Genomic DNA, 126,045 nt, shown 5'->3' with positions numbered 1-126,045 from the left:
AAGTCTCACTATGTTGCTCAGACTGGAGTGCAGTGGTGTAATCTTGGCTCACTGCAACCTCCGCCTCACAGGTTCAAACAATTCTCCTGCCTCAGTCTCCTGAGTAGCTGGAATTACAAGCAAGCACCACCATGCCTGGCTAATTTTTTGTATTTTTAGTAGAGATGAGGGTTCACCATGTTGGTCAGGCTAGTCTTGAACTCCTAACCTCAGGTGATCTGCCCGCCTTGGCCTCCCAAAGTGCTGGGATGACAGGCATGATCCACCGCACCTGACCAAGTAGTTTCTTACTCTCTGTAGTCCCCGTCATTCCCACCACTTTGGTGTCCCCATCTCTGGACTCCAGGGAGGACTCCATGCCAGGCCCTGGTGACCTCCTGGGCTGGAGAGCCACAGGATGGGGAGATCTCAGCAGGTCAGGGGTACGGACAGCTCTGGGGTTTAGGAGGCTCCTGGGGAGGCCCAGAGGCCCAGGACGTGGGGGCCCATGTGACCGGGTGAGGCCTCTGCTGTCTGCCCCGGTTGGCTTATCCGCCTTCCTCATTTCATTCCTCCCAGGGCTGCCACCCTGTGCAGAAAGCTCAGCTGGATTTGGGGGTTGGTGGGTGAGTGGTGTCAAAGGCCTTGCACCTGGGCCGGGCATGGTGGCTCATGCCTGTAATCCTAACACTTTGGGAGGCTGAAGCAGGAGGATCCCTTCAGCCCAGGAGTTCAAGACCAGCTAGGGCAACATAGCAAGACTCCATCTATACAAAAAACATAAAACATTAGCCAGGTGTGGCTGGGCGCGGTGGCTCACGCCTATAATCCCAGCACTTTGGGAGGCCGAAGTGGGTGGATCACGAAGTTAGGAGATCAAGACTATCCTGGCTAACACTGTGAAACTCCATCTCTACTAAAAATACAAAAAATTAGCTGGGCGTGTTGGCAGATGCCTGTAGTCCCAGCTACTTGGGAGGCTGAGTCAGGAGAATGGCGTGAACCCAGGAGGCAGAGCTTACAGTGAGCAGAGATCGCGCTACTGCACTCCAGCCTGGGCGACAGAGCCAGACTCTGTCTCAAAAAAAAAAAAAAAGAAAATATTAGCCAGGTGTGATGGTACGTGCCTGTGGTCTCAGCTGCTTGGGAGGCTGGGGTGGGAGGATTGTTTGAGCCCAGGAAGCAGAGGCTGCCGTGAGCTATAATCACACTGCTGCACTCCAGCCTGGATGACAGAGCAAGACCCAATCTCAATCAATCAATCAATCAAGAGCCACAGTAAAAAAAAAAAAAAAAAAAAGGCTGAGCGAGGTAGCTCATGCCTGTAATATGAGCACTTTGGGAGGTTGAGGCAGGCGGATCACCTGAGGTCGGGAGTTTAAGACCAGTCTGGACAATATAGAGAAACCCTGTCTCTACTAAAAATACAAAAATTAGCTCAGCATGGTGGCACATGCCTATAATCCTGGCTACTCGGGAGGCTGCGGCAGGAGAATTGCTTGAACCCGGGAGGCAGAGGTTGCAGTGAGCTGAGATGGCGCCACTGCACTCCAGTCTAGGTGACAGAGCGAAACTCCATCTAAAAAAAACCCCAAAAAACAGAACCTCCAAGAAACTCTGACTTAATCAGTCTGAGGTGTGGCCTGAGCAAGTTTTTAAAAATTTTTTAATTGTTTTTGAGACAAAGTCCTGCTCTGTCACCCAGTCTGCCTCCCGGGTTCAAGTGGCTGGGATTACAGGTGTCCACCAACATGCCTGGCTAATTTTCTGGATTTTTAGTAGAGATGGGGTTTCACCATTGACCAGGCTGGTCTCAAACTCCGGACCTCAAGTGATCTACCCGCCTGGACCTCCCAAAGTGCTGGGATTACAGGCGTGAGTCACCGCGCCTGGCCTGCCCGTTTGTTTTCACACCTCCTTTAAGAGCACAGACATCATGATTCTGCCATCTTGCCATCTCTGTTGTGCCTTTGCATCTGGTCCGGGGTCACAGTTGCCAGATGTGGGTTGCCCTCCCAAACGGGAGTCTCGGGAGGACAATATGGGCCCTCTGTGGGTCTCCAGAACCTGGGTAAGTGAAGGAAAGAATGAAAGAACAAGTGGCCGGGCCCGGTGGCTCATGCCTGTAATCCCAGAACTTCGGGAGGCCAGGCGGGCGGATCACCTGAGGTCAGGAGTTCGAGAGCAGACTGGCCAACATGGTGAAACCCTGTCTCTACTAAAAATACAAAAATTAGCTGGGGGTGTTTGTGCACACCTGTAATCCCAGCTACCTGGGAGGGTGAGGCGGGAGAACTGCTTGCACCCGGGAGGCGGAGGTTGCAGTGAGCTGAGATTGTGCCACTGCACTCCAGCCTGGGTGACAGGGCGGGACTCCGTCTCAAATAAATAAATAATAATAAATAAATATAAATAAATAAATCAACCAATTCTTGGCCACAGTAGGTGCTCAATCAAGGTAATTAAGGGATTGGATGACAGCTGATGGATTCCCAGGTGCCTGGGTCGGTCACACTGCCCGTGCACTCTCGCAGCTAGGAGGGTCCAGACAGGGCGCGCGCACCAAGGCACCACGGGGGCGCCGTGGGGGTGACGCGCAGGTCCCGGCGCGGTCGTCATGGTGCGCCTGCCACCAACTCCCCTTTGTGTATTTGGCGCCTCCGCAGGGGCTCCCGGCAGGGTTCCGCGCTGCACGGCCGCAGATAGGGGCCGATAGGGCTCTGAAATCCGAGAGAAGCAAGCCCGGACCAGGGGGAGTGAGAGTTCGTTAGGGCGCGGCTCCGGGACCCTGCGGGGTCGGAAACCGGAACAAGTGTGCGCAGGGGGAGGAGCCCACGGCCGCGGAGCGCTTTCCTCCTCCCTGCTCCCGGCCCGCAGTGAGGGTAACCGGACCGGCACCTGCTGATGACAGCTGGGGCTGGACAAATGCCAGGCGGTGCACGGGCCTCTGGCCGGCCTCAGAGCTGTTCAGCACGAGCCCGCGGCTTCCAGCCAACCTGCCTGCTATCCGCACTGCGCTCCCGGCTTTCATTCCCCCGAGTCTGAGACTCCTGGGCGCCCCCTGCTGGGCGGAGCCGGGGCCCAAGAGGACTGGGTTCCTGTGCATGGGGGTTGGGAGCCGGTTTGAGGGTAGGAGGTCGTTTTTGTAGTGGACAGGGTGAACGGCGGAAGCCAGGTGGTGACCCAGCTCCCCAGGCCTCGGGGCAGTCAGTTCACTCCAGAGGGCAGTGTGATGGCCGTGGGCCCGCTGTACACACAGGAAGGGCTGTACCATCTCCGTGGGTGACGGGGTAAGGGAGAGGTCCCTGGACGGAGGTGTCGGCTCTGGGTCTCTTTGGAAAGATAGTGACAGATTGGGAAGTAGCGTGGGCTAGATCTGGGGGTGGCCGAATGAGGAAACTGATGGGGACGAAGACTCCTGCTGGCCTCCGGGACCCTGGAGAGGGGTTAGGGGCCTGGGGGACAGAGAACACAGCGCTATCCCTGGAGATGGGGGATAGGCTTGGACTACAGCCAGATCTAGAGACCTCCAGAGTGCGGGAACAGGGGCGTGTCCTCTGGACCTGCTGCCAGGGTTTCCTCATCCCGTGGTAACTGTGCGCAGCTCCCAAGATGGTGCAGAATCAGTGGCCCTGACTTGGAACTGGCGCTGGCTAGAGGCCTCCTAGTCTCACCTTCTCTATGTATCTGTAAAATGGGCCCCTTCACCTGTCCCACCCTCCTCCCCAGGCAGCCATGGGCTCGGGATGTGAAGTTCTCAGCAGACATTTCCCAAGTCCCTCCTCTCCCCGCAGCCTCTCTTTTCATCCTCCCATCCACCCCAAAGGGCTCACCCATCATCATGACACCCTTTTAAGGACGAGGGAATTGGGAGGCGGGGAGGTCGAGTCTTTTCCAGGGTCCCACAGTGGTGGTTTGAAGGCTTCTGGCTGAGAAGGGGGAGCTTAGGGGGCCTTGGAGCCCCGGGGCCTCCTGATGGCCTGTCCAACCCCATCCTGAGTGACAGCGACCTCAGCTGGGGCCTAGGGGTGCTGGGAGAGTGGACACCCAGCCCAAGCCACGTGAGCTGAGGCTGCAGCCCCATCACATCACAGCCCCATCAAGGACAGGGCGGTCTTCAGGCCCCTGGTGAGGCTGTGGGCAGTGGGGCAGACAGACGGGTCCTAAGGACCTGAGGATCCCCTCCTGCCCCTTGCAGTGGCTGAAGGGCTTCCTGAGCCCAGAGCTGTCCATCTTTGAGGTGACATGGCATTGAGCAGGTGTGGGGCAGGTGGCCCTTGGCTTGTCTACCTGGATGGCTTTGACTCAGAGCCTGAGGTGGACACGGTGGTGGATGAAAAGTCCAAGGAAGATAGGTGTGGTGACTCACGCCTGTAATCCCAGCACGTTGGGAGGCCGAGGCAGGTGGATCAGCTGAGGTCATGAGTTCGAGACCAGCCTGGCCAACATGCTGAAACCCCATCTCTACTGAAAATACAAAAAATTAGCCAGGCATGGTGGATGGCACCTGTAATCTCAGCTACTCGGGAGGGTTAGGCAGGAGAATGGCGTGAACCTGGGAGGTGGAGGTTGCAGTGAGTCGAGATGGCGCCACTGCACTCCAGCCTGGGCTACAACGCGAGACTCAGTCTCAAAAAAAAAAAAAACTGAGAAAGACAACAAGGAAGGTGTTGGGGGGCAAGGAGAAGGTGGGAGGGCAGTGACGGAGGAGTGGGGTCCGGGGGCCCCGTCCAGGGGTCACTGGTGTCTTGGCTGCAGATGCCAGGATGAGGAGGTGAGGGGGACCCCGAAGTGGATTTAGAGAATGGAGAAAGAGAAGGAGGTAAAGATTGAGACAGGTGGACTGGGGTGAAGGAGGTCCCTGGGCTATTGGGAGAACAGGACCTTCATCGACAGGGCTGTGGGAAGCCACTGAAGGGTGCTGGGCAGGAGAGGGGAACAATCAGAAGAGACCCTGGCAGGATGTGGTGGCTCACACTTGTAATCCCAGTACTTTGGGAGACCAAGGTGGGTGGATCACCTGAGGTCAGGAGTTCGAGACCAGCCTGGCCAACATGTTGAAACCTCGTCGCTACTAAAAACACAAGAAGTTAGGCAGGGGTGATGGCAGGCGCCCGTAATCCCAGTTACTTGGAGTCTGAGTCAGGAGAATCGTTTGAATCCAGAAGGCGGAGGTTGCAGTGAGAGCCGAGAGCGTGCCACTGCACTCCAGTGACAGAGCAAGACTCTGTCTCCCAAAAAAAAAAAAAAGGAAAAAGAGGAGACCATTGTCAGTCTTGGGGGAAGGGCAGGTTGGGGAGTAGGGGGTGGGCTAGGGGACCCTGGGGCTGGCGAGATGAGGATAGAAGGGAGAGGAATCATGGAGGTAAAACCAGCCTCCAAGGGGTGGTTGTGGACATCACCTGGGACTTCCATACCCAGGAGGGACACTGGCTTCGGGGGTGAAGAGAAAGTCCAGGCCCCGGAGGGCTGGCCTTGACCCTCCCTGCTCCTCAGAGCTGGGACACGGTGGAAACCGGTCTGGCAGACAGTGAGGAGGATGAAGACCTGAGCCCCGAGCCGGCCTCCCCAATTCGAAAGAATTCTTCCCCTTGAGTCAGTGCGGGGTTCGGGGTCTGGGGTCTTCAGGCCATCCTGGCCAGTCCCTGCACTTTCTCAGGACTAGCCCGTCCCCGGAGCTCCTGGGATTGTTTTTTTTTGTCTCCCAGGCCAGGGTTGCAATGGTGTGATGATGGCTCACCACGGCCTTGAACTGCTGTGCTCAAGTGATCCTCCTGCCTCAGCCTCCCAGGTAGCCACCACGGCTGGCTATTTTTTTTTTTTTTTTTTTTTTTTTAGACACAGTTTCGCTCTGTCACCCAGGCTGGAGTGCAGGGGCTTGATCTTGACTCACTGCAACCTCTGTCTCACTGGGTTCAAGCCATTCTCCTGCCTCAGGCTCTCGGGTAGCTGGGATTACAGGTGCCCACCACCATGCCCGGCTAATTTTCATATTTTTAGTAAAGATGGGATTTTGCCATGTTGGCCAGGTTAGGCTCAAACTCCTGACCTCAAGTGATCCACCCGCCTTGGCCTCCCACAGTGCTAGGATTACAAGCATGAGGCATGAGCCACCGTGCCCAGCAATGCCTGGCTATTTTTTGGTGTTTTTTTGTTTTTTTTTTTTTTGAGATGGGAGTCCCGCTCTGTCGCCCAGGCTGGAGTGCAGTGGCGCGATCTCGACTCACTGCAAGCTCTGCCTCCTGTGTTCACTCCATTCCCCTGCCTCAGCCTCCCGAGTAGCTGGGACTACAGGTGCCTGCCACCACGCCCGGCTAATTTTTTGTATTTTTTTTTTTAGTAGAGACGGGGTTTTACTGTGCTAGCCAGGATGGTCTCCATCTCCTGACCTCGTGATCCACCTGCCTCGGCCTCCCAAAGTGCTGGGATTACAGGCGAGACCCACTGTGCCCGGCCGGGACTTTTTTTTGGCGAGGGAGGGAGTCTTGCTGTGTCGCGCAGGCTGGAGTGCAGTGGCACGATCTCGGCTCACTGGAAGCTCCGCCTCCCGTGTTCACGCCATTTTGCTTGGCTCAGCCTCCCCAGCAGTTGGGACTACAGGCGCATGCCGCCATGCCCGGCTAATATTTTTTGTATTTTTAGTAGAGAGGGGGTTTCACGTCTGTAAACCCAACGTGTTAGCCAGGATGGTCTCGATCTCCTGACCTCGTGATCCGCCCGCCTAGGCCTCCCAAAGTGCTGGGATTACAGGCGTGAGCCACCGCAACCGGCCCCAGCCAGGACTTCTTAAAAGAAAACTGGAAAGTCCTATCCCATTTGGTTTCCGGACAAGGGAGAACAGTGCCACAGTGGGTATTGGGGACCTGGGTCCCAGGATTGGGGTGATGGGGAGATAGGACACAGGTGGGCTGAGGCTTGCACCTGTGGACCCAGGTGGTCCTCCCAAGATGTGATCACTCCATGACTGCTGGGGTCCAGCCCACTGCACTTTGGAGGGGGGGGGCAAGGGATGGGAACACAGCACAGGCTGGCTCATGGCGCCTTCTTTATTGTCCACCCCAATCCCCCTTCCCTGCAGCCCCCTCCAAATGACAAAACTACCCACATCCCATGGGCCACCCCGAAAGCGGCAGGGTTCAGAGCTGCGAGAACACTGGAAGCTCCCCCTCTGAAAGCAGCGGCGACACCTTGGGTGCAAGCGGGGCCGGATCTGGGTGGGGCAGAGGAGGGGGGCGCCTGAGCCTCAGCGCCTTGGGCCCCCGCCCCCCTCTCCACCCGCGCATTCCTCGGCCTTACCCGCGGGGGCGTCGGGGCGCGGTGGCCCGGGCGCGGGGGCCGCGGGGGCGCTGGGGCGGTGGTCCTCCAGGTGCAGGGTCATGGCGGACCGCGAGGCCGTGGAGAAGGCGCACTGCATGCACGAGTAGCGGCCGCGCGTGTGCTCCCACACGATGCGGCTCGGGGCCGCGTGCCCTGCGGGCAGGCGGGACCCGGTCAGTCCCGGGCTCCCCCACCCAGAAGACCCGTGCGCCAAGGATGGAAGACGCCGGCGAGGGTGGGTGGGACCTTTTCCCACCCCCCATCAGCTTCCGGGCGCCTGGTTCAGTTTCACCCGGGTCTGTCTGCCCCCAGAGTTGGGGGCACCCAACTTGGCTTTTCCGCGTCCCCTACTACCATCCCCAGATCCACCGCCGGGGAGAAGCCCGCTCCGAGGTGAACGGTGAAAGGGGCGCAAGGTTTACACGGGAACGCCGGCGCAGATGAAGGCGCAGGTGCCAGTCATTTTTAAGGCAAAAATCCTGTATTTCGGGACGGTGGCATTTGTGGCCCCCTGGGAAAGGGATAGGCACTGTTCCCTCCTGGTATCCACCGGACCCCGCAGGGCGCAGGAAAGCCCCTCCACCCCTCCCTGGTGGTCACCTGCACGCACCTGAGGGCGCGCCGGAGCCGCCCTGGGGTCTTCGGGGGCTGCTGCCAGCACCTGCGGTAAAGGGGCGGGTCAGGTTCAGAGTCGGGGCGAGGCCAGCTCACCCTCCTGGTGACCCCCACCCCCATACTCACCTTGGCTCTTTTTCCAGACGGCGGCGCTGGAAGCCGGCGGCCCGGGTGCAGCGGCCAGGAAGGGGCACAGGCGCGGAGGGCTTAGGCCAAAGGGCGCAGGGATCAAGTAGGGCACGAACGGTCCGGTGGCGGCAGGGGCGGGGGTCGTGAAAGGTTCCAGCAGCGGGAACGGCAGGCCCGGCGCTGACGCGAGGTCAACCTCCGGGGGACGCTCGGGCGCGGGCGGCTCTCGGTCCAGGGCCGGGGGTGGTGGCGGGGCTGGGCTCTGCGCGTTCTCCACGCAAACATGTAGATGTTTGAAGAGCGAGCGGTGCGTGCGGAAGCGCAGGAGGCAGTTCTCACACCTGGGGGTGGGCAGAGGGCTGGGCTGGGCCTCCAGGGAGACCAGACAGAGGGTTCTGTGCAATGCCACCCGCCCTTCGAGCGTGGGAACGGAGCCTGGGCACCAATCGCCTCCCCGCTCCCGTACAAGCGTGGCAGCGACCCTTCCTGCCCACTACAGGTGCTGGTTTCCTGGGGAAACCCGGAAAGAAGTCTCAATTTTAAGTTAGGAGACCGGTTTTCCACTTGGGAGGTAACGCCTCGCGGGGTGGAGCCACGCCCACTTATGCCCCGCCCCATCCAGCGATGTAGGGGCGGGGCTTCCCCCAAAAGGCCACCCACATCAAATCCCGCCCTCCAACACCCTGACCAGGAAGGGAGGAAGGCCTGGAGCCCACACACAGGGTGAGGCTAGGGCAGGGCGGAGCTCAAGAGGTCAGGGTCTCACTTGAAGTAGCGATTGGGCTTGTAGTGCAGTTTGCTGTGAGCCACCAGCTCCTGCATGCTGGGGAAGGTCTCGGTGCAGCTCAGGGCTGAGCAGCGGAAGAGCTTGCCTGGTTAAGGATGAAGACAGAGGAGTGGAAAGGGGTGGTCAAGGCTGGCTCCGAGGGGCTCCACCTGTTTCCCACCCTAACCTGCCTCCCCATTACCGGTCCTGGCCCTACCTTCCAGGGACTGTGTGGGCGGACAGTGGGTTCGAAGATGCTGTGCCAGGTCACGGACGCTGGGAAAACTGAGGGAGCAGCCAGGGCTGGAGCAAGGGATTTGCTTCCCTGCAGGACGCACAGAACAGGGGTCACTGGTCCCTTCCTCACTAGTGCTGTCCCTGACCCCAGGGCTCTGCCCCAGAGAAGCAAATATGATGCTGGGGCCTGTACTCTCTGCCTACCACAACAAACTGATCTGCCACAGTGCAGGGGCTGGATTGGCCAGGCTCACCATTGGAGCCACAGCCTGGCATCCACTGGCAGCACAGTAAAATGATGAGTGGCATCCCTCTAGAAAGGGCCTTAGGTTAGAGATTCTCTACTTCTTGCTTCTATTGTTCCAGGGCCCGTGACTCCCCAGAAGGTCCCATCACAGATCACCTGGAGGTGGGCGTCGTCTGGGAGGCCGCAGGTCCTCGCTGGTCCCGGAGACTATGCTGGTCGGGCCAGGGCTGGGTCCGGGGCCAGGCTGGCAGCTGTCTGGGGCTGGGGAGGAGCCCTGCTGCATCCCTCCAAGCCCTCCACGTTCCCACACTGGTGGTGTGGCTGCCTGCTCAGGGCCCGGCTCCTCCGCCATGGAGGAGGAGGTGGCGGCAGATGGCACAGCCGGGGACAACAACTCCTTGTCAGTCTCACTGGAGCTGGGCTCTGCAGTGGCCGGCATGTCTGGGCTGGGTCCTGAGGGTTTCTCCTCCTGGTGGAAGAGGCAGAGATAACCCTTCTGGGCTCTGGGTCAACCCAGTCAGCCCCCATCCTAAGGAATCACCAGCAGGAGAGGATAGGGGAATACGTAAGGTTGGACTAAGCTTCTTTTTCCTTTTTATAAAGATGGGGGTTTCGCCATGTCCCCCTCGCTGGTCTTGAACCCTTGGTCTTAAGTGATCCTCCTGCCTCAGCGTCCCAAAGTGCTGGGATTAAAGGCGTCAGCCACTGCACTGGCCCAGATTGAGCTTCTTATGTACATGGGAGAAGCATCTCCTCAACTAGGATAAGTGGGAGCCCCAGTATGCGACACAAGCGTGGCCTACAGGGAGTGGGCGGGGCCAAGAATACGGAGGCGGGGCTATGGGCAGGGAGCGACTGGGAAGATGCTAGAGGAGCTACACACGGATTGTCTGAGGACCGAGAAACACTGGCCAGCTGCGAGCCGTGTGGACAATCTTGGAGGTGCTAGGAACCCGGATGTAATAAGTTTTGGGTCGGAGTCCTAGCCTGGTGGGCGTGGTCCATTCCGGGCCCGGCCCGGAAGTAGGGCGCTCTCCGAGTGACAGCCAGCGGCAGAAGGGTGCCCGGATGTGGGGGCTGGGTCGGCCGGAGGATGTATGCGCGACAGGGCCGCTTTCCGCCACTCCCCGCCGCTCCGCCGCGCCCGCGACCCCGGTGCCGCGCTCACCATCTTCGACACGGCTCGGCCTCTTGTTCCTGCGGCTTCGGCGGCTCCAGTTTAGGCGGCGGCCACCCTCTGGGCAATGCGAGCTCGCGCTCACGTCAGCGCCATTTTCCGTCTCTCGGCTCTCGCGAGGTTGGAGGCGGGGCCTGCGCAAGGCGTTCGGATAGGGGGCGGGGCCTGAGGGCAGAGTGAACGTGGAGTGCAACTTGGACGCTGGTGGAGTCTTGCTATCCCAGGGTAATCAGAGCGCACTTCAGGCGACTCCGTGAACAGAGGTCCGGGTTCAAAATGGGCACCTTCATCCCCTCTAGTCTTGTCCCAACATCAGCCCTGGACAGGCGATAAACAGCAGTTCTTATTTTATTTATTTATTTATTTTTTGAGACGGAGTTTCGCTCTTGCTGCCCAGGCTGGAGTGTAATGGCACGATCTCGGCTCACTGCAACCTCCGCTTCCCGGGCTCAAGCGATTCTCCTGCCTCAGCCTCCCAAGTGGCTGGGATTACAGGCGCCCACCACCACGTCTGGCTAATATTTTGTATTTTTAGTAGAGACGGGGTTTCACCATGTTGTCCAGGCTGGTCGTGAACTCCTGACCTCAGGTGATCTACCCGCCTCGGCCTCCCAAAGTACTGGGATTACAGGCGTGAGCCACCGCGCCCGGCCAGTTCTTCTTTATTTTTTATAGTGTTGAGACAGGGTCTTGCACTGTCGCCCAGACTGGAGCGCAGTGATGCGATCATAGCTCGCTACAGCCTTGACCTCCTGGGCTCAGCCGATCCTCCCATCTCAGCCTCCCGAGTAGCTGGGATTACTGGCGTGCGCCACCGTGCCCAGCTACTTATTACATTCTTTTTAGAGGCAGGATCTCTCTGTGTTGCCCAGGCCGGTCCTGGGCTCAAACGATCCTCCCGCCTCGGCCTCCCAAGTGTTAGGATTGCAGGCGTGAGCCACCTTGCCTCCCCTTTCACTCACATTTTAAAATGGGTAAACAGCATCGCTTGAGCCAGGGAGGTCGAGGCTGCAGTGAGCGTGATGGCACCACTGCACTCCTGCCTGGTCGAAAAAGCAAGACCCCATCTCTAAAAGTGAAATAAAAATAAATTAAAATGGGGAAATAGTAAATCAACAAGTGCAAAAACAATCTTTTGTCCTATTCAGTGCAATGAAGGAAACAATGAAATGTGGAAGTGATGGGTCAGGGAAGCCACTCTGAGGAGGTGACTTCGGAGCTGTCTCCAGATGATCAAGGAGTGAGCTGGTGGAAAGCCCGAGGAGCGGGGGCTTTACCGGATAGCTGGTGCAGATGTCCTGGAGTGGGGTGGGACGGGCTTATTTTGGTCAAAGAGCAGCGAGGAGATGAGAGCACCACTGGAGTAGAGTGGAGCGGGGGTGTGGAGGTCAGAAAGTGAATATGGTGCAGGGCAGGTCATGCAGGGCCATGGGAGTGGTGCAGAGAGAGGAGTGTGGTTTCTGTTGTAACCACTGATGAATTTTTAGCAGGGGGAGGCGCATCATCTGATTCCTGGCAGTCACTTGGAGGAGGATGGGCTGTTGAGAGGGTAGTAAGGTAGACCTAACATCTTAGATCTCTATGATACATCATGCTGCCATTCAAGAGGTGTTTGCTGAGTTCTAGGCAACTGTAGGTTTTTTGTTTGTTTGTTTGTTTTGACGAAGTCTGGCACTGTCACCCAGGCTGGAGTGCAGTGGCGCGATCTCGGCTCACTGCAACCTCTGCCCCCCGGGTTCAAGCGATTCTCCTGCCTCAGCCTCCTGAGTAGCTGGGATTACAGGCATGTGCCACCACGCCCGGCTAATTTTGTATTTTTAGTAGAGACAGGTTTCTCCATGTTGGTCAGGCTGGTCTCAAACTCCAAACCTCAGGTGATCCACCCACCTCAGCCTCCCAAAGTGTTGGGATTACAGGCATGAGCCATTGCACCTGGCCATAACTGTAGGTTTTATGTGCAATGTATTTCCATCTGTAAAGCAAATTGTACTTAAATGCACTTTGTTTTTTTTTTTTTGAGACAGAGTCTTACTTTGTCCCCCAGGATGCTTTGCAGTGGCATGATATTGGATCATTGCAACCTCCGCCTCCTGGGTTCAAGCAATTCTCTTGCTTCAGCCTCCCAAGTAGCTGGGACTACAGGCTTGCGCCACCACGCTTGGCTAATTTTTGTTTGTATTTGTAGTAGAGACAGGGTTTTGCCATGTTGGCTAGGCTAGTCTTGAACTCCTGGCCTCAGCAATCCATCTGCCTTGGGCTTACAAAGTACTGGGATTACAGGCATGAGCCACTGCATCCGGCTTTTTTGTTTGTTTGTTTGTTTGAGACACAGTCACACTCTGTTGCTCAGGCTGGAGTGCAGTGATGTGATCACAGCTCAGTGCAGCCTCAACCTCCCTGGGCTCAAGTGATCCTCCTACCTCAGCCTCCCTAGTAGCTGGTACTAAAGGTATGTGCTACCACACCCAGCTAATTTTTATATTTTTTGTAGAGATGGGGTTTTGTCATGTTGCCCAGGATGGTCTAGAACTTCTGGGCTCAAGTGATCTACCCGCGTCAGCCTCCCAAAATGTTGGGATTTCAGGTATGAGCTACTGTATCCAGCCCCCTATGGGCTTTTATATGCAGAGAATACCTTTAGGAGATATTTAAAAACTAGGGAGAGGAACAGGGATGTTTGAGTGGGAGAGAGATTGAGTTTTCACTTTTGTGATTTTTAATTAAAAAAGTTTTTTTTGGGCTGGGCGCGGTGGCTCAAGCCTGTAATCCCAGCACTTTGGGAGGCCGAAACGGGTGGATCACAAGGTCAGGAGATCAAGACCATCCTGGCTAACATGGTGAAAAAAAAAAAAAAAAAAAAAAAAAAAATTTCTGTTCAGGCGTGGTGTCTCAAGCCTGCAATCCCAGCACTTTGGGAGGCTGAGGTGGGAGGATCGCTTGAGACCAGAATTTAGAGGCTGCAGTGAGCTGTGTTCATGCCACTGCACTCCTTCCTGGGCAACAGAGCAAGACCGTGTTTCTAAGAAAATAAAACAAAAGGCCAGGCATGGTGGCTTACGCCTGTAATCCCAGCACTTTGGGAGTCTTAGGCGGGTGGATTACGAGGTCAGGAGTTCGAGAACAGCCTGACCAACATGGTGAAACCCTATCTCTACTAAAAATACAAAAATTAGCCGGGCATGGTGGCGCCTTCGTGTAATCCTAGCTACTCGGGAGGCTGAGGCAGGAGAATCGCTTGAACCTGGGAGGCAGAGGTTGTGGTGAGCCAAGATTGCGCCACTGCACTCCAGCCTGGGTGACAGAGCGAGACTCCATCTCAAAAATAAATACATACATACATATAAGAGTAAAACAAAAATAAACAAATTAAAATTTTTTCTTTTAATTATTCAGTTAAAAACTCATTTGCTTTAAAAAACAAAGATCATTTTAATGTAGGGTGAGGAAGTGTGTGTGTGTGTGTGTGTGTGTGCAGGGGAGGCTAGTGCAATCTGGCGAAGGATGGGGTGAGGCAGCAGAAGACACAGGGACCCAAGGAAGGAAGGGAGAGGAGGGACCGGACTTAAGAAATTTTGTAAAAGAGTCAACAGGATGTGGGGTGAGCAGCAGGCAGGGCAGACATGACTGAGGTCTGCAGTCTGAAGATGCCTGTAACCTAGATAGGAGATGATATCTGTTAGCATATGCTAAACCTTTAAGATAATGGCCCATGAGGCCGTGCACAGTGGCTCACACCTGTAATCACAGCACTTTGGGAGGGTGATGCGGGATCATGATTTGAGTCCAGGAATCCAAGGCTGCAGGGAGCTATGATCATACCACTGCATTCCAGTCTGGGGCAACAGAGTGAAACCCTGTCTCAAAACAACAGCAACAAGAATCAGATGCTGGAGTGCAGTGGTGCGTGCCTGTAATCTCAGATACTGGGGGAGGGCTGAAGTGGGAGGATTGCAGGAGCCCAGGTGGTCGAGACCAGCCTGAGCAACACAGTGAGACCCCATCTTCAAAATCTTCAAATAAAAAAAAAAAAAAAAGGAAATTCAGAGATGGAGAGCACCAGGGTCATTTGAGGGATTGCTAAATACTTTTGTGTCATCATTGAGCAATAAAATGGCCCTTGAGACCCAGTTGCAGCCTTGAGGATTTTTTCCAGCCATGCTCAGCTTCCCAAGACAGGCACAGAAGGGAGAATAGATTCTGCAGAAGGCTCTCCTGGCCAGTCTTGCTCTGTGTGTGTGTGTGTGTGTGTGTGTGTGTGTCTTGTTCTGTCACCCAGACGAGTGCAGTGGCACAACTTCGGCTCACTGCAACTTCCACCTCCTGGGCTCAAGCGATTCTCCTGCCTCAGCCTCCAGAGTAGCTGGGACTATAGTCGTGCGCATCACGCCCAGCTAATTTTTGTATTTTTAGTAGAGATGGGGTCTCACCATGTGGGTCAGGCTGGTCTCGAACTCCTTATTTCAAGTGATCTGCCCGCCTCAGCCTCCCAAAGCCCTGGGATTACAGGCATGAGCCACTGTGCCCGGCCGCTAGTCTTGCTTTGATTCCTGGCTGTACTGGGGATTCCCGATGCCCCATTCTCCAGTTGGGTATTCTGTGCCTGAAGTTTGCTCATCACAGCTTAAATCACTCTGTGCAGTGCTTGTCAACCAAATCCACTGAGACCGACCCTCTCCCACCTTCCTGACTCCTGCTGCAACGCCCATTCCACCTCTGAATTCCCCTCTTCTGTGGGCCAGTCCTGACCTCACCAGTCGGCCCCATCTCTACGGGACTGGCTTCTCTTTGAGGGGCTGAGTGCGGAGTGGGTGTCCATATATTTAATAATAATTTAGAAAGCTAGAATAATCTAGAAAGCTAGAATTATTATTATTATTATTATTTATTAGAGAGACAGGGTTTAGCTGTGTTGCCCAGGCTGGAGTACAATGTTGCAATTACAGCTCACTGCAGCCTGGACCTGCTGGGCTCAAGTGATCCTCCCACCTCAGCCTCCTGAGTATCTGGGAATACAGGCATGCACCACGACACTAGCTTTTTTTTTTTTTTTTGAGATGGAGTCTCGCTCTGTCACCCAGGCTGGAGTGCAGTGGCGTGATCTCAGCTCACTGCTGCAACCTCCGCCTCCCAGGTTCAAGCAATTATCCTGCCTCAGCCTCCTAAGTAGCTGGGACCACAGGTGTGCACCACCATGCCCAGCTAATTTTTTTGTAGTTTTAGCAGAGATGGGGTTTCACCTTGTTAGCCAGGATGGTCTCGAACTCCCGACCTCGTGATCTGCCTACCTTGGCCTCCCAAAGTGCTGGGATTACAGGCATGAGTCACTGCGCCCAGCCAATTTTAAAATTTTTTTGTAGTGACAGGGTATTAGTAGGTTGCCTACGGTGGTCAAACCTTAAGTGATCCTCCTGCCTTAGCCTCCCAAAGTGCTGGGATTACAGCTGTGAGGTACCATGCTTGGCCAGGATTTGATTTATTTTAGTATTAGAGATGGTCTTGCTGGGTTGCCCAGGCTGCAGCGCAGTGACATGATTATAGCTAACTTCAGCCTTGAACTCCTGAGATCAGGTGATCCTCCAGCTTTGGCCTCACAAAGTGCTGGGACTACAGGCATGCACAACCACTCCCAAAATTCAGGATTTTTTTTTTTTTTTTTTTTTTTAAGACAGAGTCTTACTCTATTGCTCAGGCTGGAGTTCCATGGTGCAATCTTGGCTCACTGCAACCTCCACCTCCTGCCTCAGCCTCTCAAGTATCTGGAACTACAGGCGCGTTCCACCACGCCCAGCTAATTTTAGTATGTTCAGTAGAGACAGGGTTTCACCATGTTGGCCAGGCTGGTCTTGAACTCCTGAGCTCGGATGATCCGCCCGCCTTGGCCTCCCAAAGTGCTGGGATTACAGGCATGAGCCACTGCACCCAGCCCAAATTTCAGGATGTTTAGGCTCAGACCATAGCAGGACTCCCAGCAGGTTCCAACTGCCCTTGCAGGGAGCCCTAGAATGCTGAGACTCCAGCAGGAAATGAGGGCTCTTAAACGTCAGAACTAGTCTTGACCCCAGTTGGGTGAAGACTAAGAGGGCACAGACATAGGATTGGTGGGCAGGGGGCAGGAGTGACCCAGAGTGCATTGAGGGTGGGAGCATGTGGGACCTGCCTCTCTCCACAGGTCCCGGATGGGTTTGGTGGCTGTAGCTTCAAGACTAACAGGACCTGCTGGACCATTTGGGATACAGTTTCTGGAAGGGAAACTGGGACAAATTCTTTCTTTTCTTTTCTTTCTTTCTTTTCTGAGATGGAGTCTTGCTCTGTCGCCCAGGCCGGAATGCAGTGGCGCAATCTCGGCTCACTGCAACCTCCGCCTCCCGGGTTCAAGCGATTCTCCTGCCTCAGCCTTCTGAGTAGCTGGGATCACAGGCGCCCACCGCCACGCCTGGCTAATTTTTTTTTTTTTTTTTTTTGTGAGATGGAGTCTCACTCTGTCATCTAGGCTGGAGTGCAATGGCATAATCTTGGCTTACTGCAACCTTCACTCCCGAGTTCAAGCAATTCTCCTGCCCCAGCCTCCTGAGTAGCTGGGATTACAGGTGCCCACCACCACACTCGGATAATTTTTGTATTGTTAGTAGAGACGGGGTTTCATCATGTTGGCCAGGCTGGTCTCGAACTCCTGACCTCATGATCCACCTGCCTTGGCTTCCCAAAGTGCCGGGATTATAGGCGTGAGCCACTGTGCCTGGCCATGACAATTTCTTTTTTTTTTTCCGAGATGGAGTCTGGCTCTGTTGCCCAGGCTGGAGTGCAATGGCGTGATCTTGGCTCATGGCAACCTCTGCCTCCCGGGTTCAAGCGATTCTCCTGCTTCAGCCTCCCCAGTAGCTGGGATTACAGGCAGGCACCACCACACCCAGCTAATTTTTTTTTTTTTTTTTTTTTAAATTTTTAGTAGAAACAGGGTTTTGTCATGTTATCCAAGCTGGTCTTGAACTCCTGATCTCAAGTGATCCGTCTGCCTTCACCTCCCAAAGCACTGGGATTACAGGTGTGAGCCACTGCACCCGGCCCAAACTGGGACAAATTCAAGCTTTGTGGCCACATATGAATACAAGGCATGGCTCTGTGCAGTGTTGGGTCAGTGAACCTCTTTGAACCTCCATCGTTCCACCTGTAAGATGGGGTCCTTCTACCTCACAGGGTTGTGAAAACACTGTTCTTTTTGGGCACGTAGTAAGTTAACTCATGCTTTCACCTGGCAAACATTTATTGCCTTAGTGATGACAGAATGAGCAAAGTCACGCTTGTCAATGACCCCTCCCCCCAACTGTGCCTGGCACTTTGCCAACAGCACAGGACTCAAGACTCATTTCTTAATCACATGGCAGTTGGGAGGTAGATTCTGCTGTTAGTCCCGTTTGACACACGCAGAAGTGGAGAATGGGCAGCGGGTGTGATGTTGGGGGAAGACCAGGGCCCAGGGGTGGGGGCTGCAGCAGTGACTCACAGACCCAGGGCCTGGGCAGGACTGGAGGCCACAGGACTGGACTTTTAGTTCATTGCAGCCCAGGTAAACGAGGCTTTCATTGGCAGGGCCTGGCTCCCCACCAGGCAGGCAGGCAGACAGGCGGGCAAAAGAGAAGGCAGAATCCCAGGACCCAGCTCAGATCTTCTCCACGTAGTTTCCTGGGAAAAGGCCCTCCTGGCCGTGAAGCCGGCCCTTCCACCAGCCCGAGGAATCTGTGGGAGAGAGGAAAGCTTGAGGTGCCCCTAGCTGGCCCTGGAGAAAGCTCTCATGCCTGCTCCGTCTGTCTTGTTCATGAGGTCTCCCTAATGTTATCCAGGCTGGTCTTGAACTCCTGGGCTTAAGCCATCCTCCTGCCTCAGCCTCCCAAAATGCTGGGAGCCACTGCATCCGGCCATTTCCACTCTTAGAATTTTTTTTTTTGGTAAATCTTTTGTAGAGATGGGGTCTTGCTAGGTTGCCCAGGCTTGTCTCAAACTCCTGACCTCAAGTGATCCTTCTGCCTCGGCCACCCAAAGTGCTGGGATTACAGGCATGAGCCACCTCACCCGTCTGTTACCTCTGTTCTCCCGTGGGGAGGGTGTACAGTGGTGGGGTCTGCCTGGTGATGTCAGGGTTCTTACCGCTCCCCTCACCCCAGCTTCTGCCCTGGTACACACACCTTCCATGAGGATCTCGATGACCTCGTTCACATTGAAGCTCAGCTCGTCCACATCTTGGCCCACATACTGGTATAGCGCCCGGCACCTGGGGCCATGTGTCCGAGGCTGGGGCTTGGGTCGGCCCACACCAGGCACTGGCCGTTGCCCCACACTGCGCTTCCTCTGCATGCTGTGAGCACAGGGGGTTTGAGTCACAGCCCCAGATACTCCCCTACCCCCTGCCCACTTCCTGGGGCTGCCCTCCCACCCCACCTACCCGGCCATGCCCTGGTCAGGCACGTTGAGGAATTCTGTGTTGTGCTCTGAGGGCAGCCGTGCCCGGGGTCGTCTGCTGGCTCCCAGGGATGTGGACGGAGGGCCCCGGGGAGGCCGGTGGGAGCTCCCTCCAGACATGATCTCCAGGGGCAGGGGGCCCCCTCTGGCAGAGGGGGGCACCCCATTGCGATCCATGCCTGTGGCAGGAGCAAGGATGAAGGCATGTACTAGGGTGATGCTAGGAGGATTTGAGGAGGACTTGGCTCCAAGTTCCCAGTCTGAGGGAGGAGATTGCCATGCTCTCAACCCAGTGTGGTAAGGATTGGGCCAGACAGAGGGGCTCTGGGGCTAGGAGGGCCTAGACAGAGGCTTTTTTTTTTGAGATGGAGTCTTGCTCTGTCACCCAGGCTGGAGTGCAGTGGCGCAATCTCGGCTCACTGCAAGCTCCGCCTCCCGGGTTTGTGCCATTCTCCTGCCTCAGCCTCCCGAATAGCTGGGACTACAGGTGCCTGCCACCACGCCCAGCTAATTTTTTTGTATTTTTAGTAGAGATGGGGTTTCACCGTGTTTGCCAGGATGGTCTTGATCTCCTGAACTCATGATCGGCCCACTTTGGCCTCCCAAAGTGCTGGGATTACAGGTGTGAGCCACCGCACCTGGCCGACAGACGCTTTTTTAAGAATTTTAAAATCATTTTTTACTTTTATTTGTTTATTTTGAGACATGGTCTCACTCTTGCCCAGGCTGGAGTGCAGTGGTACAATCATAGCTCACTGCAACTCTGATGTCCTGGGCTCAATCAATCCTCCCTCCTTAGCCTCCTCTTAGGGGCAGCTGGGACTACAGGTATGCTCCACTATGCCCAGTTGATTTTTATAATTTTTAAAGTAGAGATGGGGTCTCACTATGTTGACCAGGCTGGTCTCAAACTCCTGGCCTCAGGCAATCCTCCCACTTCAGCCTCCCAACATGCTGGTTTTATAGGCATGCGCCACTGCACTTCGCCTTATTTATTTTTTATTTGTTTAGAGACAGGTTTTGTTCTGTGGCCCAGGATGGAGTGCAGTGGTGAGATCATAGCTCACTGCAGCCTCCAACTCCAAGGCTCACATGCTATCCTCCCCTCTCAGCCTCCTAAATAGCTGGGACTACAGGCACACACCACCTTGCCCAGCTAATTTAAAAAGAATTTTTAGGTCAGGCACGGTGGCTCAAGTCTGTGATCCTAGCACTTTGGGAGGTCAAGGTGGGCAGATCATGAGGTCAGGAGTTCATGACAAGTCTGGCCAACATAGTGAAACTCCATCTCTACTAAAAATACAAAAATTAGCCAGGCATGGTGGTGCTGCCTGTAGTCCCAGCTACCGGGGAGGCTGGGAGGGCTTCGCCAACCAGGGAGGTGGAGGTTACAGTGAGCGGAATCCATGCACTGCACACTCCAGCCTGAGCAGCAGAGGCTGAGACTCAGTCTCAAAGAAAGAAAAGGCCAGGTCTTGGTGGCTCCGCCTGTAATCCCAGCACTTTGGGAGGCCTAGGTGGGTTGAGATCCGCGAGGAGTCCCAGGAGTTCAAGACCAGCCTGGCCAGCATGTGAAACCCCTGTCCCTACTAAAGATAAAAAATTGGTTAGGCATGGTGATCGGCACCTGTCCCAGCTACTACAGAGCAGAGAATCTGGAAGAACCAGAAGGCAGAAGGTTGGTGTGCTGGGGTTTACCATTGCCTCCAGCCTGGTGACTCTGTCTCAAAAAAAAAAAAAAGGAAACTGAGCAATTGGCACATGCCTGTGTCTCCCCAACTCTCCAGGAGGCTGAGGCAGAGTGCTTGGTGGAGGTGGATGTTGCAGTGAGCCAAGATCGAGCCACTGCACTCCAGACTGGGTGATAGAGCGAGGCTCTGTCTTGAAAATAAAAAAAAAAAGAATTTTTAGTAGAGACGGGATCTGGCTGTGTTGCCCAGGCTGATCTTGAACTCAAGTGATCCTCCTGCCTTGGCCTCCAAGAGTGCTGGGATTACAGGTGTGAGCCACCTGGCCGGGCCAGGAGCAGCTTTGCAGGAGCAAGTTTCCCTCCTCCTCTCCTCTGTAGAAAGGCTTCTGTGGGTAAGTCTTGGTGGATACATAAGAGCTCAACAAATGGAATGGGAATTTGAGAGAGTAGCAGAGAAATGGTCCAAAGGCCTGGAGGTAAGAATAAATTTGGTGGGTTGGGAAAAGAAGATGTAGTTTGAGGCCAGGCACTGTGGCTCACACCTGTTAATCCCAGCACTATGGGAGGCCGAGACGGGTGGATCACCTGAGGTCAGGAGTTCGAGACAAGCCTGGCCAGTGTGATGAAACCCTGCCTCTACTAAAACGATACAAAAATTAGCCGGGCGTGGTGGTGGTTGCCTGTAACTCAGCTACTCGGGAGGCTGAGGCAGGAGAATCGCTTGAATCCAGGAGGCGGAGGTTGCAGTGAGCTGAGATTTTGCCACTGCACTCCAGCCTGGGAGACAAGAGTTGGACTGCGTCTCAAACAAACAAAAAACAAAAAAAGAGGCTGGGCACTGTGGCTCATGCCTGTAATCCCAGCACTTTGGGAGGCCAAGGCGGGAGGCTCACGAGGTCAGGAGATCGAGACCATCCTGGCTAACACGGTGAAACCCTGTCTCTACTAAAAATACAAAAAACTAGCTGGGCATGGTGGTGGGCACCTGTAGTCCCAGCTATTCGGGAGGCTGAGGCAGGAGAATGGCACGAACCCGGGAGGCGGAGCTTGCAGTGAGTCGAGATAGTGCCACTGCACTCCAGCCTGGGCGTCAGAGGGAGACTCCATCTCAAAAAACAAACAAACAAACAAATAGATGTAGTTTGCAGGGCAGGAGTGTAGGGTAGGAGGAGAGAAGATGTCAGTGGTTAGCTGGGTTTGGGTTTTGAAGGGCTCTGAATGCCAAACTAAGTTTAGCCTTTATTCTATGGGAGACATGGAGCTATGGAGAGTTCTGGACAGAGAAGTAAGTGGTAAATTGTATTTGTTAGATTTCGTTTGCTGAAGGTCTGGTTTAGGCCATGGGACCCACAAAACACAAGGGAAGACAGCAAGAGACGCAGCTCCTCACCTCTCGGGGGCCCAGGGGCCGCCCGGGTAGGGGCCGCCCGGGTAGGGGCCTGGGACGACCTCCGAGGTCTTCCCTTGGCCATTCCCTTCCGCGTAGGCTCTGAAAGAAGAGTGTCAGGGATTTGAGTGATAGACGACGCTCTTTGCCCCGCCCACAAGTCTAGTCCATTCTGAGGTTACGCCGCACCCCGCCCCCTCAGACTCTCCCATTAGCACCGCCCCTTAGGTACAGGTACATTGGCTCCGCCCAGTAATTGGCCTCGCCCCCAAGTGCCCCACACCTCACTGGTCTTGCTCTTTGGGCCCGCCCACTTTAGGACATTCCTTCATCGCTACCGGGTTCCAGGGTTGCCGATCTGGCCACACCCCTCTACATTTCTCGCCCCCCCATTGGTCATGTCTTCCCCTTAACAGCCTTTCTCTCTCTCTAGACCCGCCCCTTCCTTGCTGTTGCCCACTCTGGTCCATCCTGCCGGCTCCGCCCCACTGTTTTGATTGGGTTCCTCCATGGTCACGTCCCGCCTCCACATTTCATGCCCACTCATTGGTTGCAGCCTTTCTTTAAAAGTCTCTCTCTCTGTCCGGGAGCGGTGGCTCACGCCTGTAATCCCAGCACTTTGGGAAGCCGAGGCGGGTGGATCATGAGGTCAGGAGTTCAAGACCATCCTGGCCAAGATGGTGAAACCCCGTCTCTACTAAAACCACAAAAATTAGCTGGGCGCGGTGGCAGGCGCTTGTAATCCCGGCTACTCGGGAGGCTGAGGCAAGAGAATCGCTTGAATCCGGGTGGCGGAGGTTGTGGTGAGCCAAGATCGTGCCACTGCACTCCAGCCTGGGCGACAGAACAGAATGAGACTCCGCCTCAAAAACAAAAACAAAAACAAAAACAAAAAAAACAGGCCGGGCCGCGCGCGGTGGCTCAGGCCTGTAATCCCAGCACTTTGGGAGGCCGAGACTGGCGGATCACGAGGTCAGGAGGTCGAGACCATCCTGGCGCACACGGTGAAACCCCGTCTCTACTAAAAAATACAAAAACCTAGCCGGGCGTGGTGGCGGGCACTTGTAGTCCCAACTACTCGGGAGGCTGAGGCAGGAGAATGGCGTGAACCCGGGAAGCGGAGCTTGCAGTGAGCCGAGATCGCGCCACTGCACTCCAGCCTGGGCGACAGAGCGAGACTCCATCTCAAAAAAAGAAAACCTCAAAAACCTCAAAAAAGTCTCTCTTTCTCTCTCTCTCTAGACCCTCCCCTTCCTGGCCTTTGTCCACTCTTAACCAGCCTCGCTGGCCCCGCCCTCTCCCCGTCTCTGAAGCCTTCATTGGTCCGCTCTCTTGCCCCGCCTCCTCTGCCGCGCAGACTCACTGGAGCTCTTGGGCAGCCCATCGCCAACGCTAACGGTGAGGGTCCGACCGCCAACCTTGAGCACCGCCAAGTCGCCGGAGCCGCGGGAGAAGGTGACGCTGCGGGTGCCGCCACCGCCCCAGCCCTCCTTCTTCACCCGGAACTGTAGTCTGTGGGGAGAGAAGAAAGCTTGGGGGCGCGGGCCGGGGTCCCCCGCCCCATCCCACCCTCGCGGTTCCGGGGCAGGGGCGGGGCCGGGGCCGAGGCGCAGTTCGGCCGGGTAGGTGGAGCGGGAGAGGGTGCTCCGCGCCGAGACCACCCTGAAATGGTGCTGGGGTTGGCGGGGCCGTACGTGTCGCTGAAGGTGAGGGGCAGGGGCCTCCGAGTCGCCTCCTCGAAGCGCTTGCACAGAAGGCTGACGAACTCGGTCTTGAAGACGCTCTCCAGGAAGCTGTCGACGGCGTCCTCTTGGAGGATGAAGAAGTCGTCCTGTCGCGTGCTGGGGAGGGGCGGGTGAGAGGGTCAGGTGGGACACAGGTGAGAGTGACAGGTGAAGGTGGCTGAAGGTGAATTTAGGGAAGGGTCAGTTAAGGGCCGAGTCAGGGGTGACCAGGTAGGAGAAAAAGAGGGATGTGGCGAGGAGTGGGAGAGGTGGTTACAAAAGAGGGCCAGGTGAGGTCTAATAAGAGGGTAAGGTGCAGGACAGAAGCTTTTGGCACCTAAGAATCATGAGCGTAGGGGGCAGGTGAACATGACAGGTGGGGTCATGAGAGGGCTACAGGCATGGCACCAGGTAAGATTGTCAGGGTAAGAGACAGGGTCACTAGAATGAGGGCAGCCAGGGGACAGGTTCGAGCGACTATGTGGCAGGTAGGAACCTGGCTTCACCTGAGGGAGACTCCCCGCAGAGCCTGGATGTCCAGCTTCTTCTTCAAGACTTCACGCACTTGGCCTTTCTCGGGTCCCTTCTTCACCTTCTCTCGCCCAATCACATACACACACTTGGGCGTCAGGATCAAGTCCCGCTTGATGGGCTGCGGGGATGCAGGATTAGAGGCCGGTGTCTGCAGCCTGGCCAGCCTGGCCACAGAGGGCCCACCCCAGGCAGAGGAGTGGTGCTGGCAGGTCAGGTGAGGAGGGTGGGATCCCTCCAGGTGAAGGTGTATGAGTCGTCTGTTTGTTTTGTAGACAGGGTCTCACTCTGTACCCTGGGCTGGAGTGCAGTAGTGCCATCATAACTCACTGCAACCTCCCCCTTCCGGGCTTGAGTGATCCACTAGCCTCAGCCTCCTGAGTAGCTGGGACCACAGGTGTACACCACCATGCCCAGCTAATTTTGGTATTTTTTGTAGAATCAGGGTTTTGCCCTGTTGCCCAGGCTGCTCTTGAACTCCTGAGCCCAAGCAAACTGTCTTCCTTAGCCTCCCAAAGGTTTGAGATTACAGGTGTGCGCCACCACACCTGGCCATGAGTTGTTATATAAGAAACAGAAGAAGGACCAGGCGCCGTGGCTCACACCTATAATCCCAGCACTTTGGGAGGCCAAGGTGGGCGGATTACGAGGTCAGGAGTTCGAAACCAGGCTGACCAACATGGTGAAACCCTGTTGCTACTAAAAATACAAAAATTAACTGGGCGTGGTGGCGGGCACCTGTAGTCCCAGCTACCCAGGAGGCTGAGGCAAGAGAATCGCTTGAACCCAGGAGGCGGAGATTGCAATGAGCTGCGATCCCGCCACTGCACTCCAGCCTGGGTGACAGAGCAAGACTCCATCTCAAAAACAAATAAAACAGATTGGGCGCGGTGACACACACCTGTAATCCCAGCACTTTGGGAGGCTGAGGCGGGCGGATCACGAGTTCAGGAGATCGTGACCGTCCTGGCTAACACCATGAAACCCCATCTCTACTAAAAACACAAAAAATTAGCTGGGTGTGGTGGCACGTGCCTGTAGTCCCAGCTACGTGGGAGGCTGAGGCAGGAGAATCGCTTGAGCCCGGGAGGCAGAAGTTGCAGTGACCCGAGGTTGTGCCACTGCACTCCAACCTGGGTGACAGAACAAGATTTTGACTCATACACACAAAAGAGCAAAACTGCATCTCAAACAAACAAAAAACCAACCAAACAACAACAAAAACAGAAGGAGGTCAGGCGGGAATGTGTTGGTTGGTTGGTTGGCTAGAAAAGGGTGTTTGGGTCAGTGAACAGGTGCTGGGTAGGTAAGGCAACTGCTGGACATGGGTGCCTGGGCCAGATGAGAGCACTTAGACCAGGCGAAAGTGCTTGGGCCATGTGACTGTAGCCAGCTCAGGTGAAGGTATTATGGTTCAGGTGAGGGTGTACAGGTCAGGTAAATAGGAGTATCTGGATCATGAGAGGAAGTGAGCAGGTACATATCTGAACTCTTATGAGTTTGTACAGGAAGGCAGGTGAATGTGCAAGCCGGTTGAGCTGGCCTGCGCTCAGAGTTCTCTGGGTCTAGTGGGGATACCTGTCTCGGTGAAAACATTTCAGGTGATGGTATACAGGTCATCTGAGGAGAGCCTGCCACATAGACCTATCCAGCAGGTGGATCCAGGTGAGATACCTTGCTGTATGTCACCATGAACCTGTCCAGCGGGTGTGTGGATCCAGGTGAGGCTGCAACTGTATGTCATACTTGCCATAGACCTGTGGCTTGGAGTGTGGATCAGGTGAAGACACCCAACAATGCATGTCATACCTGCCACATAGACCTGTCCAAAGCAGGTGTGTGGATCGGGTGAAGACACCCAACACTGTATGTATGGTATGTGAGGTTGTACAGATCATGCGAGGAGGTGTCTGCCACATAAAACTTGTCCAAGGTAGGTGAGGGTGTCCAGGCCATATGAGAATATCCATCCAGGTAAAGATGGTATATAGGTTATCTCAGTGTGTACCTGCCACACAGAGGCCTCTCTAAGGTGGGTAGGGTGAGTTACTGGGCTAGGTGACTCTCTGGGACATGAGATGTGGGTGAAGTGAGGGTGTACCTGGCCCACCCAGGTACAGGTGAGAGTAAACAGGCCAAGTCTGGGTGTACTTCTGGACAAGAGAGTCCAGGCTAGGTGATTAGAGTACACCTAGGTTTAGGGCTGTCTGGGGCAGAAGAGGATGTGTCTGTTGGTGGAGGTGCCCAGCTGTCTATGCCAAGCGCGAGTGCACCGGTCAGGTGGTGTATCTCTGTAGACAGCACGTACCTATGGACTAGGCTCCCTGGGCCAGGCGAGAGTGTACCTGTGGACAGGTGTATCTGGGCCAGGTGAAGGTATATCTAATTTCCAGGTTGAAGGGAGAGTGTACCTAATGGATGGGCGTGTCTAGGATAGGCAAGGGTGGCCCCGTGGTTGGGGTTTCTGGACAAGGTGAATGATTGTGTGATTGTGGAGAGATGCATCTGGCCAGGGGTGTATCTGATAGGTGTGTCGGGGCTACAAGTGCATGTTTGGTGGACAGCTGTGTCTGCCGTACTTGAGTGTATACCTGTGGGCAGGTGTGCCTATGCCAGATGAGGGTATACTTGTGATGGAACAGATGGATCTAGTCTGGGGGATCTAAGCCTGTGGGCAGGTGCATCTGGGCCAGGTGAGGGTGCTAGGCTGTAGCCAGGGTCTTGCCGTGCCCACCCACTAGTGCCTCACCTTGAAGCGGCGGTCGTACTTGGTGACCGAGTCGGCGAAGTCCACCCGCTCCCTCTTGCCCAGGAACTGACGCAGCTCAGGCCGCTCCTCCAGCCCCAGGTAGTCCCCGACGAAGTTCCGGTTGATGCTGTTGCGCCTCCGCTCCTTCTTGTTCAGCAGGATGTTGGAAGCTGTGGGGACAGAGGGTGGAGGGCAGAGCTCCTGACGCGGCTCCTCCAGGTCCTTGCGCCCCCAACCCTGCGCTGTGTACCCAAAGCCTCTCACCTTCCTCCCGCATCTCCTCATACTTCCGGACAGCCACGTGGCGCCGCCAGGCCTTCTGGATGGTTCGGGCAAAGCCGTCGAACTTTCGCTCTCGCACCTCCTCCAGGAGGAAAAGCTGGGCGGGGGTCGGGGGGGCAAGGGTGAATCCTGGTGTTTCCCCAGGGCCTGCAGTTCCGGGTTTTCCCTGGGTTTGCCCTACTCACACGCTTTTGCTCACCCACCCCCACACACGTGCTAATTTTTTTTTAAGAGGGGGGATCTTTGTTGTGACCCTTACTGAAAAAGAAAAGAAGAAAAAGGGGCCGGGTGCAGTGGCTCATCATGCCTGTAGTCCTAGCACTTCGGGAGGCCAAGGCGGGTGGATCACCTGAGGTCAGGAGTTGGAGAGGAGTCTGACCAACAAGGTGAAACCCCATCTCTACTAAAAATGCAAAAAGAAGTTAACTAGGCGTGGTGGTAGACGCCTGTAATCCCAGCTACTCGGAAGCCTGAGGCAGGAGAATCACTTGAACCCGGGAGGCAGAGGTTGCAGTGACCTGAAATCACGCCATTACACCCCAGCCTGGGCACCAAGAGCGAAACTCCATCTCAGAAAAACAAAACAAAAAACAAAAGCAAAAACAAACTGGTGACTCACGCCTATAATCCCAGCACTTTGGGAGGCTGAGGTGAGAGGATCACCTGAGGTCAGGAGTTTGAGATCAGCCTGATAGACATGGAGAAACCCCATCTCTACTAAAAATACTAAATTAGACAGGCATGGTGGCGCATGCCTGTAAAGCCAGCTACTCAGGAGGCTGAGGCAGGAGAATCACTTGAACCCGGGAGGTGGAGGTTGCAGTGAGCTGAGATCGTGCCATTGCACTCCAGCCTGGGCAACAAGAGCAAAACTTCATCCCAAAAAAAGAAAATAAAAGACAGGGTCTCGCTCTGTCGTCCAGACTGGAGTGTAGTGGGGCAGTCACAGCTCACTGCAGCTTCAACCTCTTGGGTTCAAGTGATCCTTCCACCTCTGCCTCCTGAGTAGCTGGGACTACAGCTGTGAGCCACCATGCCCAGCTAATTTTGTAGTGATGTGGTCTTGCCACGTTGCCCAGGCTGGCAAAATTTTTTATCTTCCTCCAAATGACTGGACCTCCCCGCGGGTCTCTCCCCATGTGGGGTACACACTTCTGCATTACATGATAACAGTGAGTCACTAGCTTCAGATCACAGCTGTGCCATTTACTACCTGTGTGCTCTTGCCAGAAACAGTATAACATCATGGTTTCTCACACTGTTACTATAGATAGTGTACACCATCTTTGAGGTACACCCCCGTGTCAGAGATGGTAAAAATAGGAACCAGTGTGCATCTTGGAAAACCAATAAAATACAGTAAATATGAAAATCTGGCCAGGCGCAGTGGCTCACGCCTGTAATCCCAGCACTTTGGGAGGCCGAGGTGGGCGGATCACCTGAGGTCAAGAGTTTGAGACCAGCCTGGCCAACATGGTGAAACCCCATCTCTACTAGCAATGTAAAAATGAGCCAGCTGTGCTGGCACATGCCTGTCATCCCAGCTACTTGGGAGGCTGAGGCAGGAGAATCACTTGAACCTGGGAGGTGGCGGTTGCAGTGAGCGGAGATTGTGCCACTGCATTCCAGCCTGGGCAACAGAGCGAGACTCAGTCCCCCGCTCCTCCACCCCCCAGTAAAAGGAAAGAATGAAACTCTATCTGAAAAAAAAAAAAAACAAAAAAACGATAATCTGATTTGTAGGACTGTGATGTGACTGGCAACTGTGTGGTTGGGCAGTGTACAACCTGCACAACCATCTGTGGCAGGCCCAGAAAGGAAGCTTTTGCAGAAAGCAGAGAAAAGGTTTTGTGTTGTAAGAGTCTAGGCCCAGAGGGGACTTAGAGAATGAGTTACATTACAGCAAGTGAAAGTGCAAACTCTGAGAGGAATGTCTACTCATTTGGAATAATAGCAGGTGAACAAGGTGAGGAACCCACTGGATATTAAAATGCTGTAAATCTACAGTAATAAAAACAGTAGCATGCCTGTCAGAGAATAGAACGATTAACTGGAATAGGGCAGATGCTTGAGAAACATCCTAATTCAAAGAGAAACTGTGATCAAAGGGACAATATTGCCAATTAGTGAAGATGGGAAATAATGCAAATATAGGCCAGGTGTGAAGGCTCATGCCTGTAATCCCAACACTTTTGGAGGCTAAGATGGGAGCGTTGTTGAGCCCAGGAGTTCAAGACCAGCCTGGGCAACATAGAAAGAACCCGTGTGTACAAAAAATAAACAAAAATTAGCCAAGGGTGGTGGCATGCATATGTAGTCCCAGCTACTCCGGAGGCTGAGGTGGGAGGATTGTTTGAGCCCAGGAGGTTGAGGCTGCTGGGAGCTGTGATGGTGCCACTGCACTTCAGCCTGAGAGACAGAGTGAGACCCTGTCTCAGGAAAGAAACAAAAAATCTATATATCTATATCTATACACACATATATACACACACATACACACACAATTGGGCTTTAGGAAAATTAGCACTTCACCCAGAGTGCTTCCACAAGTCCATAGATAGCACATTGCTGCTAAGAGCCTTGCTGCCTGCTCTGCTAACCAAAGTCGTTTTCATTTTTTAGAGACAGGGTCTCTGTTGCCCAGGCTGGAGTGCAGTGGTGTGATCTCGGCTCTCGGCCTCTAGGGATCCTCCCACCTCAGCGGCTCAAGTAGCTGGGACTAAAAGGCACACGCCACCATGCCTGGCTAATTCTTGTATTTTTATTTATTTATTTTTTTTGGTAGAGATGGGGTTTTGCCATGTTGCCCAGGCTGGTCTGGAACTCCTGGGCTCAAGCAGTGCACCAGCCTTGACCTCCCAAAGTGCTGGGATTACAGGCGTGAGCCAGCGTGCCCAGCTTCAGATTCTTCTTCGTCTCCTTCTCCTCCCCCTCCCCTTCCCCCTCCCCTTCCCCCTCCTCCTCCTCCTCCTCCTCCTTCTCCTTCTTTTTTTTTTTTTTGAGATGGAGTCTTGCTCTGTTGCCCAGACTGGAGTGCAGTGGCGTGATCTTGACTCACTGCAAGTTCCGTCTCCTGGGTTCACGCCATTCTCCTGCCTCAGCCTCCCGAGTAGCTGGGACTACAGGTGCCCGCCACCACGCCTGGCTAATTTTTTTGTATTTTTTTAGTAGAGACGGGTTTCATCGTGTTAGCCAGGATGGTCTCAATCTCCTGACCTCATGATCCGCCCACCTTGGCCTCCCAAAGTGCTGGGATTACAGGCATGCGCCAGCATGCCCAGCCTCAGATTCTTCTTTAAAGCCTTTAGAGAGTATGGCCATGCCAGCACCTTGATTTTGGACTTCTGACCTGCAGAACTGTGAGAGAATAAATTGCTGTTGTGTTAAGCCATGGAGTTTGTGGTACTTTGTTTCAGCCGTCCCAGCAAACTATTGTAATATACTTAGGATGCTGGGCCACAAAGGCCAACAGCCAGATAAAATGTTTGAGGATGGCCCAAATCATGTTCATAAGAAAATAAAAATAGGGGCCGGACGCAGTGGCTCATGCGTATAATCTCAGCACTTTGGTAGGCTGAGGTGGGTGGATCACTTGAGGTCAGGAGACCAGCCTGGCCAACACGGTGAAAACCCATCTCTACTAAAAACACAAAAATTAGCCGGGTATGATGGCAGGTGCCTGTAATCCCAGCTACTTGGGAGGCTGAGGCAGGAGAATTGCTTGAACCAGGAAGGTGGAGGTTGCAGTGAGCCAAGATCGCACCATTCCACTTTAGCCTGGGTGGCAGAGTGAGACTGTCTAAAAAAAAAAAAAAAAAAAAAAGATCCCAACATAAAATACGTTTTTGGTTGAGAAAGGCTCCAACTCCATGAAGCTAATTTAATTTCTTGATTACTTTTTAAATGTAGCACAGTTAAACTGTTGGCTATTTTTCTTCTATTTTCCCTTTCTTTTCTTTCTTTTTTTTCTCGGAGTCTCACTTTGTCCCCCAGGCTGGAGTGCAGTGGCGCGATCTTAGCTCACTGCAACCTCTGCTTCCCAGGTTTGAGCAATTCTCCTGCCTTAGCCTCCCAGGTAGCTGGGATTACAGGCACGTTACCATGCCCGGCTTATGTTGTATTTTTAGTAGAGACGGTGTTTCCCCATGTTGAGCAGGCTGGTCTCGAACTCCTAACCTCAGGTGATCCACCACCTTGGCCTCCCAAAGTGCTGGGATTACAGTTGTGAGCCACTGCACCTGGCCTTTTCTTCTATTTTCATTTTACTAAATTTTTTACTTTTTTTGATATAGGAGTCTCACTCTGTTGCCCAGACTAGAGTGTAGTGGTGCGATCTCAGCTCACTGCAACCTCTGCTTCCTGGGTTCAAGTGATTCTCCTGCCTCAGGCTCCTGAGTTGCTGGGATTACAGGTGCGTACCACCACACTCGGCTAATTGTTTGTATTTGTAGTAGAGACAGGGTTTCGCCATGTTGATCAGGCTGGTCTTGAACTCCTGACCTTGTGTTCCACCTGCCTCGGCTTCCCAAAGTGTTGAGATTACAGGTGTGAGCCACCGCGCCTGGCTTATTTTACTAAAATTAAACTACTGTTGACCAGGCTAGAGTTCAGTGGCACGATCTTGGCTCGCTGCAACTTCTGCTTCCTGGGTTAAAGTGATTCTTCTGCTCAGATTCTTCTGCACAGCTACTCAGCTGGCTAATTTTTGTAATTTTAATAGAGAAGGGGTTTCACCATGTTGGCCAGGCTGGTCTCGAACTCCTGACCTCAAATGATCCACCCGCCTCAGCCTCCCAAATAGCTGGGATTACAGGTGTGAGCCACTGCGCCTGGCCAGTAAAATTATTTTCATCAGGATCATTTTCTTTCTTTTATAAATATTCAGTCTGTCTTTGTTGCTGATGTTCTTATAAGATTTTACCACTAAACATCTGCCGTTGTGAATTTCCTTATTTCTACCCTGTCCGTCTTCCCCAAATCTAAATCTATAGACTGAAATTTTTGTCTAAATTAAATTTTACTTTATATAGTCTTTGCTGGTCATAGTTATTTTTCTTTTTTCCTTTTTCTTTTTGTCTTTTGTAGAGCCAGGGTCTCACTGTGTTTCCCAGGCTGATCTCGAACTCCTGACTTCAAACCATCCTCCTGCCTCAGCCTCCCAAAGCACTGATATTATAGGCATGAACTACCACACCTGACCTGGTGCTAGTTTTTTTTTTGTTGCCTTTTTTCTGTTCTATGTCAAATTTTTTGGTCTGTTTCTTCCAGAGTGTCTCTCTTGGTCTCTTTCTCTCAATCTCTCAATCGCAGTCTTTCTTTTTTTTTTTTTTTGAGACGGAGTCTCGCTCTTTCGCCCAGGCTGGAGTGCAGTGGCGCAATCTCGGCTCACTGCAAGCTCCACCTCCTGGGTTCACACCATTCTCCTGCCTCAGCCTCCCGAGTAGCTGGGACCACAGGTGCCTACCACCACGCCCAGCTAAATATTTTTTTGTCTTTTTAGTAGAGATGGAGTTTCACCGTGTTAGCCAGGATGGTCTCGATTTCCTGACCTCATGATCTGCCTGCCTTGGCCTCCCAAAGTGCTGGGATTGCAGGCGTGAGCCACCGCGCCCGGCCGATCGCAGTCTTTCTTAATCTCTCGCTCGGTCTCTTACTTTCAGTCTATTAATCTCCCATTGCTTTCTCAATTTCTCTCTCAATCTTTCTCTCAATTTCTCTGTCAATCTCTCTCTCTCAATCTGTTTCTCAATCTCTCAATCTTTCTCTCAATCTCTGTCTCCCTCCATCTCTCTCTCCCTGTCTCTCTCAGTCCCTCTCTATACCTTTCTCTCTGTTCCGCTCTCCCTCCTTCTCTGCCTGTCCCTCAAACACTCACCGACTCTGGGTTCTTGACAAAGACCTTAGTGCTCCCCATCTGGTACTGGTCGGGCTCCATGTTGACCGCCCGAAGCAGATGCTGGACGCCCTGGCGTTCGTCCCCACGCCACCGCGGCCACGTCTCAGGGGTCAGAATGGCATACCTGGGGGCGGAGGGCTGGGGTGTGGAAGTGCTCGTAACAGACAGGCCCGGCCAGGCGTTCTGATAGGGGTGATGGTGAGGGCGGGAGTGGGGGGGCTCCTCACCTCTGCAGGAACTTGGCGAACTGGCGGCGGTAGGCGAAGCCGGCTCTGCGCACCCTGATGTTCTCTTTCAGGCCCAGGTATTCCACCTGGTGCTTGACCCTGGTGGGGAGGGTAGGCTGAGTCCCCTCGGGGTGGGGAGTCACCAGTCCTGGGAGTGGGTGGGAGGTGCTGGAGTTGGGGGGTCTGGGGGAATCTGGATTCATGCTGAGGGAAGTTTGGGGGGTGAGTTCTCTGGTCTGGGGGTGCTTCAGGGCTCAGCCTGGGGACTGGGGGGAGGGATCTTGTCCTGACGGTCCCTTCTGGGGTCAGTTCCACAGGTGGGGGATGGCGGGAGGGGTTGTGCTAGTCCCTGGGTCATCCTACAGGAGGTCAGGGAGGTGTGTAGGTCAGTTCTAGGGGTAACCACAGGGCCTGGAGGGGATGAATCTTGGATTGGTTGGGGGGTGTCACCTGTTCTCCTCCCAGTCTCGGGGCCTCTTGGTCTCGTTGGGTTTGATGCAGCGGATGTAGTGGGGTGTGCACCTCATCAGCGTGGCCACCAGGTCATTGGCTTGTTTCTGAGGCAGAAGCGAAGGCAGGGGTGGGTGGAGAGCACAGAGATGGGACCCTCTGACCCCTCTCTTTTCTCCACCCTGGATATAGTCCCAAGAGATAGAGACTGGAGGTGGGTGAGGGCTGGTAATAGAGAAGCCACAGGGGCCAGATGTCCCTGGTCTGTGTGCACCTCCACTAGTGCGCACCGCATTAGTGGGACTGATGTGGGGTGTCTGCCTGACCCTCGAATCCAAGACGAGGAGCTCTCATATATACCGCACTCACCACTTAGCTTGGCATATAGTAAGTGCTCAGTAAATGTTTGTTGACTGAGTAACAGAGCCCTTAAGAGCATTTCTTTTTGTCCTTTGGGGAGATAGGTACATTGGATTTTTTTTTTTTTTGAGTTGGAGTTTTCCTCTGTCACCCATGCTGCAGTGCAATTGAGCCATCTTAGCTCACTGCAACCACCACCACCCGGATCCAAGAGATTCTTCTGCCTCAGCCTCCCAAGGAGCTGGAATTACAGACATGTGCCACCACACCTGGGTAATTTTTAGTAGAGATGGGGTTTTGCCATGTTGGCCAGGCTGGTCATGAACTCCTGACCTCAGGTAATCCATCCGCCTCGGGCTTCCAAAGTGTTGGGATTACAGGCATGAGCCACCATGCCGGACTGGGTGATTTTTTTTTGAGACAGAGTGTTGCTCTGTCACTCATGCTGGAGTATAGAGGTGCTGTCATAGTTCACTAAAGCCTCAGCCTCCTGTGCTTAAGTGATCCACTGCCTCAGCCTCCAGAGTAGCTGGGATTACAGGTCTGAGCCACTGTGCCTGGCTGAGACAGGTACTTTGGAGTTAGGGAACTGTGTGTATACCTGAGAGGTTTGCCTTGAGTTTTGCATTTTGTTTTATTTTTATTTTTATTTGGAGACAAAGTCTCGCTCTGTTGCCCAGGCTGGAGTGCAGTAGCGTGATCTCGGCTTACTGCAACCTCCGTCTCCCAGGTTCAGGTGATTCTCCCACCTCAGCCTTCCGAGTAGATGGGACTACAGATATGTGCCACCACACCCAGCTCCTTTTTTTTTTTTTTTGTATTTTTTTTTTTTTTTTTTTTGAGACGGAGTCTCGCTCTGTCGTCTGGGCTGGAGTGCAGTGGCCGGATCTCAGCTCACTGCAAGCTCCGCCTCCCGGGTTCACGCCATTCTCCGGCCTCAGCCTCCCGAGTAGCTGGGACTACAGACGCCCGCCACCTCGCCCGGCTAGTTTTTTGTATTTCTTAATAGAGACGGGGTTTCACCATGTTAGCCAGGATGGTCTCGATCTCCTGACCTCGTGATCCGCCCGTCTCGGCCTCCCAATTTTTTTTGTATTTTTAGTAGAGACGGGGTTTCACCATGTTGGCCAGGCTGGTCTTCAACTCCTGACATCAGGTGATCCACCTGCCTCAACCTCCCAAAGTCCTGGGATTACAGGCTTGAGCCACTGTGCCTGGCGTTTATTTTACTTTATTTTATTTTATTTTATTTATTTATTTTGTTTATTTGAGACAGAGTCTCGCTCTGTCACCCAGGCTGGAGTGCAGTGGCATGATCTCGCTCACTGCAACCTCCTAGGTTCAAGCAATTCTCCTGCTTCAGTCTCCTGAGTAGCTGGGATTACAGGCACATACCAGCTAATTTTTGTATTTTTAGTAGAGATGGGGTTTCACCATGTTGCCCAGGCTGGTCTTGAACTCCTGACTTCAAGTGATCTGTCTGACTCGGCCTCTGAAAGTGCTGGGATTACAGGCGTGAGCCACCACTCACAGTCTGATTTTTTTTTTTTTTTTTAAGAGACAGAGTGTCAGCTGGGCACTGTAGCTCACGCTTGTAATCCCAGCACTTTGGGAGGCCAAGGTGGGCGAATCACAAGGTCAGGAGATCGAGACCATCCTGGCGAATATGGTGAAACCCCGTCTCTACTAAAAATACAAAAAAATTAGCCGGGCGTGGTGGTGGGTGCTTGTAGTCCAAGCTACTTGGGAGGCTGAGGCAGGAGAATGGCGTGAACCCGGGAGGCGGAGCTTGCAGTGAGCCAAGATCGCACCCCTGTGCTGCAGCCTGGGCAACAGAGCGAGACTCCGTCTCAAAACAAAACAAAACAAAAAAAAGAGACAGGGTCTCACTCTGTTCCCAGGCTGGAGTGCAGGGGTGCAATCATGGCTCACTGCAGCCTTGACCTCCTGGGCTCAAATGATCCTCCTGCCTCAGCCTCCCGAGTAGCTGGGACCACAGGTGTGCCCTACCATGCTTGGCTAATTTTTAATTTATTTTTTGTAGAGACGGGGTCTTGTTTTGTTGCCCAGACTAGACTTGTTACATTCATAGTGACAGAATGCTGGGTGCCAGGGACTTGGAGAACAGGTAGGGAGTGTTTCATGGGGACGCAGTTTCAGTTTGGGAAGATGAGAAAGTTCTGGAGATGGGTAGTGGTGATGGTTGCACGACCATGTGCATGCACTTAATACCACTAACTGTGACCTTAAAACTGGTTAAAATATTAGATAGGCTGGACACAGTGGCTGACGCCTGTAATCCCAGCACTTTGGGAGGCCAAGGCGGACAGATCACTTGAGGTCAGGAGACCAGCCTGGCCCACATGGTGAAACCCTGTCTGTACTGAGAATACAAAATTAGGCTGGGCACAGTGGCTCACGCCTGTAATCCCAGTATTTGAGAGGCCGAGGCAGGTGGATCACCTGAGGTCGGGAGTTCAAGAACAGCCTGGCCAACATGGTGAAACCCCGTCTCTACTAAAAATACAAAAGTAGCCGGGTATGGTGGTGCATGCCTGTAATCCCAGCTACTCGGGAGGCTGAGGCAGGAGAATCACTTGAACCCGGGAGGCAGAGGTTGTGGTGAGCTGAGATCATGCCATTGCACTCCAGCCTAGGCAACAAGAGTGAAACTCCATCTCAAAAAAAAACAAAACAAAACACCAAAAAATCAAATTAGCTGGGTGTGATGGCACATGCCTATAATCCCAGCTACTTGGGAGGCTGAGGCAGAAGAATCGCTTGAACCCAGGAGGCGGAGGTTGCAGGGGGCCCAGATCGTGCCACTGCACTTCAGCCTGGGCACAGAGCAAGACTCTGTCTCAAAAAAATAAAAAATAAAAAAAATATTGGATATTATTAAGATAGTAAATTTTATGTGATGTATATTTTACCACAAATTAAAAAAATGGTAAATGACTAAAGACCAAACAAAAATGTATTAGGATAATGGTCCACTTCTGCATTGAAGGAGTTGATGGAGACCTCCAAGAAGCTGGTTCAAGCCCCCTAAACCCAGACCTGGAGGAAGACCCTGCTGAATAGATGACGTCACAGACAGAGGCAGAAGCCCCAGGATTGGTGGAGAGACAGACATTGGAATGAGAGAAACCGGGTCTGGACCCCAGGCAGGGTGGAACTCAGTCCTCCCCCGGCCCGCTCCCCGTTGTACACCCCAGGCCCACCTTGATCTTGGAGCCGGCAGTGCTGGGGCGCCCCTTCTTGTCTCCATCCAGCTTCTCGGGGAAGAGCATCCGTAGGAAGGCCCTGGGTAGGAGAGGGGAGAGGAGGAGTTGGAGGTATGGCTGGACCTTGGGGTGCCCTCCTCCAGAGGTGGGGCAGCCTCAATGCCACAATGCAAAATATGGTTCTCTCAATGTAGAGGGGAGTTGTAATGGGTGAGATGCAGAAGGTTGGTTTTTTCTGTTTTTTTTTTTTTGAGATGGAGTCTCTCTCTGTCTCCCAGGCTGGAGTGCAGTGGCGCGATCTCGGCTCACTTCAAGCTCTGCCTCCCGGGTTGACACCATTCTCCTGCCTCAGCCTCCCGAGTAGCTGGGACTACAGGCACCCGCCACCTCGCCTGGCTAATGTTTTGTATTTTTAGTAGAGATGGGGTTTCACCGTGTTCGCCAGGATGGTCTTGATCTCCTGACCTCGTGACCCACCTGCCTCGGCCTCCCAAAGTGCTGGGATTATAAGTGTGAGCCACTACGCCTGGCGGTTTTTTAATTTGTTTTTTGAGACAGGGCTTCGCCTTGTCCTCCAGGTTGGGGGGCATTGGTGTCATCATAGTCACTGCAGCCTGGAACTCCTGGGCTCAAGCCAATGTGTGAATGTATTGAATGCCACTGAATTGTACATTTTATTTTATTTTATATTTCATTTTATTTTATTTATTTATTTCCTTTATTTTTCTTTTCCACAAAAAGGGAACAACATGGCTAAATTGTACATTTTAAAATGGTTAATAAGTCTGGGTGTGGTGGCTCACGCCTGTAATCCCAGCACTTTGGGAGGCTGAGGCAGGTGGATCACCTGAAGTCAGGAGTTCGAGACCAGCCTAACCAACATGGTGAAACCCCATCTCTACTAAAAATACAAAAATTAGCCAGGCGTGATGGTGGGACGCCTATAATCCCAGCTACTCGGGAGGCTGAGGCAGGAGAATCGCTTGAACCCAGGAGGTGGAGGTTGCAGTGAGCCGAGATCGTGCTACTGTACTCCAGCCTGGGCGATAGGGCGAGAGACACTGTCTCAAAAAAAAAAAAAAAAAAAGGACTGTGGTGATGGTTGCATAATTCTGGGAATTTGCTAAACGTCATTGATTTAGACATTGCTTAATGTGGGTGGATTTAATGGTAAGTCCGCTCCCGGGAAATGTGGGTGCATTCTGGTTTAAAGGTCAGGTTAGATCCAAATAGTTCTAAATCTGTTTGTTCAGATTCTGATAGTTCAGAATCAGATGCAGATTCTGATTCTCCAGGTCTGGGGTGGAGTTTGAGATTCTGCCTTTTTTTCTCCCTCAGAGATAAGGTCTGTTGCCAAGGCTGGAGTGCAGTGGCACAGTCACGGCTCACTGCAGCCTCCACCTCCTAGGCTCAAGTGATCCTTCCATCTCAGCCTCCTGAGTAGCTGGGACTATAGGCATGTGCCACCACACCCAGCTAATTAATTTGTTATTATTATTTTTTTTTACTGGCAGAGTACACAAGTAAAAAAACGATTTTTTTTCTTTTTTAGAGACAGGGGTCTTGCTACGTTGCCCAGGCTGGTCTTGAACTTGGGACCTCAAGTGATCCTTCTGCCTAAGGAAGTTCCACATTGGAAACAAGGCCCAAGGATGCCCAGGTTGCTGGTCTGGGAACCACATGTCAAAACTTTAAGGATCCCTGTCATATTACTTTACGCCTGATACTACATTCTTCGTGGGTTTTTTGTTTTTGTTTTTGTTTTTTGAGATGGAGTCTCGCTGTCGCCCAGGCTGCAGGCTGGAGTGCAGTGGCGCAATCTTGGCTCACTGCAAGCTCCGCCTCCCGGGTTCACGCCATTCTCCTGCCTCAGCCTCCCGAGGAGCTGGGACTACAGGCTCCCGCCACCTCGCCTGGCTAATTTTTTGTATTTTTAGTAGAGACAGGATTTCACCGTGTTAACCAGGATGGTCTCAATCTCCTGACCTTGTGATCCGCCCGCCTCGGCCTCCCAAAGTGCTGGGATTACAGGCGTGAGCCACTGCGCCCGGCCTTTTTTTCGTTTTGAGACAGAATCTCCCTCTGTTGCCCAGGCTGGAGTGCAATGACACGATCTTGGCTCACTATAACCTCCGCCTCCTGGGTTCAAGCGATTTTCATGCCTCTGCCTTCTGAGTAGCTGGAATTACAGGTGCGCACCACCACACCTAGGTAATTTTTATAATTTTAGTAGAGACAAGGTTTCGCCATGTTGCCCAGGCTGGTCTCAAACTCTTGGCCTGACGTGATTTGACCACCTCGGCCTCCCAGAGGGCTGGGATTATAGGCGTGAGCCACCGCGCCCGGCCTCTGGAATTACTTTTTACATCAGAACTAGTCCATAGAAACAGCATCCTGGCCGCACAGCCACTCCCCTTGAGTTTGTGGCGAGATGGCCACTCTTGGGAAGATGGGGTGGTGCCTGGTCCTCCCTCCATCCCCTTGGGGGGTTGTAGCCGGAGGTCCCCATGCCTGTGACCACTCACTGCTCACTGGTCTGCATCAGCTCTATGAGGTCAGAGAAGAGAACGTCTCGGTTCCTCTCGCAGAAGCCGCTGACGTCGTAGGAGACCTGGAGGGGACAGCGCTGAGGACAGTGAGGGACTGAGAGACCTGGCTGGGAGGGTGGGTGCAGAGTGCTTACAGCCCAGGTGGTCAGGGGTTTCCTGGGGCCTGCTGTGGGGTGAGGGGATCAAGGAGTGTCTACAGCGCTGGTTGGGGGGTATCTACAGTTCAGAATAGGGGATGGGGGTGGGCTCCCTGGAGGGCTGATATTCAAGTTGAGGTTAGAGGATCGTAGCTGTATCCCAGGTCAGAGGTAAGGGGAGGTGGGGGTTACAACCTAAATGAGCCGGGAGAGAGCTGCAGTTTGCTTCAGAGGCCACGTGGCGGTGAGAGTTACAGCTCAGATTGGTGGGTGGGGGGTCCCTGGGAGTCAGAGGTTAGATTAGGTATCTGTGACCTGCTCAGTCAGGGGCCAGTGTGGGGGGCCTGTGTCAGGATGATAACAGCCCCACCTCAGGGATCCCTGCGAGGGGACTTCAGCCAGGATTGGGGGCTGGAGCTGCTACCAAAGGTTGGTTGGGGCTCTCTGTGGTTCCCAGCAGGGCTTTTGTAACCAGGCTGGCGTGCTGTGGCACAGTCTTGGTTCACTGCAACCTCAGCCTCCTGGGTTCAAGTGATTCCCCTGCCTCAGCCTCCCAAGTGGCTGGGATTACAGGCGCCCACCACCATGCCTAGCTGATTTTTGTATTTTTAGTAGAGATGGGGTTTCACCATATTGGCCAGGCTGGTCTTGAACTCCTGACCTCAGGTGATTCACCCGTCTTGGCCTCGCAAAGTGCTGGGATTACAGGTGTGAGCTGCCACTCCCAGCCTCTCCAGCCCATTTGAGGGGCGATCCTAGGAACTTCTGCTCTCATGTTGTGAGATCCTCAGATCACTGCCCGAGAGTCTACAGTCCTGTCCGCTGGGGAGCGGGGCTGCAGGCATGGCTGGAGGCCAGTGGATTTCTGTAGCCTGGGATAGGGGTCTGTAGAAGGGCGTCAGCACATTTTGAAGGCTGGTGGCTCACAGAAGGGACCTGGGGGCTTTGGGGATTTCCTCTCCAAATTGGGATCAGAAAGTGGGGGGCTGTGTCCTAGTCAGGGGGTTATGACTTACACTGGGGCTTATCTGGGAGCACAGGTGGTCTGGTACTCAAGCTGGTGTTAATCGGGGGGGATTTCTGTTCCCTCTGTTAGGGAGTTGATGTGTAAGGGAAGCTGTGGCCTGGATCAGAGGCCAGTGGGTTTCTGCAGCCCTGGCCCAGGGAACACGGTGGTAGTGGTGGTGGTGCTGGTGGGGTCCAGGCAAGTTTGGGGCTTAGAGAGTTCCTGGGGGGTCAGCTGGAAGGGTCTGTAGTTCTGGTTAGTAGGGGGTGGATTGAGGCAGGGGGACGGTGGAATTCTAGAGCTCCAGATGAGGGTCCTAGCAGGCTCGCTCCAGCCTGCATGCTGGAGGGTGGGGGCTACAGCCTGGAGCCCTGGGGGTTTGCGAGGTGGCACAGGGTGGGGTAGGGGCAGGGGGCGCACCTTGCCAGCGTAGTGGTGGATGACGAAGCCGGCGCTCCAGCTGTTGAAATGCTCGTGGGTGCCCACGGCCGCCTGCAACTTCTGCAGCAGTGTCTGGTCTGCTCCCCCGCCCGTGGCGTGCATGGTGGCACACACGTCGTCCAAGACGCTCATGATGCCTGGGGGGCTCTGCGGGGCGAGCGGGAGCCAGCAGCGGTTCAGTTTGGTCTGCCTTGCCTCCCCATGGCTCATCAGTGTGGAGATTGGGGGAGGGAGGGGGGTGGAGGAGTAGAGGGAGCTAGAGCTTTGGGGGCGGGGAGGGCACCAGGGGCTTCCAAATACAAGCACAAAAGGCATTGCAGGGGTCGGGGATGGAAGGGATAGAGGGGCAGGGGTGTGTGGGGCTGCTGTGGAAGCTCGCTGGGGTGCAGAAGTGGCTGGGGGCCCCTCAAGAGATTCAGGTCTCAGACTAGAATCCCTTGGTAGGGGGACCTGCCTTATTTATTTGTTTGTTTGTTTATTTATTTACTTATTTATTTATTTAGAGACGGAGTCTTGTTCTGTTGCCCAGGCTGGAGTGCAGTGGTATGATCTCAGCTCACTGCAGCCTCCATCTCCCAGGTTCGTGATTCTCCTGCTTCAGCCTCCGGAGTAGCTGGGATTACAGGCGTGCTGACACCATGCCAGGCTAACTTTTGTATTTTTTAGTAGAGATGGCATTTCACCATTTTGGCCAGGCTGGTTTCGATCTCCTGGCCTCAGGTGATCCACCTGCCTTGGCCTCCCAGAGTGCTGGGATTACAGGCATGAGCCACCGTGCCCAGCTTACACACTTTTTAAATTTAATTTTTTTGAGACAGGGTCTTGTTCTGTTCCTCAGACTGGAGTGTGGTGGCACAATCATAACTCACTGCACCCTCAACTTCCTGGGCTCAAGTGATCCACCTCAGCCTCCCGGGTAGCTGGGATTACAGGCGCCCACCACCATGCCTGGATAATTTTTTTTTTTTTTTTTTTTTTGAGACTGAGTCTGGCTCTGTCGCCCAGGCTGGAGTGCAGTGGCCGGATCTCAGCTCACTGCAAGCTCCGCCTCCCGGGTTTACGCCATTCTCCTGCCTCAGCCTCCGGAGTAGCCGGGACCACAGGCGCCCGCCACCTCGCCTGGCTAGTTTTTTGTATTTTTTAGTAGAGACGGGGTTTCACCGTGTTAGCCAGGATGGTCTCGATCTCCTGACCTCGTGATCCACCTGTCTCAGCCTCCCAAAGTGCTGGGATTACAGGCTTGAGCCACCGCGCCCGGCTTTTTGCCTGGATAATTTTTTGTATTTTTAGTAGAGACAGGTTTTCGCCATGTTGGTCAGGGGTCTCCAACTCCCGACCTTAGGTGATCCGCCCACCTCGGCCTCCCAAAGTGCTGGGATTACAGGTGTGAGCCACCGTGCCCGGCATGGAATCTGCAAATTTGACTCCGACTCTGAGCTGGGGTTTCCGGGGAGTGTTTATTGAATGATTAAGCGACAGGTGGACAAGTAGGCGGAATGAATGGATGAGGGGCGGAAGGGACATTTTGGTTGTGTTCTGTCTGCTGGAAGGCCTGAGTGTAGCGTGGGGAAGGGCCTGAGGATGCCATAACGTCCTTGTCCCTCCCCCCCGTCTTACAGACTCAGCTTAGGGGCCCAGTGAGACGCCCCCGCGAACGTTGACCCAACCCTCACCAGCTTGTTTTCGATGAGGTCACAGACGACCTTGTTGTTGAAGTACTGGATTGGAGTCCAGCGGATGCCTTCCTGTACGTACTCCTCCTGGGGGTGGAAAAGGGGGTGGGTGGGGGGGGCAGTGAAAAACGTGTGGCCACCCTTCCCCCCATGTCCTCTCCTCTTCTCCATCTTATCACTTAGGACTGTCTCTGGTAACAAAGCCCATCACTCCTGTGTGAGCAAGGCTGGAAGTGCCAGGGAATTGTACTTGGTTCTGGGAGTCCTTGACCAATAATCAATAGGAGCGGGTGGATAAATACCCCAGCTCACTCGCTTCTCTCTGTGCTCCATGAAGCCTCCTCAAGTCCCAGTGCAGTTGCACACTGGTTGTCCACAGCATAACTTGCTCATTAACACCCTATTTGGACTCTTTTTTTTTTTGAGATGGAGTTTCACTCTTGTTGCCCAGGCTGGAGTGCAATGGCACGATCTTGGCTCATTGCAACCTCTGCCTCCCGAATTAAAGCGATTCTCCTGCCTCAGCCTCCCGAGAAGCTGGGATTACAGGCATGTGCCGCCACGCCTGGCTAATTTTGTATTTTTAGTAGAGATGGGGTTTTTCCATGTTGGTCAGGCTGGTCTCCCACCTTGGCCTCCCAAAGTGCCGAGATTACAGGCATACAGGCATGAGCCACTGCATGCAGCATGCTTTTTTTTTTTTTGAGACTGGGTTTTGCTGTTACCCAGGCTAGAGCTCAGTGATGCGATCCTAGCTCACTGCAACTTTGACCTCCAGGGCTCAAGTGATCCTCTCATCTTAGCCTTCTGAGTAGCTGGGATCTCGGGAGCACACCACCACACCTGGCTAATTTTTATGTTTTTTGTAGAGATGGGGTCTCACTATGTTGTCCAGGCTGGCTTTGAACCCCCAGGCTCAAGCGATCCTCTTACCTCAGCCTCCTAGATAGCTGGGACTATAGGTGTGAGTGATTGTGTCTGGCTTTGTCTGTCTCTCTTTTTTTTCTTTTCTTTATTTTTATTTTTATTTTTAATTAATTAATTAATTAATTTATTTATTTTGAGACAGGGTCTCATTCTGTTGCCTAGGCTGGAGTGCAGTGGCGCAGTCTCAGCTCACTGCAACCTCTGCCTCCTGGGTTCAAGTGATTCTCCTGCCTCAGCCTCCTGAGTAGCTGGGATTACAGGCCCCCGCCACCACGCCCGGCTAAGTCTTATATTTTTAGCAGAGATGGGGTTTCACCATGTTGGCCAGGCTGGTCTCAAACTCCTGACCTCAGGTGATCCACCCGCCCCAGCCTCCCAAAGTGCTGAGATTACAGGCGTGAGCCACTGCGCCCGGCCTCTCTCTCTCTTTTAAAAAAATCCCTGTCTCAGAGCTGGGCATGTTAACTCATGCCTGTAGTCCCAGCACTTTGGCAGGCCAAGGCAGGAGGATTGCTTGAGGCCAGGAGATCAAGACCAATCCGGGCAACAAAGTGAAACATTGACTCTACCAAGAAGTTTTAAAATATTAGCCAGGCATGATGGTGTGTGCCTGTGGTCCCAGCTACTTGAGAGGCTGAAATGGGAGGATCGTTTGAGCCCAGGAGGTGTAGACTGCAGTGACCTGTGATCACACCACTGCACTCCAGCCTGGACAACAGAGCGAGATCCTGTCTCAAAAAAAAAAAAAAAAAAAAAAAAAAGGGCCAGGCATGGTGGCTGATACCTGTAATCCCAGCACTTTGGGAGGCTGAGGTGGGTGGATCATGAGGTCAGGAGTTTGAGACCAGCCTGGCCAATATGGTGAAACCCTGTCTCTACTAAAAATATAAAAATTAGCTGGGCATGGTGGCGGGTGCCTGTAGTCCCAGCTGCTTGGGAGGCTGAGGCAGGAGAATCACTTGAACCCTGGAGGCAGAGGTTGCAGTGAGCCGAGATCATGCCACTGCACTCCAGCCTGGGCGACAGAACAAGACTCTGCCTCAAAAAAAAAAAAAAAAAAAAAAAAAAAATCCCTGACTCACTTCCTCTGTCTCCTCTTAGAGCTTCCTGGGATTGCCTCCCAGAAAAACCATTTGTCCCTGAATCCCTGCCTCAGGCTCTGCTTCTGGGGGAGGGGCTAAATGCAGACAGCAGGGACTATTGCCTTATTGTTCACGGCTGTGTCTCCAAGCACCCTAAACAGTACCTGGCACACAACAGGTGCTCAATAAATAATTGCTGAATGAATGAACTAAGAGGCACGGTCCTTCCCAAAGCTTTAGAGGCAGAAGGAAGTGTCACTATGGAGCCTGGGCAGGTTGGCACAGAGAGGTGGGAACGTGGTGGGGAGGGCTGAGGTGTCCCCTAGTTGCTAAGGAATCCTCATGGTCCTTCCACCCCACCCCCACCCCAGGATCCTCCATCCCTGGCCGCTTGGCTGCCCACCTGCTCGGCCTTCAGGGTGAGTTCAATAAAGATTTGCTGCAGCTTCTCATTGACGAAGTTGATGCAAAACTGCTCGAAACCATTTTTCTGCAGAAGGAGGAAAAGGGTCCTTCCCTCAATGTCCTGGTGCTAGAAGTTCTTATGGCCACCTCAGGCTGCCCCAGGGAGGACAGGATGTGGGCTGGAGGCAGGGGGCCATACCTGGAAGATCTCGAAGCCGTAAATGTCCAGCACACCGATGCTGTACTCTTCCTGGGGTTTTTGCATAGCACGGTTGATGGCCTGTGGTGTGAGTGGAGACAGGAGGTCAGTAGGCATCGGTCAGATCTGAAGCCCTCGCCCACCACTCCTTAGACACACGCCTAGCCAACTTCATGGGTGATGTCCCCTCATGCCAGTTTCCCTCCAGCCCTCTTTAGCTCTGCCCTTCCTGGCTCTGTGTATAGTCTCCCCACTCCCCAGTCAGTCACTCAGAGGAGAAACCCAAGTGTCAGTGCATCAGGGTCCGTGGCTCCGGAGCTGACTCTGCCCCTGAACCTCTCTGCACCTCTATTTTCTTGTCTTTAAAACGGGTTGATAATAGCAACTACTTTATGGGGCTTTTTCTTTTCTTTTTTTTTTTTGAGGTGGAGTCTCACTCTGTTGCTCAGGCTGGAAAGCCAGTGGCGCAATCTCGCCTCACTGCAACCTCCGCCTCCAGGATTCAAGAGATTCTTCTGCCTCAGCCTCCCAAGTAGCTGGGATTACAGGCATGCGTCACCACACCTGGCTAATTCTCATATTTTTAGCAGAGATGGGGTTTTGCCATGTTGGCCAGGGCTGATCTCAAACTCCTGACCTCAGGTGATCTGCCCAACTTGACCTCCCAAAGTGCTGGGATTACAGGCATGAACCACTGTGCCTGGCCATACATTTTAAATTTTTTTTTTTTTTTTTTTTTTTGAGACGGAGTCTCGCTCCGTCGCCCAGGCTGGAGTGCAGTGGCCGGATCTCAGCTCACTGCAAGCTCCGCCTCCCGGGTTCACGCCATTCTCCTGCCTCAGCCTCCCGAGTAGCTGGGACTACAGGCGCCCGCCACTTCGCCCGGCTAGTTTTTTGTACTTTTTAGTAGAGACGGGGTTTCACCGTGTTAGCCAGGATGGTCTCGATCTCCTGACCTCGTGATCCACCCGTCTCGGCCTCCCAAAGTGCTGGGATTACAGGCTTGAGCCACCGCGCCTAGCCAGCCATACATTTTATACTTTATTTATTTTTATTTTTTATTTTGAGATAATGTCTCAGTCTGTTGCCCAGACTGGAGTGCAGTGGCTTGATCATGGCTCACTACAGCCTCAACTTCCTGGGGTCAGGGATTCTTCCACCTCAGCCTCCTGAACAGCCGGCATTACAGGCACCAGCCACCGTGCCCGGCTAATTTTTGTATTTTTGTAGAGAAAGGGTTTCGCCCTGTTGCCCAGGCTGACTCCATACATTAAAAAAGTTTTTATTTTATTTTATTTTATTTTATTTATTTATTTTGAGACACAGTCTCGCTACGTTGCCCAGGCTGGAGTGCAATGGCATGATCTCAGCTCACTGCAACTTCCACCTCCCGGGTTCAAGTGATTCTCCTGCCTCAGTCTCCCAAGTAGCTGGGATTAAAGGCATGTGCCACGACTCCTGGGTAATTTTTAGTAGAGACGGGGTTTCACCATGTTGGCCAGGCTGGTCTTGAACTCTAGACCTCAAGTGATCCACCTGCCTCAGCCTCCCAAAGTGCTGGGATTACAGGCATGAGCCACTACATCTGGCCAAGGTGTTTTTTTTTTAGAGACAGAGTCTTGCTCTGTCACCTAGCCTGGAGTGCAACAGTGCAATCATAGCTCACTGCAGCCCTGACCTTCTGGGTTCAAACGATCCCCCAACTTCAGCCTCCTGAGTAGGTGGAACCACAAGTGCACACCACCACACCCAACTAACTGGAAATTTCGGTAGAGATGGGGTCTTGCTATGTTGCCCAGGCTAGTCTTTTTTTCTCTCTCTCTTTTTTTTTTTTAGACAGAGTTTTGCTCTTGCTGCCTAGGCTGGAGTGCAATGGCACGGTCTCGGCTCACGGCAACCTCTACCTCCCGGGTTCAAGCAATTCTCCTGCCTCAGCCTCCGGAGTAGCTGGGATTACAGGCATGTGCCACCACGCCCGGCTAATTTTGTATTTTTAGTAGAGACGGGGTTTCTCCATGTTGGTCAGGCTGGTCTCGAACTCCCGACCTCAGGAGATCCGCCCACCTCAGCCTCCCAAAGTGCTGGGATTACAGGCGTGAGGCACCGCGCCCAGCCACCCAGGCTAGTCTCGAACTTCCAGCCTCAAACGATGCTCCCACCTCAGCCACCCAAAGCATTGGGATCGCAGGCGTGAGCCACTGCACTCGGCCTCCATAAATGTTTGTGACCCCAGAGCGCCCACTCTGCCCTCCAGCCCCAGCCCCACTCGCCTCCACGAGGAAGTCGAAGAGGCGGGCATAGAGCCCCTTGGCCAGGGCGTCGCGGGTGTAGGCTGCCTGCTCCACGTTGAGGGTCACATCGATGGACTCGCTGCGCCCGCCCCAGCGGCTGTCCATCTTGCGGCTGGTCAGCTTCTCCTGCAGTCGCCCACTGTCAATGCCCAGCAGGTAGGCGGGAAAGGCCAGGACTACCGGGGCAAAGGTCAGGGCAAAAACGGGACAGTTGGTTGGGCTCCTGTGCCTCCTGCATGGGCCTCCTATTATCCCCATCTTGCCAGTGACACCGACGTTGTCCTCGTGGGCTCTCAGCTTCCTGGGGGCGGAGCTGGGAGGACGCAGTTCACACACCCACAGGCTTCATCCTGCCCTCCCTGACACCCACACTCACGGTCCACACTCTCCACTCGGGCGTAATTCCCGTCTTCACAGAAACTGATGTTCCCTAGGTGCAAGATCCCCGCCACCAGCTGCAGGACCAGCTGCTGGATGCTGGGCGGGATCCCAATGACCTGCATGGCGCTCTGTGGGTGCAACAGGAGCAGAAACTGTGCCGCGAATCCCGGCCTCCAACCTGCCTCCAGGGGCAGGCTTGAGGGGCCACAGCACGGACTCACGGAGTGAGCACCCTTGGGTCCCCGTCCTGCCCCTTTCAATCATTTGCTGTGTGACCTTGGGCAAGTGCCTGCACCTCTCTGGTCTTTGTTTTTTATTATATTTTTTATTTTTGAGACAGTGTCTCCCTCTGTTGCCCAGGCTGGAGTGCAGTGGCGTGATCTTGGCTCACTACAACCTCCTCATCCCGGATTCAAGCAATTTTCCTGCCTCAGCCTCCCGAATACCTGGGATTACAGGTGTGAGCACCATGTCTGGCCTAGGCTTTGGTTTCCTATTTTATTTTTTAAAGAGTCTCACTCTTTCACCCAGGTGGGAGTGCAGTGGCGCTATCTTGGCTCGCTGCAACCTCCACCTCCTGGGTTTAAGCGATTCTCCTGCCTCAGCCGCCTGAGTAGCTGGGACTACAGGCACATGCCATCACGCCTGGCTAATTTTTGTATTGTTAGTAGAGACGGGGTTTCACTATGTTGGCCAGGCTGGTCTCGAACTCCTGACCTCAGGTAATCCACCTGCCTCGGCCTCCCAAAGTGCTGGGATTACAGGCATGAGCCACCGCGCCTGGTCTTTTTTTGGTTTTTGAGATGGAGTCTCACTCTGTTGCTCAGGCTGGAGTGCAGTGTTGTGATGTCGGCTCACTGCAACTTCTGCCTCCTGGTTTCAAGCAATTCTCCTGCCTCTGCCTCCCCAGTAGCTGGGATTACAGTCACGCACCATCATGCCCGGCTAATTTTTGTATTTTAAGTAGAGACGGGGTTTAACCACGTTGGCCAGGCCGGTCTCAAACTCCTGACTTTAAGTCATCTGCCTGCCTCGGCCTCCCAAAGTGCTGGGATTACAGGCGTGAGCCACTGTGCCTGGGCTGGGCTTCGTTTTCCTAATTTGTAACTCAGGGGAGTTTCTGGGGCTGAGGTCTGCCTGGCTGGGGACTGGGGTGGAGGCCGGTGCTCACCAGAGTCTCACCAAAGTCGCTTCTGTCGTCGGTGCCGTCCACCTGGTAGGTGTCCGATTGGTTGAGGTAGTAATAGTAGTCTGGTGTCATGAGGCCCAGGTTCTGCCTTTGCTCCTGGGAGGCCCCTTCCAGCAGCTGGAGGGTGTGCAATGTTCATGCATCTGGTGCTTGCCTGGCTCAGCCCCTGTGATCTCCCCATCTGCCCTGCCATGCCCTCCCAAGCATGTACTTTCCCATTGTCCACCCTGCTGGGCTCCAGGTGGGGCTCACTCTCCCCCAGCCTCTTCCCTGCACCTGGTAGTAGATGTGGAAGTTCCTCTCATTTTCATTCTGCATGACCACGCGGGACTTCTCCAGCAAGAAGTTGGAGATCTTGCCTCCATCCGGCTCCCCACCTCGGCTGAACTGGATCTCAAAGTACTTGCCCTGAATTCGAGAGAACCATGTCAGCACCCCAGCATTCTGGGGTGCAGGTCGGGGAAGGATTAGGGATGGGTCTTATGAGCCTTGCCTCTCTTCCCTTCCTCCTTTTTTTTTTTTTGGGACAGAGTCTCACTCTGTTGCCCAGGCTGGGGTGCAGTGGCGCTATCTCGGCTCACTGCAACATCCACTTCCTGGGTTCAAGTGATTCTCCTGCCGCAGCCTCCTGAGTAGCTGGGACTACAGGTGCCCGCCACCACGCCCAGCTAATTTTTGTAGTTTTGGTAGAGACGGGGTTTCATCATGTTGGCCAGGCTGGTCTTGAACTCCAGACCTCAAGTGATCCACCTGTCCCAGCCTCCCAAAGTGCGGGGATTTCAGGCGTGAGCCCCCCGGTACCCAGTCCAAGGGTATGGAATTTAGTAAACCATGTGCATGTGCAGGTGTAATACTAAAGTCTATGAGATGGATATTAACATCATCCCCATTTTATGGATGAGCAAACAAAGGAAACTCAGGAAGTTACATCGATTTTTTTCCCCCAGGCTACACAGCTCACAATGACAGAATCAGACCCCGAATTCAGATCTGTTTACCTATCCTGTCTTCCACTGGGCCCAGCACAGCACCCACACAAAGAACGAGTCCCAGAACTATTGTCGAAAGAAGGAATAAATGAGGGACTAAATTGGACCTGAAATGTGAATGGGAACAATGTAGCATGGCTGCAGCCAGGGAGCATTTAAGAATGTTACACAGGGGTGTCATGGCCTCCACAGTTCTGCCAATGGGGGACTCCCTTTTGAAATGGACCATGAGCAGGAAGTGAGTCTCCCATTCAGGAGCAGGTATTTCCTGCTGGGTTTCCAATGGGCTCTTGTCCTGGCAATGCAGATGTGTGTATGTGTGGTTGTGTGTGTAGAAAGGTCAGCACGGATGGAGCAGCTTCTCCAAGCAGAGCTGCAGAGACTCACAAAGCGGCTGGAATTATTGTTGCGCACAGTCTTGGCGTTGCCGAAAGCCTCGAGCAGCGGGTTGGACTGCAGGATGATATCTTTGACATGCTGGGGGCAGAGGCAGGTCGGGTGGGAAGAAGTCAGACTGGGGCAGGAGTGCAGATGAGTGGGGCTGCACTACCATGCAGGTGAGGGCGACCCAGCTCATCCTTCTGTTTTTCTCGTCTCACCTGGACCTTGTTGCCTCCGCCAGACACCTTGGAGATGTAGCCCATGATGTATTTAGCTGCCACTGTCTTCCCAGCTCCACTCTCTCCACTGGGGATGAATGGAGGAATAAATGATCAGTGGATGGGGTTGGGGGGAAGAGCCCTTTTTAGTGCCTGACTATTTATTCATTAAGCACCTACTGTGTGCCTGCCAGTATTCCGGGTACTGGGGATGCCATAATGAACAAGACAGATAAAATCTCTGCTTTCAGCCGGGCATGGTGGCTCATATAATCCTATAATCCCAGCACTTTGGGGGCCTGAGGAGGGAGAATCACTTGAGGTCAAAAGTTTGAGACCAGCCTGGCCAACATGGTGAAACCCACACTCTGTTAAAATACAAAAATTAGCCGGACATGGTGGTAGGCGCCTGTAATCCCAGCCAGCCACTCAGGAGGCTGAGGCAGGAGAATTGCTTGAACCTGGGAGGCGGACGTTGCAGTGAGCTGAGGTTGCACCACTGCACTCCGGCCTAGGTGACAGACTGAGACTCTGACACACACACACACACACACACACACACACTCTCTCTCTCTCTCTCTGCTCTCATAGAGCTGGTATAGATGGATTGACTGAGATGGGGTCTCATTCTGTTGCCCAGGCTGGAGTGCAGTGGTGTGATCATAGCCCCCTGTTCCTGCCTGGAGCTCCTGGGCTCAAGCAATCCTCCCTCCTCAGCCTCCTGAGTAGCTGTGGACTACAGGCATGCACCACAGTGCGTGGCTAATTATTTTATTTTTATAGAGACAGGGTGTTGCCATGTTGCCCAGGCTGGTCTTGAACTCCTGGCCTCAAGAGATCCTCTTGCCTTGGCCTCCCAAAGTGCCGGGATTATAAGCATAAGCCACTACACCTGGCCTGAGGTGACATTTAGAGGGGACAGACAGACAATAGCAGAATGAATCAATAAAATACATTGTGAGTCAGATGGTGACAAGGAAAATAAAACAGGGTGAGGGCAGAGAGGGACAGCAGGGCTGTGTTCAGATTGCGAGTTTCAGGCAAACCTCCCTGGGGGCAGTGATGATGTTTCAGTGGGGGCCTGGGCAGCAGGGTCTGTGGCGCCCCAACCCGGTCCATACCTAATGATGACACATTGGTTCTCACAGTCGATAAGCATGTTCCGGTACATGTTGTCCGTGAGGGCGTAGATGTGCGGGGGATTCTCATACTGGGCCTGGTGGGGGAGGTCAGGTCTCAGCCCAGGGCTGGGGGCTAGAGGTCTCGGGGCTGTGCCTCCCACCCAGCGCCAGCCTCTGCCTCCCACCCAGCCCCAGCCTCACCGCGCCCTGGTAGAGGTCGATCTCACGGTCGGTGAAGTAGGGCATCTGCTTGAAGGGGTTTACGGAGATGAGCACAGAGCCGATGTAGGTCTGAGGGATGGTTAAGGGTCGTGCAGTGTACTGGTAGGTTTTGTCCTCCCTGTCCCCTCATCCTGTCCCCACCCAGGGCTTCCCAGAACTGCATTGCTTGGAGGTGGAAGAGATGGAGATATTGGATGCACCTCGAGTCTCTTGGAAAAAACAGGGCTGGCCGGGTGCGGTGGCTCATGCCTGTAATCCCAGCACTTAGGGAGGCCGAGGCAGGCAGATCACTTGAGGTCAGGAGTTCAAGACAAACTTGGCCAACATGGCGAAACCTTGTCTCCACTAAAAATACAAAAAATTAGCCGAGCATGGTGATGCGTGCCTGTGATCCTGGCTACTTGGGAGGCTGAGAGAGGAGAATCACTTGAACCTGGGAGGCAGAGGTTGCAGTGAGCTGAGATTGTGCCATTGCATGCTAGCCTGGGCAACAAGAGCCACTCAGTCTCAAAAACAAAACACAAAAACAAAAAAATTAGCCAGGCATGGTGGCTCATGCCTGTAATCCCAGCTACTTGGGAGGCTGAGGCAGGAGAATCGTTTGAATCAGGGAGGCAGAGGTTGCAGTGAGCCGAGATTGTGCCACTGCACTCCAGCCTGGGCGACAGGGCAAGACTCCATCTCAAAAAAAAAAAAAAAAAAAAAAAAGAAAGAAAGAAAAGAAAAAAAAACAGGGTTGGATGTGGAATGGGGGAAATGGAACACGCTGGGGCTGAGCTTCTCCAGGACAGAGGGAGCAGTGGCAGCCACAGCTGCCCCCAACCAGAGCCCTGCTGTCACTCTGTCTGTCCTCCGTCTCACCGCCTGGTGCTCTCCCGGCCCATCCCTCCCTCTGCTCCATCACCCTCCTCTCCGTCCATGGCCCAGCCATTCATTCCTTCCCTGCCTGCCCGCCTCCATCCTTGGCCCAGGGTACGAAGATGTAGTCGTCCATGAAGCGCTTCCGGAGGTTGGCGGCAATGGCGTCTTCGGTGATCTGGGGAAGGAGCACCATGTCGTCCACGCCGCTCTGCTTCACGTTGTGGCTCTGCCAGTGGAAGCGCTCCTTGCTGCCCTAGGGGGTGAGAAGGGGTTCGGGGTGAGCCCTTGCACGGGGATGCGGACCTGGCTCACCGACGCCATCAACTTCTGGGTTCTGTCCCACCTCCCCAGCTCCACCTCCCCAGCTCCACCTCCCCAGCTCCACCTCCCCAGCTCCACCTCCCCAGCTCCACCTCCATTCCTCCTTCCCTATCTCCAGGAGAGGCTGGCAGGAACCAAGCCAGGCCCCCTGCCCCAGACAGAAGTTGCACCGCCTCACATCCAGCCCTCAGCCCTCTTTATTTTTAATTTTTATTTATTTATTTATTTTGAGACAGAGTCTTACTCTGTCGTTCAGGCTGGAGTGCAGTGGCGCGATCTCGGCTCACTGCAATCTCCACCTCTCCGGTTCAAGCGATTCTCCTGCCTCAGCCTCCCGAATAGCTGGGATTACAGGTGCCCACCACCACACCCAGCTAATTTTTAATATTTTTGATAGAGACGGGTTTTTTTTTTTTTTTTTTTTTTTTGTTGACGGAGGCTCTCTGTTCCTCCCGCGCTGGAGTGCAGTGGCGTGATCTCGGCTCACTGCAAGCTCCACCTCCTGGGTTCACGCCATTCTCCTGCCTCAGCCTCCCGAGTAGCTGGGACTATAGGCGGCCGCCACCTCACCCGGCTAATTTTTTTGTATTTTTTTAGTAGAGACGGGGTTTCACCGTGTTAGCCAGAATGGTCTCGATTTCCTGACCTCGTGATCCACCCGTCTCGGCCTCCCAAAGTGCTGGGATTACAGACTTGAGCCACCACGCCTGGCCGAGACGGGGTTTCACTATGTTGGCCAGGCTGGTCTGGAACTCCTGACCTCAAGTGATCCACCCACCTCAGGCTCCCAAAGTGCTGGGATTACAGGCGTGAGCCACCGCACCCGGCTTCTTTCTCTCTCTCTCTCTCTCTCTCTTTTTATTTTTAATTAATTTTTCTTTTTCGCCAGGTGCAATGGCTCATGCCTATAATCCCAGCACTTTGGGAGGTTGAGGCAGGAGGATCACTTGAGGCCAGGAGTTCGAGACCAGCCTGGGCAACATAGCAAGGCCCTGTCTCTATTAAAAGAAAAGGCCGGACGTGGTGGCTCACGTCTGTAATCTCAGCACTTTGGGAGGCCGAGCCGGGTGAATCCGAGGTCAGGAGTTTGAGACCACCCTGGCTAACATGGTGAAACCCCGTCTCTACTAAAAATACAAAATTAGCCAGTTGTGGTGGTGCATGCCTGTGATACCAGCTACCTGGGAGGCTGAGGCAGGAGAATCGCTTGAACCTGGGAGACGGAGGTTGTAGTGAGCCGAGATCACGCCATTTCACTCTAGCCTGGGCAACAAGAGCTAAACTCTGTCTCAAAAAAAAAAAAAAAAGGCAATCTGAAAAGGCTATATACTGTCTGATTCCAACTATAGGATATTCTGGAAAAGGCAAAACTATGAGGACAGTAAAAGATCAGTGGGGCCAGACGCAATGGCTCAACCTGTAATCCCAGTACTTTGGGAGGCCGAGATGGGAGGACTGCTTGAGGCCAGGAGTTCAAGACCAGCCTGGGCAACATAGCAAGACCCCCATCTCTACAAAAAATAGAAAAATTAGACAAGAGTGGTGACATGTGTCTGTGGTCCTGGCTACTCTGGAGGCTGAGGTGGGAGGATCACTTGAGCCCAGGATGCGGAGGTTGCAGTGAGCTGATATTTTGCCACTACACTCCAGCCTGGATAACTCTGTCTCAAAAAACAAACAAACAAAACAAAAAAACAAACAAAAAACCAACCAAACAAAAAAAGTTTTGAGACAGGGTCTCACTCTGTTGCCCAGGCTGGAGTGCAGTGGTTCGATCATAGCTCTGTGCACCCTCTACCTCCTGGGCTCAAGCAATTCTCCCATCGCACCACAGGCTCCCGGGTAGCTGGGACTACAGATGTGCACCATCATGCCTGGATAATTTTTGTATTTTTTGTAGAGATGGGGTCTTGCTATGTTGCCCCGGCTGGTCTTGAACTCCGGCACTCAATAGATTCTCTGTCTCAGTCTCCCAAAGTGGTGGGATTATATGCGTGAGCTACCACACCCAGCCCCTCAGCCCTCTCCTTTGGTCTCTTTGCTCATTCGTCACCCCACCTAGTGCCCCTCACTTCCCATGAAGGATGCCAGGCTTGGCAGGCAGGGCACAGGAGCAGGGCAGACTGCAGGAGCAGAGCAGGGAGACCGGGCAACTTGGTAGGAAGTGGGCACATCATGGTTCTTACTTCCTGCCAGCTTCCCAGTCTCTCCCTTTCACATCCCCCATCCCCTCCCCAGGTCGGGGCCAGTCCCTGACTTCTCTGTGGCATTTGACCCACTGCTGCTATGTGGCCTCCTTCCTTCTCCCCCTCCCACCTCTCCTCTTCTCTTGTGGTCACACATCCCAGCTGGTCCCTTTGAGCTCCTCCAGGCCACCATGTCCTGTGACCTCTGCCCTCTGTGCCTGTGTGTGACTTTGTTCCTCAGCTCCACCCTCTACTCCCAGCCCTGCCTCCCTGCTGCCCCTGCCACGGCCTTCTCCTCTGTGTCCCTTCACCTTGCCCCTCAGTAGTGCCAGCACCTTCCCAGATTCCCACTTTCTCATTTCACTTCCTTTTTTTTTTTTTTTTTTTTTTTTTTTTTTCTTTTTTTTTTTTTTTTTTTTGAGTCAGTCTTGTTCTGTCACCCAGGCTGGAGTGCAGTGGCGGGATCATAGCTCACTGTAGCCTTGACCTCCTGGGCTCAAGAGATCCTCCCACCTCAGCCTCCTGAGTAGCTGGGACCACAGGTGTGTGTCACCATGCCCAACTAATATTTAAATTTTTTTGTATTGATGGGGTCTTGCTATGCTGCTCAGGCTGGTCTTTAACTTCTGGCCTCAAGTGATCCTCCCACCTCAATCTCCCAAAGTGCTGGAATTTCAGGCATGAGTCACCTTGCCTGACCCAGACGACACTTTCTTTTTTGTTGTTGTTGTTGAGACAGAGTCTCGCTTTGTCGCCCAGACTGGAGTGCAGTGGCCGGATCTCAGCTCACTGCAAGCTCCGCCTCCCGGGTTCACGCCATTCTCCTGCCTCAGCCTCCTGAGTAGCTGGGACTACAGGCGCCGCCACCTCGCCCGGCTAGTTTTTTGTATTTTTTAGTAGAGACGGGGTTTCACCGTGTTAGCCAGGATGGTCTCGATCTCCTGACCTTGTGATCCGCCCGTCTCAGCCTCCCAAAGTGCTGGGATTACAGGCTTGAGCCACCGCGCCCGGCCTACGACACTTTCTTTAGGCCCCATGGAGGAGACTGAGGCACATGCTCTCCAAAAAACTCCTCTTCCAGGAAGCCTGCCCTGGTTGCTCTCCTTTTAGCCCCACTGAATTTATCTGGTGCCTTAAACATCATGGCTTTCTCAGGCTCACTCTGTCTCTATTCAGTACATCTCTGCAAAGGAGTCGTCTGACAGATAGGAGTGATGGCAACTTGGAACTATCCCATTTGGTGAACTCATGGTCAGATAAGATATCTCTTCTCCCGAAAGCCCCCCATCCCCAGGCCAGGAACTGCTGGAGGCAGAGACTGGGGCTGAGTCTTTTCTCTGTCAAATGAACAAGGGACAAAGGTAAAGAAAGAAACCCAGATTGAGAGCAACCCCCCCCAGGGCAAACGAAGCTGGGAATGAAGTATTTTTGTTTTTTTGAGATGGGGTCTTACTATGTTGCCCAGGCTGGATGGAGTGCTGTGGTGAGACAATGGCTCACTGCTACCTCTGCCTCCGGGGCTCAAGCGATCCTCCCACCTCAGTCTCCTGAGTAGCTGGGACTACAGGCACACACCACCAAGCCCAGCTAATTTTTTGTAGTTTTGGTAGAGATGGGGTTTCACCATGTGGCTCAGGCTGGTCTTGAACTCCTGAGCTCAAGCGACCTTCCTAACTGCTGGGATTACAGGCATGAGCCACAGCTCCCAGTCCGGGATTGAAGTCTTTTTTTTTTTTTTGAGATAGAGTCTTGCTCTGTCGCCCAGGCTGGAGTGCAGTGGCGCAATCTTGGCTCACTGCAAGCTCCGCCTCCCGGGTTCATGCCATTCTCCTGCCTCAGCCTCCTGAGTAGCTGGGACTACAGGCGCCCTGCCTGCCACTGGGCCCGGCTAATTTTTTGTATTTTCAGTAGAGATGGGGTTTCACCCCATAGCCAGGATGGTCTCGATCTCCTGACCTCGTGATCCGCCCGCCTCGGCCTCCCAAAGTGCTGGGATTACAGGCGTGAGCCACCGCGCCTGGCCAGGATTGAAGTCTTTAAAGTGGACTGTGTTTGCCAGTGGATTCCAGGGATACAGGCAGGGCTCAAGCAGAAGCGTCCACATGGGCCACTGTAAGGCAGAAGTGGAGCCAGTCTCTCCTGGGGGTACTGGGGAGCCACGGAATGTTCTTGAGCGGGGTCGGGGGGAGGTGGAGGTGCATGGTCAGATTCTGGACACGCTGACAGCTAGAGGTGGGGGTTGTTGAGGGATGTCCATGGGCATTCAATAAGCCCAGCCTTTGGCATGGGGGTAGATCTGGGTTCTGATCCTGACCGGGCAAACAGCTGCTGCTGTGAGTCTCCATCTCATCTGTAAACAGGAGAGGCAGCTCCACTTCCCAGGGTTGATGAGAGGATGAACTGCTTTGGGGGAACAAGGTGGGATGGGAGGCTGGTGCCCCTCTCCAAGCCTGAGTGGTTATGAGGATAGACCCAGGCTGAAGGGCGTTTGAAAGAATTAACACGGCCGGGCGTGGTGGTTCACACCTGTAATCCCAGCGCTTTGGGAGGCCGAGGCGGGCAGATCATCTAAGGTCGGGAGTTTGAGACCAGCCTGACCAACACGGTGAAACCCTGTCTCTACTAAAAATACAAAAATTAGCCTGGCGTGGTGGTGCACGCCTGTAATCCCAGTGACTCAGGAGGCTGAAGCAGAACAAATCGCTAGGGAGGCAGAGGTTGCGGCGAGCCCAGATCATGCCTGAAACTCCATCTGAAAGAAAGAAAGAGAGAGAAAGAAAGAGAGAGAGAGAGAGAGAAAGAAAGAAAGAGGAAGGAAGGGAAGGAGGGAGGGAGGGAGGAAGGAAGGAAGAGGGGAGGGGAGGGGAGGAGAGGAGAGGAGAGGAGAGGAAAGGAAGAAGGAAGGAAAGAAGAAAAGAAAGAAAGAAAGAATGAACACTCACAGAGCACCTATGCTGGTTTGGGGGAGGCAGATCATCGATATTACCAGCCATCATCACATCATCTCAGTGTGGGGCAGGCTCGGAGGGAAATGGAGGCTGGAGAAGTATAGCAGCTTCCCTAAGGACACTGGACTAAAGATGCAGGTATTGTTTCCAAGGGTGTGGGATTTGAACCTGGGTCTATTCAACAGCAAAGGACAGGTTATTGGCCGGGCGCGGTGGCTCACGCCTGGAATCCCAGCACTTTGGAAGGCTGAGGCAGGTGGATCACCTGAGGTCAGGAGTTCGAGGCCAGCCTGGCCAACATAATAAAAATACAAAAAATTAGCCAAGTGTGGGCCGGGCGCGGTGGCTCAAGCCTGTAATCCCAGCACTTTGGGAGGCCGAGACGGGCGGATCACAAGGTCAGGAGATCGAGACCATCCTGGCTAACACGGCGAAACCCCGTCTCTACTAAAAACACAAAAAATTAGCCGGGCGAGGTGGCGCCTGTGGTCCCAGCTACTCGGGAGGCTGAGGCAGGAGAATGGCGGGAACCCGGGAGGCGGAGCTTGCAGTGAGCTGAGATCTGGCCACTGCACTCCAGCCAAGTGTGGTGGTGCGCGCCTGTAATCCCAGCTACTCAGGAGGCTGAGGCAGGAGGACTCGCTTGATCCCTCGAGGCAGAGGTTGCAGTGAGCTGAGATTGCACCACTGCACTCCAACCTGGGCAAACAGAGCAAGACTTGGTCTCAAAAAAAAAAAAAAAAAAAAAAAAAAAAAAAACACGCACAGGAGTCTGGGCTGGTGCTGAGAAGGAATTTTTTGGTTTGGTTTGGTTTGGTTTTTGAGAGAGGGTCTCACTCTGTCTCCCAAGCTGGAGTGCAGTGGCAAAGTCATGGCTCACTGCAGCCTTGACCTGGGCTCAAGTGATCCTCCTGTCTCAGCCTCCGGCGTAGCTGAGACTACAGGCACATGCCACCGTGCCTGGCTAATTTTTTTTTTTTTTTTTGAGACGAAGTCTTGCTCTGTCGCCCAGGCTGGAGCACAGTGGTGCGGTCTCAGCTCACTGCAAGCTCCCAGGTTCACGCCATTCTCCTGCCTCAGCCTCCTGAGGAGCTGGGACTACAGGCGCCCGCCACCACAGCAGCCAATTTTTTGTATTTTTAGTAGAGACAGGGTTTCACCGTATTAGCCAGGATGGTCTTGATCTCCTTACCTCGTGATCCGCCCACCTCGGCCTCCCAAAGTGCTGGGATTACAGGCGTGAGCCACCGCGCCCAGCCACGCTTGGCTAAGTTTTAAATATTTCATAGAGACAGGGTCTTGCTCTGTTGCTCAGGCTGATGTCTAACTCCTGGGCTCAAGTGATCCTCCCACCTTGGCCTTCCAATATGCTGGGATTACAGGTGTGAGCCACTGTGCCTGGCCTGAAAAGGGTTTTGATAAATAGCTGGGAGAAAGCGTGCACCAGGCGGGGTTAACTGTCTGGGAGAAAGGTAAGGAGGTGTGGCTGCAGCAGAGACAGAGAATGGAATGCAGGGGTAGTCAGGGCTTCAACCACTCACACTGCTCCTGGCCAGAGTAGTCGGCATGAATTCTCTCCCTCCCTCTCTCCCTTCCTTCTTTCCTCTCTCTCTCCCTCCCTCCCTCCCTTCCTTTCTCACCCTCCCTCCCTTCCTTCCTTTCTCCCTTTCTCCCTCCATCTCTCTCTTCCTTTCTCCATCTCTCCCTCCATCTTTCTTTCTTTCTCTTTCTTTCTCTCCCTTTCTTTCTCTTTCTCTTTCCCTCCCTCCTTCCTTTCCCTCCCTTCCTCCCTTCCGTCCTTCTCCCTCCCTCCCTCTCCCTTTCTTTCTTTCTTTCTTTTTCTTTCTTTCTCTCCTTTCTTTCTTTCTCTTTCTTTCTCTCTCTCTCTTTCCTTCCCTCCTTCCTTTTCCTTCCTTCCTTCCTTCTTCCTCCCTCCCTGCCTGCCTTCCTTTCTCTCTCCCTCCATCTTTCTTTCTTTCTTTTCTTTCTTGTGTGTCTTTCTTTTTCTCCTTCCTTTCTTTCTTTCTCTTTCTCTCTTTCCCTCCCTCCTTCCTTTTCCTTCCTTCCTTTCTTCCTTCCTTCCTTCTTCCTCCCTCCCTGCCTTCCTTCCTCTCTTTCTTTCTCTTTCTTTCTTTCTTTCTTTCTTTCTTTCTTTCTTTCTTTCTTTCTTTCTTTCTTTCTTTCTTTCTTTCTCTCTCTCTCTCTCTCTCTCTTTCTTTTTCTTTCTGTCTTTCTCTCTCTCTCTTCTTTCTTTTCCTTTTAATGGAGAATGCGGTCTCACTATATCGCCCAGGCAGGTCTCAAACTCCTGGGCTCAAGCTATCCTCCCACCTCTGCCTCCCTGAGAGCTGGGATTACAGGTGTGAGCCACAGCGCCTGGCTTTTTTTTTTTTTTTTTTTTTTTTTCAGAGTGTCACTCTATTGCTCAGGCTGGAGTGCAGTGGCATGACCTCATGCAGTGGTGCAACCTCCACCTCCTGGGTTCAAACGATTCTTCTGTCTCAGCCTACCAAATAGTTGGGATTACAGGTGCCTGTCACCATGCCCAGCTAATTTTTCTATTTTTAGTAGAGACGGGGTTTCGCCATGTTGGCTAGGCTGGTCTCGAACCTCTGACCTCAAGTGATCCGCCCGTCTCTGCCTCCCAAAGAGCTGGGATTACAGGAGTGAGCCACCATGCCTGGCTTCTTTTTTCTCCTTCCTTCCTTCCTTCCTTCCTTCCTTCCTTCCTTCCCTTCCTTCCTTCCTTCCTTTCCTTATTTCCTTCCATTGTTTTCTTTCCTTCTTTCTTTTCTTCCCTTCCCTTTCCGTCCATCCGTCCATCCCTCCCTCCCTTCCTTCCTTCCTTTTTCTTTTTTTCTTTCTTTTTTTTTTTTTGTTTGAGATGGAGTCTCACTCTGTCGCTAAGGCTGGAGTGCAGTGGTGCAATCTTGGCTCACTGCAACATCCACCTCCCGGGTTCTAGCGATTCTTCTGCCTCAGCCTCCTGAGCAGCTGGGACTACAGATGCCCGCCACCTCACCCAGCTAATTTTTGTATTTTTAGTAGAGGCGGGGTTTCACCATATTAGCCAGGCTGGTCTTGAACTCCTGACCTCGTGATCCACCCACCTTAGCCTACCAAAGTGCTGGGATTACAGGCGTGAGCCACCGTACCCGGCCCTTCCTTCCCTTTTCTTTTTTTTCCTTTCTTCTTCTTCTTTTTTTTTTTTTTTTTTTGTTTTTTGAGACGAAGTCTCGCTCTGTCACCCAGGCTGGAGTGCAGTGGCGCAATCTCGGCTTACTGCAAGCCCCGCCTTCCGGGTTCACGCCATTCTCCTGCCTCAGCCTCCTGAGTAGCTGGGACTACAGGTGCCCACCACCACGCCTGGCTAATTTTTTTTTTTTTTTTTGTATTTTTAGTAGAGACGGGGTTTCACCATGTTAGCCAGGATGGTCTCCATCTCCTGACCTCGTGATCTGCCTGCCTCAGCCTCCCAAAGTGCTGGGATTACAGGCGTGAGCCACCGCACCCAGCCCTTCCTTTCTTTTTCTTGTCTTTGTTGAGACAAGGTCTCACTCTGTCACCCAGCCTGGAGTGCACTGGTGCGATCATACATCATTGCAGCCTTGAACTCCTGGGCCCAAGCAATCCTCCTGCCTTGACCTCCTGAGTAGCTGGGCGTATGGGTGGAAGCCACTGGGCCCAGCTGGGAGATTTTAGTTTTGTTCAGTGTGCTAAGAGCTCAACACTTTATTTTAAAAACTTATTTAATTTATTTTTTTGAGACAGGGTCTTGCTCTGTTGCCCAGGCTGGAGTGCACTGGTGCAATCATAGCTAACTATAGCCTTGACATCCAGGCTCAGGTGATCCTCCCACCCCAGCCTCCTGAGTAGCTGGGACCATAGACAAGTACCACTGTGCCCAGCTACTTAAATTTTTTTTTTTTTTTACAGATGGGATCTCCCTATGTTGCCCAGGCTGGTCTCTAACTCCTGGATTCAAGCAATCCTCCTGCCTCAGTCTCCCAGAGGGCAAGGATTACAGGGATGACCCACGGTGCCTGGCCAAGTTCAACATTTTGGAAGCTCACTTTGTTGAAAGTCCTGCCGGTGGTCGCGTTAAAAGTGACCTGTAGGTGGGACTGTCATACTTGTGTACAGGTGGGAGCACCTGGTGGCTCTCCTGGGCCTTCTTGGACCACTGACCTTAGCACCTTCTTTCCTTCTTTCCTTTTTTTGTTTTGATACCGAGTCTCATTCTGTTGCCCAGGCTGGTGTGCAGTGGTGCAATCACAGCTCACTGCAACCTCTGCCTCCTGGGTTCAAGTGATTCTCCTGCCTCAGCCTCCCGAGTAGCTGGGACTACAGGCGCCTGCCACCATGCCTGGCTAATTTTTTTGTATTTTTAGTAGGGATGGGGTTTCACCATGTTGGTCAGGCTGGTCTCCAACTCCTGACCTGAGGGAAGCCACCCGCCTTGGCCTCCCAAAGTGCTGAGATTACAGGCGTGAGCCACTGTGCCTGGCCAGTTTTTTGTTTGTTTGTTTTTTGAGACACAGTCTTGCTCTATCGCCCCAGCTGGAGTGCAGTGGTGAGATCTCAGCTCACTGCAACCTCTGATTCCTGGATTCAAGCGATTCTCGTGCCTCAGCCTCCTGAGTACCTGGGATTATAGGCGTGCACCACCATGCCCAGCTAATGTTTTGTAATTTTAGTAGAGACAGGATTTTTCTCTTTCTTTCTTTTTTTTTTTTGAAACGGAGTTTCTTGTTGTCCAGGCTGGAGTGCAATGACGCAATCTCAGCTCACTGCAACCTTCGCCTTCCGGGTTCAAGCGATTTTCCTGCCTCAGCCTCCCTAGTAGCTGGGATTATAGGAGCCTGCCACCACGCCCAGCTATTTTTTTTTGTATTTTTAGTAGAGATGGCGTTTCACTATGTTGGTTAGGCTGGTCTCGAACTCCTGACCTCAGGAGATCCATCTGCCTCAGCCTCCCAAAGTGCTGGGATTACAGGCGTGAGCCACCATGCCTTGGCCTGACCCTAGCACTCTCATATTTGGACACACACTTTATTGTAAGGTCTTCACTACAGGCAATCACACTGATTATTTTTGAAACTATGGGAGTCGAGTGTATCCATTGTCTGAGGTTAATGTTGGGATTTAAAGGAGGCCTAATTAGGTGTTTTTATAAGAAGTGGGTGCTAGCTGGGCATGGTGGCTCATGCCTGTAGTCTCAGCACTTTGGGAAGCTGAGGCGGATGGATCACTTGAGGTCAGGAGTTCCAGACCAGCCTGGCCAACATGGGTTGAACATGGTTGAACCCTTCCGGGTTCAAGTGCTTCTCCTACCTCAGCTCTGGAGTAGCTAGGATTACAGGTGCCCGCCACCACGCCCGGCTGATTTTTGTGTTTTTAGTAGAGATGGGATTTCACCGTGTTGGACACGCTCATCTCGAATTCCCAACCTCAGGTGATCCGCCCACCTCAGCCTCCCACAGTGCTGGGATTACAGGCATGAACCACCGAACCCGGCCAGAGACAGGGATTTTACCATGTTGGCCAGGCTGGTCTGTAACTCCTGACATCAAGTTCAAGTGATCCACCCACCTCAGCCTCCCAAAGTGCTGGAGTACAGGCAGGAGCCATCATGCCCGGCCCGTTTCATTTTCAAGACGGGGAGACCAGATCGTTGATGAGAAGAGACAATACAATTGTGGGCAGGTTGGGTGCAGTAGCTCACACCTGTAATCCCAGCACTTTGGGAGGTTGACGCGGGAGGATCACCTGAGGTTGGGAGTTCGAGAGCAGCCTGACCAACATGGCAAAACTCTGTCTCTACTAAAAATACAAAAATTAGCTGGGCGTGGTGTCGGGCGCCTGTAATCCCAGCTACTCGGGAGGCTGAGACAGGAGAATCACTTGAACCCGGGAGGCGGAGGTTGCAGTGAGCCGAGATCATGCCATTGCACCTGAGCCTGGGCAACAAGAGCAAAACTCCATCTCAAAAATAATAATAATAATAAAAATTTAAAAATAAATAATTGTGGGCAAAGTGGCATCATTCATGGGCCTAGTGGGGCAGGAACAGGGTTGTGAATTACAGGGTCTGTTCTTTTTCTAAGCAGGTACTTGGGGAGAGGCTGGGGACAGGCACAGTTATGTAAGTGGGTGGGGACACAGGAAGTGCATTTTGTCTCTGAAGAGCTTACGGGTGGAGATTGGATGGAAATAATAACATAGAAAACAGTGACAACAACAGTGAACACCTGGCCAGGCGTGGATGGCTCACGCCTGTCATCCCAGCAGTTTGGGATGCCAAGGTGGAAGGATCACTTGAGGCCAGGTGTTTGAGACCAGCCTGGGCAACATAGTGAGACCCCCATCTCTGCCAAAAAAAAAGAAAAAAAAAATTAGCCAGGCATGGTGGTGTGCACCTGTGGTCCCAGCCACTCAGGAGGCTGAGGCAGGAGGATCACTTGAGCCCAGGAGTTCGGGGTTACAGTGAGCTATGATGGTGGCAGCACTCCATCCTGGGTGACAGGTGAAGACCCAAAAAACCCAAACACCAAACTAGCACTTATTCTGTGTGCCAGACTCCAGCCTATGCTTTTTTTTTTTTTTTTGAGATGGAGTCTCGCTCTGTCGCCCAGGCTGGAGTGCAGTGGCGCAATTTCGGTTCACTGCAAGCTCCGCCTCCTGGGTTCACAGCATTCTCCTGCCTCAGCCTCCCAAGTAGTTGGGACTACAGGCGTCCGCCACCACGCCCGGGTAATTTTTTGTATTTTTAGTAGAGACAGGGTTTCGCTGTGTTAGCCAGGATGGTCTCATTCTCCTGACCTCGTGATCCGCCCACCTTGGCCTCCCAAAGTGCTGGGATTATAGGCGTGAGCCACCGCGCCCGTCCTGGGTCCATTTTATAGAAGAGAAAACTACAGCACAGAGAGGTTAAGTGTCCTCTTCAAGGACACACAGCAGGAATATAGCAGTGCAGAGAGGACCTTGGGGAGGACCCACGGAGCTGTCCGTCCCCAGCCTGGTCTGCATCAGAGATCACCGGGGTTGGTGCTGAGGTCAGATGAGGATGGGGTGGGAAGAAGATGGGTCATGTCCACAATATCCCCTTTGGGGGCCAGTCGAGCCTTCAGCCTGCCAGGCCGCTCAGGCTGAGCTAAGACCCGAGGCCACTTCCCCTCACTGGGGTCAGCTGTGTCTGGCTAGGCCGGTCAGCCCGCTTGGCTCTCCCGGCTCTGACGACTTGGTTCCTCTTCCTGCCCTTCCCCTCTTCCCTCATCCGGCAGAGGGGCCCCCTTCTCTTCCCATTCTCTCCCTCTCTATCCTGCCTCAGGCACTCGAGGCCTCCAGACACTCCATGCTCCAACCAACCGTACAAATCAGAGGCTGCTTGCATCAAAGGGAGAGAGGGTTTTGCTCGAGTGAATACGGTATGGGGAGGGCAGTCGAGAATTTTGGCATGTGAGAGATTGGGGTCAAGGCCTGGCTTGACAGTTGACTGACTGTGTGAGGTAAGGAGGTCACTTCTCTTCTCCAAGCCTCAGTTTCCCCTCTTTGCAAATGGATTCGGCCGCACATGGTAGCTCACGCCTGCAATCCCAGCACTTTGGGAGGCTGAGGCAGGCAGATCACTTGAGGTCAGGAGTTCAAGACCAGCCTGGCCAACATGGTGAAACCCCGTCTCTACTAAAAATACAAAAATTAGCCCGGCATGGTGGCGGGTGTCTGTAGTCTTAGCTACCCGGGAGGCTGAGGCAGGGGAATTGCTTGAACCCAGGAGGTGGAGGTTGCAGTGAGCTGAGTTTTTGTCACTGCACTCCAGCCTGGGCAACAGAGTGAGACTCCATCTCAACAACAACCACCACAACGACAAATAACGAAATGGATTCCATAATGACCCTTGTGTGGGGTCTCTGAGAGGAGTACAGGAGCGAACAAAGAGAAAAAATGCACCGAGATGCCTCAGGAAATGTCATCTGTGACCTTGAGAGGATTTAAGGCATCAGTGTTGGACAGAAAGCCTGGTCAATACATACTTGTTGAATGAATGAATGAATGAATGAATGAAGTCCCATTGGGATGAGACTGCCCCCTGCCCTGTCTCCCACATATCTCTCTCATTCTGTGGCCTCCAAGTCTCCATGGGTCAAGTCAAAACTGTTTGTTTGTAAGTCTCTTCCTTGGGGGTGGGGGTTGCAACGAAGAGCTTGTGGTCACAGTTGACCACAAGCTGAATATGACTCAACCTGCTGGAGCTCTTGTGAAAGGCAGTCAGGGGCTTGAGGTGGTTGGGGTAGAAAGGACGGGTAGCTTCTTCCTTCAGCTCTTCAGAGAGGTCTCTCTACCCAAGGCAGAAGGCAGAACTGGGGCAGGTGGGGGCAACTTTCCTGGTGTCACAGAAGGGAGGGGCTGTTTGTGGTGAAGGTGATGGCGCCTATGGGGCTGGAGGATGCGTGCTATGGAGTGAACACACTTCTTGGGCCCCTACTGTGCATGGAGGTAGGTGGAGACCAGGCTTAGGTGGACCAGGCCCAGAACCTGCCCTTGCGGAGGCTCGGTGTTCCCCAAGTGGTGTCTGAGTTGCCCGAAGGAGACCATGGCTGGAGGGTACTATGGAGAGGCGGGAGGGCTTCCTGTAGGCGGCAGGTCTTGCAACATGAACTTTCCAGGCAGCATCAGTGGCGGCTGCAAGAGACATCAGCCAGAGAGGCCGCGGGTGTGTGGCGGACGCCAGGATTCTAGTCCGTTTGGAATGGAGGGTCGTGGTCCTGGAGGGATGGGCAGCCCAGGCCATGTGGGGTCAGCACATCTCTTAGGAGGACAGGAGGTTGTGGTCAAGGTGACTGTTTTTTCTGGACAGGGTCTTGTTCTGTTGCCCAGGCTGGAATGCAGTGGTCTCATATCACTGCAGCCTCGACCTCCCAGACTCAAGTGATCCTCCTGCCTCAGCCTCCTGAGTAGCTGGGACCACAGGTGCACACCACCACGCCTGGCTAATAATTTTTTTTTTTTTTTTGAGATGGAGTCTCACTCTGTTGCTCAGGCTGGAGTGCAGCGGCATGATCTAGGCTCACTGCAACCTCTGCCTCCCGGGTTCAAGCAATTCTCCTGCCTTAGCCTCCTGAGTAGCTGGGATTATGGGTGCGTGCCACCACACCTGGCTAAATTTTTGTGTTTTTAGTAGAGACGGGGTTTCATCATGTTGGCCAGGCTGGTCTTGAACTCCTGACCTCGTGATCCGCCTGTCTCGGCCTCCCAAAGTGCTGGGATGATAGGCACTGGGATGAGCCACCGCACACAGCCCTTTTTTTTTTTTTTTTTTTAAAGTAGAGACAAAGTCTCACTGTGTTGCTTAGGGTGGTCTCAAACTCCTGACTCCTGATCCTCTTGCCTTGGCCTCCCAAAGTGCTGGAATTACAGGTGCAAGCCACTGCGCCCGGCCAAGATGGCTATTAATAGTGTGGCCTTGGGAGTCACCGAGTCAAAATCCTCTTTCACTTTAGGTTGTACGCGCAGCTCGCCTAACCTCTCTGCCTCAGTTTCCTCATTTGGAAAATGGGAACATCGAGGGATGCAGATCTCATGGGCTGCTCTGCAGATTCAATGAAGCAAAGGTTCCAGTGTAAATGCTAGCCTTCCTCACTGTCCCCATCAATGGTGGCCTTGAGCTGGCCAGGAGGAAGGGCTGGAGGAGGGAGCTTTTGCAATTCACCCCGTGGGCTCCAGGCTGTCTGCTTTGTGGGCGTGATGAGCAAGAGCTCTAGATCGAAGACAGCAACCAAACAGCCACTTCCTTCCTCGCCCGGGTCCTGTGAGCTGTGGTTGCTGGGAGGAGAGCGAAGCCTCCGTAGCTGCTTCTGGAGCCAGTGCTCAGCTCCCAGACCCTGTCCTGGTGCCTGGGGGTGGCCTTGGAGCCTTGCCCCCAGCTCAGTGGAGCTCTGGGGCCACACCCTGCGTCCATGCACTGTGCAAACAACATTCTCACCTCCAAAGGCTCCATCCCTTGGGGGAGCCGGGGGGCTGGACTCTGTTTCGTTTCGTTTCTTTTCTTTTTCTTTCTTTTCTTTCTTTTCTTTTCTTTCTTTCTTCCTTTCTTTCTTTCCTTTCTTTCCCTTCCTTCTTCCCTTTCTCTCTCTTTCCTCTTTTTCTTCTCTTTCTTTCTTTTGGACAGGTCAGCTCCATCCTTCAGGCTGGAGTGCAGTGGCGGATCTCAGGCTCACTGCAGGCTCCACCTCCTGGGATTCTGCTCGATCTTCACCTCAGCCTCCAGAGTGGCTGGACTACAGAGGCATGCTCCACCTCCATGCAGCTAAGTTTTTTTGTATTTTTTTAAAAGTGAGAGATGGGGTTTCACTGTATCAGCTAGTAGACTAGTCTCGATCTCCTGACTCCGTGGTCAGCCCCGTCAGCCCTCAAAAGTCATCCATTCCATTCCTTCCTCCTTCCTTCCTTCCTTCCTTCCTTCCTCCCTCTTTCTTTCTTTCTTTCTTTCTCTTTCTTTCCTTTTCTTTCTTTTCTTTCTTTCTTCCATTTCATTATTCCATTCCTCCAGGTTCCATTAATTCCTCAGCCTCCATTAAGCAAGTTCTAAATATTCTCTAAATCCTTCTTCCAGCTAATTTTTTATTAATTTTCATAAATTAGGAATAGGGATTTCTGTATTAGTCCGATGTGGTTTGATCTCAGACCTCACTTGATCCACCTCGGCCTCCCAAAATTAATGTGGGATTACAGGCACTTGAGCCACCAGGCCTCTATATGTAGGACCCTTACATCTTTTCCTGGGCTGGGCTCTTATCTCATCCTTTCAGGATTGCTGAAGCAGTCAGTGGCTTCGCCTCAAACTATCCATACCCAGGAGACTGGGGCTGAGGACCTAGTCTGCATCCCCTACTTTTAGAAGATCACCTCACAGGATGCGGTCCCCAACCCCCAAGACAGAAACCTGCCTGTCTCTGATTCATTGCTATGTTCACTCTTTGCATCTAATCAATTACAGGCATTTAAAAAAATTCCCTCTGAGACAGAGTCTCGCTCTGGTGCCCATGCTGGAGTGTAGTGGTGTGATCTCAGCTCACTGCAACCTCTGCCTCTTGGGTTCAAGCAATTCTGCTGCCTCAGCCTCCCGACTAGCTGGGATTACAGGCACATGCCACCTCGCCTGGCTAATTTTTGTATTTTTAGTAGAGATGGGGTTTCACCATGTTGGCCAGACTGGTCTCGAACTCTTGGCCTCAAGTGATCCACCTGCCTCGGCCTCCCAAAGTGCTGGGATTACAGGTGTGAGCCACTGTGACCGTGCCCAGTTAGAGGTCTTACTGATTCTTCCTCCTAAATTCCTTTTGACTCCCAGCCTTTCCTGTCCATCCTCATGGCCGCTGATTCTGGACCCAGCAGCCACTTCACTGGTCTCCCTGTTTTGTGACTGTATCTTATTTATTTGTTTAGAAATAACAAGTCTGTTTTTGTTGCTCAGGCTGGAGTGCAGTGGTGCCATCACAGCTCGCTGCAGTCTGGAACTCCTGGGCTCAAGTGATCCTCCCACCTCAGCTTCCGAAGTAGCTGGTACTACAAGTCCATGCCACCATGTCTGGCTAATTTTTAAATGCTTTGTACAGACGGGGTCTTGCTATGTCTCCCAGGCTGGTCTCAAACTCCTGGCCTCAAGTGATCCTCCCACCTCCATCTTCCAAACTGCTGGGATTACAGGCATGAGCCATTGTTCCTGGCCCGGTGACTGTACCTTAAAAACAACCACTATTACCCTCACATCGCCACTATCACCAACCAAAGGCAATCAGTGGACATCTCCACTCTCTCTCCTACCCTTCTCAAAGACAAACAGAAACTGCGGATAACTCCAATACCACCATGACTAGCCAATGTCAGACAGGGACTATGAGTAATTCCACCATCTGCCTTCCTTATAATCTCCCACAATCGCCACCACCAACACCAAGCTGTAATAACCAACCACCAGCCAGATGTGGTGGCTCATGCCTGTAATTCCAGCACTTTGGGAGGCCGAGGAGGGTGGATCACCTGAGGTCGGGAGTTCGAGACCAGCCTGACCAACGTGGAGAAACCCCGTCTCTACTAAAAATACAAAATTAGGCAGGCATGGTGGCACATGCCTGTAATCCTAGCTACTAGGGAAGCTGAGGCAGGAGAATTACTTGAACCTGGGAGGCGGAGGTTGCGGTGAGCCGAGATCGCGCCACTGCACTCCAGCCTGGGCAACAAGAGCAAAACTCTGTCTCAGAAAAAAAAAAAAAAAAAAACAAACAAAACCAAACCAACCACTGTCTAGTCATCGGCCAGGCACAGTGGCTCACACCTGTAATCTCACACTTTGGGAGGCCGAGGCAGGTGGATCACTTGAGGTTAGGAGTTGGAGACCAGCCTGGCCAACATGGCAAAACCGCGTCTCCACTAAAAGCACAAAAATTAGCCAGGTGTGGTGGTGGAAGGTGTTTGTAATCCCAGCTACTCAGGAGGCTGAGGCATAAGAATTGCTTGAACCCAGGAGGTGGAGGTTACAGTGAACTGAGATTGCACCACTGCACTCCAGCTGGGTTGATAGAGCGAGACTCTGTCTCAGAAACAAAACAAACAAACAAAAATACTAGCCATCAGCAACCACACATAACCAACTACCATTAGCAACCCCAGAAAACAGCAGTCACCAGTCCTATCCTGTTCAAAAACCAACACTGAACCAGCACCACTATTGCTCATCATCTTACCAGAAACCAACAATAAACTACCAGCAGCAAATGAACGCTACTGCCAACACCCCTCCTCTACAAATAACACCAACCACCGATGGCCATCGTTCCACTGGTCACCAAGCGTCTCCGGCACTTCCAGCTGAAAACAATCCACCACCAACGAACATTAAACACCAACCGCCACCGCCACCAGCCCACCCATAAGAGCCATTATCACCACGAACCTGCAACAAGAAACAGCCACAACCACCACCACAGCCAATGATACCAACAACCCAGCAATGACCACTCACAGCAACAGCAACTCCTCCCCAATTACCACGATGGTCACCTCCATCCATCCCCATTGCTAAATCCAGAAAAGAATGGACATCCCAGCTAATGGCAGCTACCATGGATCAAGTGCCTGTTATGTGCTCTGTAAAGCAACGGTCCCCAACATTTTTGGCACCAGAGACCGGTTTAATGGAAGACAATTTTCTGTGGACGGTGGAGTGGGGCATTAGATTTTCTTTTCTTTCTCTCTTTCTTTCCTTCCCTTTCTTTCTTTCCTTCCTTCTTTCTTTCTTTTTTTTTTTTTTTTTTTTTTTTTTTTTTGAGGCGGAGTCTCGGCTCTGCCGCCCAGGCTGGAGTGCAGTGGCGGATCTGGCTCACTGCAAGCTCCCACCTCCCGGGTTCACGCCCATTCTCCTGCCTCAGCCTCGGTAGCTGGGACTACAGGCTCCCGCCATCTCGCCCGGCTAGTTTTGTATTTTTTAGTAGAGGCGGGGTTTCACCGTGTTTGCCAGGATGGTCTTGATCTCCTGACCTGTTGATCCACCCGTCTCAGCCTCCCAAAGTGCTGGGATTACAGGCTTGAGCCACCGCGCCCGGCCCTTCCTTCCTTCCTTCTTTCTTTCTTTCTTTCCTTCCTTCCTTCCTTCCTTCCTTCCTTCCTTCCTTCCTTCCTTCCTTCCCTTCCTTCCTTCCCTCCCCTCCCTCCTCCTTTGCTCCCTCCTCCCTCCCCACCCTCCCTCCCTCTTTCCTTTCTTTCTTCTTTCTTTTTTTTGCGATGGAGCCTTGCTCTGTGGCCCAGGCTGGAGTGCGGTGGTGCGATCACCTCATTGCAACCTCTGCCTCCTGGGTTCAAGTGATTCTCCTGTCACATAAGCCTCCTGGAGTGGCTGGGGTTACAGGCAGCCACCACAACTGGCTAATTTTTGTATTTTTAGTAGAGACGGGGTTTTGCCATGTTGGCCAGGTTGGTCTCGAACTCCTCACCTCAGGTGATCCGCCCGCCTTGACCTCCCAAAGTGTTGAGATTACAGGCGTGAGCCACCGCGCCCTGCCAAGGGCATTAGATTTTCTTTTCTTTCTTTCTTTCTTTCTTTTTTTTTTTTTGAGACGGAGTCTCACTGTGTCACCCAGGCTGGAGTGCAATGGCACGATCTAGGCTCACTACAACCTCCGCCTCCCGGGATCAAGCGATTCTCCTGCCTCAGCCTCCTGAGTAGCTGGGATTGCAGGCACATGCCACCACACCCAGCTACTTTTTGTTTTTGTTTTGTTTTGTTTTGAGACAGACTTTCGCTCTGTCGCCCAGGCTGGAGTGCAGTGGCGCCATGCAAGCTCCAGCTCCTGGGTTCACGCCATTCTCCTGCCTCAGCCTCCGGAGTAGCTGGGACTACAGGCGCCAGCCACCACGCCAGGATAATTTTTTTTTTTTGTATTTTTTTTTTTTTTTTAAATAGAGACGGGGTTTCACCGTGTTAGCCAGGATGGTCTCGGTCTTTTGACCTCGCGATCCACCCACCTCGGCCTCCCAAAGTGCTGGGATTACAGGCGTGAACCACCGCGCCTGGCCAATTTTTGTACTTTTAGTAGAGATGGGGTCTCACCATTCTGGCCACGATGGTTTCGATCTCTTGACCTCGTGATCCGCCCACCTCACCCTCCCAAAGTGCTAGGATTACAGGCATGAGCCACTGCGCCCAGATGGGTATTAGATTTTCATAAGGAGCCTGCAACCTGGATCCCTCATGTGTGAGTTCACAATAGGGTTTGTGATCCTATGAGATTCTAATGGAGCCCCTGAGAATCTGAGAGGAGGTGGAGCTCAGGCTCGTTCACCTGCTACTCATCTCCTGCTCTGCGGCCCCGGTTGCTAACAGACCGTGGACCGATAGCGATCCACGGCCCGGGGGTTGAGAACCGCTGTTGTAAAGGACTTCAGAAATATGGTTTCATTGAATCCTTCAGTGATCTTCCTGGCAGTCACCACTCCTCCAGGAAGATCTCAGCATCCCCAGACAGAGCTGGGTGTCATTTTTTTTCTCTTCTATCATCCTCTGCGATATGGTTGGCCCCTCCCAGACCTTGTCTGCCAAGCCAACTGTTGACTAAGCATTTTCAGAGGGCTTCCTTGAGGAGGGGTGGGGTTGCTTTCAAGTAGCAAATCACTTCCTGTGTTCTTTTGGTGAAAGCCCTGCCCATCCCAGGACCTGAGCCTCCCTGGCTTGCTTCTTGTCCCAGAAGAATTCTCACCCCAACAATCTCAGGGCTCCAGCTGATGGTTTGGGTGTGAATTCCGGGATGCCCAATTTCTCATGGGCTTTCCTTTCTTTTTTTTTTTTTTTGAGATGGAGTCTGCTCTGTTACCCAGGCTGGAGTGCAGCGGCGGGATCTTGGCTCACTGCACCCTCCGCCTCCTGGGTTCAAGTTATCCTCTTGCCTCAGCCTCCTAAGTAGCTGGGATTACAGGAGTGTGCCACCGCGCCCGGTTAATTTTTTTGTATTTTTTAGTAGAGACGAGGTTTCACCATGTTGGCCAGGCTGGTCTTGAACACCTGACCTCAAGTGATCTACCCGCCTCAGCCTCCTAAAATGCTGGGATTACAGGCATGAGCCACCATGCCTGGCCCTCTCTGGTTTCCTGAAAGAAGGTGTTGTCTCTCAGACTAATACCACCTCTGCCTCTTGCCCTCTGTTCCTGACTCCACCCTGGTAAGCTACACCTGCCAAGAATCCTGCAGTGGCCGCTGTCCCAGCCACATGCTCTCATTCTCATTGACAGAATGACGAGAAATGAAAGCTGAAGTGGTCTGCACAGCAGAGAGCTGTGGGGTGGGGTTTACAGCCAGCCCTGGCCACCTCTTACTTTGTGTCTTATGGTGCTGCGATGCTGCTAGTAACAGCCCCGTGATCACGACAGTCTCCCCATTGCCGCCATCAACAGACCTCAGGCTTGACAGGCAGCAACACGTCAGGCTGCCATCCTCGTCTTGGGATGAGGGATGGCCACCAAAGGGTGGCATGGACGTATTCAGCCTCTCCTGCTTCTGCTGCAGCCACACCACCCGTCACCGGCACAGGGAGGGCGTCACTTCACCCCATCGTCTGTTAGACACAGCTTCTCATCTCAGCTGAGGACTCCGTGGCAGAACCCACAGACCCTGAGGATGTTACAACTAAAAGACCCCTGAAGAGGAACTTCCCCATCTAGATGGACTTCCAAATATGACATCTGTGGGAACTGGGGCCAAGAGAGGGGAAGTGACTGGCCCAAGGCTACACAGGGAGATGAGGGACTGAGCTGGACTGGGAAAGGGCTACCTTAATTTTCAAGCAAAGGAGGGTATGTCCTTGTCCCTGCAGACTGTGATTCTCCCTGGGCCACCTTCTGTCTTCCAGGTCCTGCCCTATCCTTGGATCTCCGTCTACCACACTGGCATCACCACCACCTATAGAAGGGAGCTTGCTCCCTGGTAAAGGATGCTGGAGGCAGCTGAGCTGCACTGAGAGACACCCCCACCCCCACAAAAGTCCACCATGCCCCTCCCCTCACCCCAATTTCTGATGGTCATTTTCAGGACACCTCCACCTGACACCTGGCTGGTGTCCCTCATCTTTTGCACTTCCAGATCCCACTCTTGAAGGACTTACCATGGTGGGGGCTGGTGTCTGGGCTCCTGGAGGCACCTGAATGGGTCGTGATGGAGGTGCAGGTTCAGGGGGCTCTTGGGGGTGGCTTGGGCATGGCCCTGCTTCTACCCCTTCACCGGACTCCTGGCTTTAGTTCCTCTTACAACAGCCCCTTCTCACTTCCTTTGGCGGGAGGGGCCGAGGCCATGGGGGAGGGAAGCTGGGTGTGGAGGGGGGCGGGGAGCTGGCTGTTTGGGGCCCTGAGCCTGAAGGGAGGGGTCAGAGCTTAATGGCAGCCACTACTGGACCTCAGAGGTCCCTTTTCCAACTCCTTGGGGACAGGGCTGCTGCAGGAACATTTGGGTCAGCTGGCTGCAGGACCGACCACCTCTTTTCAGGGCAATTCAGGAAGAATTTGAGCTTCCTGGGTCTCTTTTTAAAACCAAAGAAGGGGCCCAGGGGTGGTGACTCATGCCTGTAATCCCAGTACTTTGGGAGGCCAAGGCTGGAGGACCGCCTGAGTCCAGGAGTTCGAGACCAGCCTGGGCAATATAGCAAGACCCCATCTCTACAAAAAATGAAATGAAAAAAAAATTAGCTGGGCATGGTGGCATGAGCCTGCAGTCCCAGCTACTCGGGAGGCCAAGGTGGGAGGATCGCTTGAACCTGGGAGGTAGAGGCCTCAGTGAGCCGTGATTGCACCACTGCACTCCAGCCTGGGCAAAAGAGTGAGACCTTGTCTCTAAAAACAACCAGAAAACACAAAAAAACAAAAACACGGAAGGGTGCCTACTTCAGCTGTGTCTGCTCTGGGCATCCCTGGGCAACCTCCCTCATTATTATTATTATTTTGAGATGGAGTCTAGCTCTGTCGCCCAGGCTAGATTGCAGTGGTACAATCTCAGCTCACATCAATCTCCGCTTCCTGGGTTCAAGCGATTCTCCTGCTTCAGCCTCCCGAGTAGCTGGTGTTACAGGCACCCACCACCACGCCAGGCTAATTTTTGTATTTTTAGTAGAGAGGGGGTTTTGCCATGTTGGCCAGGTTGGTCTTGAACTGACCTCACAGGTGATCCTCCCAACTCACCTTCCCAAAGTGCTGGGATTACAGGCGTGAGCCACCGCACACAGCCCAACCTCCCTCTTTAGATGACCCTCAGAAGTCACACGTGTTTGTGTGCAGACGTGGAGGTACTAGGAAGCAGCTGCATCTGGAAGGCCTCTGACTTTGGACGGCACATCTAGATTTAACAGCCTCCTGCTTGCCCACTTCCTGGGTGACTTAGTCACTCCCTTTTCTCATTGTAAAATGGGAACGTGGGTTCCCCACAGCAGAGCCTGGCCCATGTACGTGTCAGCCCATGAGCTGGTCTTTGGGACACCAGCCTGAGGCTCCTCTTGACATGTGAGGAAATGGCAGTTCTAAGAGGCTGTTACTTCCCCACACCACCCAGCAGGGAGGTGGCCAAGGCAGGACCCAACCCTGGGAGGCCCTCGGGGGGATCCATGTTCAGATCCATCTTTGGTCCAGGGCGATAAACCCGCATCCTCCTTGAAGATGTTAAGATGCAGCGCCCCTAGTGGCCACAGCTGGGAAGGAGCCCGTCTCTGCTGGAATCTCCTGAGCAAGTTTGCAGAATTGATGGGCTTGGTGCATGCAATTCTCAGCAATGTCTCCAGGCACTCATGAGTGAATATGAATGGGTAGGAGGACCCCACTTTGTTGGGGGCCATCAGGGGAGGCTTCTAGGAAGAGGCAACGTTTGTGGTGACACCGATGAATAAGCTGGAGGTGAAGAGGGGCAAGAGCGTGCACCTGGCCATGCTAACCGCTCAAGCAAAGGCCCAGAGATGAGAAAACCATAGGACAACTTAGGAACTTCAGGGAGGCTGTGTGGGTGGAGTATGCGGAGTGACGGGGAGTGTGATGGCCAGGGTGGCAGATGCTAGGCTGTGTGGTTTTAAGAGCCTCTGTGAGGGCCAGGCATGGTGGCTGATGCTTGTAATCCCAGCACTTTGGGAGGCTGAGGTGGGAGGATCGCTTGAGCCTGGGAGTTCCAGACCAGCCTGGGCAACGTAGCGAGACCTCATCTCTACAAAAAATTAAAACATCAGCTGGGTGTGGTGGTGCACCTATAATCTCAGTTACTTGGCAGGGTGAGGCAGAAGAATCGTTTAAGCCCAGGAGTTCAAGGCTGCAGTGAGCTGAGATCGTGACACTGAACTCCAGCCTGGGCTACAGAGTGAGATCCTGTCAAAAAAGAAAAAAAAAAAAAAAAAAAAAAGAAAAAAGAAAAAAGAAAAAAGAAAAGCTTCCATGAGAAGCTGTTGTACTTTTCTCCTATAATCCCCGGGTTCCTGTCTGCATTGTTAAAGTTCCCCTTCTGGCTGGGCATGGTGGCTCATACCTGTAATCCCAGCACTTTGGGAGGGTGAGGTGGGAGGATTGCTTGAGCCCAGGAGTTCCAGACCGGCTTGGGCAACATAGCGAGACCTTGTCTCTACAAAAATTTAAAAATCAGCTGGGTGTGGTGGTGCACGCCTGTAGCTCCAGCTATTCAGGAGGTGGAGGTGGGAGGATTGTTTGAGCCCAGGAGATCAAGGCTGCAGTGAGCTATGATAGGCATAGCTGGGCCACAGGGATCCTGTCTCACCAAAAAAAAAAAAAAAAAAAAGTCCCATTTTGGCTGCTGGGTAGACCTGGGAGAACGGGTGGTCCTTTCCAGACCTGGGTGGGCGCTACTGCATGCAGTGACACACACACGCCGCAACTCGTAGAAATCTACACAAGACAGAACTTTACTGATGTAGGGCTTCCTGGCAGGAGTGTGTGGGCCCCAGGGCAGGGTCTGTAGCACCATGAGGGGGTGGCCTGGATGTTGGGGTGCCCCTGGGGCAGGCAGGGCAGAGGTTGGGGTGGATCCTCCCCCTGGTCAGGTCAGGGGAAGGTGTCAGGGAGGTGGTGCTACCCCCCCGTCTCCCATAGCAGACACAGACTCCCCCCAGCTCGGAGTGGAGGGGTAGGGCAGTGCTGGGGGGCAGGGCACCGGCAGACCCCCTCCCCACCCCTACTCTTCACAGTACATATTCCCATCAAAGGAGGGGGGGAGTGGTGGGGACTCCCTATGGGTGGGTGCAAAGGGTGCTGGGGTGAACAGCTGTCCCCTCCCCAGACCCACCCTGGAGGGGGTCTCTCTACGTGAACTGGAAGCGGGGGATGCTGAAGAGGGGCCCTCGGGGGGGGGGGCAGCCAGCCCCTTTCCATCCCCCAGCCAGGGGCCCTGCAGGGGTTCCCAATAAATAACTTCCGGCTCCGTCTCACCCTTCCCTCCCAGTTCCCACCCCCCTGGGGCCCCCTCTGGCCGGCCCACTGCAGGGCTGGAGGCAGAGACCCCGCCAGCTGTGGCTCCGGGTGCCGCGCGCTCCTTAGTGGCCCTGGCAGGTTTTGCAGCACATCTGGCGGAAGTAGGCTCGGCTGCAGAACTGAAATTTGAGCACCAGGGGGCAGTAGGCGACCTTGTTCACATCCTTGCACTCTGCGGGGGCGGGAGAAGGAAGGAAAATCAGGTCTCAGCCTCCCTCCCCGCAGGGCTGCACACACGACCTGCAGTGCTTCCTGGCCAGTGACTTTGCCTTTCTGTGCCTTAGTTTCTTTCTTTTTAAATTTACCTTTTTTTTTTTTTCACAGATGGTATCTTGCTATATTGCCCAGGCTGGTCTCCAACTCTTGAGCTCAAGCGATCCTCCCACCTCAGCCTCCTGAGTAGTTGGGACTGCAGGTGTGAGCAAACCACGCCTGGCTTCTGTGCCTCAGTTTCCTCAACTATCAAAGGGGGCTTATAATAGCACCGATGTCACTAGGCTGTTTTGAGGATTTAAGAGAGAGAGTGCAGGATTGGGGGCCAACACAGGCACAAGAAAAGGGCCGGGTACAGTGTATCATGCCTGTAATCCCAGCACTTTGGGAGGCCAAGGCGGGAGGATTGCTTGAGCCCAGGAGTTCGAGACCAGCCTGGGCAACATAGTGAGAACCCTGCGTCTACAAAAACTAATTAAAAGAAAAACTTAGGCCAGGCGCGGTGGCTCATGCCTGTAATCCCAGCACTTTGGGAGGCCGAAGCAGGTGGATCACTTCAGGTCGTGAGTTTGAGACCAGCCTGGCTGACGTGATGAAACCCCATCTCTACTAAAAATACAAAAATTAGCCGGGCATGGTGGCAGGTGCCTGTAATCCCAGCTACTCAAGAGGCTGAGGCAGGAGAATTGCCTGAACCTGGGAGGTGGAGGTCGCAGTGAGCTGAGATTGCGCCATTGCACTCCAGCCTGGGAGACAGAGCGAGACTCTGTCTCAAAACAAAACAGAAAACAAACAAACAAAAAAGGAAAAATTAGCCAGGCGTTGTGGCATGTGCCTGTAGTCCCAGCTACTCAAGAGGCTGAGGCTGGAGGATCGCTTCAGCCCAGGAGGTGGAGGCTGCAGTGACCTATGATGGCGTCACTGCACTGTAGCCTGGGCGACAGAGAGAGACTCTGTCAAACAAACACACACCACCCAATAAAACAAAAGAAGACAAATATTCCCTTTCCTTTCCATTGTTCCTTTTCATAGCACCCAGGAAAAAATGTCCAATTGGGGCTGTAATCCTCACTTGTTTTCCTTTTTAATAAACTGAAGATAGCCTGGGCGCGGTAGCTCACACCTGTAATCCCAGCACTTTGGGAGGCTGAGACAGGCAGATCACGAGGTCAGGAGATCGAGACCATCCTGGCTAACACGGTGAAATCCCGTCTCTACTAAAAATACAAAAAATTAGCCAGGCGTGGTGGCGGGCGCCTGTAGTCCCAGCTACTCGGGAGGCTGAGGCAGGAGAATGGTGTGAACCCGGGAGGCGGAGCTTGCAGTGAGCCGAGATCGGGCCACTGCACTCCAGCCTGGGCGACAGAGCAAGATTCTGTCACAAAAACAAAAACAAAACAAAACAACAACAAAACTGAAGATCTTGAGCCCCAGCTGAGTGGGTGAGTCAGGGTATTTTCCCGGGCATTGACATATTTTGTGTGATCATGATGTCTGTTGATGACTACGGATGGAAACCGGCTTCCATCTAGCGGCCAGTGATTTATGGCAGGACCTGGGGCAAATTAAAAGCTACAGATGGATTTTTTTTTTTTTGGTTGTCCAGGCTGGAGTGCAGTGGCGCAATCTTGGCTCACTGCAACCTCCACCTCCCGGGTTCAAGAGATTCTCCTGCCTCAGCCTCCCTCACTCAGCTGGGATTACAGGCGCACGCCACCACCCCTGGCTAATTTTGTATTTTTAGTAGATCTAGGGTTTCGCCATTTTGGCCAGGTTGGTCTCAAACTCCCGACCTCAGGTGATCTGCCCGCCTTGGCCTCCCAAAGTGTTGGGAGTACAGGTGTGAGCCACCACACCCAGCCTAATTTTATCTTTTGTGTTACTATGTTTCTCAGGCTGGTCTCCAACTCCTGGGCTCAGGCAATCTTTCCAGTTCAGCCTCCCAAAGTGCTGGGATTACAGCCGTGAGTCACCTCACCCGGCCTGGGTGGATCATTTTATTCCAACTCCCTTCTGGGGCACCCCTCAAGTGAATATATCATTTACATCCCTTGACAGATAAAGCAACAAAAACACAGAGGTGGAAGATGAACCCAGGTAGTTTGGTTGCAGTGCCCAGACTAATAAATTAATTGTTCTCTATCAAAAATAAATTTACAGGCCCAGCGCGGTGGCTCATGCCTGTAATCCCTGCACTTCAGGACGCCAAGGTGGGCAGATCACCTGAGGTCAGGAGTTTGAGACCAGCCTGGCCAATATGGTGAAACACTGTCTCTACTAAAAATACAAAAATTAGCTGGGCGTGGTGGCACGCACCTGTAATCCCAGCTACTCAGGCGGCTGAGACAGGAGAATCACTTGTATCCAGGAAGTGGAGGTTGCAGTGAGCTGAGATTGTGCCACTGCACTATAGCCTGGGCAACAGAGTGAGACTCTGTTTCAAAAAAAGAAAAAAAAAATTGCGGCCAGGTGCAGTGGCTCACGCCTGTAATCCCAGCACTCTGGGAGGCCGAGGCGGGTGGGTTGCTTGAGACCAGGAGTTCAAGACCAGCCTGGGCAACATGGTGAAACCCCATCTCTATCAAAGAATACAAAAATTAACTGGACACTGTGGCTTTTGCCTGTAGTCCTTGTGGAGACTTGTAGGGGCTGAGATAGGAGGATCGCTCGAGCCTGGGAGGTGGAGGTGCAGTGAGTCGAGATTGTTCTGTTGCACTCCAACCTGGGTGACAAAGTGAGTCCCGGTCTCAAAAATAAGTAAGTAAATAAGGCCGGTCGTGGTGGCTCACGCCTTTAATCCCAGCACTTTGGGAGGCTAAGGCCGGCGAATCATGAGGTCAGGAGTTTGAGACCAGCCGGACCAACATGGCGAAATCCCGTCTCTACGAAAAATACAAAAATTAGCTGAGCGTGGTGGTGGGCACCTATACTCCCAGCTACCCAGTGGGCTGAGGCAGGAGAATCGATTGAACCCGGGAGGTGGAGCTTGCAGTGAGCCGAGATCACATCACAGCACTCCAGCCTGGGTGATAGAGCAAGACTCCACCTCAAAAAAAAAAAAAAAAAAAAAAAAAAAATAAAAAAAATAAAAAATTTTACCTAGGCAGAAAAAAATGTGTATACTTTCAAGCAGTGGTTCTCAAGGGAAGTGATCAATATTGAACCCTCAGGGGACACTGGGCAATGTCTGGAGACATTTTTAGTTGTCATAACTTGGGAGAGGGTTGCTACTGGTGCCCAGTGGGTAGAAGCCAGGGATGCTACTAAACATCTTACAGGTTGGCACAGTGGCTCATGCCTGTAATCCTAGTGCTTTGGGAGGCCGAGGTGGGAGGATCGCTTGAGACCAGGAGTTGGAGACCAGAGTAACACAGCAAGACCCCATCTCTCCAAAAAACAAAAACAAACAAACAAAAACCCTACAATGTGCTGGACAGCTCCCCATGACAATCATCTAGCTCAAAATGTCACTAGTGCCTGAGGTTGAAAAACTGATTTAAAGGAAAAATATTCAGTAAATTGTGCTACAGGTGGAGATGAATAGGTACAGGTTATGAAAGTGACTGGGGAAATGACACAAGTTTTAGTGCTCAGAGGGTCGGGTGCCTGGAACACTCAGCATACAGTGGCACTTAATAAATGCTTGCAGGGAGAAGATGGTGAAGGACGGCCTGGCAGAGACAGAGCAACGCATTTCAGAGGTTCCAGAAATTCTAGGATGAATAGTCAGGACCCCCAATGCCCTCTGTGGCTGGCTCTGGCCAGGACCCTCCTGGCGCGCCCTGGCTGGTCACCCACATACCTTCAGGGCCGTCCCCGGGGGTCGGGCTGTCGCACTTGGCTTCACACTGCTGCGTGGTGGGCGGCCGCAGGGCTTCCGTGCACTCGTGTGACGCCTGGCCCGTGTGGCTGGTGCAGCGCACGGAGCGCTGCTGCTGCCCTAAGCCGCACTGTGCAGAGCACTGCGAGGGGGCACCACTCAGTTGCTGCCCCGCAGCCCCTGCCCTGGCACCCACCCCTCTGAGGCGCACCCTCCTACCTCACCCCACTCGCCAGCCACCCAGCGGGCCGGGGGACAGCGGCGCAAGTTGCAGCGCATAGTGGCCGGCGGCTTGGCGGCGGGTGAGCAGTGCGCCGGGGGCAGCGTGGCACGGTGGTCTGCGCTCTTGCAAAGGACCACGCGGTGGCGGAGGCCCGGCCCGCAGCTGGGGGTGCACTGCAGTTGGAAGGGGCGTTTCGTGCTCAGGATGCTGCCCCAGTGCGAAGTGAGGACAGGACAGCTAACCTGGAGACCGCGCAGAGGCTTCTCCGTGGACACCCCACCTGGGCATCCCAGTCCCTGTCCCTCTCTGCATAGGGAGTGGGCGCGAAGGAAGGGGGCGGCTGACCTCAGACCAGTCGAGGGCCGCCCACTCCGGAGGGCAAGTGGGGCCGTGGCAGGCCTCCAGCACAGGTGGGCGCGGCTGCGGGCATGCGCTGTCGTCCAGCGCCTTCTCCTCCGCGGCCGAGACGCGGCGCTGGCACACGACCAAGCGGCTGCGCACGCCCGCATCGCAGCTGCGGCTGCAGCGCGACCAGTTCCCTACAACCCAGCTGTAGGAGATGAAGGGGTCTGAGCAAGTAAGCAGAGCAGGGGGGTCCCAATACGAGAGCAGGGGGCAGTATAGCCTACCCCCCCCTTCCAACCACCCAGCCTCGTATGGATACTGGCACCAAGCACCTCCACATTCCACACTTGGGGCATCGACTGGGGGCAGCGAGGTGCATTACCCTAAGGACAAATAAATCTTTGGACAATGCGGGTGATCAGGCAGCGCCATCATTCTGACTCTAGGGCCATGCAACCTTGCCCGCCACCTTGGGGGCACTATTACCTTGGACTCCCCCATAAGTCCTATAGAACCATCACTGCAGCACTCAGCCCACTGTCACTCCGATCCTGCACTAACCTGGCCCCCACCCCCCTGGAGCACTCGCTCTTGACTCCAGGGAGCACTCTCCTCCCACCCTGAGCAACACTGCCCCCTGGCGGCACTCACTCTGGCGGGCAAGGCTCCGTGTTGCAGGCGCGCTGCCTCTTGGGCAGCTTGCTGTGGGCACTGCAGTAGTGGGGGGCGACCGCGGAGCTGTCCAACTGGTTGCGGCACTCAACCGCCTGCACCTGGCTACCTGGGGGAGGGTGAGAGGCCTGCTCAGCCCTTCCCGGCCCAGAGAACCTCAGCCCAGGTATCTTGTGCTGCCCCCATCCCCGGCCTCACCGCCTGCACACTGGGCCGAGCACTTGGTCCAGGGCGCATAGTGCCAGGAGTACGGGGGCAGGGAGTCACGGGCGATGGGGGCATTGAAGCGGTAGCGGAGGGCAGGCAGCTCGGTCCGGGCCAGCACCTGGAAGAAGGGGCGGCAGTCAGCGTAAGGATGGCACGGAGTCTCTAATACCAAAGGCTGCACCTTGCCCCCAGTCTCCCTGTTACCATGACGATGAGAGAGGCATTAATTGGTCCCAGGGCTTCCAGACTCTGGAACTGGTCTGGCCCCTGTCGCAGCTGAAAGGTGGTCCCAGCCAGGGGCAGGCGGTGGGGCTGGGGGGTCCCTGGCAGCCCCTCCAGCAGCAGGGACTCCTGGTCTCCTTTCAGGGCTGGGGGACAGTGCAGGGTTCAGAATTCCAGACATGTTGAAACCTCCCTCCCCACTGACCCCTAATCCTCATCCCCTCCCCACCATCTGCTCACCCAAGTGACTGAGAGAGAGGTTCAGATCCTGGATGAAGATGTGGACGGAGCCTTTGGGAATCCAGACGACATCCTCGTACCCTGAACAGCAGAGCTCAGATGTCACCCACTTGGCATGTCCCCAACACCTGTCTGCCTCCCCTGTCCCTGGCCCATGAGGATAACAGCTAACTGTTACTGCACTAAATGCACATCTGACTGCACCTCTGCCCCACCCTTGTGAACCAGGTATTTCATTATCCCCATTTTAGGGATGACAAAACTGAGGCTCAGAGAAGTTAAGGAACTTGACCAGATTTGACTGCTAGGAAATGGCTGGGTTGGGATTTTTTTTTTTTTTCTTTCTTTCTTTTTTGGAGACAGGATCTCTATGTTGCCCAGGCTGGAGTGCAGTGGAGTGATCTTGGCTCACTGTAGCCTCAGACTCCTAGGCTCAAGTGATCCTCCCACCTCAGCTTCTCGAGTAGCTAGGACTACAGGCATGAGCCACCACAACTGGCTAACTAAAAAAACCTTTCTTTTTCTTTTTCTTTTTCTTTTTTTTTTGGTAGAGTTGGGGTCTCCTTAAGTTGCTCAGGCTGGTCTCAAAACTCCTGGGCTCAAGTGATCCTCTTGTCTCAGCCTCCCAAAGTGCTGGGACTACCGGTATGCCGGTATGAGCCTCCCAGTTTTGTTTTTTTGTTTTTTTTTAAATACAGGATCTCACTCTGTCACCCAGGCTGGAGTGCAGTGGTGCGATCATAGCTTACGGCAGCCTTGACCTCCTGGGCTCAAGGGACCCTCCTGCCTCTCAGCCTCCCAAGTACCTGGAACTACAGGTGTATGCCACCACACCCACCTAATTAAAATAATTTTGTAGCCGGGTGCGGTGGCTCATGCCTGTAATCCCAGCACCTTGGGAGGCCGAGGTGGGTGGATCATGACATCAGGAGATTGAGACTGTCCTGGCTAACACGGTGAAACCCCGTCTCTACTAAAAATACAAAAAATTAGCCAGGTGTGGTTGTGGGCACCTGTAGTCCCAGCTGCTCGGGAGGCTGAGGCAAGAGAATGGCGTGAACTCAGGAGGCGGAGCTTGTAGTGAGCTGAGATGGCGTCACTGCACTCTAGCCTGGGTGACAGAGCGAGACCCCCCAAAAAAGAATTTTGTAGCGTTTGGCCGGGTGTGGTGGCTCACACCTGTAATCCTAGCACTTTTGGAGGCCTAGGAGGGCGGATCACTTGAGGTCAGGAGTTCCAGACCAGCCTGGCCAATATGGTGAAACCCCATCTCTTCTAAAGATACAAAAATTAACCGGGTGTATAGTGCACGTCTGTAGTCCCGGCTACTTGGGAGGGTGAGGCAGGAGAATTTCTTGAACCTGGGAGGCAGAGGATGCAGTGAGCCAAGATTAAGCCACTGCACTCTAGCCTGGGTGACAGAGTGAGATTCCGTCTCAAAAAAAAAAATTTTTTTTTTTTTTTTTGTAGAGTTGGGGTCTCCCTGAGTTGCCCAGGCTGGTCTCAAACTTCTGGGCTCAAGAGATTCTCCCACTTCAGCCTCCCAAAGCACTGGGATTACAGGCGTGAGCCACCATGCCTGTCTCACTTTTGATGCCAGTGACCAGGCTGCTTATTGTAAAACCCCAATGGGACGCCACCTGGGGAAGGAAACTCACACTCTGCCACCTACTCCTGCCTCACCTGGACACACTCGGCTTGTGCAGCCTTCCAGATATTTCCTGAGCCTCCTCCCCTCTTGCCCACTCCCTGGGCTCTCTCTCACTCGCCCAAAGCCCAAGCTGGAAAAGGTGCTTTCAACACTTTCTGAATATCCCCTCCCATAGGAAGCCTTTCCTTACTGGCACAGAACATTCCCCCAGCTCCTCTGGCTCACGGAGGATGGAAAGTGACACTCGCTTCCACCCAGAGGTGGCAGGAGCTCCTCCAGGAGGCAGAGGAGAGAGATTCAGGGTCCCATCTCCTGAGACACTCTTTTTTTTTTTTTTGAGATAGAGTCTCGCTCTGGCTGGAGTGCAGTGGCGTGATCTCGGCTCACTGCAATCTCCACCTCGCAGGTTCAAGCAATTCTCTTGCCTCCGCCTCCCGAGTAGCTGTGATTACAGGTGCTCACCACCGTGTCCGGCTAATTTTTGTATTTTTAGTAGAAACGGGGTTTCACCACGTTGGCCAGGCTGGTCTCAACTCCTGGTCTCAAGTGATCCTCCTGCCTCAGCCTCCCAAAGCGATGGGATTACAGGCTTGAGCCACTTCACCTGGCTGAGTCCCCAGGACTTTTGGGGACTCCTGACACTCCACGGGGCCCCTGGGGTCTGAGGAGTTAGTGTTCTCAGCTACTGCAGTGGGATTAGCTCCACCCCCAGCCAGCTGGCCCATGCAAGGAGCGTGGGAGGGAAGCTGGAGGCTCTCACCAGCCCCAGGTGAGGCTGGGCTGAAGACGCCCTCAATGGTCTCGCAGGCACTGCCGTCACCGCCACATACTCGGCACTTGTCCTCCCGCACGTCGGAGCCCAGGACTCGGTCGCAGCCCACGTGCTGCGTGGAGAAGGGGTGAGCAAGGCGACCCCCTAACCCACCCCCGCTCCCTATCCCCTCTCCACCTCCCTGGGAGTCCCCTCCACCTTGCATTCGCCACTGACGCAAATGTCCACCGTGTCTGGACGGCAGGGTGTCCCGTCTACCACGGCTGCCGCCCTCTCCGTGTAGAAGTTGAAGCCTTCCGCTAGGCACGTGAGCGAGCAGGCCTTCACGCCCCCTGGGGGGCACGGCCCCGTCACCCCACGGGCCAGGCCACCCTGGAACTCCTTCCCTAGGGGAATGAGGCCAAGAGGGACAGACCCCAGACCCAAGAGGATGGGCAGCTTGGGCAGAGGGAGTGGGGGCTCCCAGCGTCCAGTTGAACCCCCATGGTACCGTATCCTGGGTACTCTGGCTCCCTGGGTGGGGACAGGGCTCAGGGCAGACCCCGGGATGCTGCCTTCATCCACCGGCTGATGGACACTCCCACAGCTGCCCTTCACAGCCCCACGGCCTTCGGAGTCCCACACTCACCTCCCCGGTACGTTTTCCACGTGTAGAATTTCCCACGGAAGGGGATGCTGTCGAATTCAGAACACTGCATTTCTCTGAAGTCCTGGGAGCCAGGCGGGCAGTCCTGGGGGCAGGAGAGGAGAGATGGAGGGAGACCAGGTTTGCGGGGATGGAGTCAGAGCAGAGAAGGGGTGCTCAGAGAAGGATGGGCTGGAGGAGGAAGGCTAGAGGCAGGGAGGCCAGGGAGGAGGCTGTGAAGGTCTGGGTGAGACTAGGCCTGGAGGGTAGCCTGGGCTGGGCATTTAGACACATCTGAGATAGGACTGGATCCCGCATTAGAGGTTTGGGGGTGAGCTGGGCAGGACACACTTGGATTTCTCGTTTCAGACAATGGAATCTTTCTTGCTTGCTTGCGTGTTTTTTCTTTCCTTTTTTTTTTTTTTTTTTTGAGGCAAAATCTCACTCTGTCGCTCAGGTTGGAGTACAGTGGCACGATCTCGGCTCACTGCAACCTCCATCTCCTGGGTTCAAGTGATTCTCCTGCCTCAGCCTCCCGAGTAGCTGGGATTACAGATGCGTGCCACTGTGCCTGGCTAATTGTTGTATTTGTTTTTTTTTTTTTTTTTTTTTGAGACGGAGTCTCACTCTGTCACCCAGGCTAGAGTGCAGTGGTGCCATCTTGGCTCACTGCAAGCTCAGCCTCGTGGGTTCACACCATTTTCCTGCCTCAGCCTCCCAAGTAGCTGGGACTACAGGCATGAGCCACCGCGCCCGGCCTTTTTTTTTTTTCTCCTTTTAGACAGAGTTTCGCTTTTGTTGCCCAAGCTGGAATGCAATGACGCAATCTTGGCTCACTGCAACCTTCACTTCCCAGGTTCAAGTGATTCTCCTGCCTCAGCCTCCTGAGTAGCTGGGATTACAGGCGCTCGCCACCACGCCTGGGTACTTTTTTGTATTTTTAGTAGAAGCGGTGTTTTACCATGTTAGCCAGGTTGGTCTTGAATTTCTGACCTCAGGTGATACACCTGCCTCGGCCTCCCAAAATGCTGGGATTGCAGGTGTGAGCCACTGCGCCCGGCCTAATTTTTGTATTTTTAATAGAGACGGGGTTTTGTCATGTTGGTCAGGCTGGTCTTGAACTCTTGACCTCAGGTGATCCACCTGCCTCAGCCTCCCAAAGTGCTGGGATTACAGGCGTGAGCTACTGCGCCTGGCCACATGGAGTCTTTCTTGAGAAAGTCTGGAAGGGATCAGGGTTTATAGAAGGTGCCAGCATGTGGATTCTCTGAAGACCTGGGTCCCCCCACATAGGAGGCTGAGAAGTCCAAAGCTCTCACTGCCCTCTGAAACACCCCCTCCCCAGCAAACTTCTTGCTGCTCACCGGTGGTCCTAGGTCAGCTGAGGGCACAAGCAGAGGACAGACACCTGTCACTGGGTTTGGTGAGAGGAAGCTTCAGCTACAACTTTGGGGGATGACAGAAGGCAGGGGTGGGACTCTTCGGGGGAAGTTGGGCTGTAAAGGGAAGGGACAGACTGGATGGTAGGGGGTTGTGAGGGCCAAGCAGTGATTTCAAGGTGGGGTCTCGTAGTCTAAATGCAGGAGGAAGAGAGCTGGAAGGGGCCAGGTCTTTAAGGGGGAGGCGTTGCGGATGGGAAGGTGGTGGGGGTTAGGGAGAGGAGGGAAGAGAGGGGTGGCAGCTGCAGGTTCCCTAGGAGGCAGCAGGTGCCCGAATGAAGCACTCTGATAGCTTTTTTTTTTTTTTCTTTTGAGATAGAGTTTTGCTCTGTCACCCAGGCTGGATTGCAGTGGTGCGATCTCGGCTCACTGCATCCTCCGCCTCCCGGGTTCAAGCGATTCTCCTGCCTCAGTCTCCCGAGTAGCTGGGATTACAGGAGTCCACCACCACGCCCGGCTAATTTTTGCATTTTTAGTAGAGACAGAGTTCGCCATGTTGGCCAGGCTAGTCTCAAACTCCTGACCTCAGGTGATCCGCCCGCCTTGGCCTCGCAAAATGTTGGAATTACAGGCATGAGCCACCGTGCCAGGCCTCTGATAGCTTTTTTTAATGCTTCCTCCCCCTACTCCTCAAGAGGTTTGGGGGAACTCACATCCGTGTTGCAGGAGCGGTGCCGCCTTCTCTCACCCAGACAGTACTTGCCCCCGATGGTTGGCCTGGAAGGGGTGGTGGGATAGAAGAAAGATGAGGCAGGGGGAGATGGGGGCGGGGGTCGCGCTGCCCTTCCGGGTGGGGGTCCTGAGGGCTGACCTGGGGCTGTCGCAGTGACGGCTGGAAGAGGACACGCCGCCGCCACACGTCCGACTGCAGTCGCCCCAAGGAGTCCACGGCCCCCAGGCTCCGTCCACGCCTTCCGGGCGCGACCCGAAGGGGACACAGACCCGTTTGTAGCACCACTGTGTTGGGGGAGACAGGAAGGAGTGAGTCCAGCCCGGAGAACACTTGCGGGCCCCATGCACCGTTCCCCACTCCAGGCCCCAGCCAAAGAAATCTCAGCCTCTTCAGGATGGGGCAGGAAGGGGATGGGCAGAGGCGGGGTCTGAAGATAGGGACAGGTTTAGGTTACGTAGGAGAGTGGTCTGGGAGACAGACAAGCTACAAGCGAGAGGCGTAGCCTGAGCACAGCGAGCTGAACTGGGAGGGGTGTAGACAGGACCACGATAAGCGTGGAGACGAGGTGGGGTGTGGCTTCAGGCCGGGGGAGGGACCTACAGGCAGTAGGCGTGGCCAGAGCCAAGGGCCGCACAGGGTATGGGCGTGGCCAATAAGGGAGAGAGCAAATAGTAGGCGTGGCCAGAGCCGAGGAAATTATTAGACTGTGGGCGTGGAAAACGCCGGAGTGAGCAAACAGTAGGCGTGGCCAGAACCGAGGGACGCATAGGTGGCGGGCGTGGCCAACGAGGGAAGGAGCATGCAGTAGGCGTGGCCGCAGCCGAGGGAGTATAGATGGCGGGCGTGTCCAATACGGGAGGGAGCAGACAATAGGCCAAAGGACAGACAAGTGGGCGTGGCCAACTCGGGAGGTGGATCCGGGGCGTGGCCCGGTTGGGGGCCCTGGCCGGCGCTCACCCCCTTGTCGATGGTGTGCGTCTGGCACAGCGTGCCCTCGGCGGCCGGGATGCTGTTGGTGATGCACCGGTTGCTCTTGCTCAGACACCACAGCTCGCTGCAGACCTCCTGCGGGCCGAGGCGCCCGCTCAGGCTCGCCCCCCTCTCTTCCTCCCCGGGGCAGCCCGCCCGGCTTGGGAGGACCCAGATGTCCGGCTCACTGCCGGCCCCGGAGCAGAGAGCACCGTACTCCCTTCCTGGCTCTCAGTGGGTCTTCGTGCATCCCCTTGCGGGGCATGGCCTGTGACTTATCCTCTGCCAATAAGCTCCATTTATGGAACACCTTATACATGCCATATACCCCTTTAGGCAGTACTACCCCATCTTACTGGGAGAAAACCAAGCTTTAGACAGGTAAGGTCACTTGCTAGAGGTCACACAACTACTAAGGGAGTAGCCTGGAGTTTAACTCAGCTCTTTAATTCAGAGTCTGTGCTCTAACGAACTTTGCAATTCAGCTTCTGGTGCCTTCTGAGTTTCTGGAAGGAAACTTGGGACCTACTGAAGAATGAACAGGAAGGATTTGGGGTTCTATTATGGGGTGGGCAAAGTAGCTGAAGAGAAAGTAGTGGTTCTGAGAAATCGGCCTGGATGATGACTAGGCCAAAGGCCTCAACTCTAGTTTTTTCCAGCTTGTTGGTTCTCTTTGTTCCCCCATCTAAACTGGAGAAGCCCCCAACACTTTTAAGCTATGGGGAGGGGTGGAAGTTTGGGAGGGGACAATGCCAAATTAGGTTTGTGTGGGACATTCCTGTCTTTCTCCAGGTGAAAAATCCGCACCTTCTTCCCGTCTGAATCCTACACAGGCTGGACCAGTCCCAGGGACTCACTCTGACCCTTAAAGTCCAGGTTAATATCCCTGGAGAAGCCCCACTGAGTTCAGGTGAAGCAAAATCTCTGACCCTCTTGGCCCACATCCTAAGCAACCTCCCACCATCTTTCCTCTAAGAAGTAGGTGGTCCTGGCCGGGTGCGGTGGCTCACGCCTGTAATCCCAGCACTTTGGGAGGCCGAGGTGGGCAGATCACAAGGTCAGGAGATCGAGACCATCCTGGCTAACTTGATGAAACCCTGTCTCTACTAAAAATACAAAAAATTAGCCAGGTGTGGTGGTGGGCACCTGTAGTCCCAGCTACTTGGGAGGCTGAGGCAGGAGAATGGCATGAACCTGGGAGGCAGAGCTTGCAGTGAGCTGAGATCATGCCACTGCACTCCAGCCTGGGCGACAGAGCGAGACTCCATCTCAAAAGAAAAAAAAAAAAAAAAAAAAAAAGAAGTAGGTGGTCCTTCTGTAATTATCAAGTGTAATCCCCTCTTTGAACCCAATTCTTGTAAGCTTTCCAGTTGTGGGACTGGATCAATCAATGGCCATTGGAAAGGACCCTTCCTAGGTCAGCCCCTTAGAGATACCTGTACATACGTGAGAAGTTGGAAGAGTTACTCTCAGACACATTCTAACTCAAAGGTCCTCTAAAGTCTCTGCCTTCTGAGTTTTAGAGGACACTTCTCAGCTATAAACTTAGCCTGTGTCCTCCTGGCCATATCTAAAAATATTACATCAGCCTGGTCGCAATCCCACTTCTGACACCTCAAGAGAACGATTTCAGCCCTGCTTTTGGCCTCCTCTCCACAAGGAGGCACTGTGGCATATTTGAGTTGTGCAGAGACCTCAACTCTGCTATTGACCTGCAACATATTTCCCCTCTCTGGGCCTCAGTTTACTCATCTACAAGATGGGCAGCCTAATGCCTGCCTTGCCTATATAAATGGCTATGAGGCATGTGACAGGATAGATAAGAAAGGACTTGCACCAATGCCATTATGGGGTAACAATGACCACCGCTATCTCTAGACTAGGCACTAGGCTGAACCTTTACATATATTAACCAGGTCACATGAAGTAAATAAATCCCCCTTTGTCAAGAGGGCCTGAAAGATGTTCCTTCAAAAACTAAAAGGAAGGCTCAATTCAACATATAGCCAGTGCCAGCCCAAGCTTGATGTTTTGACAGCTCCTCCCCTCCCCTGCCCCTTTGTAAAATTTGGAGAGTCATGAGAGATCTATTTAAATCCCAGCTCTGTCATGGTCTTGAACTGTGGCCTTGGACAAGTCACCCTCCCTATGCTATGCCCCAGTCCCTTTCTCTGTAACTTGGGGGCTAATAGGATTGTCAGGAGTTTAGATGATGATACACAGCACATGCTTAGCACATAGTGAGAGCTCAGTAAACGTCAGATACCACGATCGTTGTTAGGATACCTGGGTCACAGCAGATGGTGAGGATTAGCTTCGGAATTCTTTAGGAAGAGGGTGCTGTAGTTGCCAGCTAAGTTAGGGTGGAGGGGCTCAAGGGTGGGATGTCAATGAAATAGAAATTTTGGTCAGGCGCGGTGGCTCAAGCCTGTAATCCCAGCACTCTGGGAGGCTGAGACGGGTGGATCACGAGGTCAGGAGATCGAGCCCATCCTGGCTAATACGGTGAAACCCCGTCTCTACTAAAAAATACAAAAAACTAGCCGGGCGAGGTGGCGGGCGCCTGTAGTCCCAGCTACTCGGGAGGCTGAGGCAGGAGAATGGCGTAAACCCGGGAGGCGGAGCTTGCAGTGAGCTGAGATCCGGCCACTGCACTCCAGCCTGGGCAACAGAGCGAGACTCCGTCTCAAAAAAAAAAAAAAAAAAGAAAAAAAAAAAAGAAATGTTTCCAGGGTTTGTCTCTGTCCTGCAGTGGAATGGAGGGAGGGCAATTTGGCAGCTGCTTGCCCTCTGCTTTGCGTGAACACGGCATCACAAAAGCTCTGATCCTTTGAGTTGTGAGGGTGTGAAGAACTAGGGCTGAGACTCTGAGGAGCTTAGGGGTGCATTTAGGGAATCGAGGCAGGTGGGCAGAAGAGGAGCAGACCGCGGCTGAATGCTGGTGGCTGAAGCAGGAAGCCAGTAGGTCTCCAGCTTCCTGGGAGGAGCTGGGAGTGGAACCCCCAACCCCAACTCCTTTCTCTATGCACGAATAGGGCTTTGGGAGTCTAAACCTCGGGAAAGAGTGGGGGAGAGGTCAGGAGGCTCAGAGCTCCTCCAGACAGGGAGTCCCTGGAAGGTTCTGTCTAGTTCTTTGCCAAGTAGGAAAGATAGCTCATCCCCAGGGAAATTATTTCCATCAGGACTGGATGTTTAGTTAAAAACTGCCCCATGAGAGGTCTTGAGACTTTGATCCTGCTGTAGCCCACAGGTGGTCTGATGTACCAGACAGAGAAGGTGGCCCCTCAGCCCAACCCTCCCCTCAAATCAGGGGTCTGGAGAAGCAGGGGATCCCATTTTTGTTCCCAAGCACTGTCTGATTGCTTAGGATAGTTTGCACACTCCATGCACCTCTGTCCTCCCAGATCCCCATGGGGGCTCACCCCATCCCCCTTCCCGGCTCTCCCACCCCCCCACTTCCCAGGTGGGTGCCCTGGTAGGGTTCCCTCCCCCGCCCCCAGCGGCCCCCTCCCCTCCCAGGAAGGAAAGCAGGAAGGCTCTCTCTACCCCGTATTTACACTGACGCGATTTGACTCCATGCTGGAAGCGGCATTGCTCATCTGCATCGTAGGCTTGGCCCGGTGCCACTGTCGGGTACACAAAGTCCTGTCTCGGGGGCCGGTTGTTCAGGCAGAGCCCCAGGCCCGAGCTGCCTCGAGAGAAAAGCAACTGTCATGCTAGGTGGCTACAAGTCAAGAGCTCAGGAGCCCCGGCTGGATGGGGGTCCCAGGGAGCAGCCCTGATTTCTATCGTCTCCCATGCACCCTGCCCCACCATGGGTGTGACCCACTCTGAGGGACACGCAGGTGCATCCTCACTCTAGAAAACTGGTGATGTAGTCACGGCTGCAGGATGACCACACGAATGGGTTGGTCTTCATGGTAATGTGGGCAGCCATGAGCTTGGCTGGGTCCTGACCACGGGCCCCACAGCTGTTTCCCACGCCGTCATGGTTCATGCCGAATCTAGGGAAAGGGGTGTCGGCTCTGCCGGGCGCCGAGGGACCCGCCCAGCTCCTCCCGTCCTCCCCCTCCTGTGTGCCCCGGCCTCACGTGTGCCCGATCTCGTGGGCAATGGTGAACGCCGTGGCCAGGCCAATGTCCTCATTGACGCTGCAACTTCTCTCGCGCTCACACATTCCACCCACTGGGGCCAGGCCTGGGAAGATGGGCATGTGGGGATGGGACTGGGAGGCTCAGGATGGTGCTGGCTGGCCCCATCCACCTGCCAGGTCTCACCCCAGCCCACTGCCTTCATAGACGCCTGAAACCTACGGGGCTCGGATACCTAGTGTGCCGCAGGGTTTGTTCTTGTAGATGCAGATGTCATAGCTGTAAAAGAAGGGGGCAGTGAAGGGGCTGGGCTGTCTCCCTAAGCCCTGCTGATGCCACCATGCCCAACTCTGGGGGTTGAGTCCTGCCTTGGAGGCGCCATCTGCCTCTCACCCGAAGCCGCATACAGGAGTGACTGACCATGAATGCACGCGTGCATGAGTGAGAGAATGAGTGAATGAGGGCATCAGTGCCCAAACAGCCCCAAACCTCCCTTACTCATTATTCTTAAGCAGCCCCTCCCCATCCCCGACCCCCTCATGGGTGGCCCAAGCTTCCCTCCTCCTCCCGACCCCAGCAGAAGTGATCTCTGGACTCTCACGGTTCCCTGGACCACCTGTTTTCTCAGCCCCAGTCCTAGACCTCTCCTGTCCCCTCACCGTGTGATGAGCACTGCTGTGTCATGGTTAGCCACACCGTTCTCTGGAATGGCATTACCATGGCCGCTGTGGTTCACGATGGATTTCTGCCACTTACAAAAGCTGTCCAGGGACTTCCCGGCATGGTGGGTGATCTCCAGAGTGGGCTGGGGATGGACAGAGGGAAGTACGTGGGCGCCCACCACCCAGGGGACGGCAAGACCTGCTGGTGTGAAGGGGAAGGGGAAGGGGAAGGGGAGGCAGCCCCCCGCACCTGGTCCTCCGTGAGCAGGATGAGGCGAGTTACAAGGATGTTAACGGTGCTTCCCAGACTCGAGTCCTGGAAAAGTTTGGCAACCTGACCTCCAAGAAACAAGAGAGACCGAGTCTTAAGAGGAGCCCAGGGTAGAAAATGAAAAGCAAAAACAATGCTAACAGCTTGCTTTCATCAGGCACCTACTGTGTGTTGGGTCTTAGGCTAAACCTGCTATTGGGTTTTTTTTGTTGTTGTTGTTACAGATGGGGGGTCTTTGTATGTTGCTCAGGCTGGTCTTGAACTCCTGACCTCAAGTGATCCTCTGCCTGGCCTCCCATAGGGCCAGGATTACAGGGGTGAGCCACCACGCCCGGCCATGCATCAGTCTTTTCATGAATAGGTACTATTTGTTGTTGTTACTATTTGTTGTCATTGCTATTGTTTTTTGGGATGGAGTCTCGCTCTGTTGCCCAGGCTGGAGTGCTGTGGCGCCATCTCAGCTCACTGTAACGTCTGCCTTCCAGGTTCAAATAATTCTACTGCTTCAGCCTCCCAAGTAGCTAGGACTACAGGGGCACACCACTATGCCCACTTAATTTTTTTTTTTTTTTTTTGAGACAGAGTTTTGCTCTTTTTGTCCAGGGTGGAATGCAATGGCGTGATCTCAGCTCACTGCAACCTCTGCCTCCCAGGTTCAAGTGATTCTCTTGCCTCAGCCTCCTGAATAGCTGGGATTACAGGTGTGAGCCACCACGCCCAGCCATGCCCGTCTAATTTTTTTTTTTTTTTTGAGACGGAGTCTCACTGTGTCTCCCAGGCTGGAGTGCAGTGGCGCGATCTCGGCTCACTGCAAGCTCCGCCCTCCGGGTTCACGCCATTCTCTCGCCTCAGCCTCCCAAGTAGCTGGGACTACAGGCGCCCGCCACCACGCCCGGCTAGTTTTTTTGTATTTTTAGTAGAGACGGGGTTTCACCACGTTAGCCAGGATAATCTCGATCTCCTGACCTTGTGATCCACCCGCCTCGGCCTCCCAAAGTGCTGGGATTACAGGCTTGAGCCACTGCGCCCGGCCCCTACCTGTCTAATTTTTGTATGTTTAGTAGAGACTGGGTTTCACCAAGTTGGCCAGGCTGGTCTCGAACTCCTGACCTGAAGTGAGCCTCCTATCTTGGCCTGGCACAGTGCTGGGATTACAGGTGTGAGCCACCGTGCCTAGCCATGCATCAGTCTTTTCATGAATAGGTGCTATGATCATCCCCAATTTATAGATGAGGAGACATGCGAAGAGAGGTTGGGACACAGGTGATAGGTGTCAGAAGTGAGACTCAAGTCTGGATTGCTTACCAGGACATTCCTCAGACTCCTCCAAGCTCAGCTTGTCTACTTGACCCCAACCCCTGCTTACCCCGCTGACTGCCTCAAGCATCTTTGCCCAGAGGCGACCTGAGGGATATACATGTCTGGGTTCATTCCACAGCTATCTGAAGGTACCAATTTGCCCATCACCGCAGGAAAGTAAAACTGTGAGGGCAGGAGGCTCTGGAGACAGTGGTCAGAGGAAAGGAGGAAGCAGCCCCAGGGATTAGTGGGCACAGAAGACAGAGGCCGGGCTGCAGGGATATTGGAGCCCTGGGGCAATCATTTTCCTGTCTGGAAATCCCCATGAATTTTTTTTTTTTTTTTGAGACAGAGTCTCACTCTATCACCCGGGCTGGAGTACAGTGGCACAATCTTGGCTCACTGAAACCTCCACCTCCCGGGTTCAAGCAATTCTCCTGCCTCAGCCACCAGAGTAGGTGGGACTACAGGTGCACACCACCACGCCCAGCTAATTTTTGTATTTTTAGTAGAGGCGGGGTTTCACCATGTTGGCCAGGCTGGTCTCGAACTCCTGACCTTAGGTGATTTGCCTGCCTTGGCCTCCCAAAGTGCTGGGATTACAGGCGTGAGCCACTGTGCCTGGCAGGAAACCCCCAGGAAATTCTGAAAGCCCTAGGGAGAGAGGTCAGGCTCGGGCACAATAGAGTGCCATCAGTGATGATGCTACACAACATTTTGGATCCTCTGCCTGTCTGCTAAACTTTTTGTTTCCCCTTTTGCTTCAGTGAAACGAGAGCACCATTCATCAAGCCCTTACTATGTGCCGAGTAGCCTGCCTGGCTTCCCTCCCACCAATCCTTACTCTCCGTGGTAGCTACCATTATATTTCCATTTGATACAGTAGTACACTGAGGCTTAGAGAGGTCGAGAATCTTGCCCGAGATCTAGGATGGAAATGAACTATATCTGAATGTGAGTCGGGGAGGTCACCCTGTAGGAATTTATAAGTAGGTGCTTGTGCAAGAATGCTGCATGAATACGGATGTGTGCCTGTGTGTGCACTGCTAACCTCAATAAGTACCTGCGAGCTGTGGTCGATCTATCTGTCTGTCTGTCTGTCTGTCTATCTATCTATCTATCTATCTATCTATCTATCTATCAATCAATCACTATCTATCTATCTATCTATCTATCTACCTACCTATCTATCTATCAATCACTATCTATCTATCTATCTATCTATCTATCTATCTATCTATCTACCTACCTACCTACCTACCTACCTACCTACCTATCTATCTTGAGATGGAGTTTCCCTCTTGTTGCCCAGGCTGGAGCGCAATGGTGCGATCTTGGCTCACTGCAACCTCTGCCTCCCGGGTTCAAGTGATTCTCCTGCCTCAGCCTCCAAAGTAGCTGGGATTACAGGTGCCCACCACCACACTCAGCTAATTTTTGTATTTTTAGTAGAGACGGGGTTTCACCATGTTAGCCAGGCTGGTCTCGAACTCCTGACCTCATGTGATCCACCCACCTTGGCCTCCCAAAGTGCTGGGATTACAGGCGTGAGCCACCGTGCCTAGCCTACTGTGATTTATTTATTTATTTATGAATGACAGGGATCATAACCCACTGCAGCCTCAAACTCCTGGGCTCAAGTGATCCTCCTGCCTCAGCTTCCTGAGTAGCTGGGACTACAGGTGTGTGCCACCACGCTCCACTAATTTTTAAGTGTTTTGTAGAGATGGGGTTTCACTATGTTTCCCAGGCTGGTGTGTGTTTACTTTTTTATTTTTTTGAGATGGAGTCTTGCTCTGTCACCCAGGCTGGAGTGCAGTGGCATGATCTTGGCTCACTACAACCTCCACTTCCTGGGTCCAAGCGATTCTCCTGCCTCAGCCTCCTGAGTAGCTGGGATTACTGGCGCCTGCCACCACACCTGGCTAATTTTTTGTATTTTTTAGTAGAGACAGGGTTTCACCATGTTAGCCAGGCTGGTCTTGAATTCCTGCCTTCAAGTGATCTGTTCACCTTGGGCGTGAGCCACTGTGCCCAGCCTATGTGTATTTTTACACACAGCAAACACTTATATGCCACCTACTGCATGCCAAGAACTGTTCTACACACTTTATCAATGCACTGGATCTACCTTAGCTTTATAAAGTAGGTACCACAATTATGCCCATTTTACAGATAGGTAAGCCAAGGCAGAGAGGTGAAGTCACTTGCTCAAAGGCAGATAGTTAAAAAGTGGCAGAGCAGAAATTTAAGCCCAGGCAGGTTCCCTCTGCCCCAGGGTACCTCTGCATGTAGTCACTGTGCTTATGCTCTTTCTCTTCGTTCATTGCCATATGCAACCTTCCTTTCTAGCCTGTCCCCACGTCAAGGATTGGGGTGAGATGGTAGCCACCCCCTTGCCTAACACAAGAGGCTGGCTCCAGGTCCTCAGGGCTGCGTGCCCAGGGAGGGGAAGGCACTTACAATGTTCATGATGGCCAGCACGTACTGCTCCACATCCCGACGCCCGTGATAGGCCACCATCATCTTGTCAGCCACCACCAGGGTCTCCACGTAGCGCTCTCGGCTGACGGATCGCTTCAAGCCTGGCTGGCCACGCTCTGTTTCATTCCCCAGGGGCCTGGCAGGCGGCGGCTTCAAGGTCCGCAGCCACCATGGCCGCCCTTTCCAAGGTTTCTCATCTGGGGGACCCAGTAGAGCAATTAAGCCCTGCCCTGCTGGTGGGATGCAAAGCTGCCCAACAACTGTCTTGTCCAACCTCTATCTGGCTACCTCTCTACCCGACAGACACTTTCTGGTCATTCTGCTGCCTTCTCTTGTTGTCCAAGACCTGTGTGATGGTCTGTCTGCCCAATACCTCATCGTTTTTATTCTTTGTTTTTTTTTGAGACAGAGTCTCATTCTTTCACCCAGGCTGGAGTGCAGTGGCACGATCTCAGCTCACTGCAACCCCCGCCTCCCAGGTTCAAGCGATTCTCCTGCCTCAGCCTCCCGAGTAGCTGGGATCACAGGCATGTGCCACTATGCCCGGCTAATATTTGTATTTTTAATTGAGACTGCATTTCACCATGTTGGCCAGGCTGGTCTTGAACTCCTGACCTCAAGTGATCCACCCATCTCAGTCTCCCAAAGTGCTAGGATTACAGGTATGAGCCCCTGTGCCCGGCTGCCTCATTGTTTGTCTACAGGGCATGTTGGCAGTGCCATCTCTATTTTTTTGTCAATGTCCTACTACCTGAGAATATTGTAGTCTACCATGATGTCACTGTCCCACTGCCAAACCGTTGAGTTGAATAACAGCCTGACTTCTCCCACTGTTGGTTGTATGCTGTTCCACTGCCTGTATGCCAAGCTGTTCAGCTACCAGCCTGCCCCACTGCCCAAATGTCCAACCGAACACTTGCATGACTGTCCCAGAGCTAAGCTGGTTGGTTGAACCACTGTCCCATGATGACCAGCATGATTGTACAATCCATTGACAATTCCACTGCCCAAATGGAATGGTGTGAACCAGCCTATTTTGCTGTCTGAACTGTGTGCTTGGACAACATGTTGTCTTCTAGGTGAGCAACTTTTCCAATCAATGCACTGCCCGATTAGATCAGTGAGTTCTAACTGCAATGCACTGCAGTTAGAACAATCATACTGCCTGATGTACTACAACCAGATGGTCTCGTGGACCACCCAACCGTGACATCGTATGTCATCCACCTTTTCTGTCTGTACAGCTGACTGTGGCTATATGTCTACCACAGCATCCTACTCACAAGACTATCTGATTATACACTTCGTTCAATATCACACTGTTCTGCTTTTCCATCTAACATTCATCCGATTTTCTTTTTTGAGATGGAGTCTCACTTTGTCGCCCAGGCTGAAGTGCAATTGGTGCAGCCTCAACTCACCGCAACCTCCACCTCCTGGGTTCAAGCAATTCTCCTGCCTCAGCCTGCCAAGTAGCTGGAATTACAGGCATGTGCCACCATGCCTGGCTAACTTTTTTGTATTTTTAGTAGAGACGGGGTTTCGCCATGTTGGCCAGGCTGATCTCGATCTCCTGACCTCAAGTGATCTGCCCGTCTCGTCCTCTCAAAATGCTGGGATTACAGGCGTGAGCCACCATGCCTGACCCTGATTTTCTATATGTATATTTTGAAACAGGATCTTGCTCTGTTGCCCATGCTGGAGGGCAGTGGTGTGCTCAAGGCTCATTGCAGCCTCAACCTACCTGGCTCAAGGGACTCTTCTGCCTCAGCCTCCCAAGTAGCTGGGACTACAGGAGCCCACCACCACACCTGGTTACTTTTTCTATCTTTGGTCGAGATGGTGTCTCCCTCTGTTGCCCACGCTGTTGTCAAACTCCTGGGCTCAAGCGATCCCTCCGCCTCAGCCTCCCAAAGTGCTAGAATTACAGGTGTGAACCACCATGCCCGATCGGACCTGGTTTTCTGGCAGTATGACTGTGCTGGTAAATATTTTGTTGGTATATAGCTTTCCTTCTCTCTCATTTCCTAAATGCCTGATTGTACAACCATCCTCCTACCAGTCTGATCATAAATCTGGCCTTTTGGCTGTATAACTGCTGGAGTATCTGATATAATCACCACACTGTCTAACTGTCTGATCAGATGATAATCCTAGAGAAGGAATGGTTTTATACCTGAACACCTGTCTGGCTGTTTTACTCACTGCTGGGCCAGGTGACTACAGCAGGGATAAGATTATTCCATAGCTCCACTGGTTCACTGTGTGAGGATATGTCTCTGCTGTCCCCTGGATAGAACTGCCTAGTTTTTTTTTTTTTTTGAGATGGAGTCTTGCTCTGATGCCCAGGCTGGGGTGCAACGGCACAATCTCCACTCGCTGCAACCTCTGCCTCCCGGGTTCAAGTGATTCTCCTGCCTCAGTCTCCCGAGTAGCTGGGATGACAGGCATGCGCCACCATGCCTGGCTAATTTTGTATTTTTAGTAGAGATGGGGTTTCGCCATGTTGGTCAGGCTGGTCTCGATCTCCTGACCTCAGGTGATCTGCCCGCCTTGGCCTCCCAAAGTGCTGTGATTACAGGTGTGAGCCACCATGCCTGGCCTGATTTTTTTTTGAGACGGGAGTCTTGCTGTCACCCAGCTTGGAGTGCAGTGGTATGATCTTGGCTCACTACAACGTCTGCTTCCCGGGTTCAAGCGATTCTCCAGCCTCAGCCTCCGAGTAGCTGGGACTACAGGTGCTTACCACCATGGCGGGCTAATTTTTGTATTTTTAGTAGAGACGGGGTTTCTTCATGTTGGCCAAGCTGGTCTCGAACTCCTGACCTCAAGGTGATCCACCCACCTCGGCCTCCCAAAGTGCTGGGATTATAGGCGTGAGCCACTGCACCCGGCCAGAATTCTGTAATTATATCACTGTGTCCCCTTCTCAGCAGCTCCATTCTTCCCCTCACATAACTGCCTGCTGACTTTCTGGATAAAAAGACACTGCTGCCTCAAGGGAAAGATACTGTGTAGCCCTCTCCCCATCCCCAGAAAGACCGATGTACCTCTCACTCCACAGGCCGTGTCCAGGTGGGGGTGACGCAGAGAGGAACGCTTGTACACCACATGTGGTCCACTTTCCTCTGGGCCCCGAGAACCCTTGGGCCCACCGTGTAGGGGCTCAATCAGGTACTCTTCCTCGTCTGCCACAATCAGGCCGTGCTGGGTTTTGGGAAGTGGGACAGAAAGTTCTCAGGATCAGGTTCTGGAGCTTAGGACCCCTGGGACCTTCTCTCTGTCTTTATGATTTCGTTCTTATCTCATCAGGTTTATTTTGCTATTTTTTTTTTTTTTTAGCATAGGTAATTAGTATCCATACTATTTCTTTCTTTTTCTTTTTTTTTTTTCTTTTTTTGGAGACAAGGTCTCAATCTGTCATCCAGACTGGAGTGCAGTGGTGCAATCGTAGATCACTGCATCCTCAACTTCCAGGGCTCAAGCGATCCTCCTGCCTCAGCCTCCCAAGGAGCTGGGACTATAGGAGCACACCAACATGTTTGGCTAACTTTTTAAATCTTTAATTTATTTTTCACAGAGATTTATTTTTTCATATATTGCCCAGGCTGGTCTTGAATTCCTGGCCTCAAATGATCCTCCTGCCTCGGCCTCCCAAAGTGCTAAGATTACAAGCATGAGCCACTATGCTCAGCCTGTAATTTGTTTTTTTAATTATATATATGTGTATGTGTATATTATGAATGTATGTGTATAGATACACATACACATAATTATATATAAAATATAAATATATATTTAAGCATATATAATATATATAACTATATGTAAGAGATATATATATATATTTAAAGAAACACTATATATTTAAAGAGACAGGCCCAGGCTGCAGTGCAGTGGTGTGATCTCAGATCACTGCGACCTCCCCCTCCTGAGTTCAACCGATTCTCCCACCTTAGCCTCCTGAGTAGCTAGGATTACATATGCACACCACCATGCCTGGCTAATTTTTATTTGTAGTTTTAGTAGAGATGGGGTTTCACCATGTTGGCCAGGCTGAACTTGAACTCCTGACCTCAAGGGATGCACCCACCTCAGCCTCCCAAAATGCTAGAACTACAGGCATAAGCCACCGTGCCCAGCCTCTAATTTTTTGAGATAGATGTTCAGCTCATTAATTTTTAGCCTTACCTAAGGCTATACATTTTCCTCTAAGTACTGCTTTAGCTGCATCCCCAAAGTACTGATTCACTCAAAACACTTTAAAAATGTCCCGCTATCATTCCTTCTCTGATCTTTATGTAGAAGTGTTTTTCTTAACTTCCAAACTAGTAGGCATTCCCTGCCCCCTGCCACTTTCCAGAATCCTCTGCTCACCAGGCCTCCACAGGTGCTGATGGCCACATGGGAGCTGCTGGCCTGGCCCTGCAGGTGACCAGCGTAGAGGCAGTGGGGCCGGGCGGCCCTCTGCCAGGCCAGGCCCTCCCGTGTCCAGTACTCCACGGAGACGTGCCCTGCCAGTAGACGGGAGCTGCGGGTCAGGTTCAGCAGGAAGTGGGTGCTGGGTGAGGCCACCTTGTAGAAGAGGCGGGACTCGGCTGTGGCCCCGGTCCCCCGGCGCTGCCTCCGGGGAGGAGGTGGCGAGAAGGCCAGCAGTGCCCCGTTGTGGTCCACGCGGGTGGGGAAGGCGATCTCATAGCTCTCCAGACTGGACAGGAACTCATCTGTGGGTGAGGGTCAGAGGCCTGGGGTGGGCCCTGGTTTTAGTGGACCCCTGTGTCCTAGTTGTTAGGCTGCTGGAGCAAGTGATGCTGGCCTCACTGACCCCCGAAATCCAGGGAGTTGGCTGCAAGGCTCCCGCCTATTGACCCCAGGGCCTTCCCCCATTGACCCCCATCCCAGCCCCCTGATACCTCTTTCTGTTGGAGCCCAACTGGTCTCTTAAATTTTTCGCTCCCTCCCCACCGCCACCACCAGACTTCCCCTACCTTGAGACCGGAAGGCGTGCGTGACCTCGAACATGAGGCCCAGCCCCAGGGCGAGGGCCCAGCGGAGGATCTGGCAGGCGGGAGCCATAGAGGCCACGTGTCCACATGTCTCTCCCCAGCCCCGGCTGCCGGCAGCCCCCACAGTGCCGCCTCCCCTGTTCACAGCCTGCGCAGCATCACCGGGCTCCTGGGAGGGGGGAGCCAGGTAAGGGGGCGCCTGGTCCCGCTGTCCAGCACAACCAATGCCAAGGCCAACCATGGCCAAAGCTTTTCACCTGACTGAAGATTCTGAATGCATTTTCTCACTCAGTCACTCCCCTCTCCCCACCTCCCCTTCCAATCCTTCCTACACTCTTACAAGAGGACAGGCAGGGACTGGGATGCTGGGAGTACCTCCTATGTGCCAGCTACTGGCCCTAGTTTCCACACCACTGCATTTCTGTTTTTTTTGAGACGGGGCATTACTCTGTCACCTAGGATGGAGTGCAGTGGTGTGATCATAGCTCACTGCAGCCTCCACCTCCTGGGCTCAAACAATCCTCCTGCCTCAGCCTCCCAAGTAGCTGAGATTGCAGGTGCATGCCACCACCCCTGCTTAATGTTTTTGTTTTTTTGGAGAGACGGGGGTCTCACTTTGTTGCCCAGGCTGATCTTGAACTCCTGGCCTCAAGCGATCCTTCCACCTCAGCCTCCCAAAGCACTGGGATTACAGGCATGAGCCACTGCACCCAGCCTACCATTGCATTTCATTTCCAAAATAACTTGAGAAGTCACGATCATCTTTTTTTTTGAGATGGAGTCTCACTCTGTGGCCCAGGCTGGAGTGCAATGGCGCAATCTTGGCTCACTGCAACCTCTGCCTCCTGGGTTCATGTGATTCTCCCGCCTCAGCCTCCTGAGTAGCCGGGATTACAGCCACGCGCCAACACACCCGGATAATTTTTTTGTATTTTTAGTAGAGATGGGGGTTTCACCATGTTGGCCAGGCTGGTCTCGAACTCCTGACCTCGCATCATACTCGCAATCACTCATCTTTTTATAGATGAGAAAATAGACTCAGGAGTGATAAAGTTTGCCCTGGGTCACACTGCTAGAAAGAGGTGGAACCTGGGTTCATTCATTGGGTTATAGCGTCTGGTGGAGGGTGGATGGGGGCATAACAGCCATGCATGCTGAGGATAGCAACCCTTACTTGCCCTAGCCCTGTGGGGTTCCATCTCTTAGGAGTGACAGATGACAGTCAAGTGAATGGAGAAGGGTTCAGATTGTGACATGTTCTCTAGAAAGTATCCATTGGGAGACTGGGAAGCAGAGGTTCAAAGCACAAGAAATCAATGGTGTGAAGAGACAGGAGAAAGTGCGCCAGGAGGGGAAACAGCAAGGTCAAAGGCCTGGAGGTGGGGTAGAGCCTAGCATGCACCCAGGCAGGGTGGGTGCAGGAGAGCAAAGGGAGGCTGGCATCAGAGGCACTTGAAGGCTGGGGTGGTCAGTTTGAATTTTCAAGCCAGATGAAAGCTAAGGCTAGTACTCCATTCCCCCAACCTCTCATATTCCCACCCACGCACCCACTGTCCCGGGCCCTGTCTTTGGATTCTCCAAAAAGGGTAGCACCATTCAAGCCAGATTAAAGCTAGCCTCCAGCCTTTCATATGCCCACCCACGTACCCACTGTCTTGGGCCCTGTCTTTGGATTCTCCACACCGGGTAGCGCCCTCACCCTCCCAAGCCTCTCCTCCGCCCTATGTTTCTGTCCTCTTTTCAGATTCTTCCTTCTCAAGGCTCCAAGCCAACCTGCCCCGCAGGTCTCAGTCTCTCCAGCATCTGCCCCAGGCCAGCCTGCCGCAGACAACACTTTGGGCCACCAACCTGTGCCAAACCCTCTTCCCCCACCCTCCTGTCTCCACCCTCCTCCTCCTCTGTGCAAAATCCCTTAATCACAGAGTCTTGTTTTCTTTGCAGCCCAGCCAAGTCTGACAGTCAATCCCCAAACAGGGCAGTTCAGTCCCGAGGGAGGGAGCCAGGTTTTTGCCAAGTTGCTGATGGACCGAGAAGCCCACATTCCCCACTTCTGCTTGGATCCCTCTAGTGACGGGGAGCTCACTCACAGATATTCTGTGAGCCCCACTGCACTCTTCAGCTGGGCTAATGTCCATTCCTTTTGTTGTTGTTCTCTTTTTTTTTTTTTTTTTTTTAAGACAGAATCTCGCTCTGGCATCAGGCTGGAGTGCAGCGGTGCGATCCCCGCTCACTGTAACCTCTGTCTCCTGGGTTCAAGCGATTCTCCTGCTTCAACCTCCTGAGTAGCTGGGACTACAGGTGTGCGCCACCATGACAAGCTAATTTTTGTATTTTTAGGAGAGACGAGGTTTCACTCTGTTGGCCAGGATGGTCTCGATCTCTTGACCTCATGATCTGCCCGCCTTGGCCTCCCAAAGTGATGGGATTACAGGCGTGAGCCACAGCACCTGGCCTCTCTCTCTCTTTTTTTTTTTTTTTTTTACCTTTTGGGGGCTTCAGTTGGTGGAGTGCTGTTGGGCCCCTGTACGGATCCTTCCCTCGCCTGCTCCCTGCACCTGGACCTCTCTGGGCCTTTGTTTCTTCTTCTTTGGAGCCTGGGCAGGGAGGGGTCAAAGAGGAGGAGCTGGGCTGGTCTTCAGCACTGAGCTGAGTCTGTAGTTGAGGGATCGCTGAGGAAATCTGGACCCTCTCTCTGCCCCGGAGAACCTCCTCTTAGACTTTTTCTTTCTTCTGTTCCTAATGAACCCCCTCCAACAAAAACCCACTTCCTCTCCCTCTCTTCTTCTTCTTCTCTCCTATTCTTTCTTTGGAGGTGTCAACCAACTCCCAGATCAAAGCGCGTCCTGGTTGGGCACCTCTGACCCCTGCTCCTGCCCTAAGCCACCCCGGAAAGGTGGCAACATTCTCATTGCAAGTAAAGCAGGGACCTCACCCCTTTCTCCCACTGGCTCCCTCCCTCCTCTCCTGTTCTTGCACTGCCAGGCCTGGTCCCTCGTCCTCCTCCTTCAGCGGCTCTCTCGGCTCTTGTCTAGAGTGTCTTTGGGTCTGTCCCGGTCCCCCTAAGACCCTCACAGTCCTCATCACTGTCCTCTGAAGTGAGGTGCTCCTCCCAAAACCCTCACCCCCCATTCTGTGCTTTGGGCTCGGGTGGGGTGTGAGGGACAAGGCTTGGGACATCATGGAAGGACCCAGCATGGGGGGTGAGGACAGGGGAAGGGGACTCACCTGCGCACAGTGTATGGGGTGGGGGGAGGAAGGGGATCTGCAGAAGGCTCACAGGTGTCTGAGCTGGGTCCAGCCCACAGGGTGGTGGAGAGGTGTGACACAGCCCAGGGCAGCGGGTGGTGGGGGGACATTAACAAGGCAGTGGGTCTGGGGCAGAAGATGAAGCTTGAAAGAGGCTCAGGGACAGAGATGGTGGTGGACAACAGGATGTCAGTGAGGCATGTGCACTGTGGCGCATGTGTGTGACTGCATGTACGTTATAGCATGTATGTGAGTGTGTGACCCTGTGCGTGACTATGAGCGTGTGACTCCATGTGCATTATGGTATGTGTGTGTGACCCTGTGTGTGTGCATGACTGCATGTGCATTACAGCATGTGTGTGTGACCCTGTGTGTGTGTGTGTGTGTGTGTGTATACCCAGGCCTGGCCATTCCTCCAGCCCCTCCTCCCCGAAGGCAGGAGGGAGGTGGCCAGCGTGGGGGAGGGTGCCAGGCCTGGAGAAGGAAATGCCTCCGGGAAATGGAAGTGGCTTAGAAACAGAGGCTCTGTCCCATCCCATCCCATCCCAGGGATCCTGAAGGGACCCTCAGCTCCACACCCAGACCTCTCTGGCCAGGCTGCGGGGACAGGGCCCACGGACGGTCCCCCGTGGAGGCCAAGGCCGCGTCTGCCCAGGCAGAGGCCCCAGCTTGCCGGCCTCCTCCCGGCTGCACATCTGGCCGGGCCGGCAGGACGCAGCCCCTGCCGGAGAGCAGACAAAGGCCCAGCCGGGGCCTGCGGGAGGAGGGGGCCGGCGCCCGGGCTGGTCCCCCACAACCGGCCGCTAATTAAAGGCCCTGAGCCCGACAGCTGGAGACACCCTGAGACAGACGGCTGTGGCCTCAGTGACCAACTCAGGGGAAGTGGGCGGCGCCACTCCCACACCCAGACACACAAACACACACTGGCAGCGACACACATCCCGCGCAACCAGAGACAGGCGCTCGGGCACTGCAGACCCACAAAAGACGCCAGGACGCCTCCACCGCAGACATACGCGCCGACAGGCTCAGTGCACACTCAACACACCCAGAGATAAACACATGGAAACACACAACCACACACTCCCAGACATGTGTAAACACACAGTTACACGCGCACACACGGGACAAGCCAGAGAAACACGCTGCCACACAAATACACGCACCTGGGGCCTACACACACAGACACACTCACTCACACACATACACAGACAACCCAAGGAGACAGACACACAGGCCTACACGCTGACACATACACACTTATTTGCATGCTCACACCAAACCAGAGACAAACTCACAAGTCCCACAGACCTAGACACCCCCCCACCAGACACACATACACAGGCATTTACACACTCATCACACTCAGAGACAAACGCACACATGCTTGGGGACACACACACAAACCCAGACACACATACACTCATCTCCAAATCTGCGCGCACACAGCAAACCCCTATGCGCACACACTGTCCACACACACAGGCAGACACACAAGAGACTCATCCCCAGGCACTGACACACACATGTAATGCACAACCACTCCGCCCCTACGTGGACGGACACACACACACACACACACACACACACACACACAGAGCAAACAAACCCACGGCAATCCCGGGCGCGATCAGTGGCGCGCGCACTTGAAGACCTCAGGCACAGACGCGAGTCGCACAGCGGGACGCCCTCCCCCATCCAGGGCACCACAGCCCCACGCCCTCACCGCTCGATGAGGACACACAAAGTCCCACCGAGTCACGCACCCCGGGTCCCCCGCCCGCGCCGCTACCTGCGCCGCGCCCGGGGCCTCCGCGCCGTCGCCGCCGCTGTCTCGCCGCCCCGCGCGCGCAGGAAGGGAGGGAGCGAGCGAGCGCGGCGGCGTGGCCGGGGGAGGGGGCGCGGGGAAGGCACTTCCTGAGCCGCCTGCCAGGGTTATAAAAAAACCCCCAAACCGCGCGCGGCCAGAAACCCCGCCCGCCCGCCGCCGCCCGGCCTCGGCCGCGGGCTGGACCCCAGCCAGGGACCCGGGAACTCGGGCCGCCCCGCCCGGGACCAGCGCCCCCGCCGCGGGGGAGGGGGCTGGGGAACCGCGGGGGGTGGGGAGGGGACGAAGCGGGGGAAATCGAGTGGCGGCGGGGAGAATGGACGGGAGAGGGGAGAAAGAATCAGGTGGGGGCATGGCGGATGCGCTAGGTAGAACTGGGGTGAGGTGGGGGTTCTGGAGGAAAGGGAGGAGAGAGAAGGGAGGAGGTAGGGCCCTGGAGGAACGGGCTGAGTTGGGTTGGGGGCAACGGGAAGGAGTGGAGGGGGGTAAGGAATGGGGCGGGAGGGGGGATGGGAGCATGATATGGTGGGGTCGGGGAGGGGAGAGCCCACTTCCTCGCCAGCCTCTGCGGCATCAACAACAGCTGTTATTTATTGAGGGCTGGGCCTGGCTCAAACAAGCATTTATTGGGCGCCTCCCGTGTGCCAGGCACGGTGCCCAGGGCGGGAAATAAGTCCCAGCTCGGCCCTGCCCTCTCTGAGTTCTCAGGGGGTCTGATCGGTCAGGGGCCTGGCCTTGGTCTCTGTACCTTAACTCCGTGGTGATGTAGGCCCAACTGGTCCCATTTCACAGATGAGGAAACTGAGGCCACAGAGAGGGGGAGAGTGAAAATTCTGTTGGAACCGGAGCCCTCTGGGTCTTCGTCACTCTGAGTCTGGCTCCATAAAATGAACGAATGTGTGAATGAGGAGGACCTGGATGGTTGGGGCAGGGCTGGGATTTGAACCCCAGGTGCCTGGTACACTGCCTGGTTCCAGGGAAGGGTGGTGACCCCCAGGCCTCACAATTCCAGGCATTTCCCAGGAACGCCCCCCGGGGAGCTGGGCAGAGCCTTGGCCTTGGCTTTCTCTGAGTCTGGGTTTACTCATCCACACAGTGGGGGTAATAACAGCCTTTCCAGGGCTGGAGTAGGGGGTGGAGGAGGGGTTTCATTCTGCAGCAAAGATTTGTTGTTACGTGCTGGGTTCCAGGGACACAGCTGAGACCAGGAGGGCAGCTTCCCAACTCGGAATTTTTCCTTTTGAACCTGGAATGACATGTCATTACTCACGCATACAGCAGGCGCTGCATAAATACCAGACTCCTGGAGTTCCTACCACACTACCTTACCCCAACCTCCTGGGACTCCAGGCTAGACCAGAGGGACAGCCCCCATCCTCCTGTTTGCTCCCCACACTCCCTCCTTCCCACCAGGGCCTGTCGGGCCCCCATTTGAGGAACGAGTCTAAGTCAGCCATTTCTGGCCTCTATTAGCTGTTCTTCTACTACCTATGGGCCCTCTTTCTCCATGAAAGAGGGGTGGTGGCTTCCTTTCTTTGCCGTACTGCTAAAGGCTTCTACTGTTAGCCTAGTGACTGGTCCAGCCACCTGTCCCTACTTTTTTTTTTTTTTTTTTGAGATGGAGTCTTGCTGTGTTGCCAAGGCTGGAGTGCGGTGGCGTGATCCCAGCTCACTGCAACCTCCGCCTCCTGGGTTCGAGCAATTCTCCTGCCCCAGCCTCCCGAGTAGCTGGGATTACAGGCGCCCACCACCATGCCCAGCTAATTATATTTTTAGTAGAGATGGGGTTTTACCATGTTGGCCAGGCCAGTCTCGAACTCCTGACCTTAAGTGATCCAACCGCCTCTACCTCCCAAAGTGCTTGGATTACAGGCGTGAGCCACTGCGCCCAGCCCACCTGTCCCTCCTCTTAAGGATGGGTGGCTTCCAGACCGCACTGGGAATTTCAGGGCTGCTTTGAGCCAGGCGCTCCCAGGTTCTGGCACTCCTGGCTGTGAAACCTCTCATTATAATTACTCTGTGAAACTTTGACAGTTCTACACTCACTACTTCCCACCACAGCCCCAGACCTCCCTGCGGGGTGGGGGGGGGGGGCTCTTTTTTTTCTCGAGGGCGTGTGGCCCTCTAGGGCCTGGCAGATTGTTTAGGGGAAGCACCGTCCCCACCTGAATCCCCAGGGAGCTGTGTTGGGGTCCCCACCTGAAGCCCCAGGGGGCTGTGTTGGGGCTTTTGCGGTGAGTCTTGGGAAACAGACTTATGTCTTTTCCTTTTTCTTTTCTTTTCTTTTCTTTTTTTTTGAGATGCAGTCTCGCTCTGTTGCCCAGGCTGGAGTGCAATGGCGCGATCTCGGCTGACCACAACCTCTGCCTCCTGGGTTTAAGTAATTCTCCTGCCTCAGCCTCCCGAGTAGCTGGGACTACAGGCACATGCCACCACGCCTGGCTAATTTTTGTATTTCACTATCCTTGGCCAGGCTGGTGTCAAACTCCTGACCTCGTGATCTGCCTGCCTCGGCCTCCCAAAGTGTTGGGATTACAGGCGTGAGCCACCACGCCCAGCCCTTTTGTGTCTTTTTCTTCTGAGACAAGATCTTGGCTCTGTTGCCCTGGCTAGAGTGAGGTGGTGTGATGACAGCACACTGCAGCCTCGAACCCCTGAGCTCAGGTGATCCTTCTGCCTCAGCTTCCTGAGTATCTGGGACCACACATGTGAGCCACCATGCCCAATTAAGTTCTTTTTTTTTTTTGAGACGGAGTCTCTCTCTGTCACCCAGGCTGGAGTGCAGTGGTGTGATCTCGGTTCACTGCAACTTCCACCTCCCAGATTTAAGCGATTCTCCTGCCTCAGCCTCCCAAGTAGCTGGGATTACAGGCACAAGCCACCACGCCCGGCTAATTTTTGTACTTTTAGTAGAGATGGGGCTTTGCCCTGTTGGCCAGGTTGGTCTTGAACTCCTGGCCTTAAGTAGCCCTCCCACCTCAGCCTCCTAAAATGTTGGGATTACAGGTGTAAGTCACTGTGCCTGGCCTGAAATTGTAGAGACATGGTCTCTCTCTGTTGCCCAGGTTGGTCTTGAACTCCTGACCTCAAGCAGTCTCCCTGCCCCAGCTTCCCAAAGTGCTGGGATTTACAGCTGTGAGCCAAGTCTGGCCTGACTTTTGTGTCTTGAGTGGGATGGATTTGAAGCTGAATCCCTATCTTAGACAACAGGGGGAGGCCTCTTATAAGAGTGAAGCCAGCTGGAAATGTGGGATCATGCCTGTAATCCCAGCACTTTGGGAGGCCAAGGCGGGTGGATCACTTGAGCTCAGGAGTTCGAGACCAGTCTGGACAACATGACAAGACCCCATCACTATTAACAAATACAGAGAAATAGCCAGGGCGTGGTGGTGTATGCCTGTGGTCCCAGCTACTTGGGAGGCTGAGGTGGAAGGATGGCTTGAGTCACGGAGGTGGAGGTTGCAGTGAGCTGAGATTGGGCCACTGCACTTCAGCCTGGGTGACGGAGTGAGACTCTGTCTTAAAAAAAAAAAAAAAAAAAAAAAGTTAAGTAAATAAATAAAAATAAAAAATGAATGAAGTCACCAGATGGAGGAGAGTAATGGCCCTGGGGCCATCATTATTTGAGCCCTGAGCAAGCTGTTCCTGAAGCCCATAGATGGGCTTTAATCCAGTCACACTCTTTATTGAACACTATATTGTGTCAGGTGCTGATCCAGGTACTGGGGACATGGCCAGAAACAACAATCTCCATCCCACAAAGGTCACCGTCTTGCCTCAAGGCCTTCGCACTTGCTGTTCCCTCTGCCTGGAACACCTTGCCTCCCCACCCCCCATATTCCATGGCCAGGTCTGTTTTGTCTTTGAATTTTTTTTTTTTTTCCTCTTTGAAACAGAGTCTCGATGTCACCCAAGCTGGAGTGCGGTGGCACGATCTCAGCTCACTGCGACCTTTGCCTTTTGGGTTCAAGCGATTCTCCTGCCTCAGCCCTCTCAAGTAGCTGGGATTACAGGCGCGTGCCACCACACCTGGCTAATTTTTGTATTTTTAGTAGAGATGGGATTTTGCCACGTTGGCCAGGCTAGTCTCGAACTTCTGACCTCAAGTGATCTGCCTGCCTCGGCCTCCCAATGTGCTGGGATTATAGGCGTGAGCCACTGCACCTGGCCATCTTTCAAGTTTTGACTCAAACATCATTTCCTTAGGGAGGCCTGCACTGATCCCCTCACTTCAACATGACACCCCAGTGGGCTTCCTTTCGCACTCCCCAATGTCTTTTACTCTTAGCATGAGTCACTACTGGGCGTACTCTATGAAATACTTATATCTGCTGACTTCTTATGTTTCCCACTGGAATGCCAGCTCTGTGAGGGAAGGGGGTTTTTGTCTGTGTGGTCCACAGCAGTATCCTTGGTGCCTAGCAGGATCTCACCCACAGTTAGTGGCCACTGTTGAATAAATAGGCTCACTAGCAAATAAAAGGGCTCTCAGAAGAGGTGACAATGACGTTGTCGTTTGAATGTTAAGAAAGCCTGTTACTGGAAAAAAAAAAAAAATTAGCTGGGCATGGTGGTGCGTACCTGTAGTCCCAGCTACTTGGGAGGCTGAGGCGGGAGGATCACTTGAGCCAGGGAATTCGAGGTTGCAGTGAGCTGTGAACGTGCCATTGTACTCCAGCCTGGGCGACAGAGTGAGACCCTGTCTCAAAAAAAAAAAAAAAAAAAAAAGCAGTGTGAGTGTGAAGGCGTTCTAGGAGGAGTGCATAGTAACTGCAAGGTTCCTGTGCCCATTCTCTTTTTATGTAAGCCAGCCTGGACTGACTTTAAAAAAAAAATTGTTTCTTGGATTCTTTGCAACATTTAGAACCCTGAGTGATGGTGTGCCTAGGGATGCAGTACTGCCGCTCTGCCACAGGAGGGCGCAATGGAACGCCATTGTTGCCCTTGGACGTTTACGTTAGGAACTAGGAAAATAGAAGTAATGATAATCGGCGGGGCGCGGTGGCTCACGCCTGTAATCTGTGATCCCAGCACTTTGGAAGGCCGAGGCGAGCGAATCACGAGGTCAGGAGTTTGAGGCCAGCCTGCCCAACATGGTGAAACCCCGTGTCTACCAAAAGGACAAAAATTAGCCGGGTGCGGTGGTGCGCACCTGTAATCCCAGCTATTGGGTAATCCCAGCTACTCAGGAGGCTGAGGCGAAAGAATCGCTTGAACCCGGGAGGCGGAGGTTGCAGTAAGCCAAGGTCGCGCCCCTGCACTGCAGTCTGGGTGATAGATTGAGATTCCATCTCAAAAAAAAGAAGTAGCTATGATAATCGTGATAATGATGGTGATGGTGATGGAGCATGGGCCATGAGGTCTGTCTTAACTTCATGACAGCCTTACGAGGTAGGTGCCCATTTTGCAACTGAGGAAACAAGCCCAGAGAGGTTGAGTAACTTGCTCAAGGTCTCTCAGCTAGCAGTGGTAGAACCAGAATAGAACAACCAAGGTAAAAGTCACCCATAATTTGATCACTTAGGGGGAAGGCAGGTGAACTTTGAGGTTGAAGACCTTCCCCTGGGATGGGGGGAGGAGGGAGTCCTGGGGGTGCCCTGGGATCATTGTGCTGAGGGCTGACCCTTTTCCCAGTGGGTAGAGCTCCCATCTCTCTCTCTCTCTCTTTTTTTTTTTGAGACAGGGTGTTGCTCTATGGCCCAGGTGCAGTGGCGCACTCATGACTCACTGCAGCCTCAATTTCCCAGGCTCAAGCAATTCTCCTACCTCAGCCTCCCAAGAAACGGGGACTACAGGCATGCACTATTTTGTCTGGCTATTTAAAAATTTTTTTCTTGTAGAGATGGGGTCTTGCTATATTGCCCAGGCTGGTCTCAAACCCCTGGGCTCATGCGATCCCCCCACCTCAGTCTCCCAAGTAGCTGGGACTACAGCACGCGCCATCATGCTCGCTTAATTTTTTAAATTTTTTTGTAGAGATGGGGTCTTGCTGTGTTGCCCAGGCTTGTCTTGAACTCCTAGGCTCAAGTGATCCTCCTGCCTTGGTCTCCCAAAGTCCTGGGATCACAGGCATAAGTCACTACACCTGACAATGGAGCGCCTAACCCAAAATCCTGGACATGGGAGACAGGGAAGGGCAGGTGTCAGCTTCCTACAGGATTCTCTTGGAGTGAATATTTACTCAAACCCCTCCTGGCAGAGGAAACGCAACTCTCCCACCCCCACCCCGCTTCCTCTTGAAATTCAAAACACACATTTGACCAGGTGCGGTGGCTGACGCCTGTAATCCCAGCACTTTGGGAGGCCCAGGCGGGCGGATCACCTGAGGTCAGGAGTTCTAGACCAGCGTGGCCAATATGGTGAAGTCCTGTCTCTACTAAAAATACAAAAATTAGCCGGGTGTGGTGGTGTGCGCCTGTAATCCCAGCTAATCTGCGGGGCCGAGGCAGGAGAATCGCTTGAACCCGGGAGGCAGAGGTTGCACCAAGCCGAGACTGCGCCATGGCACTCAAGCCTGGGGGACAAGAGCGAGACTTCATCTCGAAAAAACCAAACCAAACCAAACCAAACCAAAACACACATTCATCTGCCTTCACTTGGATATCACAGATAATCTTATCTTGCAAGTTGAGCCCAGAATGATCTGAGGGCTGGGTGCACCCGCTTCACCCCTGCCTCATGCAGTTTTGGGGCCCAAAAGGGTTCGGTGGTTGCCAGCTCAGTGTCCTACAACAGTTGAAAGTCCCCATGGCTGGAAGCCCCCAGCTATCTGGAGGTTTCTCAACCCATACAACCCCTAAATGCTCCACGTGCAACATACTGGGCTCAAGCCCCTCTAGACCTAAACCTTTACACCTGTGTAAGGCTGGTCTCTGTGTAGGGTGATATTTCACAACTAATGTTTCATCCTCCTTCATCTTTTAATGCCGGGGGCTGGGAGTTCAAATCCCACCTTGCCGATCTTTGCCCATTATTTAAACTTCTCCACGTCTCAGTTTTCTCATCTGGAAAATGGGCTTAATCAGGTGGCTGTGAAGATTCAACACTATCGATGGGAGAGTGCTTATTACCATAGTGCCGGGCACAAAGTAAGTGGTAGCTATTATGATTATTTCTGTTTTTGTTGTTACTATTTATTATTTTGTTTGGATTTTTAATTTTTTAAAGTTAAAACAATTTTTTTCTTTTTCTTTTTCTTTTTCTTTTTTTTTTTTTTTGAGATGGAGTTTCGCTCTGTCGCCCAGGCTGGAGTGCAGAGGCACGATCTTGGCTCACTGCAAGCTCCGCCTGCCGGGTTCAAGTAGATTCTCCTGCCTCAGCCTCCCAGGTAGCTGGGATTATAGGCACCCGCCACCACGTCAGGCTAATTTTTGTATTTTTAGTAGAGAAGGGGTTTCACCATATCGCGGCCAGGCTGGTCTCGGACTCCTGACCTCAGGTGATCCACCAGCCTTGGCCTTCCAAAGTACTAGGATTACAGGCCTTTTTTTTGTTTTGTTTTTTTGTTTTGAGATGGAGTCTCACTCTGTCACCCAGGCTGGAGTGCTGTGATGTGATCTCGGTTCACTGCAAGCTCCGCCTCTCGGTTCACGCCATTCTCCTGCCTCAGCCTCCCAAGTAGCTGGTTGGGACTACAGGCGCCCCCAACCACGCCCGGCTAATTTTTTTTTTTTTTTTTTTTGTATTTTTAGTAGAGACAGGGTTTTACCATGTTAGCTAGGATGGTCTCGATCTCCTGACCTCATGATCTGCCTGCCTCAGCCTCCCAAAGTGCTAGGATTACAGGCGTGAGCCACCACACCTGGCTTTTTGTTTTTGTTTTTGTTTTGTTTTTGAAGAGACAAGGTCTTTTGCTGTCACTCAGGCTGGAGTCCAGTGGCACCATCACAGTTCACGGCAGACTCCAACTCCTGGGTACAATTAACCCTCCTGCCTCAGCCTCTTGGGTAGCTGGGATTACAGGCATTCACCACCACAACTGGCTAATTTAAAAAAATTTTTTGTAGTGACAAGATCTCACCTACCCAGGCTGGTCTCAAACTCCTGGACTTAAGTGATCCTCCCACCTCAGCCTCCCAAAGTGTTGGGATTACAGGCATGAGCCACCGCGCCCAATCTGTTTTTGTTTTGATTTTTTTGTTTATTAATCTTACTTTTTTTGTTTTGATTTTTAAAATGCCTTATTAACATTTGCTTTTGATTTTTAGAAATGTTTCTGTTTATGAATCTTTCTTTTTTTGTTTTAATCTGTTTAATTTTTTTTTTTTTTGGTTTGTTTTTAAATCTTTGTGGTTATTATTATTCTACTCTGTTCTTTCCCTGAGCAAGGGCGCTGGTCTCATATCCCCAAGAAAGGAGTGTCCACCTTGGAAAAAAAGAGGCATTTGCTGGACCCGGAGTTCCACAATGCCTACGGGGATAGGGAAGGCTTCCAGCAAAAACAACTTTGAGAGAATATTTTTATTTTTATTTTTTTGGGGATGGAATCTCGCTCTGTCGCCCAGGCTGGAGTGCAGTGGTGTAATCTCGGCTTGCTGCAAGCTCCCCCACCCAGGTTCGAGCGATTCTCATGCCTCAGCCTTCCGAGTAACTGGAATTACAGGCATGCACCACCGTGCCTGGCTAATTTTTGTATTTTTAGTAGAGACAGGGTTTCACCATCTTGGCTGGGCTGGTCTCGAACTCCTGACTTCAGGTGATCTGCCTGCCTTGGCCTCCCAAATTGCTGGGATTATAGATGTGAGCCAGAGAGAATCTGGTGTAGGAAACAAGTAGGCTGGGTGTGCTGGCTCATGCCTGTAATCCCAACACTGGGAGGCCGAGGTGGGCGGATCACTAGGTCAGGAGTTCGAGACCAGCCTGGCTAACATGGTGACACCCTGTCTCTACTAAAAATAAAAAATTAGCTGGGCATAGTGGCGCGCCTGTAGTCCCAGCTTACTTAGGAGGCTGAGGCAGGAGAATCACTTGAACTCGGGAGGTGGAGGTTGTGGCGAGCCGAGATCGTGCCACTGCACTCCAGCCTAGACAATAGAGCCAGGCTCCGTCTCAAAAAAAAAAAAAAATAAATAAATAAAATAAAATAAATAAATAAATACATAAAATAAAGAAAAGAAACAAGTATCCCATCGTGGAGCCTAGGAAAGAGATTTTCTGGGTGGGGAGAGGTGAACTGGGGATAGGAGAAGAATAGAGACTTGGAGAGGAGGTCTCCGGATGGGAGGCCGGAGTAGGGGCGTGGAGAAAAGCTCAGGCAGGCTGAGGACCAGGTCACAATAGGTGAGCTGGACAGCTCCGTGCAGGTCCCTGAGGCCACATGGAGGGAGCAGTAGGGGGGAAGTGGATAGAAAGGGTGGAAACAGGTTGTGGAGCGGGCGGTCCCTGCAAGTCCCTCATCCCAGGGAGCGGATGTGAGGTTTGTGTGCCTGGCCCAAGTGTGGGGTGGATGTTGTCACAGTTTGGGGGCGGTGGTGCCCCAAACTGCCCAGGTGTCCGGGCTGCATGGGATAGCAGGAGGATGAGGATGAGGCAGGAGGGGGTGTTTGATTGGGCGCAGCTGTGTTGAGGAGGTCTGAGTGCTGGGCACTGGGGGGACGCCCTGTCTCTGTGACTTCACTCAATGTTGATTTACCCTGATCCTTCCTAGACACCCTCCTGGCTGCATCTGGTCTCCTCTGGGCATCCCTGGCTTCCCCGTCTCAGCCACCTTTTCTGGGGTGGCCTGGGTCTGGTAGAAGAGGCCAAGTATTAGTAATTTTTTTTGAGATGAAGTCTTGCTCTGTCACCCAGGCTGGAGTGCAGTGGCGCGCTCTTGGCTCAATGCAAGCTCCGCCTCCCGGGTTCAAGCGATTCTCCTGCCTCAGCCTCCTGAGTAGCTGGGATTACAGGCGCCCACCACCACGCCCAGCTAATATTTGTATTTTTAGTAGAAATGAGGTTTCACTGTGTTAGCCAGGCTGGTCTCGAACTCCTAACCTCAGGTGATCCACCCACCTTGGCTTCCCCAAATGCCCACCTTGGCGTCCCAAAGGCATGAACCACTGCACCCAGCCCTGCTATTTTATGCTTTTGAGACAGGGTCTTGTTCTGTCACCCAGGCTGGAGTGCAGTGGTGCAAACGTGGCTCACTGTAGCCTCAACCTCCTGGGTTCATGAGATCCTCCTACCTCGGCCTCCTAAGTAGCTGGGACTACAGGCATGTGTCACCACTCTTGGCTAATTTTTAATTTTTTGTAGAGATGGGGGTCTCATTATGTTGCCCAGGCTGGTCTCGAACTCCTGGGCTGAAGCAATCTTCCTGCCTTGGCCTCTCAAAATGTAGGGGTTACAGGTGTGAGCTACTGCGTCTGGCAGAATGAATATTTTATAATCCCTCTTAACTCCTGTTCCAGGTCCTTGTTCAGCTACAGGAGAAAAAAATGTAAGTCCAATTGATCGAATTGTTTTGGGGTATTCTCCCATCCCTACCTGGGGGTGGCCAGGCATCTGAGTTGGAATCTGTCTTTGCTATTTACCAGTTGAGTGACTTTTGCTTACTGTAACAAACTACCATAAACTGGGTGGCTTATAAACAACAGAGATTTATTTCTCATTGTTCTGGAGGCTGAGAAGCCCAAGATCAAGGTGCCAGAAACTTCATATCTGGTTAGGGCCCACTTCCTGGTTCATAGGTCAGCACCATCTTCTTCTTGTAGCCCCGCGTGGTGAAAGGGGTGAGTGAGCTCTCTGAGGTATCTTTTATAAGAGCACTAATCCCATTCATGAGGGCTCCACCCTCATGACGTAATTACCTCTTAAAGGCCCTGCTTCCCAGTAATATCACCTTGGGGGTTAGGATATCAACATACAAATTTTGGGAGTACATAAACATTCAGTCCATTGCAGCCAGTTACTTATCCTCTCTGAAAATGAGGACGGTAATAGTACCCACCTTATAGTGTTGTTATGAGGGTAAAAGGGTCAATGTATGTGAAGCACTTAGAACTGGAGTTGATGTCCAGTAAGTGCACAGTAAATCTCATCAATATGATGATGATGGTGATGGTGATGATGATGATGATGGTGATGATGATGGTGGTGCTGATGGTGCTGATGATGGTGGTGCTGCTGCTACTGATGGTGATGATGGTCATGACCGTGATGATGGTGATGATACTGATGATGGTAATGGTGATGATGGTGATGGTGCTGATGATGATGGTGCTGATGATGGTGATGACGGTGATGACAGTGATGATGGTGATGATGATGATGGTGGGGATGATGATGGTGATGATGATGGTGATGGTAATTATGATAGTGATGGTTGTGATGAAGACGGTGATGGTAGTGATGGTGATGATGATGGTAATGGTGATGATGATGGTGTTGATGGGATGACAGTGATGATGGTAATCATTATGATGATGAGATGTGATCATAGTGATGATGGTGAGGATGATGCTGATGGTAATGGTGATGATGGTGATGGTGATGATGGTGTTGATGGTGCTGCTGCTGATGGTGATGATGGTGATCATTATAATGATGATGGTGATGGTGATTATGATGATGTGATGATGATGGTGGTGGTGGTGACGACGATGATGATGATGATGGTGCTGATGATGATGGTGATGGCAGTGATGATGATGATCATGGTGATAATGGTGCTGCTGCTGCTGCTGGTGGAGATGATAATGATGATGGTGATGATAATGGTGATGATGGTGATGGTGATGGTGACATGGCATTGACCACAAATGGCATATGATGGTGAGGGTGATGGTGGCGATGATGGTGATGATCATAATGGTGATGGTGAGGGTGATGGTGGGGATGATGATGATGATAGTAATGGTGATGATGATGATGGTAATGGTGATGATGATGGTGTTGATGGTGCTGATGACAGTGATGATCATTATAATAATGATGGTGATCATAGTGATGAGGATGGTGATGATTGTGATGATGGTGGGGATAATGATGGTGATGGTGGCTGTGATGAAGATGGTGACAATGGTGATGATGGTGATGATGACAGTGATGATGGTGATCATGATAATGATGGTGATGATGGTGATGATGACAATGACGTTGGTGATAATGATAATGATGATGATGGTGATGATGTTTATGCCTGTGGTGGACCACGTGATTTCCAGCATGTGGTTTCTCACCCTTAGCACTGCTGATGTTTTGGGCCAGATAGTTCCTGGCTGTGGAGGGCTGTCCTATGCATTGTATGGTGTTTAGCAGCATCCCTGGTCTCTACCTACCAGATGCCAGTAGCACCTGCAAATGTGACAATGAAAAACATTTCCAAACACTGTCCAATGTTCCCTGCAGGTGTGGGAGTGGGAGTGAGAACAACCAGTCTGATCCTGGTTCATCTTCTGCCTATGCTGCCATCCACTAGGAAGAGTAGATTTCCTCTCAGCCCAGGGTTGTTAATTATTTCAGTATCCCTATTTTATTTTATTTTTTGAGATGGAGTCTTGCTCTGTTGCCCAGGCTGGAGTGTAGTAGCATGATCTCAGCTGACTGCAACCTCTGCCTTCCAGGTTCCAGTGATTCTGTTGCCACAGCCTCCTGAGTAGCTGGGATTACAGACACCCACCACCACGCCTGGCTAATTTTTTTTTTTTTTGTATTTTTAGTAGAGGTAGGGTTTCACCATGATGACCAGGCTGGTCTTGAACTCCTGACCTCAAGTGATCCAACTGCCTCAGCCTCCCAAAATGCTGGAATTACAGGCATGAGCCACCGTGGTCGGCCAGTATCCCTACTTTAACATTCACAAGACATTTTGTTGTTGCTTTTTGTCTTGCTAAGGCAGTCTCTCTCTAACAGAGTAGAAGCTAAAAATTGACTGTTACTCAGATGAAGGAATGGGACCCAGGATGAGACAAGACTCAGTGAGTTTTTTTTTTTTTTTTTTGGAGACGGAGTCTTACTCTGTCGCCAGACTGGAGTGCAGTGACACGATCTCAGCTCACTGCAACCTCTGCCCTCCGAGTTCAAGTGATTCTCCTGCCTCAGCCTCCCAAGTAGCTGGGATTACAGGCCTCTGCCACCACGCCCAGCTAATTTTTTGTGTTTTTAGTAGAGATGGGGTTTCATCATCTTGGCCAGGCTGGTCTTGAACTCCTGACCTCATGATCCACCCGCCTTGGCCTCCCAAGTAGCTGGGATTACAGGCTTCTGCCACTGCACCCAGCTAATTTTTTGTGTTTTTAGTAGAGATGGAGTTTCACCATCTTGGCCAGGCTGGTCTTGAACTCCTGACCTCATGATCCACCCGCCTCGGCCTCCCAAAGTACTGAGATTACAGGCGTGAGCCACCATGCCCGGCCTCTCAGTGAACTTTTTTTTTTTTTTTTTTTGAGACGGAGTCTGGCTGTGTCACCCAGGCTGGAGTGCAGTGGCACATCTCGCTCACTGCAAGCTCCGGGCCCTGGTTTCACGCCATTCTCCGGCCAGCCTCCGAGTAGCTGGGACTACAGGCCTCGCCACCACTCGCCAGTTTTTTTACTTTTTGTAGAGACGGGTTTCACCATGTTGTTGTGATGGTCTCATCTCCTGACCTCGGTGGATCCACCACTGCCTTCCCAAAGTACTGAGATTACAGGTGTGACCCACCACGCCTTGGCCTCAGTGAACTTTAAAAATAATTAGTTTTTTGAAACGGAGTTCGCTCTGTCGCCCAGGCTGGAGTGCAGTGGCCGGATCGCAGCTCACTGCAAGCTCCGCCTCCCGGGTTTATGCCATTCTCCTGCCTCAGCCTCCCGAGTAGCTGGGATTACAGGCGCCCGCCTCCTCGCCCGGCTAGTTTTTTTGTATGTTTTAGTAGAGACGGGGTTTCACCGTGTTAGCCAGGATGGTCTCGATCTCCTGACCTCGTGATCCGCCCGTCTCGGCCTCCCAAAGTGCTGGGATTACAGGCTTGAGCCACCGCGCCCGGCCAATAATTAGTTTTATTTAAGAGGAAGGGTCTTGTTCTGTCACCCAGACTGGAGTGCAGTGGCACAAGCATAGCTCACTGCAACCTTGAATTCCTGGGTTCAAGTGATCTTCTCCCACGTCTCACCTCAACCTCCTGAATAGCTGGGACTATAGGCCGAGCTAATTAAAAAAATTTTTATAGAGATGGGGTGTCACTATGTTGCCAGGGCTGGTCTCAAGCCCCTGACCTTAAGCAATCATCTTGCCTCAGCCTCCCAAAAGTGCTGGGATTACAGATGTGAGCCACTACGTCTGGCCTCTGTGAGCATTTAAAACCCTGCCCCACCAACCCTCCAACAATGACCATGTGAAGACACGGAGAGAAGGTGGCCATCTACAAGTCAAGGAGAGAGGCCTCAGAGGAAACCAACCCTGCTGACACCTTGAACTTGGACCTCCAGCCTCCAGAACTGTGAGATAACGAATTTCTGTTGTTTTAGCTAGGTCTGTGGTGCATTTTTTGGGCAGCCCTAGCAAGCTGATATACTTTTTTTTTTTTTTTTTAAACGGAGTTTTGCTCTTATTGCCCAGGCTGGAATGCAATGGTGTGATCTCTGCTCACTGCAACCTCCGCCTCCTGGGTTCAAGCGATTCTCCTGCCTCAGCCTCCTGAGTAGCTGAGATTACAGATACCTGACATGACGCCTGGCTAATTTTTGTGTTTTAGTGGAGACGGAGTTTCACCATATTGGTCAGGCTGGTCTCGAACTCCTGACCTCAGGCAATCCACCCGCCTCGGCCTCCCAAAATGCTGGGGATTACAGGCATGAGCCACTGTGCCCGGCTACTCATAAATGTTTTAAGTTTGAATGATATTCCATTGTACATATAGACCATGATTTGCCTCCTCTTGCTTCCACGCCAGTGTCCCCTGGAGCCGTCTCTCTCCTGTCTCCTGCTGTGTCTGGGCTGGGTTGGGACCTGAGCTTAGCTGCAACTGTCTCCCCTGAACCCCCGTCTACAAAAGGCTCTGACCTCCAGACCCATCCCCCCTTCCTCAGCCCCTAAGCCTTTTCCTATCTCCACTTTTCAGCCACAGAATCCGAGACCCAGATTGGAAGCTCCTTGTGGTGAGGGTTAGATTAAATATGTAGTTCTTATAAGAGACTTAGAATGGTGCCTGGCACAGAAGCTATTATTATTATTTGTGTGTGTGTGTGTGTGTGTGTGAGACAGAGTCTCTCTGTCTCCCAGGCTGGAGTGCAGTTATATGATCTTGACTCACTGCAACCTCTGTCTCCCAGATTCAAGCAATTCTCCTGCCTCAGCCTCTCATGTAGCTGGAATCACGGGTGCCTGCCACCACGTCCAGCTCATTTTTGTATTTTTAGTAGAGACCGGCTTTCACCATTTTGGCCAGCCTGGTTTTGAACTGCTGACCTCAGGTGATCCACCTGCCTCAGTCTCTCAAAGTGCTGGGATTACAGGCATAAGCCACCATGCTTAGCCTTTTATTTACTATTATTTTTTGGGACAGGGTCCCACTCTGCCACCCAGAGGCTGGAGTGCAGTGGTGCCATCATAACTCACTGCAACCTCACACTCCTAGGCTCAAGCGGTCCTCCAACCTCAGCCTCCCGAGTAGCTGAGATTACAGGTGCTGCCACCATGCCCAGCTAATTTTTGCATTTTTAGTAGAGATGGGGTTTCACCATGTTGGCCGGGCTGGTCTTAAACTCTTGACCTCTGGTGATTCACCTGCCTCCGCCTCCCAAAGTGTTGGGATTACAGGCGTGAGCCATAGTGCCCAGCCACTCTGATGTTATTCATTAGTTGATTGATTCAACAAACATTTATTGGGCACCTACTGTGTGCCTCGTTCAGGCAGAAGAAGAGAACAACATCTGCACTCTCATAGCAGGAGAAAAAGACAAAAGAACCAATAAATGAATACACACAGAGTCGATTCTCTTTATTTGTGGTAGTTCTGTTCTTTAATGTCGCCGTGGACACTGAATTAGGGAACACTAAACTGTTGTTCCTGGGGAAATACAAGGTTAGGTTCCTATGAGCCTCTGGTCACAGCGTTTTAATCAACTGATCAATACATAACCTTGCTTTATATGTGTTATTTTATTTTATTTTATTGAGACAGAGTCTCGCTCTGTTGCCCAGGCTAGAGTGCAGTGGTGGGATCT

At 53.1% G+C, this 126,045-nt stretch overlaps 3 protein-coding genes across 11 annotated transcripts; all 3 read right to left on the bottom strand.

The window, feature by feature from the left end:
• Nucleotides 1-7,003: 7,003 nt before the first annotated feature.
• ZNF414 (zinc finger protein 414) lies at nucleotides 7,004-10,582 on the bottom strand. Of its 3 annotated transcripts, none has more exons than XM_031659991.1 (9): nucleotides 10,459-10,582; nucleotides 9,447-9,759; nucleotides 9,024-9,131; nucleotides 8,807-8,912; nucleotides 8,038-8,381; nucleotides 7,907-7,957; nucleotides 7,651-7,807; nucleotides 7,276-7,449; nucleotides 7,007-7,189 (listed from the first exon to the last, which is right to left on the bottom strand). In XM_031659991.1, exons 1-9 carry the CDS (start codon nucleotides 10,459-10,461, stop codon nucleotides 7,012-7,014), a joined length of 1,434 nt encoding a protein of 477 aa, XP_031515851.1. In that variant the 5' UTR covers nucleotides 10,462-10,582; the 3' UTR covers nucleotides 7,007-7,011. The 3 variants fall into 3 exon arrangements, with proteins under 3 accessions (XP_021786327.2, XP_031515851.1, XP_021786324.1); XM_021930632.2 differs by lacking the exon at nucleotides 10,459-10,582 and adding an exon at nucleotides 10,174-10,448; XM_021930635.2 differs by lacking the exon at nucleotides 7,651-7,807 and having other exon boundaries at nucleotides 7,004-7,189.
• A 7,125-nt stretch (nucleotides 10,583-17,707) lies between these two features.
• On the bottom strand, nucleotides 17,708-75,885 carry MYO1F (myosin IF). Of its 2 annotated transcripts, XM_003914814.4 has the most exons (28): nucleotides 75,621-75,885; nucleotides 53,632-53,769; nucleotides 52,635-52,724; nucleotides 52,434-52,528; nucleotides 51,313-51,400; nucleotides 51,101-51,190; nucleotides 50,001-50,132; nucleotides 49,707-49,841; nucleotides 48,531-48,663; nucleotides 48,134-48,330; nucleotides 45,864-45,944; nucleotides 45,663-45,749; nucleotides 43,251-43,337; nucleotides 41,557-41,724; nucleotides 39,970-40,055; nucleotides 37,442-37,523; nucleotides 33,858-33,964; nucleotides 33,408-33,506; nucleotides 33,160-33,304; nucleotides 27,267-27,381; nucleotides 27,003-27,172; nucleotides 24,229-24,374; nucleotides 23,693-23,839; nucleotides 23,362-23,510; nucleotides 22,002-22,100; nucleotides 18,905-19,100; nucleotides 18,648-18,817; nucleotides 17,708-18,201 (listed from the first exon to the last, which is right to left on the bottom strand). In XM_003914814.4, the coding sequence occupies exons 1-28, from the start codon at nucleotides 75,621-75,623 to the stop codon at nucleotides 18,125-18,127; spliced, it is 3,312 nt and encodes a 1,103-aa protein (XP_003914863.1). In that variant the 5' UTR covers nucleotides 75,624-75,885; the 3' UTR covers nucleotides 17,708-18,124. The 2 variants fall into 2 exon arrangements, with proteins under 2 accessions (XP_003914863.1, XP_021786328.1); XM_021930636.2 differs by lacking the exon at nucleotides 45,663-45,749 and having other exon boundaries at nucleotides 75,621-75,771.
• Nucleotides 75,886-78,371: 2,486 nt separating this feature from the next.
• On the bottom strand, nucleotides 78,372-109,957 carry ADAMTS10 (ADAM metallopeptidase with thrombospondin type 1 motif 10). 6 transcript variants are annotated; one of them, XM_021930638.2, is made up of 26 exons: nucleotides 109,886-109,941; nucleotides 107,331-107,441; nucleotides 104,830-105,016; nucleotides 104,219-104,565; nucleotides 102,892-103,048; nucleotides 99,821-100,038; nucleotides 96,038-96,121; nucleotides 95,785-95,930; nucleotides 95,361-95,404; nucleotides 95,126-95,231; nucleotides 94,892-95,038; nucleotides 94,581-94,722; nucleotides 91,023-91,130; nucleotides 90,204-90,349; nucleotides 90,046-90,109; nucleotides 87,957-88,059; nucleotides 87,527-87,714; nucleotides 87,317-87,440; nucleotides 84,906-84,986; nucleotides 84,648-84,811; nucleotides 84,435-84,561; nucleotides 84,216-84,345; nucleotides 83,565-83,769; nucleotides 83,216-83,392; nucleotides 82,979-83,138; nucleotides 78,372-79,135 (listed from the first exon to the last, which is right to left on the bottom strand). In XM_021930638.2, exons 3-26 carry the CDS (start codon nucleotides 104,915-104,917, stop codon nucleotides 79,026-79,028), a joined length of 3,366 nt encoding a protein of 1,121 aa, XP_021786330.1. In that variant the 5' UTR covers nucleotides 104,918-105,016; nucleotides 107,331-107,441; nucleotides 109,886-109,941; the 3' UTR covers nucleotides 78,372-79,025. The 6 variants fall into 6 exon arrangements, 5 of the variants coding, with proteins under 5 accessions (XP_021786330.1, XP_021786329.1, XP_021786332.1 ...); XM_021930639.2 differs by having other exon boundaries at nucleotides 78,379-79,135; nucleotides 87,527-87,660; nucleotides 109,886-109,957; XM_021930637.2 differs by lacking the exon at nucleotides 109,886-109,941 and having other exon boundaries at nucleotides 107,331-109,835.
• Between the last annotated feature and the right edge of the window lie 16,088 nt (nucleotides 109,958-126,045).

Source organism: Papio anubis, chromosome 20 (genome assembly GCF_008728515.1).
Source record: "Papio anubis isolate 15944 chromosome 20, Panubis1.0, whole genome shotgun sequence".
In the NCBI taxonomy this organism is placed as follows: Eukaryota; Metazoa; Chordata; class Mammalia; order Primates; family Cercopithecidae; genus Papio; species Papio anubis.
The sequence above is the reverse complement of the archived record's forward strand: the minus strand, read 5'-3'. Positions and strand labels throughout refer to the sequence as shown.

Bases quoted from the DNA above. Each gene is read 5' to 3' on its own strand.
- ZNF414 (XM_031659991.1), bottom strand. The intron at 9,132-9,446 runs GTGATCTGTGAT...TGCGTCCTGCAG, and splicing joins CAGACGACGCCCACCTCCAG to GGAAGCAAATCCCTTGCTCC. The intron at 7,958-8,037 runs GTGAGTATGGGG...CCTTTACCGCAG, and splicing joins CGTCTGGAAAAAGAGCCAAG to GTGCTGGCAGCAGCCCCCGA.
- MYO1F (XM_003914814.4), bottom strand. The intron at 48,664-49,706 runs GTGAGCACCGGC...TTGCACCCACAG, and splicing joins GCGACTTTGGTGAGACTCTG to AGCGCCATGCAGGTCATTGG. The intron at 33,965-37,441 runs GTGGGCCTGGGG...CTTCTGCCTCAG, and splicing joins CTGCCGGCTCCAAGATCAAG to AAACAAGCCAATGACCTGGT.
- ADAMTS10 (XM_021930638.2), bottom strand. From the start codon at position 104,917: ATGGCTCCCGCCTGCCAGATCCTCCGCTGGGCCCTCGCCCTGGGGCTG. The intron at 84,346-84,434 runs GTGAGGCCGGGG...ACCCTCCCCCAG, and splicing joins CTCGGCCCAGTGTGCAGGCG to GTAGCCAGGTGCAGGCGGTT. The intron at 83,770-84,215 runs GTGAGTGCCGCC...CATCTCCTACAG, and splicing joins ACGGAGCCTTGCCCGCCAGA to CTGGGTTGTAGGGAACTGGT.